At 40.5% G+C, this 144,179-nt stretch overlaps 1 protein-coding gene, 1 long non-coding RNA gene and 1 pseudogene across 2 annotated transcripts; 1 reads left to right on the top strand and 2 right to left on the bottom strand.

The window, feature by feature from the left end:
• Positions 1-16,147: 16,147 nt before the first annotated feature.
• LOC123371785 lies at positions 16,148-19,058 on the bottom strand (annotated as a pseudogene).
• Positions 19,059-38,786: 19,728 nt separating this feature from the next.
• LOC123371706 lies at positions 38,787-59,993 on the bottom strand. Its single transcript, XR_006579913.1, has 5 exons — positions 59,874-59,993; positions 47,873-47,997; positions 43,649-43,719; positions 40,869-40,943; positions 38,787-40,454 (listed from the first exon to the last, which is right to left on the bottom strand). It is a non-coding gene; the product is annotated as an uncharacterized LOC123371706 (long non-coding RNA).
• Positions 59,994-63,053: 3,060 nt separating this feature from the next.
• PCDH7 (protocadherin 7) lies at positions 63,054-123,952 on the top strand. Its single transcript, XM_045020022.1, has 2 exons — positions 63,054-66,697; positions 123,822-123,952. The coding sequence occupies exons 1-2, from the start codon at positions 63,539-63,541 to the stop codon at positions 123,897-123,899; spliced, it is 3,237 nt and encodes a 1,078-aa protein (XP_044875957.1). The 5' UTR covers positions 63,054-63,538; the 3' UTR covers positions 123,900-123,952.
• Positions 123,953-144,179: the final 20,227 nt, after the last annotated feature.

Below are 144,179 nucleotides of genomic sequence, written 5' to 3'. Positions count from 1 at the left end.
GTTCTAATATGTATTATATTGAAAAGCAAAATATGGCCAAGCTGTAACCTTTAAGTAAAAGCAGAGCCCTGTACAAGAATTTAAATTTAACCCCTTTTGTAGGGGCACTCGCCGTGGCCCCAGGGCCAGAGAAGCTCATTCTTCCCTATCCCCACCATTGTCCCAGAGTTAGGAGGAACTTGCTTTCTTCACCCCCACTCTCCCCACCATTGGCCCAGGAAGAATTTACTCTCCCTCCCCCTGCCACAGCCCCTGATGATTATTGGTGAGGCATGCCTGTGCTTGCCCCCCTTGGCCCTCAGTGAATAAAATGGTAGATTATTTCTGAAGAGATACGTTGGTAGTAGATTATAATTTAGAGATTCTCTCTCATAAGGGACAGTATTATGAACACAGGAATTTGAAGATATGCACTGAATGTGGGGATTGGGAACACCACACTGCTGTGTGCAGCAGTTCACCAGAAATGCTCTCCAGTTTGTTTTATTGAAGTTTTATTTCTTTCTCATTCACTGGTTGGTTATTTCATGAACCCGAAGATTGTTACATGGTGTCAGAAGTGCTGAATAAGAAGGAAGGTCCAGTCATTTTGAAGTTAACTCCTCTGTTTGCAACTGAAAGCAGAGGCAAAGGGAGGCACCCCAGAGAAGCAAATGGAACACCAGGCACAAAGGTTTTTCAGTGTATCTGGTGAGCACAATAGTAGCTTGACTAGCATAAAAAGGGGGAGGAGGAGCAAAAAATGGATGTGTTGCAACCTCCTTCCAGTCTACAATTGTCAGGCAATGTTGCAGAGAACTGGAAAACATTCAGACGGGGATTTGAATTGTATTTAGCAGCCACAGAGGCAGAGGAAATAATTATAAAATGAAATCCTCAATCTTTTTCCATGTTGTTCGGGAGGAAGCATTGGAGATTTATAATAACTTAAGTTTGAAGAAGGCGAAAGCATGAAGTTAAGTAAAATACTGATTAAATGTGAGGAACATTGCACGCCAAAAAGGAATGAAAACTTTGAGAGGCACACATTTTTTGCATGCATGCATGCAAAAAAATGATGACACCATAGAGCAACATGTCACAGAATTAAGGAAACACAGTAAAGCCTGTGACTTTGGTGAGCTGATGGAGTCTCTGGTCATAGATAGAATCATTTGTGGCATTAAAGACAATGTGTTAATAGAGAGACTGCTCCATGAAGGAGACTTAACTTTAGAAAAAAAACCTCTCCAAATATGCAGGGCCAAAGAAACTGTGAAAGCACAAGCCAACCAAAGAGCTGAATTCACCAGAAGGGTTTATCCATGTACTAAGTACAAAAGAATATCACCAGAATAGGTCAAATCAAAGAGTGGAATCACTTGTCATGAAAACCACTACTAGGGGGAAGACTGGGTACAGAAAATCATGTGGCAGGTGTGGATCACAGCAGAGTCCCAAACAGTGTGTTGCCTTTGGGAAACTGTCATCAATGTGGGAAAAATAATCATTTTGCAAAATGCTTCAGATCCCAAATACAGAAAATCCAAGTGTTGGAAATCATTAAGAAAGGGATAGATAATAAGACAGAAGAATATCATATTGCTTCTGTATAAATCCATGGTATGCCCACACTTTGAATACTGCGTGCAGATGTGGTCACCCCATCTCAAAAAAGATATATTGGAATTGGAAAGGGTTCAGAAAAAGGCAACAAAAAATTATTAGGGCTATGGAATGGCTTCCATATGAGAAGAGATTAATAAGACTGGGACTTTTCAGCTTGGAAAAGAGATGACTAAGGAGGGATATGATTGCAGTCTATAAAATCATGACTGGTGTAGAGAAAATAAATAAGGAAATGCTATTTACTCCTTCTCATAAAACAAGAACTAGGGGTCACCAAATGAAATTAACAGGCAGCAGATTTAAAACAAACAAAAGGAAGTATTTTTTCACACAATGCACAGTCAACCTGTGGAACTTTTGGCCAGAGGATGTTGCGAAGACCAAGACTATAACAGGGTTCAAAAAAGAACTAGATAAATTCGTGGAGGATAGGTCCATCAATGGCTATTAGCCAGGATGGGCAGGGATGGTGTCCCTAGCCTCTGTTTGCCAGAAGCTGGGAATGAGAGACAGGGAATGGATTCTGTTCATTCCCTCTGGGGCACCTGGCATTGGCCACTGTTGGAAGACAGGATACTGGGCTTGATGGACGTTTGATCTGACCTAGTATGGCTGTTCTTATGTTCTTATGTCCTTATTCAGTTAAAGACAATCTGGTTGAGGAGTTTTTCATAGACGTGTACATACTAGGATCTAGCAAGCCTGATGAGAGGGACTGGATACTGCCTATGACAGTGAATGGAACAATTATTCCATTGAAACTGGACATAGGAGATCAGGTTAATATTTTGCCTGAATAAGATTATGAGAGACTAAAAATAAGACCAAAACTGGGACCAACAAAAGTAAAAGTTACTGGTTATTCTGGAACAAATGTACCAGTGAAGGGGAGGTGCATTGCTAGCATCAGCAATAAAAACACCATGTACAGGCTCCTGTTCCTGTAGTGCCAAAAGAAGTGACACAATTCTAGGTTTGGCTGAATATGAGAAACTCAGTCTGGTAAAATGGGTGCTCTCACTACAAGATCCTACTCAACCTGGATATGAGGCACCCTTTGGGGAATATCATGACCTCTTTCATAGGTTGGGTTTCTTGCAGGGTGAACATAGAATCCAGCTATCAAGTAGGCCCCTCCAGTTATCCATCCACGTAGAAAGATGCTATTTGCACTGCATGATAAACTCAAGGCTGAGCTTGGAAGGATGGAAGCAATGCGAGTAATACAAAAAAATTGAGGAGCCAACAGAATGGGTGAGCTCTCTAGTTATCAGAAAAGTAGCGGCCAGCTATGCATATACTTAGATCCCAGAGACCTCAACAAGCCTATAAAAAGAGAACATTTCAAACTTCCAATCAGAAAAGAGATTATGCTCAGATTGCAAATGCTCAATATTTCATTAATTTGGATGCATCCTCCATTTTTGGCAGCTAAAATTAACTGTAGAAAGCTCAAAGCTATGTACATTTAATACCCAATTTGGAAGATATAGGTTCTTACACTTACCCTTCAGCATAGCTTCAGCCCCAGAAGTGTACCACAAAACCATACATATGATCTATAAATATATCAATGGTGTTGACACCTCAATGGATGACATCATCATCTGGGACTCAGCAAAAGAGGAGCATGATCATAGATGTCAGGAAGTCCTGGATTCAACTAGAGCTGCAAACCTCAAACTAAATAGGGAGAACTGTGTTTTAGGGGTTACAGAACTGACTTTTGCTGGGGACATTATTTCCAACGAAGGTGTAAAAACCGATAAGAGGAAGATTTCAGCCACTGAAATGATGCAGTCAAAGAAAGATGTTCAACAATTCCTGGGAATGGTTATTTATCTTGGAAAATTCATACCTAATCTATCTACCAAAGTAGCAGCTTTGAGAAAACTCCTAGAGAATAAAAATAAATGGTACTGGGATGCAGAACTGGAGAAATCATGGTAAGATTTAAAACAACAACTGATACAAGAGCCAATGTTGAAGTTCTATGCACCAGGAAGACTTATTAAAATCTCAGCAGATGTTTCACAGTCTGGGTTAGGTGCAGTGATTTTTACATAAGCATAAAGATTGTTGGCAACCGGTGGCATTTGCATCCAAATCACTGATTGAGGCAGAAACCAGATATGCACAGATCAAAAAGGAGCTTTTAGAAATATTGTTTGCTTATGAGAGATTTAATCAGTATATTTATGGACAGACAGTGGAAGTTCAAACAGACTACAAGCCCCTGATAGCATTATTTAGCAAACCGCAAAATGACCTTAAAGATTCAAAGAACGATGCTAAACATGCAAAAGTATGATTTGTTTGTGACTTACATGCCCAGTAAATTCATGTGCACTGCAGATGCACTTTCCAGGGCAATGGCTTCCACGAAACCAGAGAAGACTTTAGAAACAGAGATGCAAGCCTATGTAGATCTGATTGTGAAGTCAATTCCCATAGGTAACAGGAAACTGCAACAAATAAGAGAGGAAATAGACAACGATGAATCATTGGGAATCCTTAAAGAACTGATAATTAAAGAGTGGCCTAAAGAAAGAAGCAGTTTCTGTCCAAGTATAAGAGACAATTGGAACTGCAAACATGAACTTACTGTGATAGATGGGGTGATTTTCAAGGACAGTAAGGTTGTAATTCCAATGAGCCTCCAAAAAGAAATGCTACAGAAGATCTACGAGGGTCATTTAGGAATTGAGAAGTGCAAACAACGAGCACAAGAGCTGCTGTATTGTCTGCAGATCTATCACAACATTACTAATGTGGTACGAAACTACTTTTCATGCTTGAAATGCAAACCATGCCAACAGGCAGAGCCACTGAGATCTCATCCAGTTCCTCAAAAGCCTTATGAGAACGTAGGCACTGTCGTATTTACAATCAAAGGATTAGTTAATAGTCACAAATTATTATTCTCTGCATCCAAAAATTTGCACACTGCACAGTATTAATAGCAAGATACATCATAAGACTGATACATCACAAAACATCAAGTCCAAATTACCCCCAATCAAATGGACTTGTGGAAAGGTCTATACAGACAGTAAAGAACCACATGAAAAAGACTTTTTACAGTGAGGGTAATTTGTATAAAACATTACTGGTTTATCGAAGTACACCCCTGGAGAATGCTTTTCTCCAGCTCAGCTGGTAATGGGTTGAGAATTTAATGCATATGTTATTAGATAGGTGTTAGCTGCTTTATGTATGTGTATATGAGTTAATTTGTTTTTCTCTTAAGAGGGAATTTGTAGAGATTAACATTTAGAGATGCTCCCTCATGAGGGACATTATTATGAACATACGAATTTGGAGATGTGCCCTGAACGCAGGGATTGGGAACACCACATGGTTGTGTGCAGCAGTTCACAAGAGACGCTTTCCAGTTTGTTTTATTGACGTTTTATTCCTTTCTCATTCACTGATTTGTTATTTAATGAGCCTCAATCAGTGATTTGGACGCAAATGCCACCGGTTGCCAACAATCTTCATGCTTTACAGTGGAGGTGTACACACTACAATGCTCCTCCAGCTGACAAAACTCTCCTGTTTTGTTGACAAAATAAAACCATCTCGAAGAGAGGCATAGAGTTTTTGCAGTAAAGTTAGATCAACAGAGTGTCTATGTGACGCTGTGCTTGGTTATGTCACCATAAATAACCTCCAAAAGGTTTCTCACAATGCCCATTGTGACTCTGGTCAGCACTTTGAACACTGCTACACAGACAGCTGCCCCTTCCTCCTTAAAGGACCAGGAATTTTTGAAATTCCACTTCCTGTTTGCTCAGTGTGGAGTGCTCACATCTCATCTTCCTAGTGACCATGGCAGCTCCATGCAGCAAACACTCTCCCACTTTGAGCACACCAGAGTTATTGGATTCATAGGGTCTGTGGGAAGAGGAAGCTGTGCAGTCCCAGCTCTGCTCCAGCTGTAGGAACTTCAAAACATAGTCAGATTTCTCGTGGCATGTTGGATAAGGACTACAAACAGCACATGTATCAGTGCTTTGAGAAGATAAAGGAACTGAGACAGGTGTACCAGAAGGTAAGGGAGTCATACCATCGCTCTGATGCTGTACTGAAGACCTGCCACTTCTATAAGAAGTTGGATGCCATCCTCTGCAGCAATACCACCTCCACCAACAACAGACCCATGGATACTTTGGGGGGGCTGGAGACAGTGGTCAGTGGACTCAACCCTGAGGATGAAGCTGTGGACCAGGAAGTGGAGTTGAAGGATGAGATGGGACAGGCAATGAGGTCATCTGGTACCGTGAGCCAGGACCTCTTCTTGACCCTGGAGGGTTCAAGCCAGCACTCCATCTCTGGCACGCATGATGCAGCTCTGGTAAGTGCTCATTTTGAGTTTGTGCTGCTTGGTTACATGAAGCAGAACTGTCCTTTGCTTTGTTATATGCTAGAAGTGGGTTAAGGGATAGAAATGTACAAGACTAGCTCTGCTTGTGTCTACTTCATATTCCCCTGTGCAGCTACACAGTGGGGGCCCTGCGGAACAGAGTGTTAATGCATACTGAGATTTCACGGGAATCCTCCAGAGAGATCTCTAGGAAACTTTCCTGGAGGTACTTGCCAATCGTCTGCCAGAGGTTGCTTGGCAGAGCTGCGTTGTTCCTTCCCCCATTGTAGGAAAATTTCCCATGCTAGTCGGCAATCATTTGTGCAGGGACCAAGTGGCACACAGGTGAGCAGCATAGGGACCCTGTCCCACCCCTTCCACCCCTCCACCCCCCAGCTGAATTCACCATGTTTAAGGCATTCGTCAATCTGTGTGCTTGCCAAGAGACAGTGAGAAAGAGGTGTATTTTACTATTATGATTTGATGCTGTCAGTGCACTAACAATCATGCTACTGTTTATTGTTTGTTGTGCTTCTGCAGATGTGGCCTTCAGGGGAACCCCCTTCACACCAGAAGAGCACCTCCACCAGATAAGGAAGTGACCGAGAAGGAGCAAGGAGGACATGTTTCCAGAGGTGCTCCAATCCTCTGATGCTGCAGAACAAGAACACAGAGCATGGAGAGAGACAGTTAATGAAAAATGTAAAATAACTAGGCAGGAGAGGAAACAGGGTCAAGAGCAAATTTTAGTGGGCCAGGAGCAGATGATAAAAGTGATGGGGGAGCAACCAGATATGCTGAAGTCTGTAATCATGCTGCAGGCAGAATACATGCATGCTCACCTTCCCCCGTCCCCTGCAGCCCATACAGAACTGCTTCCCAGGCCACCTCAAACTCCTCCCACAGCGCTGTAATAGCCATGGTATCTGGCTGCTCATACTCAGCCACCAGGTGATCTGCCTCCACATGCCACCCCCTGGGGAAACTTTTCACCCTTAAACTCACAAATACTGTGCAATGCACAGCAGGCTGCTATGACCATGGGAATATTTTTCTCATTTAGGTCTAACCTGCCATAAAGGCAGCACCAGCAAGCTTTTAATCTGCCAAATGCACATGCAATGGTCATTCTTCACCTGCTCAGCCTGTTGAAGTGCTCCTTGCTGCTGTCAGGTTTCCTGTGCAAGGCTTTATTAGCCATGGGAGTAAGGGGTACACTGGGACTCCCAGGATCACTGTTGGCATTTCAAAATCTCCCACTGGAATCTTCTAGTCTGGAAAGAAAGTCTCTGCTTGCGGCTTTCTGTACAGGCCAGTGTTCCTGAAGATGTGTGTGTCATGCATCTTCCCGGACCACCCCAAGTTGATATCAGTGAAATGACCTTGATGAGCCACAAGCACCTGCAATACCATAAAGTACCCCTGTTCTATTGATTTATTCCATTGCAAGTATTAACTCTCTAGTGTAGACACAGCTTCAGTCACAGATACAGACACATACCAGAAACGCGCACACGCAGCAGTGAAACCTTCTCTCTCCCATTGCATTCCTCTGCATTAAGTCATAGGAGCTGCTAATGCTTTGTGAAAATGCTACAGAATCACAGAAAGTCACATTCTTCCAATACTGAACAAGAAGCCTGATTAGAAGAAGGAAAAAAAATAATGTCTCTAATGCTACTCTGTCTCTCTGCTTCAATGCAGAGATTCTGCACAGAATGTTCCCCAGCTCCTCCTGCCTCATTTCCTGCTACAGCTTTAAAGAAACTTACCTTACAAGTAGCAACACAGAAGGATAATTCTCAGGTGTTGTCTTTATGCTCTTCTTCTCCCCACTTTTCCAACTAACTGAGTTGTTTGTACATGTATTCTCCAAAGACGACTTTCTAAGCACACTGCCACACTCAAAGGAGATCGGAAGTCTCTCTACCCCCCTTGACCTCTAGAATTTTTTCTTTTGCATTCCCAGTCTCTCCTCAGGATCAAGAATATGGAGGATGGGCACATAGCTCCTTTTTTTCTAACTGTACATATTAGAACTTAATGTCAAAGGGTACCTACAAGATCACCTGAAGTTCTGTGATGAGGACCTTGGTGGACAACTCCACTTCTCTAATCCAATGAAACTTTCTACAACAAGAAAGTATGTTTGTGTGGGAAAGCTTTCTATGGGACCAGACTAACACTGGAACAAACTTCTGTACAGTCTAAGAACCATCACAAACATCACCACTTTCCATTACAAGCACAAGGCATACTTCTTCACATAAACACAAACAAATGAAATCCGTATGCAATCTCATCCCAGGGCATAGGAAGATAGAAAGAAGGAACCACAAATGGCAGATGCTAATCACATAACATAATGCACTACTGTAAGGCACTCTGATACAATGAGTCTGAATGCAGCCACTCATGTGTTTAAAGTTATACATGTGCTTAATTACCTTGCTGAACCAAGACCATAATAAATCACTGTCTTTCACATTGACCTTTACAAAAATACTTTCAAAAGATGAACTAGCAAATTAGAATTTCCTGCACTGAAAGCCCATACTGCTGCTTAACAATCAAAGCTATTTTCTTCTTTTTGTTTTGCATTCAATGGTTATATGATTTCTAAAAGAAAGCTCATTTTTAAACGTCATGGCTTTTAACACAAGAATGATATTTGAAATCACCAAAGATTGAACTGGAAGCTAAAATGTCTGCATTACAGTAAACATCTTTGTTTATTATTAAATAAAATAGAAAATATATCTTTTCTAATGCTGAAAACTTTATTCATGATATTAGACTACAAAATAAACCCAACCAAATCTCTGTTTCTGTTCTTCAGTCTAGATTAGGTTGCAGGCAAGAACAAATAAATATAGTCCAATTTCTAGGTATCATCAGGCCATGAGCACCATGAGATTAAGCATTTTTTGTGGTTCAAAATTGTACTGAGGTAGTGGGTTTTCTGTAAATGATTTTTTTTCCTGTCTGTAGCCAAGTGCCAGTAGCCTTGCACAGCCTTAGAGCCAAGAAATGATGCACAGCTTGCATAATCCTGTAAGTGCTATCTCTACTTCAGGATGTCCCTCCTGTGATATTTAAGTGCCAAAAAAAGATGATCTGCAAAGTGAAGACAAGTACATAAGAGTTCCTGAGTATCTGAGACTGCCAAGAAGACAAATTGTTTTTGTAGTAGGTGCCTAGGAAACCCATTAATACCACTTCCACTTGGAAATCAAAATGAATGCAACATGAGAAAGCAGTCTGCTTGTAAGGCAAGCCTATGGCAGACAATGGCATTGTTGGCAACTGAAGCACAAAGGAGTAAATTGTGTAAAGCCCTCCTGGTTGTGAAGATAACTGATTCAGTGTTATTAAAGAGAGCTGCATCCATGGCTGGATTAAGTTTTACAAATACATAGACACACACACAAGTACTTCAAAGTGCACAGCAAGAGTCCAATCCTTATAACACAGCACTTTTACCCACATTTTTAAAGGCAGGCATCTCAGTTATTGGCATTCACAATAGCAGGCAGAAGTAGATGTCTCCATTATTGGCATTCAAGACAGTAACTGAGACTCAAATATGTTACTTACATATTCAGAACTTGTAGCCTTTTTCTTGCGCAACATCCTTTCAAATGAATGGAATGTCAGGATGCAACAAGTACATCCTGCTCCAACGGATAACTGCCTCAGCTTGATGTGTCTGATACAAGCGTCAGCTGTGAAATGGTTAATGTGGAATGTAAAAACTTCATATTCCTCTTAGAATTTTGTCATTTATGATTTTATACTGATTTTGTTAAATGTTAATCACAACATTCATGCATATTTAATAGTGATTAAGATCCAAACCCTGCAGTCTTTACTCAAACGTCTTTAGAAGTTTTGCCTGAATGAGGCCTGCACAAATCAACCCCTTTCTCTCTTATTTGTTTTGTTGTAAGGAGCCCATATTACTTTTTATAAATTGCATTAGCATTGCTGTTGTTTCAACTGGTCTGGCTGCAACTGGAAAAAGATTCTATATAGCCACTGTTTACATTCAGAAGTTATCTTCACAGCCAGGAGGGCTAGAAATTTCAGGTTTGATCATGTAGATTTTCCTACTGCCAAACTCCCTATTCAAGGATCAGATCCTGTGTTTTTTATTTTAAATTGCAAGCTTACCCTCAAGCTGTGGTTGTTCACCACTGCCAAAAATCGGGCTGTTTATTTAGACACCCAAGTTTGAAATTGTTGGCCTTGCATTTGGCAGGTGGAGGACCAATAAAATCTGCAAAAAGACTCTGACCCCACAAAATTTGCAAATTTTTGACATACAGGGATTGCTTTTGTCCCTACTTATAATTTCTTCAGTTGCTTCAATCTCTACTCCCAGAAATAGCAATAATAATAATATTCTCTTCTTTAGTTCCTAGGATCTCAAAGCATTTGAGAAACTTTAATTACCTAAACTGTGTACATGCCTGGGAGGAGGGTATGTGTGTGACATCCTGTAACCCATCTGTAGCCCATGTTCACCACTTCTGTATGGTTATGATATGTTTTGTATAAATATGCCTTGTGGCATATCAACTGAAAAGAACGTTGATGTGCTGTTAATATGTGTGTATCATCATTGTATAGGGAGTTATGAGATTTTGCTATATGTTTGTTATTGAAACATGTTGTGAGTCTGGGGAACACCCACAGACTAGGTACTTAGAAATAACAAAATGACTGTAAAACAAAGACTTTGCATGTCATCCCTGAAGATGCTTCAAATATCACGTACACAAAAGATATGAGAAAGAAATTTACAGTTCACCTGAAAGATGCTTTGAATCTCCCGTACACCATAGATTGATTGTCTGCACACCGTTGAGAGGAAGAGGGTATTCCTCAAGGAGAGGAGGAGGGTATAAAATAAGAGACAATGGTTTCCTCATGACCTCTCCTCCCCCCGATTTCTACATATGTTGGCAAGAGCATTTGGAAGACAAAAGGAACCATCATTGAATAGTGGGGGGCGGGGGTCGCAGGCTGAAAGGAGACAGCCTATGAAATGTATTGCAAATTATGGTAAGACAACCTATTTTGCTTTTAGAACTATTAGCCATGGTAAAGTTTAGAAATTGGATTGTGATTTTATCATTTTATTTCTTTTTGTAACTAATTCTGATTTCTATGCTTTTATCACTTATAATCACTTAAAATCTATCTTTCTCTAGTTAATAAACTTGTTTTAATATTTTATCTCAATCAGTGTGTTTTGACTGAAATGTCTTGGAGAATCCCTACTCAGGTTAACAAAGGCTGTAGCATGATAATTTCCTTTGATGAAATGATGAAATAATTGATCCATTTTCTCCAATCAAGGGGGTCTTGAGCAATGTAAAACACACATTTCTGGGATGCAAGGATGGGCTGAAGAATTTGCAGGTGTTACCCTGCATACAGTTCCTGAGTAGCTGGGAAAGCATTCATGTAACTTTGCTGGGTATTTCTTTGCATGTGCAAAACCTGAAAAGGCTTCTTTTCACTAGCAGAGCAGTGTAAGAGACACTCTGGGCTGGGAATTAAGGGGATACCTCTGTTCAAAAGTCCAGCTAGTACCCTGAAGGATGTCACAACGTATACTTTCTCTATTTCATAGATGATAACATTTAAGCAGAGGCAATAACTGACTTGCCCAAAGTCATAAAGCAAATCTGCAGTACCGTAAGATAGAACCCAGCCCTCCTGATTTTCAGTCCTGTATTTTAACAACTAGATCAAGCATTACATAGTAAAACTTGGTGTGGCATAAATGATACAACAAATACACAAAAATAGTGCACTGTTGCTTTATACAGATTAGAATGTGCCTTTCCTGAGTGGTTTTCTGGGTTTTGAAGCAAAAAAACATTTTCTCTTTGTTTCTAATGGATAAATGTCTGAGAAGCCAGAGAGGAGGATGTTGTAGTAGTTGAGAGAAGAAATAATCAAGGCTAAGACAAAGGTCTTCATACTGGGGATGGATCACATGGCTTGTGCTAAGAAGGAAAGAGAGAAATTGGGTTTTAATTAAAATTACAGGACCCATCTTTGTCATCAACAATCCCACTGAAATAAATAGAGTTAAATATATGTAAATTAGGTTAGAATATGTGGTCCTTAAGATCACATCTTAGTGTTTGATCTCCAGACATGTTTGGTAAAATCATTGGCCAGGATTTCACTCTTTTTTTTATTATATTTTCTTGGAGTAATATTTCTCTCAGTAAGCTCAGCAGAAGTAGTGTTACAGTAGAGGCGGGGTGGAGCGGGGAACGTAAGGGAACCAGACAGTCACTTCACTGTCAGGAAAAAAATCACTGTACATCCTCCTCCTTGAAAGAAAGTCCAGCTGTAACTTCATATTGCTGCATACTCAGTAGCTAGAATTACACAGTCGACACAATGATATATTTTAATTTCAAGTACATGACTGCATGGCCTCCCACAGTAGCTCAGTTCTTGGGGAAAAAATGTCAGAAATAAGAGATATAGATGAGTAAATATTAGAAGAGTGGATGGAGGAGGCCTTAGCAGCAACTTCATCAGTGACACCATAACTTCCAACATTTAAGAGTAAAAAAAATTAATTTTGCTAATATTGGCAAGTATAGCAACTGTGTGATTCCAGGGATGCTAAGTTGGCAAACAATCTCTTCTTTTAAAATGAGAGGCAAAGCCCTCACTGGAAAACATACTAAAAATTCAACTCAACATATGCAATTTCCTAGAATAAAAGATTTAAATTTAGTTATTGGAATCTGTGGCATTGTCTAAACTAGGATTTAAAGGTATGTAGTTAGAATGTGTTACCTAACCAGTTCTAACTAACATACCAGAAAACTTGGCAGTCTATACTTTAACACAACATTTCTCAAACTGGGGTTCGCAGACCCTGGAGGTCCCCGAGGGTCCTCCAGGGGCTCCACAGGGCCTGGTGATCAACTCTTCCCTCTCCCTTCCTCAACTCCCTCCCTCCCTCCCAGCATCTCCCAGAATCAGGCTCTATCTCCCGGAAGCTACTGAAGCCAAACTGGGAGATTTTAGGCGCTAAAAGTCTGGTGGAACTCCCTATGTGCCCTGGCTACACTACACTCCTAGAAGCAGCCAGCATGTCCCTGCAGCCCCTGGGAGGCAGGGGGAAGAAGGGCAGGGGGTCTCTGTGCGCGTCCCCTGCCCCGAGCACTGACTCTGCAGCTCTCATTGGCTGGGAACTATGGCCAACGGGAGCTGCAGAGGTGGTGCCTGTGGGCAGGGGCAGCGCATGAAAACCCCCTGGCCCCCTTGCCTAGGAGCCACTGCCAGACAGATGTGCTGGTCATTTTCAGGAGCTGCCCAAGATAAGCACCCCTGGCAGGAGCCTGCACCCCTCACCCCCTCCCACACGCCAACTCCCTGCCCCAACCCAGAGCATGCACCCAAAGTCCCTCCCAGAGTCTGCATCCCACACCTAGTTCTGCACCCAAACTCCCTCCCAGCACCCACACCCCCTCCCACTCCCAATCTCCCTCCCAAAGCCTGCACCTCACACCCCCTTCTACACCCCAACCCTCTGCCCCAGCCTGGTGAAAGTGAGTGAGTGTGGGGGAGAGCGAGCGATGGAGGGAGGGGGGGATGGAGTGAGCGGGGGCGGGGCCTTGAAGAAGAGGCAGGGCAGAGGTGTGATCTCTGGGAAGGGATGGGGAAGGGCAAGGGCTGAGTGGGGTGCTTGGGGGTCCCCAAAAATTTTAAATCAAAATGGGGGTCCTCAGTTTTCTAAAATTTGAGAACCGCTGTTTTAACATATGCTAAATTGGTCAAGTTAAATCCTAGGCTCTCCCATGGCCTTTAACTCAACTAGTTTAGCACATGTTGAATGCAATGTGCTTTTTCAAACATGTTAGTTAGAATGTGTTGGTTAACAACTCACCTTTTATCCTAGTCTACACAAGACCTGTGAATCTCTGGACAGGTAGATAAGGGGACCAGATAGATGACACTGAAAAACAGATAATTTTCCTGAGGTAACTGGAACAAGCCACACCAAACATAAAGGTATTAATACCTATCTCATAGAACTGGAAGGGACCTTGAAAGGTCATTGAGTCCAGTCCCCTGCCTTCACAACAGGACCAAGTACTGTCCCTGATAGATCTTTGCCCCAGATCCCTAAATTGCCCTCTCAAGGATTGAATTAACAATCCTGGGTTTAGCAGGCCAATGCTCAAAACCACTGAGCTACTCCTCCCCCACACCTGGGTATAAGTCAAGTGTATATAATACCTGTTCTTCACCCTTATTACTTGCCTCTTTGAAGAAAATAAATAGACTCACCTCACACCACAGCACCAAATTGCACAACTAAGGACAGACAGCTACAGGAGATTTCTGGTTTTTTCATCTGGCACCTGGGAAATCAAGTTGAGGTAGGTGGGGGACCAGTAGCCAGAAAATAAATGAAGGCTGCAAAGGTGTGATGTTGATGATATTCAGCTTACTCCTTCTTTGCAGACTGCAGTAGAAAGAGGTATTAAGTTGATCAGTGGAGACTGCTACGGCAGTATGGCCAGGGATGCACCATATGTGGTTTGAGGAAGTAGTCCCATGATGGCCAACACAAATTGTATATGGGACTGTGTGTGAGAGCAGAAGTTCTCAGTGGTTTAGAGACTGGGCAGGAGAGGACAATTGGGAGCAGCAGACTGTTGTACAGTGTTGTCTGAGCACCTGCCTGACTCATGGCAGCACACTGGAGAGAAGCAGCAGAGATGTCCATCAATGTGCACATGCCCCCAAAGTGAAACAGACAAGCAGTGGGAGCCATGCTGGTGTTACCCCAAAAATGGATTTTGGGACACTGCTATAACACCCTGCCTATCGCCCCCTTAGTCTGTTCTTCCTGAGGTAAAAGTTTCCTGGGTTGTTAAGGAAACAATAAAAGACCCAGATATAGCCTTCCGCTAAACTAATTGACAAAAGCTGCATTTCTTCCAAAACAAAGTATCTTTTATTAAAGTAACTAATAATCTCCAATCTTCTTCTTGGTAGTCCATCGATCTGATGATGACAAATCTGTGCAAGCAGCAAAGAATCCTGTGGCACCTTATAGACTAACAGAAGTTTTGCAGCATGAGTTTTCGTGGGTGAATACCCACTTCTTCGGATGCAAGCCTGTGCAGATCATCTATTGTTGGTCTCATGGTGTGCCCTCTGATGACTGTACAAGCCAATTCTAGAGGGGCACATTTTGCTGCAGATGATGCATGCGAAGTTCGCGGTCAGTGGATTGTGCGCTGCTGATGCTCTGTGACGTCATTCGCGTGCCTCTTGTAGACGCCGGCAGTGGTCTTCCTCAAAGGTGATGCAGGTATTTCTAACTGTTGCACGCCACTGTGTTCTGTTGCTGGCGGCGTCCTCAAGGTCCCTAGGTTTGATACTGCTGTACTGCAGATTGGCTTTGATGGTGTCCTTGTAACGTTTCTGTGGACGACCTATATGCCGGATGCCCTTGGAGAGGTCACCATACAGAAGCTGGCGGGGGATTCTGTAGCCATCCATGCGGCTGACATGACCGGTCCAACGTAGCTGTGACTTCATGATCATCATTTCGATGCTTGTCATCTGGGCTCTCTTGAGGACCTCGAGATTGGGCACTTTGTCTTGCCAGCGGATCTTCATGATGTTGCGGAGGCAGCGCATGTGGAATGCTTCAAGCTGCTTGATGTGACACCTATATAGTGTCCATGTTTCGCAGCCGTACAAAAGAGATGAGAGAACAACAGCTCTGTACACAAGCAGTTTTGTTGACATCCGGATGTTGTGGTGGTTTAAAACTTTGACACGCAGACAGCCAAGTGCCTGGCTTGCTTTGGATATTCGTGCATTGATCTCATTATCCAGTGATCCATCACTGGATATGACACTACCCAGGTATTTAAAGTTCTCCACTACTTTAAGCTGAGTGCCATCAATGGAGATACTCAGGACAGAAGCATTTGATCCAGGTGCAGGTTGATGAAGAACTTCTGTATTTCCGAGGCTGATAGTTAGTCCGAAGAGTTGCGAGGCTTCAGCAAACTTGTTGACAATGTGCTGAAGATCATTTTCAGTGTGAGCCATGAGGGCACAGTCGTCGGCAAAGAGTGTCTCAAGAAGGAGTTTCTGCACTATCTTAGTCTTTGCATTCAGGCGACGGAGGTCAAAAGGTGAACCATCGTGCCGGTATTTCAAGTATATACCTTGGTCCAGATCTTTCATTGCATGGTTAAGGACGCATGCAAAGAACAGGTTAAATAGGACAGGAGCGAGAACACATCCTTGTTTCACGCCATTGGTGATGTTGAAGGGGGCTGATGTGGCTCCATCAGACAATACTTCGTCTGTCATGCTGTCATGAAAAAGCCGTATAATCTGGCCAAATTTTCTTGGGCAGGCAAGTCGTGTTAGAATGGTCCAAAGGGCATCCCTGTTGACGGTATCAAACGCCTTTGTCAGATCTATGAAGACAGCATACAGGTGCATATTCTGTTCAATGCACTTCTCTTGTATTTGTCTGACAGCAAACACCATGTCGACTGTGCTCCGGCCAGGTCGGAAACCACATTGACTTTCAGGTAGATTTGCCTCGGAAATACTGGCTATTAGGCGGTTCAAGATGATGCGGGCGATGATCTTCCCACCAACGGAGAGGAGGGATATGCCTCTATAGTTTCCACATTCTGCTTTGCTGCCTTTGTTCTTGAAAAGAGAGACAATAGTAGCGTCGCGGAGGTCCTGTGGTATATTTTCATCCTCCCAGATGCTGATGATCACGCTGTGGAATGCTGCTAGTGCTGCTGGACCTGCTGCTTTGTATATCTCTGCTGGTATCCAATCTTTTCCAGGAGCTTTTCCTGAACTCATCTGGCTAACAGCTTTCTTAATCTCATCTATAGTGGGCGGAAAGTCAAGATCTGTCAGAGCAGGTTGTTGTGGAATTTCACTGAGGACATTATTATTCACGGTTGATGGTCTATTGAGAAGGTTGCTAAAGTGTTCTCGCCATCTTTCGTTGATGCCTTCTTTATCTTTAATTAGCGTTGTGTTGTCTGATGAGAGCAATGGGGTGGTCTTTGGTTTAGAAGGTCCATAGACAGTCTTAATAGCACTGAAGAACATCTTTGAGTTGTGAGTCTCAGCATAGTGCTCAATTTCTTTGGTTTTGCTCTCCCACCAGTTGTCTTGTATCTGACGGAGGTCTTTCTGTGTTTTGCTCTGAATGTACTTGACATGGTCCCATTTAGAGACTGAGGAGGGGTCATTCTGCCATTCGATAAAGGCTTTTCTCTTTACTTCCAGTGCTGAGCATATTTCTTCTTGGTTCTCATCAAACAAATCCTGATGTGTTCTTTTCTTTGGTCCAAGAGATGTTATTGCTGTGTCAGTCACTATCTGCTTGAACTGGTCCCACTTTTTGGTTACAGTACCGATCAATTGTCCGTGGGATGTCAGTTTGTCATCAAGACTCCTCTGGAAATTGTTGAAACACTGAGCATCCTTCAGTTTGGCTATGTTGAAAGCAGGTCGCACATGCTTAGGGCGTTTGTGCCGAGAGGGAGCGATGTGAAGTTGAAGAGACATCCTGACTAATCTGTGATCTGTCCAGCACTCTGCGCCTCACATTACTCTGGTGATCAGTACGTCTCGGATGTTTCGCCTTCTGACAATGGCATAATCTATCAGATGCCACTGTTTGGACCTAGGGTGCATCCATGTTGTTTTGTATTTGTCCGCTTGTCGGAACAGAGTGTTGGTAATGGTCAGGTCATTTTCAGAACAAAGGCTCAAAAGGAGTAGTCCATTGCTGTTTATTTTGCCTACACCATGTGGCCCGGTTACTCCTTTCCAGTTCTTGCTGTCAGCCCCAACTCGGGCATTGAAATCTTCAAGTAGGAGTAGTTTGTCTGTTACAGGTGTGGCCTTGATCAGTCTGTCGAGATCTTCATAGTATTGTTCCTTTGAGTTGTCAGAGCATGTTAGAGTGGGTGCATATGCACTGATGATGGTGGCATGACGTTTGGAATTTAGTGGGAAACGTAGTTTCAGCAATCTTTCATTGATACCCACTGGAAGGTCTGGGAGTTGATGCATCAATGAGGTTTTTATTGCCAGACCAACTCCATGTATTCTGTCCTCTGTCTCAGTCTTACCCTTCCAGAAGAAGGTGTAACCACTTCCTGGTTCGCTCAAGGAACCTTCCCCAGGCAATCTTGTTTCACTTAATGCCGCTATATCAATGTTGTAGCGGGCTAGTTCTCGAGCAATGAGAGCTGTCCTTCTCTCAGGTCTTGCAACAGCGTCTCGATCCATGAGGGAACGAACATTCCATACACCAATGGTAAGTTTCCTCAAATTTTTCTTTTGGTTTCGGCCGCAGGTTGGGTTAAACTGCCAGCCGCAGCTTGCTGGCCAGTTGTTGTAGGGCAGGCAATTTTTAGGCCACCTTTTCTAGGCCCCTCCCTTACTAGGGTGAGCAGTGTTGTCCTGAAGAGGGCTGCTCAGACGCCTGGGATGCTGCCGGGCAACTCTGCTGCCCCAGGTACAGAGCTGGATGACCACCTATCCACAGGCCACCTGCGTGCAGGATTGGGACTACGACTCCCAGTGGTAACCTCCACCTGTCGCTTTGCCCCTCCCCCATCGCCGCAGGACTTGGGTGGTATGATGATGATGTTTGATGATTTGCACAGGACCTGTGCGTGAAAGCTTTTTAAGTGGTAGAGCTGTTGCAATCCCACTCTCTCGACCTTAGAAGCCAGACACCAATGGTACGAAAAATCGTCACGACTGGTAACTTCTTTGGTTGCAGTGGATGGCCTTGACATCTTTCGTGCCTCGTCAAGCCCTTCGCTGTCCACAAAGCGTTGCAGAACCACCTTCTTGGCCGTTGGATCTTAGTGATCTCTTTCACCCAGTCCGCCGGAGCTGACGTTGCATGCAGGGTAGGCATATCCCTAATTCACTGAGAGTTCGAGTCCCATCAGTTACACTCACCTGGTTTAGCTGGCCTGTCAAAGCCGTTGCCCGGGGTGTGGCCACTGTGCATGCTAATCCTAAACAAGGCACAAAATCCCTGACACCAATCCCATATTGCACATTAAAGAGCATTCAAACTACAATAGCATATAAGTCAAATGATTCTAAGCGAAGCAATTTGGTACAAGTGCCCAGTTTGCAAAAAAATCTCTGACAGCAGTTCTTAAATTATACTTTAAGTTTTACATAAATAAAATACAATTAAAACACACACATATACTCCAAGTCTACACATATATAATATTATACTAAATTATACTACTCTAAAAAATCATATAAAACATTACAATCTTACATTTTTAATCCATTGGTATGCCTTTAAAATCACTGTTGCTGCTTTGTAAATCTTTACTCACAGTTGCTGTTCAGCTCCTGGTTAGTCAGCTTTGTTGTGCTCTGGTTTCTTCTGTCTCTCTGACACAGCTTTTCTTATTTCTTTCCATCCGCTTTCTCTTTGCTGGCTTCCAGTTCCCTGTCTTCTCCCGATCTAATCTCTCTCTCTCTTTCCAATCCAGATCTTCTCCATCTGCAAATCTTCCTGCTGGTAGCTGGCTTTTTATGCTGCACTCTGACTCTCTCTTAATATACCTTTCTATTCTTAGAAGCAATAGCGTCATTCATACATGCTCAGTATTAACCATTACTTCAGAATTATCATTGACGGTTCTGACCTTTAGAACAAGTTGTGACTGGTATGAGTGGGCTATAACCAGCTAGATGGTCAGTTAACTGACCTCTCTGTCACCCCTTACTGCACATGCTCAGTAGCCACCAATATTGCACATGGTCACTGCTGTCATTTACCTCAGAGCTGTGATTTTGCTGATCCACACACACATATACTTGGCTCTTTGCCAGGGTACCATTTTTAGCAATCCTGGGTTTTCACTGAGTATTCTCAGGGTCTGGAGCATTCATCTCAAGGTGGAGTGACTTTTGCTTATTCAGAATAAAGATTAGAAAAGCAAAATGGAGACTGGAGAATTTCTCTAGTAATACTGGGGTCCATCTCATTAGTAATTGCCCACTTGTTCACTATGTCATTCTGATAAGCCTTAGAAATAATGTGTATATGTCATGTATCATGGGTAAATTGCTCCTTCTGAGACCCTGTTCCAGTTCTCCGTGTACACCCCTTTCAAGTGGCAGGCCTGTGTCTCCACTTATCTTTGGGTGAGACCCTGCTACTTAATTGCTCTCTGACTAAGTCTCCAGGTTATACCCCTGCCTGTCTGCCAAATGTGATACCTAGCAGCATGGGCGGTAATTATAATAGGCCAGAGTAGGCTAAGCCTGCCCTGGCACAGCTGTGGCCACCGGACGCTGGTTGCAGGTTTGGCGGGGGAAGTTTTTGGTTATTATTATGCCCCATGCAGGCTCCGGAGTGGCTGAGGAGGCAGTATTTGCTATTCAACTTCCTGGGTTCATCAGTAATCTCCCTGGACTCCAGGTTCTCAGCCTTGGCAAAACAGCTATGTAACTATGGGTGGGACCAAGGCATTGCCTCTTCACAGCTATTAACTTGGCCATTGTGTTTGTTAGGATGTTCCTTATCTAGGCTATTATGTTGCCTTTCCCCTACTTGGTTCACTTAACAGCCCCATTTTCATCTAACTCCATAAAAAGCAACCCATCCTAAACACACAAAGGCAAGCACAATATTCATAAAAATAAATCAGTTATTTCCCAGTTCTTCACATCCTGGAAATGGGAAAAAGTTCTAGCTATAATAAAGCATTTATTAATGTTAACAATAACTTCTTTAATTTATGCCAGTGATAATTACAATTAACTGAAAACAAATAACCATCCAAAGGTAAACTATTACATAATTTATTCTACTTCATTAAAAAGATTTTCTCAAGAAAAAAGACTCATACAAACAATTATTAGTGCAATGAATAGGTCTCAGTTTTAATTAAACAGTGATGAGCCAATATAACTGGAAGATAATTACATATCTTGATTAATATAGCACAATTAAATATAGTTAAGCTCATATGGCAGGGAAATATTTTATTGTGCATATCTCTAAGCATAAAACATTGTGCTTACTCATAGGATAACATATGTATTTTGTCCGTGGACTGTAGTCCACGTAAAAGAAGGCAAACTACCTTTAGAAGTTTTAGTAAAGTTTTAAAAAAAATATTAAAAAAATTAAAGCATCAACAGGATGTACATGCATATTTCCAGGGTAGAAGTAAATATTATAATACAAATAACTACAGATAATGTTATTCTGCTAAGCTCTGAATTCAGGAATCTTTGTTTCCTGGTAATGACTGGTATCAGTTAAATAAAAGCCAAGCAAGGGATGACAATAGAAAACTTTCTTGTTCAATTTTCTGTTTTTCAAAGATATGCAAAGCAACTGTCATGTGCTGTTTTAAAACTGGACATAACTAGACACAATACATTTTGGGTCAAACTCTGCCACCTTTGCTTATGTTGAGTAGGACTTTACTCCACAAATAGGCCCATTGACTTCAGCTAAACTACACATGGAAAAAGGTACTAATGAATGTAAGAATGGCAGAAATGATCTACCGATGTCATACTCACCACCTAATATCTGAATGCCTTTTCCCATCCCAAGTACATCACTGTACAGATTCCACATCCAATTTCTCCTGAATTTTCTATTTAGGGATTGATATTGATCCCTGGTGAGGACCTACAGAATAGATTTTTAAAAGCTCTTCCTATGAGCTCTTTTTTCCTTTTAACTACCATTAATAAAAGGAAATTAGTATAGAAAAAATTCATTAATGTTGTTTTAATGGTTTGACTTTAACCCAAGAAAGTAAGAAAATTCAGTGATAAGGCTTCCAATTAATCTTTAACTCATAACATAAAAGCATTGATCTCTAGCCTTTGCAACTCTGCAATTACTGAGGCACAGGGGAATGTGCTGTGGACAGAACTAAAGTCTTAATCCTAAATGTGTATGGCTTTGTTGAGTTTATCAGAGCCTTACAATTTAACATAATTTCTGTATGTGTTAGAAACATATGTGTTCTTGACCCACTTTGAAAAACAACCATCAATGAAATACGGGTTGAATAAATCATTCAAGAGCTCTGTAAAAATTGCTTCTCACGAGAACTGTTTTCTATTGAAGTTCACACCATTTGGTTTAGTTTCTCCATTACTTTTTACGTGCATTGCATTAAAGATACTTGTTTGTCTGAGCATTAGCTTTAGAACTTGTTCCCATTATTTCATACTGAAAATGTGTATTGTAATCCTGAAAAGCAAAATATATATATATATATATATATATATATATATATATATATATACTTTTAATCACACTTACTATATGAAAATACCATAAGAACTGACTCTTTATACTGTGTACAAATAGTAACGTAAATCTAATAACAACTGAACACAGATAATCCCCCTACAGAGTCGACAGAATTTTATCTGGGAACAAAAGTCCACACTAGTGGGTCCCCTTGAAGGATCAGAGCCTAATATAGTTTTATATGTGTACAGCTTAATTAGATTTTCTTTATGAACATGTAATATTAGAAAAATGCAAAGACTTGTTGAGAATGAAGCCTCATTTTACTACACTCTGTAAAAAACATAGTGAGAGACAGTCCTTGCCTCTAAGGCCTGGTGGTCTACACTGGTGGTATGTGGGGGGGAGCAATCTAAGTTACACAACTTCAGCTATGTGAATAACGTAGCTGAAGTCAATGTACTTAGATCTACTTACCGTGGTGTCTTCTCTGCGGTAGGTCAACTGCTGATGCTCCCCCGTCGACTCCGCCTACGCGTCTCACTCCAGTGGAGTAACGGAATTGACAGGAAAGCATTCAGTGGTCGATTTATCACGTCTTCACTAGATGCGATAAATTGACCCCCGCTGGATCGATCACTCCAGAAGTAAGTGTAGACATGCCCTAAGAGTTTACAATCTAAATAGACATGGCAAAGGGTCAGAGGTGAAAAAAGGAACAAAAAGGTGAAGTAAATTGTCTGAGGTTGCACAGCAGGTTAGAGGCTAAACAGGGAATCAAACCTATGTCGTTTAGCACACTAGCCTGTGCCCTAGACCACACTGACTTTTATGGGCATATGCTATTATAGAAGTTTATTTGATATATGTGAAATATTACACAGACGCACACATGCAAAGCGAGCTTTGGCTGCTTGACAGCTAGTCTAGTATTTGTATACAGCATAAAGATTTTCTTCGTATGTAATCTGCCTCCAGTAGTTAAGGTTGAAAAGAGAACTCCACTCTGGAGTAAAAGTCCATGCTTGAGAAACCTTTTCAAGACTGGGGTCTCATTTACCTTTTCTTTTATGTGGATAGAAAAATAATTTTTAGGAATTCACCTACTCCTTGTTTATAGCCTTTGGAGATCCCTGTAAAAAGAATGTCTGTCTATGTGGATTAGGCTATGTTTAAGCCATAGTGATAGTACCTCAGAGCCTTAGGACTCATGAGCTAAAGGAGTGTCATTTAGTATAACTTTGTAATGTTTCTATTTTATTTTTGTAGGAATGCTACCTTCATTGCTATACAGATTTGTTTATTACGCCTTCAACTTGATATATAGATCTGATGCTCAATCTTCCAGGGCATTCCTGCAACATTTGATTAATTAGAGCTCCTGAGTTCAGCACTGCTTTCTAGAACGTTCTAAAGCATACCCTAAAAGTACGAATATGCAGAGACAATACATTTGAACTAAGTTATAAGGCTATAACCTTCATTTGTCACAAGCTATAATTCACAAACACACACACATACATACACACACATCAATATAAATATAATTGTTCTAATTTTTCTAAAATATCACATCTTGAGATTTTGTTTAGAAAAGCACTTACCACTCAATGCCTGATTTATGTCACATGCCTTGAAAATAAATATACATGGGGAAAAATGTAATAATTGCTAATTATATGATACATAATATTTGTTCATAAAAGCCAGCTGTGCTTTTATGTCAGACAAATGCTATGTCTTTAAAATTCAACTGACACTTTTAGGATTACATGTATTCTGGGGAAATAAACTTTAAGCCCAAAATGGTTAACTGATTTTTCCTCTACAGAGATACAGCAATCCAAACAGATTGTACTGAAGTCAGAAGGGTAGCTAGATGGGATTTTCAAAAGTACTCAGTGTTGGCCAAACTCTTATCCCATTGAATCAATACTATTAAAGTCAATAACATTGACTTCAGTAGGAACAGAATTAGACCAATGGTGAGAATTTTTGAAATCCACTCTCTGTGTTTTGCTGCCTATTTGTGCAACAAAGGGTATAATCAGGCTGACACCTCGACATTTTTGTTAGATAAGAACATGATGCTTGATCTTTGGAACTAAATATTAGAAGTTCATGCTGTTCACTTAATAGAAAATCAGGTAAATAAGCCAGAAAGGGTACATGGTGCAGAAAAAATTAAATTAAATATAAAAAATTAAAATTATCAGGCATAAGATTTTGCTATTAACCTTGATTTAATGAAGCTGTGCCTTGAGAAGGGCCTCTAACATGCGTCAATTATTTCAATATTAGTTGAGTATGTTTCATAGAAGAAGTAGCCCTTTTTAGAGGGTTTTTTTTTTCAGTGCTCAGTAGAATCCAAAATGTATTTGCCACCCAAGCTATGGAAAATTATTACTGATGGGGCTCAATACTTCCCATTATACAACCCTGTTTTCAATTGTTTATAACTTTTCCAAACTCTAACCATTTGGGATGAAATTTCCCATGTTTGGTGTCAGCCTCAGGCTGAATTTTGTCAGAAAATTTCAGAAACATTGGTTTAGTTGTTTTCAGGAATGAGGTGAGGGAAAAAGCACGATAAAAAAATCTTTAGCTCTTTTAAATGTTTTTGGTCTCCCTCCTTTGGAACAAAGACCTAAAATTTGGCAGGGGTTGGCCTTTGTGTCTGAGAGGTGCCTTTGCTGTCCCTGTGAAAATCTGCCCTAATTTGGCCAAATCAGGCAGGGATCCCACAGATAATAGGCTCCTTTATTAAACAACCCTAATTCATCTCCGGAGCAGATCCATCCTGTGCACTGAAAGAAGTAGGGGTCCTGCAGAAGAAACAGTATGTGATCATGCAATGAAAGACTGTATCATAATACATACATACAAGTTGTCTAATTAAAGTTTCATTGGCAATCTGAATTCTGGCATTTCCTAATTATAGAGTGCTTGACTTCGAAACCTTAATGTTCTTACACCATATTTTTTGTGTGAAATTTAAATATGGAGAGAGGCCATATTAAGATAGAGTATGATCAAGTGTTAACAATAAAAAGCATTTTTTTCTATTTTTGGCATGCTCTATTATAAAGCAAATTTTGTAGTGAAATCATGCAGCTTTGTTATAAATTATGACATACGAGATATCCACTGTAAACCATTATGAACTAGTTGGCTCAAATTAATCTCCAACGTAACTCCCTGGGTTTCAGTGGACATAAGAACATAAGAATGGCCATACTGGATCAGATCAAAGGTTCAGTTAGCCCAGTATCCTGTCTTCCAACAGTGGCCAATCCAGGTGCCCCAGAGCGAATGAACAGAACAGGTAATCATCAAGTGACTCATCCCCTGTCACTCATTCCCAGCTTTTGAAAAACAGGGGCTAGGGCATGGATGGGCAAACTTTTTGGCATCGGGTTTCAGAAATTGTATGGAGGGCCAGTTAGGAGATGCCAGGCCTGGCCTGGCCCCCTCCTCCTATCTGACCCCCCCCCCGCTTCTCGCCTCCTGGCACTCCCCCCAGGGACTCCTGCCCCAGCCAACCCCCACACCCCGGTTCCCTGATGGCCCCCCCGGGACCCCTGCCCCATCCACCCCCCCTGCTCCCTGTCCCCTGACTGCCCCTGGATGCCCCACCCCTGACTGTCCCCCACCGCCCCATCCAACCCCTCCTCTCATTCCTGAATGCCCCCTGGGACCCCTGCCCCATCCAACCAACCAGTCTTTCTGTCCCCTGACACCCCCCAGAATCCCTGCCCCTGACTGCCCCCAGACGCCCCCCTCCAACCCCTCTCTCCTTCCTGACTGTCCCCCCAGGACCCCTGCTCCCATTCAACCCCACTCTTCCCCACCCTCTAACTGCTCCGGCCCCCTATCTACCCCCGCACCCCCGACCACTCAACAAAACTCTTCTGCCCTCTATCCAAACCCCCCTGCTCCCTGCCCCCTTACCACACTGCCTGGAGCACCAGTGGCTGGCAGCGCTACAGCTGCACCACCCAGAGCACCGGGACAGGCAGCTGCGCTTCCTGGCTGGAGCCAGCCACACCACAGCGCAGCATGGAGCACTGGGTAAGGCCAAGACTCTGCAGCTGCGCTGCCCAGCAAGAGTGCACAGCTGCGCCACCCAGAGCATTGCTCCAGTGGTGAAGTGAGCGAGCTGAGGCTGCGGGGGAGGGGGAACAGCAGGGGAGGGTCTGGTAGCTAGTCTCGCAGGCCAGGAGCTCAGGGGCTGGGCAGGAGGGTCCTGTGGGCTGTAGTGTGCGCACCTCTGGGCTAGGGACACCATCCCTGCCCATCCTGGCTAACAGCCATTGATCCAGCTATCCTCCATGAATTTATCTAGTTCTTTTTTGAACCCTGTTATAGTCTTTGCCTTCACAACCTCCTTTGGCCAAAAGTTCCACAGGTTGACTGTGCATTATGTGAAGAAATACTTCCTTTTGTTTGTTTTAAATTTGCTGCCTATTAATTTCATTTGGTGACCCCTAGTTCTTGTGTTATGAGAAGGAGTAAATAGCATTTCCTTATTTATTTTCTCTACACCAGTCATGATTTTATAGACTGCAATCATATGCCCCCTTAATCATCTCTTTTCCAAGCTGAAAAGTCCCAGTCTTATAAATCTCTCCTCAGATGGAAGCTGTTCCATACCCCTAATTATTTTTGTTGCCCTTTTCTGAACCTTTTCCAACTCCAATATATCTTTTTTGAGATGGGGCAACCATATCTGCATAAAGTATTCAAGATATGGGTGTACCACGGATTTATATAGAGGCAATATGATATTTGATATATGATATTTTCTGGAGAATAACTAGGAATAGTATCTGACCTTACATGTTTAAATGAAAACTGCATAACTAACTCATTTAGTCCAAAACTTGCAATTGTACCCTTATGACATGAATTGAGGTGAAGCAGAGTGTTAGAAGTTAACTGATGGGGTTCTGAGCCATGCTGCTTGTTCAGGGTAACATGGCTCAGGAGTTTAGGGGAGCTCACTCTACAATGTCCCCTATTGCTGCTTGATAAAATGTGCAGAGTGCACTGCCCCAATATTTGTTGAACCGTGACAGCATGTGTGCAGGAGGGTCAGTTGTCTTGTCAAGAGGTATATGTCCCCTCAGCATTGCAAAGTACCTTAGTCAGGCATAGAGCCTCGTACTAAAGGGGTAGCACTAAATCATGCCTAGTCCTGTTCTCTTAGAGGTGAATTGAAAGGAAGACGTTCTCTGCACCATCTTCTCCAGACAGGGCAGAATTTTGCTATTATTTGCTAATTCTGTCATCAGTGAGTGCCAACACTTTTGCCCTAGAGTTATATTCATCTCAAAGAAAAAATAGTGGCCACTGTGAATGCCATTTTAGCCCTGATTTTGAGCTTCCTGAGATTAAAAAGAGAGTGGTCTTGAGTAACAAGAATTAGCAGTGCTGGCACCAGAATTCACTTCACCTGATGTCATCCCTTCAGTACCTAAGTGAGTAGAGTTAGTAGCACTCTTACTTTAAACTGCAGTGATGAAACAGAAAAGGCTCCAGCTCAAGATAATGACCCCCTCAAAAAAAGATAACCTCACAATAAAACCAGTGACATTTGTTTGCCTATTCTGCCAGTTGTAATGAAATATGCCATTATTACCTGATTTTAGATTATGAAGAATACTGTTTAGGTAATATTTACTTCTTTTGGAAAGCTTATCAGGTACATAATGAGATAAACAAGAGGTTTGTCGTTTGTGGCTGCTGCAAACTTCCTGCATGCAACAAATTCCCTTTTGTCTTTTTCAAAGTCATATACTAAGGAAAATACTACTTTCTGACTCCATTAGAGTGTGAGCATATGATTCAACTTCCAAAGCTGAAGCCATAAATACAGGGTTCATTTAGTATTAAGAAAGAAAGAAAGAAATTGCATAGGGTTACCAACTCTGAAGCAGTGAAAAAAAGGACAAATGTGAGATATACACATCATAATATAGACCAGCAAAATTACTGGAGGATATAGAATACAGAAGGAAAATTATGTTGCCTCCCTCCAAGCAAAACCCTGATTTTTCATAACTCATAAGAAAAAGAATTGCATCGGTGATCCCTTCCTTTCTCTGCTTTTCAGAGAACTGGTCATCAGAAATGTTGCAGCAATTTTCTATTTGCAAGCTATATATTAGTGCTGTGTGAAATAGTCACTCCTAAAGGGAAAAGATTCAAAAGTTCCTCCTTTTTAATTTCATGGAGCTTCCAACATTAGAGTTAGTCAAAGATTTCTTTTGTCCACTGAAATGCACAGAAGAAGAATATATTTCTTATACACATTCAGAATTTTCTTTTGACCTTAGAGAAGTTTTGAACATAGACATAGATTCCTTTTAGAAAACTACTTTTTTCCTCTCCCAGATAAAAACTGATTTTGACTTTCAGGAAGGAAGACAGATTGCTGAACTAACTGGTCAGAACACAGATGTTATTCTTCAAAATCAGAAAACCCTCTAGGGAACCCTGGGATGCATTTTGCATTAATTTCAGGGTTTTTTTAAAGAAAACTAAGAAAAGAAACATGATAGGCATTAAAGGCCTGATCCAAAGCCTCTTGAAATCAATGAGATCAAGCCCTAAACCACTTTGAAAAGGAAATAAAAGAAGAACAGAAGAAAATGAAAGGAAACAAAAAATAAAGTTTAACAGTTGGTTGTAAAGATATTTTGGACCAAAAAACTAGCTCATTGGTGGAGAGGGGTTTGTCTCTATAAAACAAGACAGTCAAATAATCCATTAGCATGAAAGAAGGAGGATAGGGGTGACAGAGAGAGTGAGGATGAAAGACAGAATGAAGGATTCTAGAATAGACTTGGGGAAAAACAGGAGAATTTCAATGCATATTGTAATAGCTTCTGGCCATCTACTTGCTCACCTGCATATGACTCCCCAATGTGCATATATATTTCCATGCTTTCACTTTGATGCAGTATCTGGTCCTCTGTTTGATAAGGAAATACATTAGAGCTCCAATTAAAAAGGGAGGCATATTCCTCTGTCATTCCTATACCATCGAGTCAGCAAAGAAAATGACTGAATGAAAATAGTGTCAGCAGTAAACCATATTTTATTAAATATTTCTCCTTGATGGTAATTTAAATATGCACCTTTTTTAATAAAAACGAAACCTGCAGAGTTCTACTTTATCATGCAGTAAGTTCCAAACTTAATAGATAAATAAAAGTTATGTACCTGAGTTATATATAAATTTAAATTAAATATTATATATATGTATTAATGCTCCAAAGTGACCTAAATGCTCTTGAAAATCTCACCTAATATTTCATTGCTGTTGTTAACAACAAACGTGAGGTGGAAAGTGTGTTTCACTGGAGTACAGCCAACTCTGATAATAGCTGTTACACTTTCTTTGAAAAAAATCTACTCCTGTTAAAAAAAAATGCCAAATGTTAGCATGTCTGACAATGAAGAGCTACAGGATACAGCCAGTTCCCTGCTGCCATATAAACCTTCATCACTTTCCATCACATGCTTGACTTATGCCCCTACAATGTGTAAAAATGTACACAAAAGTCACAATAACAACTTACTAGAAGATTGATTGCTTGAAATGTAAGCTGAGAATGGGAAATGGCTTTTTATTATCCCTCAGGGCTAGATATTAACCTTAAAATCAAGCTTGAGGAGGGGACAATGCTGCCCCAAGAGCAGGGCAGGAATCAGACTGACTCTGCCTGTAAGATTACACTTCAGTTAAACACCTGTGGATGGCCCATATCAGCTGATTCAGGCTCGAGTGAGGGGCTGTAAAATTGTAGTGACTGTAGATGTTTGGGCTTTGGGCTGGAGCCCAGGCTCTATGACCCCACAAGAAAGGAGGGTACCAGAGCCCAGGCTCCAGCCTGAGCCCGAATGTTTACACTGCAATGTTACTGCCCCCACAGCCCAGGCTCCACAAGCCTGAGACAGCGGGTGTTTAACTGAAGTATAGACATACCCTGAGTATCACAATCAGCTTCCTGCTTCCCTATTTCTCCCTTTTGCTAGTTCAGTTTACTTTACCCTCTGCTCTGGTGAACATGTTGGGTGGGAGGCAGAGCCAAGCCCTCTGTCTTTCCCCTTCCTCCTTTAGGCTCTGGTGTTGTCGGCAGCCTGGTCCGAGGAGTAGGGGGATCTCTATTTCCCTTACCCATTGTATGGGCACAAAGCCAGGCTCTCACAACTGAGCAGGAACTAATTTATAATTTTGACATTTGGGTATGTGACCCTGTCTTCCATATGCAAAGCAGTAGCCATTACTACAAGATGACACAAATGTATATCAAATATTTTTGAGGGGGAGGGGGGATGATATTATACTGGATTACCTGAGAATACCTGTAATTGATCACTAACAGCCAGACTGTGGCAGGGGCTGTGTACCTGTACAGGGGGATAATGTCCCCTCATGGCCTCCACTGACCTTAGGTTTGGGTCTGTAGTGATAAGCTGGTGGTGCATATCCACTACTATCCTCCCTTTCCCAAAACAGTGCGTAAGAGGGGTGGGGATGATAATGTTGGCTAGGAGCAAATTATTATGCTTCTGTGGTAACTGGCGTGGCACACAATATGATGTCCCATACCCAGGGCTTATGGTAAAACTACAATTTAGCCCTAAATCATACTAGATACACAAAGGAGGGCAGAGTTAACATTATTGTTGCAATCCTAACTTCTGAGTGCAACCATAACATTCTTTTAATGTTATATTTTGTATGAAATATCCTGTTATTGTTTTAAAGAAAATTAAACTTCAAATTCCATCAGGTACAACTGTTTATAATCAATAGAGCAGAAACTCTGTTTCTTTCTCTATTTACTTTTGCTCTTTGAATAAAAAGAGACAGGACTTGAAGTCCTGTCTCCTGCCCAGTGCATATTTACTTATGGTATGAACTACTTCTCTACATACGTTCAGCCTTCCCTATACATCTTCACATTTTGTATAGAAATTGGAAACACGCCCTATAAACACTTTCTATAAACTTCCCTAACATGTCCATGAATGTGCACTGTCTGTGGAACATTGACAAACAGATACTTGATCATAGTTAAAAAGACAATGTGAATACATAAAATATGTGTTTGGAACCTTTTTTTTTTAAACTTTCACAGGTCACAATTAGTTCTTACGAAACCCCCAGAAAAGCACATTACCACCTAGAGACTACATACCTGCAGTGCTTCAGGATTCACAGAGACAAATGTTGACACATTATTTTGTTCAAAATATGTATATTCAGGAGAAATGCATTTTCTCTATATATATATCTTCATTTTTTAAAATGGCTGAACTAATTTTGCTCAAACTTTTATTTAAAAAAAATCTCCTGGACTGAAAACAAATGTGCTCAGTTTCAACCTGAAAGGTAAACCATTGAGAAAGCTTCAGAGTTGGCAATACACCCATGAAACTTAACTCCTTAACTATAGGTGCCACAATGTGCCATCAAATTATTTTACTGGCTCTATTTTTTTCTCTCTCTCTCTTTTTTTTTTATATAATATTTAGCTTTTTTCTTACTGAGTCAATAGCCTCATATCTAATGGGAACTTTATACTTTTTCTAGCCACAGTGCTAGTTACTAATCAAGATGATATTTGACTAACAATAGGATTTTGATTAGTGGTTAGTAAGAGTTACTCTACCAAAGTTCTGTTTTCACTTTCCAAAATACTGTTTTTCATGTACTTTTATGTTTGCTTGTATGCATGTAAGTAGCATACTGTACTTTGCAATCAAGAGAACAAAAGAAAATCAAAGAAATGCCCATCTTACTCAGTGTGGCTTTTTCAATTTTTATGTTACACATATCTCCCACTATGGTTCTGATTGATAGATTTTGAACCTAAGATTGACAGCATGTAGGATGTAATCAGTAGGAAGAAGAGTGGAGTGTTCAGCTTACAGAAGAGTAGCCTGCCTGCACAATAGCACTAGGAGTTGTCACAGTTGCCTGCCTGTTAGTGCACTTGAATGAGAAAATGATAAACAGTGGCTGTGAAACAGACCCAAAAAAGTGATGTAAGTGCTGCCTTTTTTAAATTATGACTTGCAATGTGGGTTCCTGCCTTCAGGAGCTTGATTTCTTAGCTTTAATGTTGCATTAAATGCTAGTTTCTTACATGAGATGGGTGGGTAGATAGGGATGGAGAGACAACATTGTTATGGCTTCTGAGCAGGCAAGTTTAGGCCACAAGAGTGGATTTTTTCCTTGCTGGGAGAGAAACAAGTTAGAGCTACATTGTTCTTGCTCAATTCCTAAGCAAGGGACAACATACACTTAAGCTGCTCTCAGAATACACTAACAGCTTGCCTGCACTCACAGTGGCCCTGAAAGATGTACATATATAAACCAATTGTATTTAAATTGAAATAGAACACTCTGAATCCCGGGTAAGGAGTGTCCAGGCACAGACTTGCACCAAAATAACTAAGGAGGTACATTGCAACCAGTTTAGTTATTTCAGTTCCTCTGTGTATAGACCCAAGCCCCAGAAAACAGATTGTGATTCAAGCCACATTTTGCTCCCCAGTACTCTCCCTTGCTCCATGTGAGAAAGTATTCTGTGCCAGCTCTGTACATAAAGCCGATTATTTCTCCTGTTGCACCTGTTCAGCTGGAGAGAAAGCAAAAACTCCATTCATTCCCTGCTCCTGCCTGGCTACCCTCCACCCACCTGTGTCGGAGTGGGAGTGACAGTCCCACAGAAGCTGTTTTCTTTCCATTCTACTCATTGCAATATAGGCAGGAAGCACAAGAAGCAAAGGTGCAACCCCTGACTTCCTGGAATGGGTGCACAGCAGGATCACAATCTGTCCCTTAATGAAGTGACACATTGTAATATAGTGTAATTTATTAATAGACATGTGTACAGGCTTGAACAGGGATATCATAGAATAAAACCAGAAGGCATTTACCCTAATCCACAACTGAAGCATGCCACTTTCAGAACTCCAGCAACCATGTGTGTACTATATATCTGTAAGATCCCAGTGCCAAAGCCACCTATTCACATGGGTTTTGCTGCTTTCAAATACAAACAGAAGTGAACCTGAATTCAGATTATTAGTTATCAGTTATTATTATATTTTATTTTTATCTTTACAGCTCCCAAAAATGTCCCTAGGCACTTTACAGAATAAATAGGCTAGATCCCTGTCCCAAAGAATTTACAATCTGATTTTAGATATGATATGGCAAGACCAAATTTAAAAAAATAAAAAATAAAAGACAATAAATAAGGGTGTGATATCAGGCTGCCAAAGTAAGATTAAGGTTAGGCATGTGCATGGATATCAGGAATTCAGGGGTAAACCTCTGCACTTAAAACAAGGCTTAAAACATAGCATATCAAGTTTGGAGGCACCATTTGTCGTCTATGGATAAGTGAATTTATTACGGAGAGGTCATTCAGTCTAGTCCCCTGCACCCATGGCACAACTAAGTATTATCTAGAGTAGACCATCCTTGACAGGTGTGTTTTTTTAACCCACTCTTACAAATCTGCAATGATAGAGATTCCACAACCTCTTTAGGCAATTTATTCCAGTGCTTAACTACCCTGGCAGTCAGAAAGTTTTTTCCTAATGTCCAACTTAAACCTCTCTTGCTGCTCATTTAAGCCCATTGCTTCTTGTCCAATTGTCAGAGGTTCACAAGAATAATTTTTCTCTGTCCTCCTCATAACAACCTTTTATGTACTTGAAAACTGTTATCATGTCCCCTCTCAGTCTTCTCTTCTCTAGACTAAATGAACCCAATGTTTTCAATCTTCCCTCAAAGTCATGTTTTCTAGATCTTTAATTATTTGTGCTGCTCTTCTCTGGACTTTCTCCAATTTGTCCACATCTTTCCTGAAATGTAGCACTCAGAAATGGACACAATACTCCAGCTGAGGCCTAATCAGTGTGGAGTAGATTGGAAGAATTACTTCTTGTGTCTTGCTTACAGCACTCCTGCGAATACATCCCAGAATGATGCTTGCTTTTTTTGCAACAGTATTACACTATTCACTCATATTTAGCTTGTGATCCACTATAACCCCCAAATCCCTTTCCACATTACTCCTTCCTAAGCAGTCATTTCCCATTGTATATGTGTGCAACTGATTGTTCCTTCCTAAGTGGAAAACTTTGCATTTGCCCTTAATTAATTTCATCCTATAATGAGGATAAGGCTCTTCCTCATCTTATGGAGCATACTCCAGTGCATTGCCATTACTATTGAAAGGCCTAACTTTCATCAGGCTTCTTCTGTTGATACCTGGATTGTATTAGAGACAATATACTGCATGATCTTAGTTGTCATGGTGGTTCTCTGGAGGAGAGGTGGACCTTGAAATAGTAGTTCCCCTCTTAATGGGATATTAGGCATGTAATGAGCTGAAGCATATTCTTAGCAGTTGTTAAAATTCTTCCCTTAAAATGAGAGGAGGGCAGGAGAGTTGATAAGGTTGGAGAATCTCATGGAGTTCATGCTCATCCTTCTTCTCTCTTCCAGCACATAGGGTCAATCAGGGGTTGATGGGGTCACATTTTGTATTCATCACACTGTTTTCTTAAAGATGTTATGATTATATTTTGTCCATCTGCAGTGTGGAGATGCTTATCTCAGACATAAGCAGCAAAGAGTCCTGTGGCACCTTATAGACTAACAGACATATTGGAGCATGAGCTTTCATGGGTGAATACGGCAAGTCCAAATTTAAAAAAATAAAAAATAAAAGACAATAAATAAGGGTGTGATACCAGGCTGCCAAAATAAGATTAAGGTTAGGCATGTGCATGGATATCAGGAATTCAAGGGTAAACCTCTGCACTTAAAACGACATGCATCCGATGAAGTGGGTATTCACCCACGAAAGCTCATGCTCCAATACATCTGTTAGTCTAAAAGGTGCCACAGGACTCTTTGCTGCTTTTACAGACTAACACGGCTACCCCTCTGATACTATCTCTGACATGAAATTCTATGTTAGTCAGTAGTATTAATCTGATATGATAGCAATATTGATATCACTTTTAAAAAGTATAGTTGATTTTAAACATTGACAGTTGAGCCATTCCATTATTATGATTAATATTTTATAAGTGGCCATGGCAGATTACTTCACATTATGAACTAAGGGCAAATTTCTGCTCTCTGATTTGCAAGCTGGATTTCAACTCTGTTATTGATCACTGACAGAAGATCCATGTATGAAGTTTGTGTGGGAACTCCTTGTTAAAATATTTGCAGTGCATCATTACTGCCAATTCCCTCATGTAGTCTCAACAAGTTTGTCTACTGTCAATAAATCATGAGCAATCTGGAGCACTTAGAAAAATCCCAGAAGGCACTGTGTTCTTCTGAGTCTAGAAAACCTTTGATTGCATGAAATTCAAAGTCTACCAGACCTGCTAAATTGTTTTGCCCCATATGCACTAAGAACTGACCTCAGTGAATTGTTGCTTAACTGTTGTTGGAACCAGTTTAGTTGCCAGTGTACACAGGACAATTCAACAAATTTTTGAAAATGTGAATTCTACCGCAAAACCAATCACCCTTGCTATAATGGTGTCAAAAAACATTTTCTCCTGTCTTCCCTGGCAGCTAAACCCTGATTCAGGAGGACCAGTTGCTGACAGTTGTTGTCAGTAAGAGGACAATTTCCAAGCAAAGATAGAGTTTCAGATGGATTTTGTGGGATATTAGAGAAGATAAGTACTGATGTGATGATTTATTTTTTCCACATTGCTTTGCCCATTCAATTTGAACAGCTGATTTGCAAATGTCTGATAAATGTTGGTTGTAATGAAAATATGTACAGACTTGTAAAGTTGAACTATAATGTGACTGTTGGATGCTGCTATATTATCAATGTTACTCAGCACTACAGGCAACATTGGTAAATTCTCAGCTACAAGCGAAATAGGTTTTGTGTTTCAACAAACTTCTTATCTGGTATAGCAGCTCACATCTCTAAAACTTCCTTCCTTGTCAGGAAGCTCTTTCCAATGGTTTCAAAAGCACTGACTTTGTTCAATGGGGTGTTATCAGTTCCCTTCCAATCCTGTCACAGAGGATGCCTGGAGAATAGACTAATTTCCTACTTATCTGACTACTGTTTTTTGCAAAGACTCTGAAGTGTAATCTATTTTGAGGCTAATCCTTTAGTTTAATTCTCTATTTATGGGCATAGCCAATGAGGGAGACGTAGCAAAATAGCAATCTAACCCCCTTGCACATAGAGGGACAGAGGAAGAGACATACCCAGAGCATGCAGATTTCATCTACATTCTCTTTGATACTTAGATTCTTCTGACACTGTTATTAGGAGTTTGTCAGCATTTTCATCAGAAACTTTGATTTTCAAGACTTTTTTATTGCATAGGCTGGTGACAAAGCTTTTGACTTCAATGGGAAGTTGATCCATATTCCCTGCTCCAGTCTGGCAGATTTAAAAAATCTCTTGCCTCTGCCTTTGCGCCATCTATCTTCACTGTTATGAAAAGCCATGAATCAAAACACAGCTCATGTCTGTCAATGTAAATTCAGTATGAAAGTGCGCTAGCAGCCCCATCAGCTGCTGCAATGTGCAATGTAGGGGAAATGGGTTAGACCAGACTTTTGAGCTACAGCTCAGAGGAGAACACCTTTGGGGTTTTGAAGCACTGCTTCAATGTCTGCTTGCCTTGGCTTTAGTCATACTTTCCAGCCTTGGTAAAGCACTTGGAGATCTTTGGAATAAATTTACTTTATAAGGGTTAGATTGAGACTTGGGTGACATGCTTGCGCGGAGGAGAAAGGGTGAGTAAGAACCAAACTACCAACACCGCACATTGATAAAACAGTGAGCAGGAGTAAGTAGATGCTACACACCATCTGACACTCTCTCACCAAAGCAGATAGGTGGGGAGGAGTAGAGATGATAGGGCCTTGGTTACATCCCTGTTCACCGTCCAGCATGGCTGAGCCAGTGCAAGAGTGGGATGGAGGGTTGCAATCTGCTGCTGGCATAGGGCAGTAGGAAATTTCTATCTCCTTTAAGGCAAAGGGCAAACAGAGTATTGACTGAGGCTTCCTAGAGCCACAATTCCTTCCCTGGGATGCCCCTAGTGTGGAGGAGCTACTCACCTTCCTTTACTAGGGATGTGTCCGAGAGAGACAATGTACAGTAGAACCTCAGAGTTACGAACACCAGAATTACGAACTGATGGACCTCATTTGGAACAAGAAGTATGCAATCAGGCAGCAGAGACCAAAAAACAAACAAACCCCAAATACTGTACAGTATTGTGTTAAACATAAACTACTAAGCAAATAAAGGGAAAGTTTAAAAAAAATGATCTGACAAGGTAAAAGGAAACTGTTTCTGTGCTTGTTTCATTTAAATTAAGATGGTTAAAAGCAGCATTTTTCTTCTGCACAGTAAAGTTGCAAAGCTGTATTAAGTCAATGCTCAGTTGTAAACTTTTGAAAGAACAGCCATAATGTTTTGTTAAGAGATACGAACATTTCAGAAGCAGCAAAGAAGATACTGAACATTTCAGAGTTAGGAACAAACTCCATTCTTGAGGTGTTCGTAATTCTGAAGTTCTACTATAGCCCTAAATAAGCAGATATCTGTGTTTTTGAAATGACACTGTTTCTCTAGAGGAGGAATTATGAAAATGTATATAGAATGAATAGAAATGCTTCAGAGTATTTTTTGAATCAATAAAAAGTATTTTTTACTTATTAAAACATTTCCCTGCAAAGCTGAATTGCTAGATGCAAGCAAAATTGAACATGAACAAAAGGAGTAATTTACCAGACTTGTTTCACTGTCTGAATGAAAAGATGCAAAAAGTAAACAGTGTGTGTGCACATATGTGTATGTCTTAATCTAAAGAATCCTTAGTAACACAGGTAAGGATTATCTTTAAATGTGATTTTTATCTTTAGTGCCCCTTTTCATTTGCATCTTTATAATGTGCTTCCACTTTGCAGTTTTACATAAAACAGCTGTTGAAAGGTGTTAATTTATTTCATATATCTTAATTCTAGGAATGTTTTGTTTCTACAATTTTTATGTATATTTTATAGTCCAAATTGTCAAATCTGGGTCTCTAAAGTTAGGCTTCTACATTTATATGTAGGCACCTAAACAAAAATTGACTGATTTTCAGAAGGTCTGAGCACTGTAGAGTTAAGAGGAGAGGCAATGGTAAAGACATTTTAAAATTGTAATAATCCATTGGAAAAGATGTAGTTGGACACTGATCAAATCATGCAAGCAACAAGATGGATTTAGCAATTCTTTAAAATTTCATATTTATAGCATAATCCTTCAGTGCAAGCAACTTAAAATTCTTGCCAAATCACTCTTTTAGCAGCTGAATAGACTATGAAAAAGGTGTCTCATTAATGCAGAATGTATGATTCTCAACATTTATTTTTTACTATGACAAAAGTACCAAAGTAAAAGAAGATTCCCAAGTAATACATGGTAGTCTGTGATACAAAAATAGGCAAAGTGGTGAAATATGTACGTACCAGATGGCTATGTTTGTCAAGTACCGATGAGAGTATGTCATAATTCCATTCTTCATTTCACTCTTTATTACATGACAGAGAGGCACCAAAACAGAATGCATGGGAACTCAGTGCCTTACTGAAGAAATCTGAAGGTTCATATGATATTAACAAGCAAGGCTGCTCCAATAATACTATGAAGAATATAGTATAAAAAGATAAACAGAGAAGCCCTTCCAGAGTATTTAATATTTCAAATCCAGTTCTTCAAAGACAAGAGCCAATGATCCTTCTGATACTCAGAAAATGCTTTCTTCTGTATAAGAAAAAGAGAGAGAGAGAATTCGTAATGGCATGTTCACTAATTCCTACTACCAGACTTCCTTTTTCCCCAGTAGCACTAGTTAATTTCTACAAAGCTAATATATCAAATGGTAGTTATGATTCAGACCACAGAAGATGAATAGCCATGCCAATCAGCTGCTATTTTCTGTTATTTTTGAGGGAGATAAACTTTCTGAGGAGACTTTTGGAAAAGGCGGTGATGACTGGACAAAACAAGAAACAAGCTAGAGGTTTTGGCAAAAGTATGGGAAAAGACAACGTCAAAAATGTATGTTGGAAATTATCAGATGTGTAATCACAAAGCCAACACTGAGGTTCTTACTGTATCGGAGGACACACAAATAAGAGGCTTTGAAAACAATACCCACCTCTTTGAAGAACAAGCTTCAGTAGAAAAGGGTCTCCTGGTGTTATATCTGATTTTCTTAGTAGTAACAGAGAAACATTTCAAAATGGAAAAGTCAGAACTATTCTAAACCTAAAGGGCTGAACAAATATTTGAGAAGTGATAGATTTTGCCACTCAGATTGTCTTCAATAAAACACAAGGTATATGACAGGGTAGGACGAGGTGGGAGAGGCTGTGTGTGAGAGAGAGTTCAGGGGTGGCAGTGGAAATTTTGTGCATCCACACGAGGTGGTAGAAATTTGAAGTTTGGCAGGGACATAGTTCCTAGGTCACAGATGTGCTTTTTGATGGTCCTGTGAAAAATGGCTCTGAACAAGTTATATAAGGTTCCGAACTGACGATTGTGCATATACCTGGCTTTTTTTCACGTAACACACTAATGATTTGCTAGTGTTCCATTGGCAATGCAAATGCTACCTATGTAAGAGGAGTAAAAATTCCCTTTTAAGCTGTCACCATTCTATTGCAGTTGCACTGCATTCCTAAGCAAGTGGAATGGAATTTCATTTTTAATTTGTAGGTGCATGTGAAATATGATCTGATGTGTGTGGAATGAAGGGGCTGCAAAGGAACTCTGCTTCCTTTCATATAATATACAAAGGTTCTTGTGGAATGAGACAAAGTAGTTGAGGGAATGAAGCTGTAGCACTCATGCCTTATTCATTCTAGAAGTTGAACTGTGTGTAATAAACGAAGCACATATGCACAGGAGTCTTCTCATTTCATCTAGGGTTTATGTACTGCACAGTGTACAAAGCATAAGGTCACAAACTTAGCAGTGAGGATAAATATATTGAACAGCTGTCTCATTCACTGAGCACTGTCTCTCAGAGTTAAGAATGTGCATTGAATTAGCAGGCATCCTGTGGAAGAAAAAGTATGTAATCATTTAATTAAAGACTGTATCAAAAGGCAAACACACAAGGGGCTGAATTAAAATCGTGGGGCATTTCTTGACCTATGAGTGCTTCACTTGGAAACCTTAATGTTATTTTCATGTTATGGGATTTCTGAATTGTTTGGTTTTTTGAAATGGATACATTACACTTTCTGCCAACAGAAATGAAAATCCTGATACCTATCTGAACTGGGGACTCTTATTTTTATAACAAGTATTGTATGCGGTATTTCATAAGGATAAGGTGGCATTACAGAAAACAGCATTATTTATGTCTAAGGTCCAAGAATTAGTTTTCCTTTCATTTTATAAAAATCCCTCACATAAAAAGGAGATAACTTGAAACTAGTTAGATGTTTAGAGAGCTGCCAGAATTTACCTCAAAGGAACCAAAAATCAGCAGCATTATTCATCCCTCTTCATCCATGTTGTAGGGAAAGAAAGCCTATACGATCTAGAGAGCAAAGCAGATCAGGAGACACATATAAATCAAGAGAAGTTGCTCCACCTCATGGGAATAAAACCTACTCTACTAGGGTAACTGCATCTTTATGCTGTGCTTGACATGAAGGGCATGTGAGCTGGATATAGAAAAATATCAGGCAATATGTTTGACAACCACTATAAGCTGGACATATTGCCTTCTTTGGGTAGAAATATTCTCTGAACTCTCTCAGAAGGCTGAAAGCTAGCTCCCCTCCCCCCCACACACAAAAATTGTGTTTTAATAGTATTTAAAGGAATAGTTTTATTTCCTCCATGGAATTACTGTAATCCTCACTGCTAATATTATCCCTCTAGTGATGATTTGCAGACATGTTTTGGAAAGAGAAAATTTATCTGTGCTTGTTAATTTCTTTTCTTGGAGAAAGCATTGTCCACTAATTTACCCCATCTGGAGAATTAGTTTTGGGTCATTGGATGCTTCATATAAAAAATTCCTAATTATATTCAGATTAGAACTTCTGATTCAGTTTACCAATACATACTAACCTACAGTATTAATGAATTACATCTCAGAGAAAAGTGAAAGTTCTGGGGAAAGTTATCAGTTTCTAAAAACACAAATGCAGATAAATTGAGAACTGGACATTTCCAAACCTTGACTTAAAAATGGTTTGTTTCCAGGTATTATTTAAGTGTATTAAATAGTGACAGTGTGTTTGCATTAAGATGAACTCATGAAGCACAGCTAATAGTGATGTAGGTTTTGGAAGGGTTAATGTACTAACCCTGTATGCCAAAACATTTTCACCTTTTTCAGGTCATTATGATTTCCAAGTATGGTTTGTACATAGTGTGTGTATTTTCAGATAAATGACTTTTCTTGATTTTGTCTGAAATACATGGAGTAATATTAATGGATGCTATATATGTATCTAAGCTGGTAGAAAAAAGTATGATATATGGTATTTAAGAAATGGTATGAGATTGATTATGTAATTAAAGAATGTGTCCAAATGCACCCACATGAGGGTCAGCGTTAAGGCTGCGCATAAATGTTGGTGTTTATGGCATTTTAGTGTATTTAGCCTTGCAGCTTTAACATAGCATGAATGTAGATCTTTTGCATTTCATATTCAAGGGTTTTCTTAATGAAAAAAGAAGGATGAGAGTGGGAAGGGACATAAACCTTCAAAGAAGTCCTCATGGCTTTGAATTTCTGTTGGTTTGTACTCAGGATGCTGCATAACAGTGTGGGGAAGGGAATGTTTATACAATGACACCAGTGCAAGCCTCTGCTCTTCAGAAGCACCTCAGGACTTTGTGACAATGGCTGGGCACAATTTTTCAACCAAAACTTTTTTCAGCCAAAAATGCAGATTTGGATTGACCAAAATATTTTGTGAATTTTAGAGAGCTGCCAAAACAAAGCTGTCAGAAACCAAACCAAACCAAAAAATTCTAAAAAAAATAAAACATTTCATTTGAGCAATTTTGAAGTTTAATATTTTGACTTTTTATTCAAAATGATTTTTCTCTTTGAACTTCAGTTCAATTTTATTTTTTTAAAAGGTTAAAAATATTCAAATAAAACAAAACATATTGTTTCAGGTTGAACTAAATGTTTCATGTGACCTGAAATTAATTAATTACTTTATGTATTTCTTTATTTCTTTATTTTACTTTTTTGGTTTACTGGATCATTTCCATTCCAGATCAACCCCAAACTATTTTTGTTAACGTTCTGGTTCAGCCACTGAACCAAAAAAAAAATCAGTTATTTACATAGCTCTATTTGTGATGTCTTAACACAGCCAATGCAGCTTCAGTTTTTGAGGTCTGATCTGAAAAATCTACACATAAAACTACAGTGATATCAGTGTTTCCATCTTGATGAAGGTATGAGCCAACTCTGCCTTGATTTAAATCACTGGCTCAGGGAAAGTAAACATTTCCACTATGTTTAGATTAGTAAACCACTCCCTCCAGCAGAGCCTGAAAGCTCCATTCCTGCTGCGGGTACCTTCTTTTTCAATTTCCTTTTAAATCAGCTTCTCTCTCTATAGAAAATATGCAGCCAAATATTCCTCCCCACTAAATAAGAATGGTAAAGTGCAAATAATTATTAAGATCTGTTAGTGCAGGAAGCGGGAATAGAATTTAGAGACTTCAAGCCTAATTCGCATTCCCTGAGGCTAAGGGAGAATTATGGAAAACAAGGCTTCTTCTTCCAGGCACCCACTATAATAATTACACAAGAAGATTCCTTTCAGGAATATTTTTGATAATACTATTTCTTTGTTTGGCAATGTCAAGATAGAAGCATCTTTTTTAAAAATGGAAGAAATAAGAAACTAGTTTATATTTTATGCATCTTAAGGTCTAGATCCATATAAAAAATTCACCACGTTTACTGTACCATCTGGTTGATTTGAAGGGGGAAGAGGAATTACTGAAACTAAGAAATCCAGTGAGACAACCTGTCTCAAAAACTAGCACAACTACTTTCTGAATTACTTGTGTTGTCACTCTAATGATGAGATTTGAAATAAGCTCTATTGTGATCAGAAATCTGATTTTTTTTATCTCAATCAGTGGGAAGTGTAAGAGGTTTTCTATATTCTGTATTCAATACAATCTTTCCCAACAAAATTTGTTACAACTTTAGTGCATCAGGAATAAAAAGAAAAAGAAAGTGACAGAGGAAACTCTCACCAAAGCAGCTGCTTCTGATCATTCATACTTAGCACACAAAGCTATTCATCTTCAAGAGGTTTTGGCACAACCTAGAAAACATTATAAAGCATTAGATACAGAAGCAGTTTAGTGACTTTGTCATATTTTATATTTTCTTCCTTCCTTTTCATTATCAGAGATATTTGTATTAATATGTAAACTATGTGGCCTGAAGCTATAAAGGGTAAGCAGCTCACCATCTGTTGGTGAACAGGGGAAGGAGTGGATCAGAACTCTAGAGGGAAAGGATCTTTCTGCCACCAACTTCTGGTGAACAGGAATAAGAATGGCCATGAGCTTGCTAAGCTGATTACCTAGAATGCCAGATAAACAGAAGCTCTATAGGGAAGGAACTCTCTACCACCACCTACTGGAGAACAGGGGGAAATATGACTACAGAGAGTATTCGTGTGCATAAGTTTTCCACTCAGAAAGCCTCCAAGTGACACTTTTGCATCTCAACAGAACTGTACATGATCTCCAAATTGGTGAGGTAATGAAGTCTATTGTTTTGCATTTCCCAGATGGCAGAACCATCATTCTCACAGGGTCCATCTGAAAGTTCTCTTCTGTTAAAATATATTTTAAAATTACTGTATTGTATTCAGTGTGCTCTGCCCGTTTTAAGAGCATTGTTGAAACTGAACTGAGAGTTAGCTCAGGTGGTGTTAGACCTACTTTCTTTGGGGAAGGGAAATGAAAGGTGCTGCAGGGGGTGAACGCAGCATTGTGGGGTGGAGTTAGGAGGACCAGGTGCAATTCTGCAGCTGTAATGCCTGTTGTTCCTATATTGCATGAGTGTGCAGTGAACCAGTACAGGCTCCAGGAAGATGATCTCACAGTGGTACTGCCAAGGCCTGTGGAGTGTCAACAGCTTTTTTGTGTGTGGACATGTGTGTCAGTCCTCAGTTGCAGTCAAAATACACTTAGCTTAACTGGGTGGAAAGGCTCAAAGGAGAATTCATCTCACTTTTGCATATCAGTGATCCTGGGGCTGGCAGGGTACCATCCTGACCACCATCATAATTTAGGACACCCTCAAGGATGCTGCAAATTATATCCGACAGCCAGGAATGTTCCAACAGCCAGTGATAGCTGGAGCACAGTGGTATTCTGGATGTAGCTCCTTTCTCTTACCTATACTCCTACCCCGGGGCCTCTGAGGGCAGTTCTGGGCCACCTAGCTACCTCAGGGGAGATCCACCAGGTTACTAGCTTCCTTGTGCTACCAAGCAGCATAAAGCAGATGGAATGGTGCCATGGACCTGGTACAAAGATTCACTGTGGGTCTTGAAACCTGCAATGACTTTTATTTCTAGTGTAAATAGTCTACTGGTGTATTCCTCTTCTTCTACTCCAATACCCACCCTCTGCCATATTCCTCTTCTCCTACTCCAATACCCACCCTCTGCCATATTCCTCTTCTCCTACTCCAATACCCACCCTCTGCCATATTCCTCTTCTCCTACTCCAATACCCACCCTCTGCCATATTCCTCTTCTTCTACTCCAATACCCACCCTCTGCCATATTCCTCTTCTCCTACTCCAATACCCACCCTCTGCCATATTCCTCTTCTCCTACTCCAATACCCACCCTCTGCCATATTCCTCTTCTCCTACTCCAATACCCACCCTCTGCCATATTCCTCTTCTCCTACTCCAATACCCACCCTCTGCCATATTCCTCTTCTCCTACTCCAATACCCACCCTCTGCCATATTCCTCTTCTCCTACTCCAATACCCACCCTCTGCCATATTTCTCTTCTCCTACTCCAATACCCACCCTCTGCCAGCCTCTTTCACTGTGTTGTACCTTTTGCCTCCTCCTCTTTGTTTCAGTCTCTTCCATTTTTTTGTTTGAGCCCCCCGCCCTTCTTTTTGTGTGTGTGTGAGGGGGGGCTGTCTTTGAGGATCCTCATTTAGTTCCTTCCCCACTTCTACATCCCACAACACTGTAACCCTCCCACTGATTGAGAATGGCTGGGACCTGGCTCCTTTCATAAACTGTCAATTACTAGTAGTTGAGTTGGCCAGAAGGAGTGTCTAGAGAGCAATGCTTCCCCTTACTGGGTAAGTGTACCCCCCAGAGTTCCTAGCCCCTGCTCATTCAGGGAATGAGGGACTCAAACAAGTTGTACAGTTTCACCTCCTTTTGTCACTCTTCTTTTTCCCCTGCTCTTTTGCTTCCTCCTACTCCCCAGGATTGCATCTGTGCTGCTATTTCTGAGCATAGCCCTTCCCAGATCCTAGCTACAGATTGAAACTGATGCAATTCTTGTCGATCTCAGTATAATCCCTTGTTGGGAAAGTGCTAGGTGGTAAAGGCCAGACACATATGTGATGCTTTGCCAGCTACAGTGTCTGGTGAGAATTTAAATATCATCACAGTACTCTCCCATCAGCAGTGGAGGACTGTACTGTGTATTTCCCCAGGAACAGCAGCAGAGTGAAATTGCTGAACCATCAGTTGCTTTCTGCTCTTACTGATTCTGGCTAAGCACTAAGAGTGGGAGCTGAGTTGTAATTCTCCAAGAGAGGTATTAATAAGACAATATGAGGGTACGTAATGAAGAAAATATGAGATTTAAACCCCTTTATAAACTGCACTGTCTTTAAATAGAATATTCTTCAAGTCTACTGCTAGGCACCAGAGGGTTTTAAAGTCTTGCAACCATATTCATTAACCACATTAAAATGAAAGAAGGTCTCATGATTTTATAAGACATTTTTAACACGTATAACCAGTTGGCTCTAGAATGCCTTTAAAATAGTATTTGGGAGTTTTTCTAAAGACTAGAGGGCTCTACTTAGAGACAGAAGAGAGGGAACAAGGCCTTCTCAAGAGGGAGCAGGATATCATAATCCAGTGGGCTTCTTGCCTTACTATAAATGTACAGCAAATCTGACAGGTTGGTTATCTCTCACATCCTTATTTAAAATGGAAATGTGTCCTGTTTTAGGCATCTATGCTTTTTCAATGTACAGACGTCTCAATTCTTGGTAAATCAACTGTGAGAGCAGGGTGTTTTTAGAAACTGTAGTTTTCAGTCAGCAACTGGAATCTGAGCATTTTACAAGGGGGTCAAGAGTAGCAATTGAAAAGCTTTTTTTCCTCAGAAAGAAGAAAGGATTGTTTTAAAGCAGTGTTTTGTGACTGGTTAGTCCCAGGTTTAATCTAGAAGTCAGAGTTTTTCTAGTCAGCAACTCAGGTCTCACAGAGAACCCGAGTTATGATTTGAATGGGACTACATGCATGGTCAATAAGCACTACTCACATGAGAAAAGGTTTGCAGGTTCAGAACTTTAACTTTCAACTTGCCTGAAGAAAAGTAAAGATGCTTTCACCCTTGAGTGGGCTCAAATGGAGGGTAGAGGCAGATTACCCCTACTTACTAGTTAAAAACAAAGCTGTTTATAATGAGTTACTGAGCATATATTAAAAGTATATATTCTAGTCAGACTCCAGTTGCTGAATGACTACAAACTGGAGAGCTCTAAAAGAAGACAATGAAGGAAGGTAAATGTATAGTCTAGACTCAGCTGCCCAGTCCCCACATTTGCAGTACCCAGGCCTCATCCCTCACCCTACTAAACAATCCTTAAAACCTGCAGCAAACTCTAGTACCCTACTATTTAATATCTCCCACACAGCACTCCCTCAACCTTCCACCCAGCATCTCTCCACCTTCAGCATTGCTCACCCCTCAGCATGGAGTATATTCCCAACAGCACCACACAGGTCCCCATGACCAAATCCTGCAGTTGCTACCCACCACCCTCCATCCATCAGCACCACAGTGCTGTTTCTTGCTGTTACCACATCCAGCAATGGATTGTTGGGTGCAGCCACAAAGAACAGTGACAGTGGAGTCAAGGCCAGCTCATTTTGGGAGAAGATTGAAAATCCGTGGGCCAGAGTGAAAAGTGCAATAGCTCCTCCATTCCAGTGTTCCTCTCCCACTCTTGTCTTTGTGCCTTTCTCAGTACAATACCCTTTGCTTGAAATTCACTTCATGCTCTGGTCTGCCACACCACCATCGTCATCTTCACACTCCCTCCTCCAAATCACACTTCTTCTGTGAAACCTATAAACCCTAGGCATTCCCCTTAAGAAACTGTATCGTACATTTAGTAAAAAGTGTATAAAACACCAAAACCCTTGGGAACGTCTATGTCACCTATTAAAGCTCATTGGATTTACCTTTATCTTCTGTTTTCCCCTCCTCCAGTCCTTGTATCCAAAATTGCATCTCAGTTTAGATTTTTATACCCTTTAGGGCAGGGATCCTGTCTTTCATCCGTCTATTAAGCACTATGGATTGTAAGCTAAATAAATAATTACAAACACAAAAATACATTAAAAGATGCCCAGTCATCCATAATTCTGGTATTTCTTTTGAGTGATTGACTTTGCAATAATAATGTTCTTTTAACATAGTTTTATGTGGAAGCGCCTAGGTTTTTTTTTAAACATACTGAAAAAACAGAAATTCTATCATATGTCATCGTATTGATATCCATGTTTATCATCAACAGTGCTGGAAACTTTAGATCCACCACACAGATCTCTGCTATTTGAACTAATTGAGTACCTGACAGTAATAGTGGGTCATCATCCAAATGGAGAGCAGCACTTTTCCAGTGGGTTTCACAAATGTTTGCTGACAGACAAGAAATGGTGAAATTAAGGAATTGTTGGTTTCATTCCAGACTGTGGAGGTCAGTGAGCTCTAGTGGGCAGAGTCTTCTGTCTGTTCCTCCCACCATAACCTCTTTTGCCCCCTCCCTTCCAAACTGTTCTTGTCCCGGTCTCTCTTCTCCTGATTTCTGGTCCCAGAAATATTCTTGAACCCTACCCGGTGCCAGTCACCACCTCACAGGTTTCTCATGCCCAGTAAGTCCTAGTCTCTCATCACATTCCCATTTCCTATTTACATGCCCAGCCATCCCCAATTTCCCCCCTCCTGGCTTCAATATATCTCTTTCCCCCTCCGTAGCCTCCAGACATCTCCCCTCACCTGTTTCCCTCCCTCCACTGGCTTTCAGTCCCAACCTCCATCACTGGGCTCCTTGTTTTCCCCTTCCCCAGCTACTTCACCCTTTATCCAATCACTCCCAGTTCTTTCCCTGCACACTGGCTCCTCAAGTTCTTCCCCCGTCCCCTAGTTCTTATTCAGTCTCCTCACCCAGTCTCATTCTCCCCCCAGGCTCCACATCCAACCTGTCTCCCCCCATGTGTGACTTCCAATCCCCCGTTTCCAGTTCCCAGTCTTAGGGTACGTCTACACTACAAGACTGACCCGGGGCAGCATACACCTCCCAGACTGACCCTGGTGCCTAGTGACTGCAGTCTGTGTGTGTCCTGCTGTTGATCCTGCCCCCAAGTCTGTACCCTGGTAATGGAGGCTGTCCTATGCAATTAAAAAACCCCTCCCCCCCCTTCACACAAAGTCTTCTGACAAGAAAAACGTGACGGAAACAGTGAATAACAACAAACTACTTTTAATACTCAACTACACAGTGGGGGGATGAAACTTGGATTTGGGACTGGGTGATCCAGGAAGGGAAGCACTTCTCAAAATTTATGGCATGACAGCTGTGTGGTACATGAGCGCTCTGCTGGGGTGCAGTGACAGTTTTCACGGCCCCTAGCGCCCCTCCTTCTTGTTACTTTGGGTGAGGGGGGGACAGGACTTTGTGGCGGGGGATGGCGGTTGCAGATACAGTGCAGGGGGGCTCTCTCCTCCTGCCTGCGGTCCTGCAGAACATCTACAAGGCGCTGGAGCGTGTCCGTTTGCTCCCTCATTAGCCCAAGCAGCGTTTGAGTCGCCTGCTGGTCTTCCTGCCGCCACCTGTCCTCCCGTTCGCTGTGTGAGCACTGGTGCTGATATAGGGTCTCCCTCCACTGTCTCTGCTCGGCCGCCTCGGCTCTGGAGCAGGCCATCAGTTCCGAGAACATGTCGTCCCTAGTCTTTTTCTTTTGCCGCCTAATCTGCGCCAGCCTCTGTGAGGGGGATGCCGGGGCAGTTCGTGAAAGAGCCGCAGCTGTGTGATGGGAAAAAGGAAGTGATTTCCTTGAAAAGATACATGTTTGCGAACACTGAACACAGTCTACTCAGTTTCTGTGAACAAGACCATACAGGGCACCTAGTCTCACGAGCTCTCAGGACAAGTTCGAGATTTCGGAATACGCTTTCATTGGCTGCGGTCTTGCACAGGAGATCGGACAAGCGGGGCGGTACAGCTGAATCCGTGTAGCAGCCAGGCCTGGTAAGCCCTACACTATAGGCTGCTTAACAGTTAATGGATAGCTGTGCCCTCCCGCTGAAGGCAATCTGGAAAGCATAAAGTCTGACCCTGTTCCAGCCCCTCGCGGCTGTGCCCGGGAAAGATCACTGTATGCTTTTCCTCTACGGCCTCCAACACGTGGCTGTTAAACGAAGGTCATTGCTATGCAAAGTAAAAGTCAAGCATTCACAATAGTAACAGTACACTAATTGCCCTAATTAGACGCAGCAGTCGCCGAACGAGATTACCCTGAGGCGAGTCACTCGGAGAGAGAGAGAGAGGATGCTGCGAGAATCCCTGCACAGACCAGGACCGTATGCTGCCATGCTGGTGGAGGCAATGATTCCGCTGTACGTTAGGATGGACTGGCGCGGAAGAGTGTGCTTCCACGGAGCACCAAATAAGGCACCTCTCCCCAGGAACCTCCTGCGGAGGCTTTTCGAGCACCTCTACAAGAGCTTCATGGAAGTGTCCCAAGAGGATTTCTGTTCCATCCCTATATGTGTGGACCTTCTTTTTATATAGTTTTATATGGAAAACTTTTTATATAGTTTTCATATAGTTTTCATTCCTGTTTTTTAAAAAATAAATGTTTCCATGTTTATAGCACTTACCGACTGATCCTTCCCCTGATTCTGAGTCCGGGTTAACGGCCGGGGAGGGTTGGTAGGGGATCTCTGTGAGGGTGATGAAGAGATCCTGGCTGTCGGGGAAAGCGGTATTGTAAGCGCTGTCGCCTGCGTCGTCCTCCACAAACCCTTCCTCATCTTCCACATTGGCGAACATCGCCGAGGAACTGCCCGTCGACACTATGCCATCCTCAGAGTCCACGGTCACTGGTGGGGCAGTGGTGGCAGACCCACCTAGAATGGCATGCAGTGCCTCGTAGAAGCGGCATGTCTGGGGCTGGGCTCCGGAGCGTCCGTTTGCCGCTCTGACTTTTTGGTAGCCTTGTCTCAGGTCCTTGATTTTCACGCGGCACTGCGTTGTATCCCGGCTGTATCCTCTGAGTGCCATGGCTTTGGAGACCTTCTCGTAGGTCTTTGCATTCCGTTTGTTGGAGCGCAGCTCCGGAAGCACAGACTCATCACCCCACACAGCGATCAGATCCAGGACTTCCCAGTCTGTCCATGCTGGGGACCTCTTTCTATTCTGGGATTGCATGGACTCCTCTGCTGGAGAGCTCTGCATCGTTGCAGGTGCTGCTGAGCTCGCCCCGATGTCCAACCAGGACATCAGATTCAAAGTGCCCAGACAGGAAAAGGAATTCAAATTTTCCCGGGTCATTTCCTGTGTGGCTGGTCAGAGAATCCAAGCTTGGACTGCTGTCCAGAGCATCAACAGAGTGGTGCACTGTGGGATAGCTCCTGGAGCTACTAAGTTCGATTTGCATCCACACCTAGCCTAATTCGAGATAGCCATGTCGAATTTAGCGCTACTCCCCTCGTCGGGGTGGAGTACCGAATTCGAACTAAAGAGCCCTCAAGGTCGAATTAAACGGCTTCCTGGTGTGGACGGTTGAGCGGTTAATCCGAATTAACGCTGCTAAATTCGATTTAAAGTCCTAGTGTAGACCAGGCCTTAGTGTCCTTGTCCAACCAGTCTCAGTCTCCTCACCCACAACTCCCAGCTCCAGTTTCCTTATCCCCCACAACCAGCCTCTGTCCTAGTCTCATCCCCCAGACTCCTTGTCCCAACCTACTCTTCCCATTTCCTCCTCCCCGTCTTTTGTCCCCTCGTCATTCAGATCAGGAAATTAGGCAGCTTCCTCCTCTGTGCTGCCTGAGCCCAACTGAGGGAGGGGATGGGGGGGGTGTCATTGAGTGTACAGGAGAGATAGGCTCCCTTCTCACAGTTTAGGTCCCTGGACCCAACCCTGCCTGCAACATGTCAGAACTATAATTGCAGAGAAAGTCCTTACCAGCTCCGGAATGGGCTGACCCACTGTGGATAGAATCTTTGGGGAATATAGCTACTAAAATCTAAGACTTCTCTACAGAGCATGTGTAAACTGAGATTTTTCAAAGACTTATAAATTTGTCACGTTTGGATGGATTTTCAAGACACACCCTTTTATGCTAAATAATTGAGAATGGAACCTCCTTCTCTCACTCACACAATTGTGTCTTGGACTAATTTCCATCTTGGTTCTTCTCTTGCCTTAGCATGAAAACCTGTGCATCTTCTCTGTGCATTCAGCCTCATCCTTTCTGCTAGTGACCCCTCCCTCCTTGTTTTAGTTGATCCTTGCCATTTTGGATAATTCTGTCCTCCTTAAATGCCACAGCTATGCATCTTTCTCTCCTCCCTTCCCTTCTGTTTCAACCTACCTAATTATTGACATTCTCTAGAGATATTACTTCCCTTTTGCCAAGACCCCTCTTCTTTTGATCCTGAAGTTGCCCTCTGTCTACCTACCATCTCTCTCACACTCCTTCTCTGCTTGTGAAGCACTTAGTTGTGAAAGTAATGGATACTGCATACGGTAGGTAGCTACTCTCAGTGAATGCACATCTTGGGTCTTAGTCAATGGACAATGATGCTACCAGGGCAATGGGCTGGCTTTATAAAGGCATCCTTGAAGCAAATAAATGTCATCCCAATAGAAAAATCATAAAGTAATGTTTATACTCCAAATGATTTAATTTTATTTATTTTATTAAAATTAACTTCATTTATTGTTTTCAGGTTTGTGATTGTGATCGTCCTGCAAGCTTTGTCTATCATTCAGTCACTGTGGGCCTGGTGCAAAGCCCATTGAAGTTAATGGAAAGACTCCCACTGACTTGCATGGGCTTTGAATCAGACCCCAAATCCTTACGTATCAACTAGCTGCTGCGATCTTCCTATTTTATTACATTGCATGTCTCCTTTCTTCATGATCTTACAATGCAAAGAGAGGTGTACACCTTTGGTTGCTCTGTGTGTTCTTGAAAGCACATGGATTGCAGTTATGTCCTGCCTGGTCCTGGACGATTTTTAATTTGTTGAAGAGCAGCTCACACAATGAACACACAGGAAGATATGTCGGCCTTCTATCAGAAGAAGAAAAATGTGTAAACTTATCAGTAAGTATCTCTCTTCCTCTGGATATATTGTAGGTCGTAAACACTATGTACAGTATTTATTACTGTTGAAGTGTGCTATAAAAGTAACTGAGGGATGAGTCCCAGAAAATTTGGAAATAAGTTAATAGAGAGTTAAACCAGATATTTTAAAGTGTGTGCACTGTGCAGGGGAAAGAGGGAAGGAGGAATGGAGGTAGTAGGGGACTCATTCGAGGATTTTTTTGTACATTTACAATCCACTCAGCATAAGGGGCAATGTATAACTCCCCCATGGGCCTACCCTTTTGGCTCTGACCCATAATAATCCCGCAATTGGAATTTTGATAGCAGGGGGATAGGGTGACCAGATGTCCTGATTTTATAGGGACAATCGTGCTTTTGGGGTCTTTTTTCTTATATAGGCTCCTATTATCCCCCACCCCCTGTCCCGATTTTTCACATTTGCTGTCTGGTCACCCTACAAGGGGAACACCTCCCAGAGCTGCAGGGGCAGCAGCCTTGAGCCTCCTTCTTTCCCAAGAGCAGCAACAGTGACCCTCTCACCCTCATGGAGAGGCAAAAGTGGCAGTCAGGGAGTCCAGTACTTACCTCAGTAACCAGAGTGAATCTATTTGGGTGAGTGGGATGGGCCTGCTGCACTTTTTTCTTGACATACACAGAATCCTATTTCAGGGTGCTATTGGCAGGGCCCCTCACTACTTCTGGGTGTAGTTTATACCCAACTGAGATGAATGGGGGAGTTCACCCCTCAGAGCTATTGTATCTATTGTCTGCAGACTTGGGCAGATGTCACTACATCATTTACACTGAGACCATTTTTTCAAACTTTTCTTCTTAACCACAATGGCTAGAAATTTACTTCATTTCAAATTAAAGCTGAGGTTCTGATCAAATCACTTGGGAACTTTGGGTCCCAGGCATAGGTTTATGCTTTAATCAGGCCTTGAATAGGGGCAGAACCAGGGTCCCTCACACTCCCTGCCCCCCTCTCTCTCTCTTGTGTCCTTGCATACCTGTTAATAGCCAGTGCCATCAGGTGAGTTGCCCTTGCTCTCCCTATTGTTTGCAGTCACATTCTGATTAGGGCCAAACACAGGAGTAAGGTCAGGACCTTACTCTCCCTTATTCCACTGCATGGCTAAATAAGGGTTGTGACAATCTAGTCCTTAATGGTTCTAATATTGGAGTTCCCATATGAACAGTGAAGCAGAATATAGGGTTATAAGACACATAGTAAAGTAGTTTTGATCACTGAAGACCGCAGCCAAGCTGTCTAAGAAGCAATTAACAATTTGGCCTTACTTGAACTTTTTTCTCTTGTTGTCATATTTGCTTTCTTAATTTACAGCAAGAAAAGTATGTTTATATTTCCCTTATTTCAGGAGAAGAGCAATAATTATTTTTGACAGGTGAACTACAATATTTTTGTAAAGAGAAAGCGAAGGGAGACCCCTAAAGTTCCCAAATAAGTAAGGGAAAAATAGGTGTAGGCCTAAAAATAAAATAAGAGCACAGCCAATAACACATATTGAAGAGACCATTCACAGGAGAGTGGAGTCCAGCAAACATAGTACTGTATATAAACTGGCTGTCTGTAACAGCATTAGAATTTTAAAATCAAAGCCCCCCTTTCCCCCCTCTCTGTAGAGATGCTATCTTTTTGGGGATATTTTTTCTTCTATCCAACAGGCAACAGACACAGTGGATTCAGGCAGACATGCCAAATCTTTTGCTGCCATCCTGAATTATATTGATCGTAAATTAAGCACCGCATGGGATACAACAGGACATCAGACAAGAAGTTTTATGATATGCCAGTCTAATTTGAAACAAACAAAGAAAAACTTTCACTCACAGCAAAACTATTTGCAGCCTCTCAAGAAGACAATAAAATTATGGAATACAAAACTGAAAGCCTTGGGCATACATTAGGTTGAGAAGCCCTGCAGCGGGAGTAGAGACAAATGATCTTACAGTGTTTGTGTTCGATTCTGGATGTAAAAGATAGCTGGTAGAAATGTCACTTGAGAATAACGTTATTGCAATAAGACTGGAATAATCATAGTAACGTCTTCTGTTTCCCCTCAGGTTTCCTGGTGCAGGCCTTTTCTTTGTGCACAGAGCTCTTCTGAACCCCAATTTGCTCTGAACCTTCCTTGGACTGACCCTCTTTGCACTGTTGGCCTTTCCAACTGTTCATCAATTAAAGAGGAAAAGTCTCCTAGATGCTTCCTCACTAAATTCTCCATCCTGCTCCCTATTTTTTTTCTTTATGAGGCAGCTTGTTCTATCCCCATTCACTCTTCTACATACTAGACTGGCACTGCTAGTCTTCCACATGGGAGCCACAAGGAACAACTGCACTCTAACATTTTCTGCCATGCTAAGAAATGTTATTGGTTCTAGTGGCATTCTCCATTTAAGGATAGGAAATATTTCTCAAACCAGTAGAAACTTTAAAAATATTTTTTTAAATCAATTGTGACCATTATATATATATATATTTTTAGTGGAATAAAGATCTCCAAAGAGAGATCTTAAAGAGAACACACGATATATTAAGCAAGCATAGCAGTGGAAGACAGTGTGGGCTAATGGATAGAACAGTGGAGTGACACAGGAGATCTGGGTTTCATTCCCTGCTTTGCCTCTGGCTTTCTGGGTGACCTTGGGCAAATCACTTCAGTTCTGTCTTTCTCATGGGCATAATGATACTTACCTCCTTTGTAAAATGCTTTGAAATCTACTGATGAAAATGATGTCTAATTTCTAGATATTATTATAATTACTAATTTACAAGAAGATCCATGCCAAAAATTAGGATCTGGACCCCCAGTATGAAGATCATCTTAATACTTTCAGACATTAGTGGTATGGTCACAGGCAGAAAACTTCAAAATATTGCCTGGAAAAAAAAAACAGTTCCTCCTCCCTTCAGACAAACTCCCCTTGCCTTGCTCACCCCAAGAAGTCCCAATGAAGTTAATGGGCAGGGCCTTACCAAATTCACGGCTATGAAAAATGTGTCATGGACTGTGAAATCTGGTCTCCCCCAATGAAATCTGATCTTTAGTGTGCTTTTATCCTATACTATACAGTTTTCACAGGGGAGACCAGTGTTTCTCAAACTAGGGGTCCTGCCCAAAAGGGAGTTGCAGGGAGGTTACAAGATTATTTTAGTGAGGTCATGGTATTGCCTTCTGCACTGCCTTCAGAGCTTGGCAGCCGGAGACCAGCGACTGTTGGCTGGGCGCCCAGCTCTGAAAGCAGTGCCCCACTAGCAGCAGCACAGAAGTAAGGATCACATCCTTACTCCTGCACTGCCGCTGGCTCTGCCTTCAGAGCTGGACTCCCGGCCAACAGCCACCACTCTCTAGCTGCCCAGCTCTGAAGGCAGTACTGCCGTCAGCAGCAGCACAGAAGTAAGGGTACCAGTACCTCCCCTCCCCCTCCCCAATAACTTTGTGACCCCCCCACAACTCCTTTTTGGGTCAGGACCCCTACAATTACAACACCATGACATTTCAGATTTAAATAGCTGAAATCATGAAATTTCCTATTTTTAAAATCCTATAAAATCCATGTTAAATTGACCAAAATGGACCATGAATTTGGTAGGGCCCTATTAATGGGACTTCATATGTGGGTCAGTCATGCAATATTTTGCCCATAATATACCTTTTGTATTTGGCATCATTTTTTAGGGAAACATAGAATCCTAAACTCAAACCTCAATGAGCAAGTGAAAGAAGTGAATTGATTTTTAAACATTTGAAAATGCATTTGTAATTGATATGTTTGCACCTGTAGTATGTTACAATTTGTGATCTTACACAATTATTTATTTTGTCATTTACAAAAGCTTTGTTAGATAATCCTGGATTCTGAGACAGCACGGGAAAATCATCAGAGTGTATCTGACTTTAAAAAAATTCAGAGTGCTCTGCTGTTGTTTTACTCCAATATGTTTAGGATACTGATGCACATTTCTGTCACCTACTTAAAAAAATATTCCAAATGTTGAATAGTGCTAGTAAATTGAATGGTTATTAGTTCTTGTGAAAATCCACATTCTAAAAAAATTGACAATGAAAAGCATAATATATCTACTTACAAATAAGGAAACTCCTTTGACTGCTATAAATGCCATGCAAATCATTATAAGATGATCAAGTAATTTTGAAACTTTAATATTCATTTCTGACTGATAAGATCAGTATCATAGCAACATACGATAGATTATTTCATCAAAGGACCTACATTATCTAAGTTCTTTCCAAAAATGACAGCAACACTGTGAAGTATTCCTATGGTAGTGGTATTAGCATATATGCAAACTGTCCCCATTTATTATTTTTATGAAAAAATTACCTTTTTTCATTCTGTTTCTCCAAAATTATATTTTAGTCTCTGGTATTTTATTTGAATCCTACTTTGTTTATCTCCTTGATATGTCCTTATGCTTTATTTCATATGTAGAGTACTAATAATTCTGAAATCTCTTCCAGTTTTGACATGGAGATACTTATAGGTTTGCATCACTCTGATTTGTCCTCTTCAATGTCCTTTTCCTATAACCTATTTTGGATTTCCAGGAATGGAAATGTAGTTTAATTACAAATAAGAATATAAAATTATGGGCCAAATTCAGCCCTTGCAACTCCAGTGAAGTCAATGGGGTGCATAAGAAGTGTAAATCAAGGCAAAATCTGGCCCACTACGTAAACCCATTTACAGTAAAAAAAAAAAAAAAAAAAAAGCTTTTACTAATGGCCTTGAGATTTTAAAGTAAATCTACCTATATCTCTTGCAGCCTAGCTAAACAAATTAGACCTCCTTTTTTTCAAATAGGCAAAGTTCACTGTCTCTCTATGGATGATATTTTAAAACCAATACTATATGGAAAGATTTTTATTTAGAAAATTATCTTCAGGCTAAATCACTGTGATTTGTAAAGAATAATAATATGAACTGTCAAAATCTTGCTAAACACAAATAGACTGGGAAACCACATTTTGCTAAATGTTATTCTAAATCTCAAAGCAACCTCTATAAATCTGAAATTCAGAAAGGGCAATGGGATCATCCCTGGATGAAAACCATTTTTTATTCCTTTTAATAAGACAAGTTCAAATGTTGTCCCAGGGATGTAAAGTTTTAATTAAACACTTACACAGTTTAACTACAGCTACCTATTCCCTATTGCAAACAGCCAACAATTATTGTTCTATCTAGTAATATTTTTTTAACCCTAGTCTTTCCAGAGTATAACATACAATGGTAGAGAATTGTCTGATTTAAACAAGCTGCTTTATGTTTGGCTAGTGCCCAATTAAATAGCCAAGAAAGCAAGCAATTATAAGCTGTTTAAAAGGAAATCACTGGTTTCCTTATTTAAATTCTTAAGTTTTTACTGTCCATCACAAAGGCTATTATTGCAATGAATAATTTAATCACTTCGGTCTATTACATGTCACTATACTGCAAACATGGTTTCAAGGCTGTGAAAGACACTGGCAAGTATCAGCATTTGTTCCAACCCAACCCAACTATGCTCCTAGTATATTCACTTTAACAAACTAAGGAAGCTTTGGAAGGGGGAGAGGGTGTTGAAGGAAGGGAGGTGGGAGACCAGGACAAAAATGAAAAAAAAAATCAGCAAGACACTTTTAAAAGATGAAAGGTCAACACAGATTTGGTGCCGTTGTGGTGTCATTTCATCTGTTTGTCCCTTGGTGGAGTTCTTGAGTCAGTTTCTCCTTTCCCGTCAAACTGCTTTAACTGCTTTATATTTTTCCCTAGAATTGGCTATCATGTTTACTGTATTTAACCTTTTCCTTATATTATTGTGACTATGCCACCTCCTTTCAGTGAAAACCCACCTGAGATTCTGCCTTCAGGACCTACTTTATTTTCCGGGTACTGCCCCCCCCCTTTATTTGGTCTCTTTTCTTCGAGACTGGACTCCATTACTGATCCTAAATGCTATTTTCCAGTGTGACATCGACATTCCCGAACTGCAAAAAAACAAATTGTGCTGGGGGGGAGGAGGAGGAAAATAGCCAACTCCAGCGGAGAGTTGGTAGGCACGAAAGATGAAATCGGGCTCCGCCGAGAAATTGCAATAAGCTAAAGATTCATTATATTTGCATATTTACCAAAGGACTTTAACTATTCTAATCAACAGATACAATTACACAATCTGTAAGCTACCGCAGAGGGAACCCTGGAGCTACAGGGGAGAGGAGAGAAAAGCCCAGTGATGGCTTTAAAGGGATTTCCCGTGCATAATAAAGGCTAGAAATGTCAGATGGACGTTAGTCCCCACACAAGCTCCCTTCTCGACAGTATGATGAGATGTTCCCTTTAAAGACACAAGCTCTCAGTTGCTTCTTTGAGTGCGGTCGCCAGCCTCTTGGGCTATTTTATTAATTGCAGCCCATGACACATGCGATCCCACTTCCCTAGACTCAACCCCCAAATGTGTCGCGGCGGGGGGGCTCCCTCGCTCATCAGTCTTGGCCAAAGGGGCAAATCTCCACCGCCTGAACTAGCCGGCTCGGTCCTGCGGAGAGTGAGGCAGTGGCCACAACAAGTGGTGGGGACCTAACGCTACCGAGCTGGGGTACGAGACGGGGAGCGGAAGCAAGGGGCTCCGATTCCTTCTCCCCCCAGACAAACGGGCAGCACACACAACGTGGACCCGACTTCCTTCTCCTCGCCGCGTACCCAGGGCACGACGCCCAAAGGCAGCGCTGCCCATCCACCATGCAGAGCACGTCAGATCCATTTCCCACGCCGGCCGCCCGCCTAGGGGAGAGAAGGGTGGGGGGGGGGGGCTGTTACCTCCGCTCCGAAAGAGGAACCAATCCGCTGTGAAGGACGCTGCGCTCCCGAGCAGGCAGGCATTGCACACTCGGAGACATTGCACGTGAAGGGGGAGGAGAGAGCGTGGGGGGATAATACACCCGGGGGGGGGGGTGCGCGCGCGCGCATGGGGCAGGTTGCACAGGGCAAGAGAAAGAACCCGCTTATTCGTTTGAAACAGGCTCCCCAGCAAACCAGACCGCGGTAGCAGTGTGCCCATGAGACACGATGCTGTGGGAGGGAGAGGCTGTGCTGTGCAAATGTTTTCACGCACAGGAAGCCGAGTAAAGTTTATGGCGGGGAGGTTAAAAGCTTTTTCGCCTCACCCCTCCCACAAGGGCACGCATTAAGTTTTCCGGATGCGTTGAAAAGCACGGAGGGAGGCAGCGGCTGGAGCGAGGGATGGAAATGTGTAGCATGTGCAGAGACCAGTGCAATGCAGCATGCCGCCGGTATTCCGATTGGCATGGCGGGATTAGTGCGGACAAGATTCCTCTTCCCGGACAGCGAGGGGGAATTTCAAGACAGTCAAGTTGCTTGGCAAACATAATGGGGATTTCGTATTAATCCCACATAACCCTATGCGAAGATGCCGAGCTCCTGGAGCCCCCTCCTGCAGCCCGGACTGCGGCGGTGAACACTGAGCCTGCGCCAAGCTGGGCTTTCTAGCTGATGCTGCAGATATAAAGCTGAGCGGTTCCTGGCATCAGCACAGCAGGAGGAGGAGTCCCAGAGCTGGGCCAGCCAGTGAGCGACGCAGGAGCTGTAGCATCCACTTACACAGGAGAAAGAGTCCTCTTTAGCCCTGGCACGGCAGGGAGTGGGGAACACTCAGGCACTCATTCCCCAGCTCACACGCCGCAGATACACACACTGTCTCTGGGAGTGCCTACAGTTCGCACAGGCAAGAGGTGGAAACCTCGCTTTCTCCTCCCCACATGAAATAGACAGCAAGCTAGACTCATTGTGATCATTGCTCTGAATCATCTGAGCACATCCGGCTGCTTTAGCATAAATGTGTCATCGGTATAAAGAAAGACGTTTGGGCATATTTGTCTTCATGTTTTTATTTAAAATTAAATACCTCGGGGGTTTGTTCTCCTGAACGTGTGTGCAGGACTGGGAAAGCAGGATTCCCCACTTCCTGCCCCATGCATGCCCTGGTCCATCCTCTCCCACCAGCCTGAGTCTCCCTCCTTGCTTTGTTGAATGCGAATGGAAGGGACAGGTCTGAGAGTCAGACATCAACCAAAAGAGCAGAGGCATGCAAATACCATGGGCAATTAAGTGGCACAAAGTCAAAAGAAGGAGAAAGTGAACTAGGGACGCAAGGATAAGCAAAGTTGTGTCGAGGTCTTTCACATTAAAGTTGATTTCTTACTTACCCAGGTAGGCGACACTACGTTTTAGCAATCACTGAAGCAGCAAGTCCCTATTCAGAAATAAATCTATTACTTCTACTTACATGTGTTTATTCTCCTAACCCTCCCCCACCCTTCCCACACACATTCTCTCTTTCTCTGAGGGTCCATTTTCCCAAGAAACACACAGATGCCGTTGAAGATGTGCATTCAAATCACTGAAAGAGGCACAATAAAGACAAAACCCCCATCACTGGGGAACAGACCAGCGAAATCCTGAGATCTCTAACGCACTCCCCTTTCCTCCCTGGAGTTTGATCCTGTTACAGTCACTGCAGCTCATCATCTAGCTAGAAAAGCACCAGCGGACAGAAAAGGTGCGAATCTATGCAAAATGAATTGTTTGACCAACATGATGCCACAAAATGCCGTCCCCAGCGCACGGAGGGACTCTAAAATAAGAGGAAGAACAACAATTTGCTTAACAATAATTGATCATTGAAGAGTCAGAAGGTGGTGGTGGTGGTGGCGGCTTGAGGGGGAGGAAATCACGGGAGACCATGGGTTAGAGAGAGCAACAGCATCAGCACTGTGGTGTGTACCAAGGATGGGTTTGAAGACTGGGCTGGTGTTTTGCGATCAGCAGCTATCCCACTTGCAGCAGCAGAGGGTAAGGCTGGGCTTTCTGGAGTGCAGCGCTTGGCTCGTCCTCCCTCCCTCCCTCTCTCGGCGTGTGTAGCGCAGGCGGCTCTGCTGCTGCAGCGTCAGGGAAGAGCCGCCGAGAGAGGCTCCAGCAGCTCCCACCACTTTGGGCAAACTTGCTGGTTTACTGCTTTTTTCCGAGTGGGAAGCGGCGCCTCAGTTGCCATTCAACATTTTAAAGCACAAGCCGCTTTGCTGTGAAAGCGCCTGAACCACACTTCTCTGAAAGGCACAAGCGGGGAGGCACAACTGCAGATTCCACCCGCCGAGGCGGTGGGGTTCAGAGGAAACAATTGACTGGTATTATTTTCTTTGCAAAGAGGACTGCATTTTTATAAATCGCAAAGCGGTTCGTCCCCCCTCCCCTTTGCCATTCCGCTTATATGGATGTAATTCAGAATCTGTTAATTCACGTGGGGGATCCAGTTACATCTCGTTCTGCTCCGGGTATATTAACGAGAGAGCAAAGCAATAATCGCCTTTGGACACATAGCCTTGTTGCTAACCTTTGAACTGAAAGGATCAAGTTCAGATCTGGTTACCTGCATTGGGACGGAAAGGAAGAGAGAGAGAGAGAGAGAGAGAGACTGCAATCTCATTTGTGAATCGCTCTCACAGTGCTGCAGATCCAGATTGCTATAACACATGCAGTGCAAATGCAGGTAAGGCACACACACAAACTGCGGATGCAAAAACAAACTTGGGACTGTTTTGTGTGTGTGTATGTGCATTGCTCCAGCTTTGGAAATTCTGGGCAAACGGCTTCTGCAGTTTTTGTATCGTTGCTTTGTGACTAATGACCTTGCGCAGAGTTATTAAAAAAAAATCCTCTACGGAGAAAGAACTGAACATTTTAGGCGATCTGTGAAGATGGATTTGGGTGCTTTTCTGCTAACCGAAGGGGATTTTCTGTGGACTGCTCTGTGATATAAGGGGTTCTCGCCTACCCACTGTACAGCTACCGATATTATTGGGGATTTTTTTTGTATTTTTCTTTGTTTTTTATTTTATTTTTAATCAGTTATTTAATTGTATTTTTTGCCCATTGCTAAGAGGATTGGGAGTTTTCCGGACACAACCCCTTTGAATGAGACGATTCACATTTTTTTCCCGTGTGCGTGCAGAGTGGGGAAAGAAAAGAGCTAATGCCCTAGTCGTAAACGGCTGAGAGAGACAGAGGGAGAAGAGTGTGAATTGTACTTAACTCTAGGAGCAAAGAAGACGACCTGGGGGGGGGGAGGACTTCGAATAGCACCGTGCTGCTCCTGCTTTTATTACAAACCTTGCAAAGTGATTACAGTAAATCCAGAGAGGAGGAGGAGGAAAATCCCGTCCTATCTGTTGAGCTGAATCTTTAAAAAGCAAAATACACTGTCCCATGAACTGTAAGCATATTGCAACTGGAAGGAAGGGAGCAGAAGAGCCAACACCAGGGTTTTGCTCAACGATTGCACCAGTTATGAGACAATAAGTTTCCCGGAAGAGAAGGATTTTATAATTGATCATCCGCACGCTGAGCATTTTTGTTGGCTTGTCAGGGGAGTTGGTGGGAGAGAGGAGGGGGTTTTTGGTGCGAAGAAGATGAGGAAGATGCGGACTCTCTTTGGCTTTGTGCATTGCTGCTGCTGCTGCTTCTTGCTCCTGCTGCCTCCTCCACTCTGGGTCAGCCTGGCCGCGGCCAAGCAGCTGCTGAGGTACCGGCTGGCCGAGGAAGGACCTGCCGACATCCGCATAGGCAACGTGGCTTCGGACCTGGGCATCGTAACGGGCTCTGGAGAGGTGACATTCAGCCTGGAGTCGGGCTCCGACTACCTGAAGATCGATAACATGACCGGGGAGCTGAGCACCACTGAGCGGCGCATAGACCGCGAGAAGCTGCCGCAGTGCCAGATGATCTTCGATGAGAACGAGTGCTTCCTGGACTTCGAGGTCTCGGTAATCGGCCCTTCGCAGAGCTGGGTGGACCTCTTCGAGGGCCGGGTCATCATCCTGGACATCAACGACAACACCCCTACCTTCCCCTCGCCTGTCCTCACCCTTACCGTGGAGGAGAACCGGCCCGTAGGGACCCTCTATCTGCTCCCCACTGCCACCGACAGAGACTTCGGTCGCAACGGCATCGAGCGCTACGAGCTGCTGCAGGAGCCCGGCGGCGACGGGGGCAGACGCGGAGGAGGGGGTTCTGCGGCTGAGAGCGCCCTCTACCCCGGCGGCAGTAAGAGGAGGCAGGAGCCGGACGGGGCGGCCCGCAGCAGCGTGTTCGAGCTGCAGGTGGCCGACACCCCTGACGGGGAGAAGCAGCCGCAGCTGATTGTCAAGGGGGCGCTGGACCGAGAGCAGAGGGACTCCTATGAACTGAGCCTGAGGGTGCGGGACGGCGGCGACCCGGCCCGCTCCTCCCAGGCCATCCTGAGGGTGCTGATCACCGACGTGAACGACAACAGCCCCCGCTTTGAGAAGAGCGTCTACGAGGCGGACCTGGCGGAGAACAGCAGCCCCGGGACCCCCATCCTGCAGCTGCGGGCCGCCGACCTGGACGTGGGGGTGAACGGGCAGATCGAGTACGTCTTCGGGGCCGCCACCGAGTCGGTGCGGCGCCTGCTGCGGCTGGACGAGACCTCGGGCTGGCTCAGCGTCTTGCACCGCATCGACCGGGAGGAGGTGAACCAGCTCCGCTTCACCGTCATGGCCCGGGACCGGGGCCAGCCGCCCAAGACCGACAAGGCCACGGTGGTGCTGAACATCCGCGACGAGAATGACAACGTGCCCACCATCGACATCCGCAAGATCGGCCGCATCCCGCTGCGGGACGGGGTGGCCAGCGTGGCCGAGGACGTGCTGGTGGACACCCCCATCGCCTTGGTGCAGGTCTCCGACCGCGACCAGGGCGAGAACGGGGTGGTGACCTGCACGGTGGTAGGGGACGTGCCCTTCCAGCTCAAGCCGGCCAGCGAGGGCGAGGGGGAGCCTCAGAACAAGCGCAAATACTTCCTGCACACCTCGGCCCCGCTCGACTACGAGGCTGTCCGTGACTACAACGTGGTGATCGTGGCCGTGGACTCGGGCAGCCCCAGCCTGTCCAGCAACAACTCGCTGCTGGTGCGGGTGGCGGACACCAACGACAACCCGCCGGTGTTCGGCCAGGCCGTGCTGGAGGTCTCCTTCCCGGAGAACAACTCGCCTGGGGAGAGGGTGGCCACGGTGGCGGCCACGGACGCGGACAGCGGCAAGAACGCCGAGATCTTCTACTCGCTGGAGCCCTCGCCCCTCTCCTCGGGGGCGCCCGGCGGCATCTTCAGCATCGACCCGGACTCCGGGGACGTGCTGGTGCAGGCGGTGCTGGACCGCGAGCAGCGCGACACCTACGAGTTCCAGGTGACGGCCCGGGACAAGGGGGTGCCGGCCCTGCAGGGCTCCACCACGGTGGTGGTGCGGGTGGCCGACCGCAACGACAACGAGCCGCGCTTCATGCAGGACGTGTTCACCTTCTACGTGAAGGAGAACCTGCAGCCCAACAGCCCCGTGGGCATGGTGACAGTGATGGACGCCGACCGGGGCCGCAACGCCGAGCTCAGCCTCTCTATCCAGCCCGGGGAGCAGGACCAGGCCGCCGGCATCTTCTCCATCGAGAACGACACCGGCACCATCTACTCCACCGTCTCCTTCGACCGGGAGCAGCAGACGAGCTACACCTTCAAGGTCAAGGCGGTGGACGGAGGGGAGCCGCCCCGCTCGGCCACCGCCACCGTCTCCCTCTTCGTGATGGACGACAACGACAACCCGCCCGCCGTCACTTTCCCCAGCAACAGCTCCTACACCGTGCTGCCCCCGTCCAGCAACCTGCGCACTGTGGTGGCCACCGTGCTGGCCACCGACGCGGACACGGGCCTCAACGCCGACCTCAACTTCAGCATCATCGGGGGCAACCCCTTCAAGCTCTTCGAGATCGACCCGGCCAGCGGCGTGGTGTCGCTGGTGGGCAAGCTGGCCCCCAAGCACTATGGCCTGCACCGCCTGGTGGTGCAGGTGAACGACAGCGGCCAGCCGCCCCAGTCCACCACCGCCTTGCTCCACGTCTTCGTCAACGAGAGCCTCTCCAACGCCACCGTGGTGGAGAGCCAGGTGGCCCGCAGCCTGCACACGCCCCTGGCCCAGGACATCGCCGGCGACCCCAGCTACGAGCTGAGCAAGCAGCGGCTCAGCATCGTCATCGGGGTGGTGGCCGGCATCATGACGGTGATCCTGCTCATCCTGGTGGTGGTCATGGCCCGGTACTGCCGCTCCAAGGGCAAGCACGGCTACGAGGCGGGCAAGAAAGACCACGAGGACTTCTTCACCCCGCAGCAGCACGACAAGGCCAAGAAGCCCAAGAAGGACAAGAAAGGCAAGAAGGGCAAGCAGCCCCTCTACAGCAGCATCGTCACCGTGGAGGCCTCCAAGCCCAACGGGCAGCGCTACGACAGCGTCAACGAGAAGCTCTCCGACAGCCCCAGCATGGGCCGGTACCGCTCGGTCAACGGCGGCCCGGGCAGCCCGGACCTGGCCAGGCATTACAAATCCAGCTCGCCACTGCCCACTGTCCAGCTTCACCCGCAGTCCCCCACCGCCGGGAAAAAGCACCAGGCCGTGCAGGAACTGCCCCCGGCCAATACTTTTGTGGGGGCAGGAGACAACATCTCCATTGGATCGGACCACTGCTCCGAGTACAGCTGTCAGGCCAGCAGCAAGTACAGCAAGCAGGTAAGGGTGCTGGGGTCACCCCCTAACCACTTCCACACAGCTAGCCCTCCCATCCCCAGCAAGTAGCTGTGGGAGCTGGGGACCCTCCCTGTTACACACAGACAAGGGCAGCGCTCTAGCCAGCACCAGGTATTGTAAGCGAGGGAGAGAGTCAGTCAGGGGATCCCCTTTGTACTCTTCCGTACTCCTCCCTGCAGGCAGCCAGTGTAGCCAGCGGCAAGTACAGCTGGCAAGTAAGGAAACCAAAGATACCCCAATCCCCTCCCTCACTACACACAGCCTGCCAGCTAAGTGGCAGTAAGTAATGAGCAGATAGAGGAGTCGGGGACTCCCCACTAAAATTACTCCTCCTCCCATGCTTCACAAACACAGGAGGCAGCCGGTAGCAAACACTGTATAGGTCATGAGAGTGAGGGCAGAGGGCCCCCTCCCTCCAAGCCAGCAATCGAGTAAACCCCTAGAAGGGAATCTGAGACCTCCTTATCAGCCCCCAGCACACACATCCAGCTAACAACCAGAACAACGTGAGAGCTGCAGACATCCTCCCCCTCACCACACAGTCTTCAAGCCACAGATAACCAGCCGGTAGTAAGCACAACAAGCAGGTAAGGGAAACAGAGACATCCCCATTATCCACTGCCACCACCACCCACATATACTCAGCCAGCCACCAGAGTCCCTTTGAAACAGGCAGCCATCGTGTCTTTCTTTCAGAGGGAGGTGCATCCACTAGACAACAAGGTTCCATTGAGAGAGTGAATTCTTTCCTGCCACCCAGGCAGCAGGGTACTACTGAGAGAGGGAGCTGTCCTCTGACTTCCTTCACACTCTCTATGGCTTTGTGTATATATGTGTATGAATTTGCAGCCACCATGTTTAAAGGTTGTGGGATCTAATTATGGGTAATTCATTAAGATTCAGATCTCTCTATAATATATGTGCCTGATTGTGATCCCACTTATATATTTTTCTTTATACCACTAGTACCATTAATTTCTGACTCTTGATAAGTGAAAGTGAGCTCAGAATTGGCCCCTACTTCTATAATAGTTTAACTGGTTTGGAGGATATTAGATAATGTTTTCACCTCTATTAAATTCATAAGGCCCCAATTGTGCCACCCTCAATCACACTGAGTAGTATCTGAATGTCAGTAGTGGTGGTACTGACTTCTGTGGTATCACCAACTCAGTAAAATATTTCTGAACTTAAGGGTGATACAAGTGACTGATTCTGATCTTAGTTACATTGATGTAAATCAGTCATTGAAGTCAATGGAGTTCTGCCAGTATAAAAGGAAGATGCCAGTGTAATACCTGTCACCAAATTGGTGTAACATAGTGGAGAATCAGGCCATTATAATAATTCAAACCTATATTTTTATTTTATAAAGCATATGTTGAATTTTGAGCTGAGATCATTTTCCTTGACTTACTTTGTTGGGAGTTTATATACTGAGAAAAATGTTTTGCAGTTGGTACTGTCATGGGGGGGGGGAGGGGAGGATCTGTTTAAGATGAACATGATGAAAGTTTTCTCAACTGCTATGCACATTATGCATGATACTATAGATAAATGAATGCAGATTCATGCAAATATGGTGCCAAGTCTGGAACATGGAAAATCTGTCAAATTTGACAAAAATGCTTTCTTTCCCACTTATTAACATGCAGATATGGTACACAACTACATGTTTATACTTTGAGATGTCTGTTGGTGTACTGAAATTGACTTTTATAATATGCAACCAGTATTTGCATTCTGCATGGTGGAATAATATATTGTAAGTAGAAGTGAGTTTCACGAGCCATTCATTCTTTCAGCTGAGCTACAAAACTGATGTGATTGATGTAATATTTGTTAATATTTTTTGTGTAGGTTGTTTTACTAGTCATACTAATGTTTTACAGAACATTTGACATAGTAGTTTCTTGGCAAAACATTTCTTTAACTTTCTCCCAGGGAGACCATTATAAATTTACTTTTGAAAATATTGCCTATATAAAATGTAAAATACTATAAAAGTTCACAAGCTTCCATCCACTAAGGTTTATTAAACACATAGTAGATGATGCCTTTTTAGTGATCATTATGCCAACACATGAAGTATAATCCATGCTAATCAGATACTAAATCTTTCTTGCTGCCAGAATTCATCTCAAAATATGAATTAAAGACTGTCAAAAGTATAATTTGTTTTTAGTGAAAAAAATGGCTTGTGTGTGTTAAATGTAGGAATTGGTAAGAGATTAGACTATACAAATGACTACTTGTGCTGATAAGTGCTTTCTTTGAGGTTATTGTGCAAAAATATATTGATTGCATCTTGTTTAGTAAATTATTTAGAATATTTTCCCAGGAAATATTTTTGATGTACAATACATTACGAGATGTCCTTGGAGAAGAAAATAGCTTACTACACTTTTACATACAACAATCAAAGTGGAAGGAACACATCAAGAAAAAACTCTTAATTTATCTAGTTTAAAACAGCTCCCTTCCCCCCAACCCCATGTCTCAGTTAAGGTCCGACAGCTTTTTGTGATAGTAGTTTGGTTATAAAGCTCAATATAATTGAGTAATTTATGGGTGATATTTTAATGTTTTAACACAAGATTTATTTAAAATATACTAAAAAGTTGACATTACTCAACATTTTGGTTTAATATCTTTATAAGTATTGTAACTGAAGTTTTCTTTGGATAAAATAAATAGCTTCTCAGAATGGTCAGCACCCCCCCCCCCCACACACACACAAACATGCATATAAATTAAAGACAGGACAGTGGGCATTGACTCAGAGGACAGTAAGAATAATGTTAAATAAAAGCCTACAGGATAGATTTTTTTGGCAGACTATTTCTGTTACAGCCATCCTATGGGCACTTGCTAACTTGCTGCTGAGTGACATTTATGTGCTCTTGTGCTTTTATTTTTTTTAAATTTTATTTTAACATAATAATGAGTATATCAGGTGGAGGTTTATATAAAGAACCTGAACTTTTCATATCTCAGACATTAAAATTTGAGCATTGACTGACTCACCACAGTAGGTATTCATATTCTTGAACACTTAAACCAGGTGATATTCATGCTCAGTATCTTGTTTAGAAGGAAAGGTGACACATTTAGAAATCAGCTACTATCAAATAGTATTAATTTTATCATAGTTTAATTGTACATGCAAGGTAAAACAAGTGGAATATTAGCATGCATATTACAGCAAGAGATTAGCTGAAACTTGCATGTCTTTCCTCCTTTACTCATTGACAGTTGCCTTTATTCCATGGAGAGATTAGAAAGTGCATAAAGTTTTAAAGACAAGTAAATAGACAAACCAGGAAGTGCCCTTCCTGAAGTAGATGAGGGTGATATCCATTATCCATTAATGTAATTAGACTTGGTAATTGATACATCTTCATACCCACAATATTGTTGTCAGGGGAAAGGTCTCCATTTACAGGACCAAATGGTGTGCTCAAGTGAGTACACAGGTAATGTCTTTCCATTCTGATTTCGTGCTATGGAGTCCTTTTTTTCTTTAAGGCAACATATATTTAGTTTTGGAGTTTAGTACCTCATCCTTAGTTCTTCGGGGCATTTTGTTTGGTGCAGTACCATATGAGACACTATAAACCACAAAAATCAACAACAACAAAAACACCACTTGGCATAAGTATTAAAAATAATAGATTTTAAAACTAAATTTTGTACTGGATACACTACTTACTTTTAATAAAGTTTAGTTAGATATTAAAGCATTAGACACATCATATTTAACCTTCACTTTACAACAAATCTCTATTTCCCCTCCCCCCCCCGAATTACCTTAAAGGAGCTTCTTTCGGCTGTTCTTCTCTTAGTAATATGAAGTTTCTGTCCAAAATAGTATATTATTTTAGACCCTGATTTAGCAGTCCATCCCTATTCAGCAAAACACTTAACCATATGCTTAACTTTAAGCAAATGCTTAAGTCCCATTATCTTCAGTGGGATTTAAACATTTGCCTAAAATTAAGCATATGCATAAGTGCTTTGATGAACAGGCCTGGATTTAGGCAAGTGCTTTGCTCAATGGGGACCTGATGACCTGATCTTCAAGGTGCTAAACACTGCCTGTGAGATGATGAACAACACCCTTAACTTCCAGCAAAGACAATAGGCGTTAAGGCAGTTCAGCACATCACAGAAGCAATCAGCAGCTTGGAGGATTGGCTCCCTAATCATAATTGTAAACTAGAAGTAATAATTGTCTGTTATGCAGTATCGCTTGTCAATTAATCTTTGTAAGTTATATTCCACTTTGCTTTATAATGCAAAATAATAGAGAGACACATGAAAAGATATTTGGGCAGATTTCATCCACTGATGGCATGCATGTGAGATTTTCTTGTTAACCTCTGCTAGAGGTCCCCCCCCCTTTTTTTTGTTTGGTCTGTTGATGTCCACTGGTTTCTCTTTTATTTGCTATGCAAAGATGATGTCTGAAGAATGGGATCTTTAAAATATTCTGGATGCTTTTTCAAATAAATATATGTCACCTTCAGTGTGATTAGAAAGAGCTATGTAAGAATCTGTGAATGCCATTATCCCTTTGCTTGAGGAACATTGTTGCCTATCCAATTCTATAATCCTTTATGAATTACCCTCATGCTTTTGCTATTTGGAAAATGTGCTGCTTAGTGAAGAAAACTGTTATCACACCTAAGTGTGGTGACAAGCCTACCTAGTTGCATCCCTATAACAATACAATTTTTAGAAATTAATTTTTAAAAAATCTTCTGAGTATGCTATTCAGTTAATCGGTTTACACAGGTTTGGTACATTAACAGTCTCTTGGATTGTGGAAACATTGTATATGGCTGGTTATCATATATGTGAGTTGTAACTATAAATTAAAGTATCCATTCTCCCATCAGTATGTACGTGTAACTCCTGTTGAAGTTAATGAGAGGTTATGCCTGGTGCATCAAGGAGCAGTCAATCTTAAATGTATAGTTTAAGCAGCCAAGCAAACATCCTCTTTCTTCATAATAATGTATGTAAAACAGTTTATAAAAAATACAGACTAATCCCCAAGAGTAAAGTTGGTCATGACTTGTGCCTTGACTAATTTTCTTGAGCCTAATCAATGTTTTAAAAAAATCTTACTAGCACTAGCTCAATGTAGAAAAGAAGTGTGGCGCTTTGGGATGAGGTGTAACATTTTAACATTTAACATGGATACAGTTTGGAGAGAAGTTTCTAAAAGCATAGGTAAATGTTCTGTCTTCAGTTTGCAAAATAGTAAATATTCTACAGTTGGTTTTAGAAATGGCCCATATTTGTCACTTAGTAACAAATCATTTTGGAAACAGGGACTAATTAAACTTGGTGATACATCTTTTGAAGTTTTTATTAGCTCTACTTAACACAATGTGTTCAATTAACAAGTAAAGGCTTTATTTTCCTGTTCAGTGAAATCCTCATGTCCTGTGTGCAAAAAGCTAACTTACTACAACAATCATCCCTCACTCCAAAGGGATGGAATCTGAGTAGAGGTGGAGTGTCATGCTTTGAAGGACTAAAGAATGCCTATTGTTGAGGGCAGGCGGGAAAGCAGGCATCTTCAAAGGGATAGGATGTGATTTACTAACTTTGACAGCTCCCTGACTGTATGTATGGATATTTGTCTAGACCAGTAAGACATTCAGCAATTTGATTATTGCTGCATCAGTCTTTGTATCATGACCCACTGATACAAACATTCTCAGAACTTGTATTTCCATTTCCTTCCTGAGCATATTCAAATACTCCAAAAAATTAAATATCTGAATTAAAGAAATATATATATAAAAGTGTGGAATGATTGGGTTGGAGAATATTGGTCCTTATACACTTGTGATACTGAAGCATATATATATATATATATATATATATATATATATATAAATGGTTCTTCTTTTCTGCCTGCTTAGATACCTTGTGCCACAATATTTATTGCAGGTTTGACTGACTAGTATTTTTGCAGACAAACTTCTGCCCTGAAATGACAGTCAAATTTCCATGTAAATTTGATTGGTGGAAGTTTTAGAATGTTTGTGCGGTTAACTTTTCAGTGCATTGCCCTTAAATAGAAAACGTGGCCATGATTTGGTTTTGCAGTAAAACATAATCATAAATCATCACGCTTCAGAGTTCAAATCTTGTTGGTATTTTCCTTGTTAGCTAATTACCTAAATCCTTTAGAAGCACTCTAAATTCTTTACTATAATTAGTTTAAACATGTCATGTTATTTTCTTTTACTTATGGAAATACTTAAAGTACATCTTTGTTACACATATTTGAGAAATACAGTTCAGCATCTTACAGCCAGGCTTCTAAAGCATGTTTTCAGAACTTCTGTTTATAGTAAATGTTAAGGAACTGTTAAAGCTACAAAATGATTTCCCTGTATTCATTCTTAGAATGGGTAAAATATATTGCATATAAATTACAACATAACCTTCTCCATATCTTTTTACTGTTTCATACGCTAACAAAGGAGTTTGTATGTCATATGTCTGGGAGATGTGCTCAGTATCCTTTTTATTTGGCTTGATTTCTCTTATCTAAGCGAGAGATTCGGTTGTCCCTAGTTATATCATGTTTTGGACATTTGTAGTGTTACTCTAAATGTTGCATTCTGCAAATATTTTGAAATGACATTATTAAACTCAGTCTTAATTATCACCCACATTAATGAATTAATATCTAAAAGGAAACAAAGATTTACATTGCATAATATCTCTTTTGAACCAAAAGATAGTAAGAGAAAAATTCCAACTTTTACACAGAATGTAAGTGACACCTTAATATTTATTGACCATGCCACGCAAGGTGACTTGCAAAAGTAAATTACCCAATTCATATATCTTTACCAATATGTGCTGAATGCTCCCAATAACCAGTATAAGAAGGGCATTCAGAGTGTTATTATGCAAAAATATCTTTATTTTCGCTTTCAGATTGATCCCACAATGCCCATTCCTATGTTGCTTTGTTAACTTCCACTCTGACCTGATACCTTAACATATACTATGTTGGTATGTCATATATACCACAGAACCAGTCTTGGGGTTTGTTACTATTTTTATGATTTTTGAAATTTGCAAAATTATTTAAAACCAAATACCATAATATGTAAATGTACAGTCTGTGACATGCTGGAGGTCAGATAAAATTATCAAAATGAGCCCTTCTGACCTTAAAAATCTGAATACAAAAGAAATTTGGAAAAACACTCTACATATGAAAAAAAACCCACAATACTTACTTACACATCCCCACTGTGATGGGGCAGCTGCAGGTGCAGGAACCAGTGTGTTTCTGAAGTCGCTATTGTATCAGTGTGATGGCATATCAGATTGGAGGAGAGCCAGCTGAGAGTGGTGGGGATGGATATAATAAGAACTGCATGAATGAAAGAAAATAAAGTAAGCTTTAAGGTATTTTGTGTTCTTGGTTCCTCTCTCAGCCTGGGAGAAATTCAGCAAATATTGGTAACAGAATTTTGTACTTTACTTTTGTAGGCCACTTATAAGTATCAAAAATCCAAAACCACATTCAGTACCGAAGTGCCAGTTCAGCGGGCTACTTAAACATGTTCCTAACTTTAAATATGTGAGTAGTCACAAGCACTTTACTGAATCAGGGACCAAATTCTTTCTTGTGTTACACCAGTGCAAGTTCAGTGAAGCTGACTGATTGCATAGTTGTACTTGAGAGTAGAGTTTGTCCCACACTTTTCAGAAAACAGGAGACATAATTTAATGCAAGATGTAAACACTGAATAACCAGAGTTCCTTAAAAAGTGCAGTATTTTTTCCCTAAGGGAGAAAAAAACAACCAACCAACCAACCAAACACTTGGAACCAGTAAAATCTTATGGATTCTTGACATTAGCTATGCAGTCTTGTTTGAACAGAACTGGGCTTTTGAGTCAGATTCAGAACAGAGAAGTTTAGAAAATTATCTGATTTCTTTTTCATTGTTTACATCCTTTAAACCGATCATTTTCCCACTCAGAAACTTGTTCTACTGCCATCCTTACATTAGCTTGTACAGATATTGTTGTGGCATGACTTCCAATGCATAATTTTATTATTCTCACAAAGGATCACAAATAGTACACTAATTATTATCTTATAAATGAAAATTAGGAGCTCAAAATAAGCATTTTATACTTATTTTTTCCTAAAACTCAGCTTGGTCTATCCTGACACTGGCAAGCATAATCTATTATGTAGTAAGATTTTATTTTATTGGCACTTATTCAACAACTCAAAAAGAAATACCTCAAAACCTCATCTTTTACATGATTAATGGTTTAGAACCTTGACTGTGTTGTTCAATATTACTTGCCTGAGTATAGTGAGCAGGATTTGGCCCTATATCAAATGCAAAATGCAGAACCATTGTTGTAACAATATTCCCAGAAAAAGCAGCAAAGAGTCCTGTGGCATATTATAGACTAACAGATGTATTGGAGCATGTATTCACCCATGAAAGCTCATGCTCCAATATGTCTGTTAGTCTATAAGGTGCCACAGGACTCTTTGCTGCTTTTACAGATCCAGACTAACACGGCTACCCCTCTGATATTCCCAGAGTTATGTTTCTTGGTTCAGGAGAGTATAACTCCATTCTTAAGTATGTTCTTGATCGTACTAATGGGCAATGCTGGCTATATATGCTCAGACATCTTTGTTAAATCTATTGGGCAGTCCGTTGTGCGTATTTGATCATGCAGTTGTGTGCTGTCCCCTATAGTGCATACAAATGAGACAGATTTGACCTAAAATGCTTGCCTACTTTTGAAATTAAAACTTTGCCACCCAGTTGAGGTTATGCATGTTGATTGACCAAATCTGGCCTAGGCAAATCTATGTAATTTACTAAGTTTAAAACTCTAATTCTGTATGCTATTTCTCATTGAAATCTATGTCTCCTAAAAAGAATATTAAAAACAAAAATGGAAACATAACTAATGAAGCAATAGCAGGTGCAAATATAATAGACATTTAATTAAATTGTTCTTTTTTCAGTATTTTCATTACAATAGTGTCAGTTAATATTTTATTATTTTTACCTCCCCTAATCTTTATTTTTTGCTGCTTTTAACATGCATTTGGCTTGATTCTCTGGAGGGTTACTCCAGTTTTATGCTAGTGCAAGTCCATTACTTTCAGTGGCGTTACATGGACATAAAATTTGAATAATACAGTGAATAAAGCTCCTGATCTCCCTCTATGTGCACTAAAGAGGTTGTAGTGACATTGTGTGTGTGTGTACTTCATTATATCAAAAAAAGGAGATTTTAGTTGATGTGGAAAAAAAATCATTGATTCTTTATGAATATATAATTATGTTACAGTTGCCTTATGAGTTTACCAAAAGGCAGTAATTGATTCCTTTGAAATAAAAGTTATTTTTTCTCCAAGTAATTTTGTGAATTCTTCTTCAGTGGGAATAATTGTACTGGAAATTGCAAGACCTCTGTTTAATTACAGGTCAGTACATGCTCAACCAATGAACTTTCCATTCTGATCTTGGGATATAACTATTTTACAGATTTAGAAAACTCATTCATAAGACTGATTTGAATATGTACTTGCAATTTCATTCTGCTGCCTGCCATCTAAGGGACTGAATCTGCCACCTTTACTCACATTGAGTAATGTTTTATTTCACAAGTAGTTCTATTGAAATAAACTAGATTATTCATAGAACAGGTAATGCTTAGCGTACATAAGGATGACAAAACTGGGTCCGAAATTAAGCAGCATCCATTTTCTTTGTGGCTTTGAACCATCAGCAATTTTTTTCAGCAATTATAAAACATACTGTGCATCTTGTAACTTAACAATTAATACACAGAGACAAAGGGGATGATTCTGATTTCACATACATCAATAACTCACTTGAACAGGTGTAAAACAAGTAGAAGTGAGATCAGAACCATTCCTACTTATTCTTCTTTATACTTCTTGGCCTTTTATTAGAGCTATGAGTTGGGGATCCTACTCATGTTTAAGTTAATAACAAACCTCTCAATGACTGATGAGAGCAGGATCAGATACCACTGGTTTATTTCACTGCTATGAAACACCAGGATATACCCTTGTTACTCTTTGACTTCAGGGGAGTTATTAGCATATAAAGCTGTAGTTACACAGTGGTACATCAGGTCCCAAATTTATAATTTGTTTGCATTTTTGTAAACAGAAAAGAGTATTATTTGAATGACTATATGATATGTTTGTCCTTTACTATACTGAATTTAGAAAAAGATGACTTGGAGGAACTCATATTTAGTCTACTAATAAGGAAAACAAATAAGATTAACTGTGCTTGCAAAACTATGATAATTCTAAATATATATTTATTAAATATGATTTAAAAGTATGCTTTTTCTAGCACTAGTTTTTCTTTTGTGTGGAGGAAAAGATAAAGAGCAATATGAAATTCCCTGCATGTAAAACAGATTGAACAGATTTACTTAGCCTGCTTATTCAGAGTATTGCAAAATAGATTTTGACTTGTGTGGTATTCAACAGGGAATGGGTTTTGTGATATTCTGTTGGCTATGCAGATTTTGCTGAATGTACTGATAATTCATCTTGAACATTTTAACACTGAAATTCAGGGTACTTCCATAGAAATCTAGTGTGCTGAATTTAGAGTGTATGTTTTTACGTGTTCTTCATTAAGTATAGAAAGTGACTGAAATCTTCAAGTTAAATGGTAACCTTCCTGGAGAATTAATGTTACATAAATATAAAAGGGCTAGTTAAAGCTTCCCTCTGCCAAATGTTTCTAAAAAGCTTTATGTATTTATAAGACTTCATGATCTACTATTGATGCAAATTACTAGGGATAAAAGAAAATCCATCTGTTATCAAAGAAAAAAATAAATGAAATAAGTCCAAGGATTTGAAAGACTTAACATTAAGAACTAGGAATTCATACTTTGTGATGGGTTTATAGTAATTGACAGAAGAAAAGACTTCTTTTAGCATTCACAAAGTTTTTTTCTTCCAACTAAGGGAAAATGACTTTGCTATAAAAGCCTCTCTTGTAACATATCCTGTTTCATTTTATAATTTTGTATGCTCTACTAAAAAATCTCAATTAAAATTTGACCTAACACCATTTCATGTAGCGTTGGGAATTATTAGTTTTGTTATTACTACCCTTACATCTAATCAAATTGTCCGTAGCTAAATAAATAGCATTTCATCAAGAGACACCGGTTTCCAATCTACTAGGATTCAGATTACCAGCATGAGAATGTATCTAAGGCTAGTGTCTTCAATCTGCAACTAGTTGTGCACTGATAATGGTATTGCCCACAGGCAGTTCTCTTTTGCTGTCTTGATAAATGATAGATTTTTCTGTGAGTTAATGTTAAAATCAGATGGAGACATATTATAGTGCAGTTACTACTCTTAACCTTTCTTCTTTGCTAATTTGAAATATGCACCATTTGGAGCAATCTATGTATTTAATTTCCTTAAGAATAATCTCAGGAAAAATAATAATAATTTAAAAAAGAATCATACTCGCATTAAAATAGAGCTAGTTTTGTAGAAAACTTGTATTGTTAAAAAATCTGACATGTATGCAGAGTCCCTTGCCAAGATTTCTGGGAACAGAAGTGGGTAGCCAACAGATGAGCTCAAATTGAACCATATAACTTAGCGCGCTGTTAGCCTATAGTAGCACATATTTGTTATTGTTACCCTCTTTCTTCCTTCCTTCCTTTTCCCTCCTACTAGTTGTCAGTCACTTGTTAAGTTTTGTCTTAGACTGTATTATAAACTGTACAGGGCAGGGACTATATATAACATTTTTACTCATGAATCTCAAAGCACTTTACAAAAGAGGGTTTGTGTAAGTCCTAGCACAAGGGTAATAATAGTAATCTGCAAAATGAGGAAAATTTTAATGTTTTAAAAATTATTAATATATTTGTATTATTGTACCACCTTGGATCCCTTGTAATGGACCAGGACCCCATTGTGCTAGGTGCTGTACAAACATAGAACATGTTAGATATGAATGTTAGCTATGAGAGAAGCTTTTAAAGAAGGGAATGAATAAAGGTTAAAAAGCCTAGTGGGGCAACCACTGTTTTGGGAATTGAAAGAAGGCTTTGCTATGATCCATGTAATTTTGTTCCTGCAAAATGATTCCAACAGTTTGAAATCTATTCTTCACCTTACTGGTTACATGTGAACAGCTCTTCGCTTTTGCACTAAAGCAAGTGGGAATTGTTCGCTGTCACAAATAATAAATAACAAGAGTACCCAATCTGCACAGCATGGAAGTGATAAAAACACATGCTTATGAGTGCTTGAGATTTCACAGCTATTAATTTTGAACTTTTTGATTGCAGTTCTGTTTTACAAGAATAGATGCTGTTAGGGCTGCAGTACACCGTGACAGTGAGAAATTATGACAACATGCATTTATCATTATGAACCTGATCTATACTGTCTAAGAGGGGATAAGATAGTGTCCCTAGAGCCAAACTCATAAAATGTTTCTCACCTTTATTGCATGTTTAACTCTTTTTAATACTAATAGTTGTTAAAATGTTTCATAGCACTGGCTAATATTAAGTACTAATTTATTCTAAGGCGGATTACTTTGTACACGATGAACATGTGTAACTCATCAGTGTTAATGGGAGCTGTATGTATACACTGAGGGCCACCAAGTATAAGTGTCCTGTATGCTATTGCATATACAACTTGTTCTCTCATTCACATAGTCATAGAAGATACTCTGCCCCTTGGTTAAAACCCCTCATAATGCATTTTTGGGAAGAAAAAAATAATGGACCTAAAAGGACTGTGTTCAAGCTGGAAAAAGTGTTACATTGTAACTTTAGTAAAAGACACCTTAAAATTTTAACCAGTACAATACATGATGTCTCTAAAAAGTGTAATTTCCAAATACAGAGGTATTATTAAAGTACTGTAGCTAATTTTATTTTCCAGTCTATGACATGCACTATTTACTTCGCAATATAGAGCATGAATTTAGCAATCCAATTTTTATTTTATGGACCCCTTGTGGACAATGCTATTAAATATGAGTAAGGCTATGTTTCTTTCATGGAGGTCATGGAAATCATGGATACCAGGACCTCTGTGACTTCCACAGTGGCTGTGTGGCTGACTTCAGGGCCACCCAATCAGCTGGCCCTGAGCAGTGGTCCTGGAGGCGTCTTCGGGGAGTGCCTGAGCAGCAGTCCTGGGGGCTGCCCCGGAGTTAGCTGTACCAGCCACTGCTCTGGCAGCCCCGGGCACCTGGCTCCAAGGACCATGCAAGCAGTGGCCAGTGTGGCCGGTCCCAAGGACTGCCCAAACAGCAGTCCTGGGGAGGGGGGCAGACCCAGGGAGCATCTGAGCAGCAGCCCGGGGCCAGCCACACCAGCTACTGCTCAGGCGGCCCCAGGCAGCTGGCTCCAGGGACCACCGGAACAGTGGCTTGTGTGGGTGGCTCCAAGGAGCGCCAAAGCAGCACTCCTGGGGGTATCCTGGGGACTGCCAGAGCTGAGTGCAGCTGGAGCAGCAGTCATGGGATAGTTGGAGTAGTGGTCCCAGGGTGGCTGGAGCCATGGTCCCGGGATGCCTGGAGGCCGTCCGGAGAGTGGTCCTGGGAGCAGCCACCAGGGGGCACTCAACCCTCACTACTGGAGCAGTGGCCCCCAGTGGGGGCCCGAGAAGTAGAGATTTTTGGTAAAAGTCATGGGCAGGTCACCAGCCATGAATTTTTATTTATTGCACGTGACCTGCCCATGACTTTTACAAAAAATACCCATGACTAAATCTTAGCCTTAAATTTGAGTAATTCCTGAAGCTTTCCCTGTACTGTGAAACATCAGGAATCTGAATTCTGATCATCTATGGTATTTTCATGCAGGGTATGATAGCACAGTCTTTACACAGAAAAAACTGCCAGTGACTTCAATAAGAAATTATCCAAAGTAAAGATAATTGGCTTGGGCCATTAGAAAATGTCAGCGGTAGGTTGAGGAAATAATGAAATGGATAAGACAACAGCAGCCATTTCTTTTCAACTTATTACAATACAAAAAAGAGGTAATTATTTTACCTAAAATAACTTTGTTTATTTTCAATTTAAATACCAAAAAATAAAATACCTGTGAATCTTAGTTACATTACAACAATTACAGTTAGAATCACAACAGATCCCTAACAGCATTAACATAATCATTCAGATAGGTACTCAGTCAGCTAGCCACCTACACGAAGCCCCTTTCCTCCCTTTTGTTGTTCCAGGAAGCATACCCTCTGCCTCCTCCAAAACCCCTATCAAGCCGTGGTATATTTTTCAGCATGCTCAGAATGTCATCAAATTCAGATTCCTCTGGACTAAGGGTAACAAATTCAAGAGTCCTTGAGCCCTCACAGACAAGACTCTCCCAGCAGTTACCTCTCTTTTATAATGAGGGGGGATTCACCTGGTGCTCCTCTGCTCCTGTGGCAGCATGGTGCCTGGAGAGAGGTAATCCCACAGGTAGGCCATCCTCAAGCCATTTAGGGCCTTAAATGGCCAACACCTTAAACCCTACCCAGAGACCAATAGAAACACCATGCAGATCCTGGAGCAGTGGTTTTACATACTCTCAGTGAGATGTCCTGCTCAATATGTGAGCTTCTGTGCTCTGCATCAGTTTCAGTTTCTGAATGGTTTTAAGGTGTAGCTGTTACCCAGGGTTCTTTCAACCCAAAGCCCTTGGTAACTTTTACTCTGTGTGAGGAGGTGTCAGGAAATAAATCAGGGGAGACACAGCCATCCGACCGATAGATGGCTGGCACAAACAGGACAACACAAGAGTGCTTTCACTTAAAGCTAAACTTTACTAGTCTCAAGCACTTACACACGTATACAACAAGATTAGTAAAACACTCCCAACCCTTGATAATTACCAAAGCTGAGTGTGGCTTTCGAGTGACACAGCGCTACCAGTGGGGAACACAAGATGCATCCAGAGGGGGAGACCAGTCCTGAAGAGTCCCCAAATGAGTCCCACTGTCTCAAGCTTTTTCCCCTTATTTATACATTAGTAATAGAATGGCATGTCCATTAAAGTAACCTTGTTAAGTAAGCATTTCAATGATCAAGCAAGAGGTTCCTTCTGATTATTGATTAACCAGGTGTGGGTTTTTCCAGAGCCTGCAGCCTTGAGACCCCAATAGACATTCCTGGGGCACATCCTGCTCTTCTAAAATGTATCAGCAACTTCAACACAATTCTTATCAGGAAGGACACGGGGTCAAGCTGCCCTTTCTGTGGCAGCCAAAACTCTCTCCCCTCCTGCCTTGGTCAAGCTGAGATTGCTGAATGGCCAATTTACACTTGCTGATTAGGCCGCCTTTAACAATAAGCTATAGTGGTTTCAAGCACTTTACTGGTTTGCCAAAGTCTCCCTGTACAGAGCCACCTGTAGAACATATTGTGATAGTCTGATCTTGAGGTTAAAAAGGAACAATGTCATAGAAAAAGAGAAGTCCAAGTTATATTAGTCAAATTTTTGTTCTTAATAGTTTTTTTCTATGGTAGAAAGTTGCAGATATTTATTTTCTCTTCCAGAGGAAAAATCTAGCATTTTAGCAAGAATTTTCTTAAAAGATAAAAAGGAGAGCAGTTAGAGAGAGTTCAGTCCCCCCCGCAATAAATTGCTACAAACTCCAAAGAAAAGGTGGGGTTTGCTTTTTTTTTTTAAAAATAATAATTCCAGCATTGTAGTTTTTGGCCAGGTCTTTTATTAAACATTTGGGAAAAATATTTTTGGCAGGTGGGGGGACTTAGGAGAAAATGATTTTTCTTTACCTTCCTTTTCTTCAAAAGCAATATATACTAAACAGGCCGGGGGATATAGATAGGAAATATGCATCTTTTTGTGCTTTCATGATTGCCTGAATTTTTGTAAGCTTATATTTGGAAAGATTTGAAAGAATTCTTACACAAGGCATAGACTAGCAACTAGTATGAAGAAATGAAGACAATATAACATAAAGAAAACCTAAGATGGAAACAATTGTATCCAAAGATTTTTCTCATTCTCAGTTTCTTTATTTAAACACAAAGATTCTGATGAAATAAATCCATCTGGTGAGCCTTAAAATAATCACTGTATGTTGCTTTTATGGAAAGCTGTTTCAAGAACCAGATACATTGAACATTGCTGTAAGGTTTGTGTTTGGAGGGAAATATTTTTCTAGTGATGCAGTAGAACAGAGATCAAAAGCATAGTACTCATATATAGGGGAATCTTGACCTCTTGTAGCATTTCCAATGTTCCCTTGGATTCTTCAGTATCTATGTATGTCAGTCCCAGGTCTTCATGGCCTGAATTTTTGGTCTTTCTTTCCCCAGTGACATCCTGAAGGTTTTTACACTTTAACTACAGACTTCATTCTTCCCACCAAACAGGTTTAGTTTTCGTACTATCTCACTGGGAGGCAGATGTCAGTGAGCACCAAGCAACCAAGCGATAAGAAAATTTTGAACACTGAACGTTTTTCAAACTTCATTCTCTCTGCTGGATTGTGGAAAATGTTGGAAGCTCAGCAGTACTGGACTCATTTTTTTTTAACCCGAGGCTTCTTTGAAACACTAGGTATTTGAAGCTTCATAAGCAAAAGATAAGACAGAGAGAGCAGAAAAATGCTTCAGTTGCAGAGTTTCCCTAATTTGTAACACTGCAATGTCCTTATGTCTTTATGCCCTTTTGGACCTTGATTTCCTATAGAGGAATCCATCCTTTGTCATAATAATGGCAGAAAGAGTCTCAAATTCAAGCTGATTCTGTAACTGTGGATCCACATCAGGAGTTAAAATAAGAATCAGTCTAGCACACACCTGTGTCTGACCTAACTTGTAGAAAGTAAACAATGGAAATGTCAGTATTATGACTAATCCTCTGGTTTTCATGAACCTTTTTCTTCCAAAAAAGGCTTAAGCATTTCAGACCTAAATGAAATAGTACTCCTCTTCCCTACCCAGCCATAATGCAAGAGTGAGGAGTCCTTTTTTTGTGAGAGGCTTAGACAGAGAGTTTTTGTATAATTGGCAGTGAAGGGGAAAAATGAGGCAAAGAAGACCTCTGCATGCTCTTTGTAAGGAAAGCAAAATATCTCTTTATGCATTAATGACCCCCATCTATATTTAGACTCAGGTTTCTGCCATAATTTTAAAGAGGGGAAGGGAAGGTAGAAGATATTTAGGATATAGTAGGAGCTCAAGTAGGAAATATTTAGAAAGTTAATTGCTTGGGAAGTCTTGTATAAATATCTGGCTTCAATAGGAGTTGTAGATGCACATTATATTACAAAATTTGTATGACAAAGTTAAATTTTTTAGTATAGAATTACTTGATGCCAAGTTGAAGGTATAAGGAGGATTTTGAGGAAAGAAAGCAGAGTAGGATCATCAGCCTTAAGAGTTTAACGGGAAACAAAAGAAGTACTAGCTAATATATTGAACACAGCTGGTCAAACAACTGAGAGAGCCTGTGTCTTTCCTATAGTTCAATTCCAGCTCCTGTGATGTAATACTATTGTGCCTGTCCTTGCATTCTATATATCTTTTGAAAGATCATTTGAACCAATTCCCAAAATATGGTTGCTTTAACATGGTGTTGGAAAGGAATTAATTAACATTATTGTTGAAACCACATTAATCTGTTGTTAAAATATATTGTGATTTGTGTTGAGCATGAACAAACCACATGGGAAAGGAAGCATGGTCCAGTGATTAGGGTGCTAGCCTAGGAGTTAGAAGATTTACATTCAAGTCCCTTCTCTAACAATCCCCAGTTTGACCTTGGGAAAATTACTTAGCCTCTCTGTAAAACAAGGATCTGTAAAAACTTACATACCTCATCAGGGTGTTGTGATGTTCTCTAGTACTACAATGATGTATTACTCTGTGAGTACCTAAGATAGGCAGATATTCCTTTGTCTTCATTATCTTTTAAGGGAAGTTAAATAGCTTTAAGAAGTCTCATTTGGAAGCAAACTGAAAATAAATTGGAGTTAATGGAAGTCTGTCTTTCCCAAGTCTGTTTCCTAAGAACACTGAAGAAAAAAGTGATATTAAAATCTTACAGCTCCATAATGGTGCCTTGTATATTGTAGATCACTCAGACAGAACAACAGGCATCTCTGTGTGGTCCAAAACAAATATATTTTCTATCAATACAAGGTTTAGGGCAAAAAGATATAGAATTAGTGGCCACATTTTCCAGCATTGTACCCTACAGAATTTATTTGCAGCCTGAAAATACTAACTGGCAGGTCTGCAACTTGAATAATAACAAAAAACATTTAAGTACTAGTGACTACATGACATGTGAGTTTGTGATTTCAGTAGCTGTTAGGTAGTATTGTCTTCCTATCTCTTATAACTGGAGAAAAAGCAACTTACAAGATCAAGAAGGGGAAAACCAGCATCACACTCGTTAAAGCATTTAGGGCTAGGTTGCCACAAATCTTTACTACCCTACTCAGTACTGCTTAGATTGTGACACTGGCTGCAGTAAGGCAACCATGTGCTTGCCCAATATACTCTGTTAAAAGCAAGTGAGTGAAGAAGGGAGTGGGTTGTGGGAGGAGCACTAGTTTATCCCATCTCTTTACCAGCCAGGGTAGCTGAGTGGATGTACAGGAGGAGTAAACTGCTCCATGAAAGGGGATGAAATAATTTACTCCCTCCCCAGAGCTGGGGGGAGCAGCAGAGCAATTGTGATTCTCTATTCATTCTCTTCTGTGCTTCCGGGAGTCAGGCAGCTGTGCATTTCCCTTACCCAGGATAGGTTGTAAAATTACAGTTTAGCACACTGAGATTTGAGAGATTTTTGATCAGATTATGAGTTCTGTTTTATTCCAGATTTACATGAGTGACTTTGATGAAGTCAATTTATATTTAATATAAAAACATATCATTTTACATGTTTACAATGGTGTAACTGAAGTCAGAAGTGTTACTGAGATTTACAGTAGCATAACAGTTGTTGTTGTTGTTGTTGTTTTAAGGATTCCATACAAGGTTCGTTTAAAATATTTTGTTAAGACATGGGACTATTGAAAGATCCTATATATGAATTTTGGGTTGGTAAAAATGGTAAAAATGAGATACATAAGTCAGATATGGATTTGAATTAAGGGCCCGATTTAAAAGGTATTTGGGCACCTAAAGATTCAGATAGGCATATGTGGAATTTTGAGAAGTGCCTGGGATTTGAATGGGAGTTGACATAGGTGCTTCTAAAAATTCCACTAGGTGCCTATCTGCATCCTTAGACACCTAATGATCTTTAAACATCTAGCCCTATATTTTTAATATGCAGCATAATCTACATTTCATAACCAAAAGCTATCTACTTCTTTTACACTTTTCTTGTCTACTGAAGTAGGTAGTAATTGATGAGTCTTAGAATAGGAGTTTTTATAGTGGATTGATAGTGTCACAATAGTTAAGTTTGTACTAGAACTTCCATTTTAACATGGGTGGAAAATGCCTATACAGAATTCTGTGGCTTCTGTCCCATGAGACCAGCTGGGGTTACAGAACTGCTCCAGTTTGGCCTGGCCCCCCCAATGGGGGGACTGGACAAGCCAAATTCATGTGAACGGTGTTATGACCTGGTGCAGGGGGGTTGCAGTACCACTCACTCAAATTTGGTCTGGCCAGCCCCCTGTAATCATGATGAAATGGTGGCTGGGCCAAACCTGAGTGGTGTGGCAACCCTGTGCACCATGTCTCAACTCCCAGAGCAGGGAGCTGAGCCCAGCTACCTTATGGGACTGGAACCGCAGAAGCTGCCATTGCTGGGTAAGTGGAGAAGAGACTCTGCAACCACCCCCGCAATGAAGTCTTCCTACCACCCCTAAGTGCAGGATCCAATCTCCTTCTGTCCCTTATGAGGGAGTGTCTCCAAATCACAATCTTTCATAAACACATCTCTACATCTTGCCTCTTAAAGAAAAATTAATTACTCTTAAATACATATACATATATATAAACTGTTAACAAGTGTTTAGTAACACATACATTAAATTTGCAACCCATCTAGTACATTTCCATAAATCCAGTGTGTCACTATCTAGAGAGGAGAGGTTACTAGAGCATCACTCTCAATAGAGCCTTTACCACTCACTTTCCTCAAACATCCCTTCTCCAGGCAGGTTAGCAAGTCTCTATGGGTCTTTCAGGACATTTTTAGTCTCCCACTCTGATCTTCTCAGTATCAGCCTTTCACTAGAGTCTGAGTTGTTTTCTTGTTCCTTGTCAGTTTTCTCCTTTGTGCGTTGATGATAAAGAATCAGCCAGATGTGAAATGCTATAGTCCACCTCAGCTGTCAATGTTTTGGAACTTTCTGGGATTACTTGTAGATCCCCTCGATCATGTTGAAATGTGTTCCCCTGGTCTGTCTGGACTACATAAGTCCTTGGATACAGCTGTTCTTTAATGGTACCCTTTTGGTCCCAAGTATTAGAAGTGTGATTCATCAGGCACACTCTATAACCTGGGTTAAGAGATGGGAGATCACAAGCCCTTTTGTTAGAATAATATTTCTGTTTCTGATTTTCTTGCATCTTCCATATGATTGCATTGTTATAAGTTTTCAGTAGGTTACCATTAATTGGTAAATTAGATCTGATCCTTCTTCCCATTAAGAGTTGAGGTAGAGAAAAGCCATTCTCCATGGGTGTACAATAAAGGTTTATACAAATCACACCCACTATCAAAAGTCTTTTTCATAAAGTTTCTTTGCTGTCCGTATAGACCTTTCCACATTTACATTTGATTGAGGATAATTTGGACTTTGTTTTGTGATGAAAATCCCAATCTATGGCTAATTGCCTAAAATCTGCATTGGAAAAACCCAGCCTATTATCGCCAAAGGCTTCATCTGGAACTCCATGTCTGGAGAAGATTCCCTTCATGCCAGCTATCAGTGACTTACTGTTAGTACTGTGCAATGTGCAAATTTCTGGATACAGAATATAATAGTCTGTGACTATTAAGTAATCCTTTGATTGCCGGGTAAATAAGTCAGTACCTACCGTCTCATAAGGCCTTTGTGGAACTGGATTAGGTCTCAGTGGCTCTGCCTGTTGGCATGGCTTGTATTTCAAGCATGAAAAGCTGTTTCCTACCACATTAGTGATGTCTTGATTGATCCGCGGCAAATACAGCACCTCTCGTGCTCGTTGTTTGCACTTCTCAATTCCTAAATGACCCTCATGGATCTCCTGTAGCATTTCTTTTTGGAGGCTCATTGGAATTACAACCTTACTGCACTTGAAAATTGCCCCATTGATCACAGTAAGTTCATGTCTGCAGTTCCAATTGTCTTATACTTGGACAGCAACTGCTTATTTCTTCAGGCCACCTTTTAATTATCAGTTCTTTAAGGATTCCCAACGATTAATCTTCTCCATTTCCTCTCTTATTTGTTGCAGTTTCCTGTTAGCTATGAGAATTGACTTTACAATCAGATGTACATATACTTGCATCTCTGCCTTTAAAGTCTTCTCTGGTTCCATGGGAGCCACTGCTGTGGAAAGTGCATCTGCAGTGAATATGAATTTTCTGGGTGTGTAGGTCACAGCCAAATCATAATTTTACAGATTTAGCATCATTCTTTGAATCCTTAAGGTGCAGACATTTAGTGGTTTTCTTCATAACATTATCCGGGGCTTGTCGTCCATTTCAACTTCCACTGGCTGTCCATAAATATAATGATTGAATCTCACACAGGCAAACAATAATCCTAAAAGCTCCTTCTCGATCTGTGCATATCTGGTTTCTGCCTCAGTCAGTGATTTGGATGCCTATGTCACTAGTTGCCAACAATCCTCATGCTTCTGTAAAATCACTGCACCTAACCCAGACTGTGAAGCATTTGCTGAAATTTTAATAGGCCTTCCTGGTGCATAAAACTTCAACACTGGCTCTTGTATCAATTATTTTAAACCTTCCCATGATTCCTCCTGTTCGTCACCTCACTACTTAAGGCTAAGATTTTGTCACCGTTATTTTTTAGTAAAAGTCACGGACAAGTCATGGATAATAAACAAAAATGGATGGAAGCCCCTGTTCCTGACTTTTACTAAAAATAACGATGACAAAATGGTGTGTGTGTGTGTGTGTGTGGTGGGGGATCCAGCACCCACTGCTACTGCGGCTCTGAGGTCCCCCAGGTGCCTGTAGTGGCTCAGAGATCCAGAGTCCTCCCACCGACCGTGGTGTCTGAGAGTGCTGGGGTTCCCACCACCACCTGCGGCATCTGGGAGCTGCAGGGTCTCCCTGCTGTCTGTGGCATCTCAGAGTTGTGTGAGGCCCCCACTGCAGCTTGGAGCTCTGGGCTGGTGGCTGAGAGCTGTAGGGGGCCCACACCACTGATGGCTGCTGAGCGCTCCATGGTCCCCACTGCCTGTGGCAGCTGGGAGCTCTGGGCCCCACTGGCTGACAGCTCCAGCCCCGCTGCCCCTGGGCTGAAGTTGAAAATGTCACTGAGATCTCTGGAAGTCATGGCACCTTTCTACATGGATGGATAACTTGAGGGACCTGTTTGTTTATACAGATTGTATGTTTACCTTGTAAGCAATCTAACCCTGGAAAAAGGTCATGTTATTCCCCAAAGAGTGCCTTATAGCGAGGTTCAGTATGATATCGTAGTGAGAGCACCAGTTTAGTTTCTCACATGCAACTAGGCCTAGAATCGGGATTACCTCCTTTGGCTCTAAAATGGACAGGAGCATGTACATGGTGTTTTTATGGTTGATGCTAGCAATGCATCTCCCCTTCACTGGTAACTCGTAACCTTTATTTTTGTTGGTCCTAGTTTTGGTTTTATTTTCGGTCTCTCGTAAAATTTTTTCAGGCAGAATATTAGCCTGAGCTCCTGTGCCCAGTTTCAGTGAAATAATTATTCCTTTCCCTGTCATTCTCATCAGGCTTGGTAGATTTCAATAAGTCTGTGAAAAGCTCAGCCATATTGTCTTTAACTGAATGCATTTGAATTTTCTGTATTTGGGATCTGCAGCATTTTGCAAAATAATTATTTTGCCCATATTTACGATAGAGTTTCCCAAAGTCCACACACTGTTTGGGGCCACACTGTGATGCACACCTTCCATGTGACTGTCTGTACCCAGCAGTGGCTTTTATAGCAAGTGGTTCCACTTTTTGATGTGGCCTATTCTGGCCAAAAAAAAAAATTGTACTAAGTACATGAATAACCCCTTCTGGTTAATTCAGCAATTTGCTGGCTTCTGTTTTTACGGTTTCTGTTGCCCTGCATATTTGGAGAGCTTTTTCTAAAGTTAAATCTCCTTCACAAAGCGCTCTCTCACTTAACACATTGTCTTTAATGCCACAGATGATCCTCTGCCAGCTCACCGAAGTCACAGTTTTTACCAAGTTTCCTAAATTCTGACACATATTGCTCTATGGTTTCATTAGTTTTTTGCATGCATGTAAAAAAAAAAAAGTCTCTCAAAGGTCTTATTCATTTTTGGCATGCAATGTTACTCAAATGTAGTTAGTATTTTATTTAACTTCATGCTTTCACATTCTTCAAACTTAAAGTAGTTATAGATATCCAATGCTTCCTCCCCAACAATATGCAAAAAAGATTGATGATTTCACTTTATCATTTTTCTCCTCTGCCCCTATGGCTGCTAAAAACAATTCAAATCTTTGAATATTTTCCAGTTATCTTCAACATTGCCTGACAAATGCAGACTGGAAGGAGGTTGCAACACATCCATTTTTGGCATCACTCCCCTCTTCCCCCCTTAAGCTAGTCAAGCTACTATTGTGCTCACCAAACATGCAAAACCCTCTGTGCCTGGTATTCCATGTGCTTCTCTGGTGCCTCTCTTTGTGTCCGCTTTGCAAACAGAGGAGTTAACTTCAAAATCACTGCAATTTCCTTCTCATTCAACCCCTCTCACGCTATGTAGTAATCTTGGGGTTAATTAAATAAAAAAAACAGTGAATGAGAAAGGAATAAAACTGTAATAAAACAAATTGGAAAGCTTCTATGGTGACTGGCTGCACAAATTCACGTGGTGTTCCCAACCCAGGCCTCCAGGGCCATCTCCAAATTCCCACACTCACAACATTATCCCTTATGAGGGAGCATCTCCAAATCACAATCTTTCATAAACATATCTCTACAATATCCATGCTTCTAAATTCAGTTAGTGGAATTGTTTAGATACCATACAGATGTCAAAAAAAACCTATAAAAGGTCTTTACCCTATTTCTGTGGGAAGTAATATGAAGTGAAAAGTTGTCTGTGTATAACTGACTCTGTTGTGTGGTAGCACAATATAATCTTTGCTATGATTCCAGCAGATCTCTATATATTCTGTGACTTTTTTAAGGACTGCTTCCTGTGTTGAAGTTTCACCACCTTTAAAAATAAGTTAATTTGGTTGAGAAAATATTAAATTAACTGAAACCACAAATCTAGTTAATCACAATATTCAAAGTTTTCATTTGGGAAATGGAACATAGAAGATAGTACTGTTTTTTACATCAAATTTTTATTCTTTTGGAAAGCTTGTATCTGTTAAAATCAGAATCATGTCCAGTCTCCTGATTGGTGAATAACCACCAAGTCTTTTGGAGTGGCAGAAATCAAGGGGTGGATCAGAGGAAATGAGCAGCACACATAAGTGGAGTTTTCATGAGAATGGAAATACATTGGGCATATTTGCAGTGTGCATGAATACGCTGGGCTGCCCCAATGGGGCCAAAGAGGCATGTCAGGAGTTTTAATGGAAGGGGTGCAGGAACCTTTTTATAGAGCCTCATTAGAGCTTTTAGATCTAATGCGAGTGCTGATGGGTTTCGATAAAGGGAGCGTGGAAGCTGATATGTGGTTAGGGCAGTGTGGGAGAGCACTGAGTATGGCTGCATAAAAAATGAGATTCCATATCAGGAGAGTCCCTACAGGGCAATGTAGTAACATGTGGAGTTTCTACAGTTCCAACAGTCCTTACAAGGGTGCTAGACAGATCTTTTTCAATGCTTAGCCAGACAGTCATAGCGATTGTTCGCCAGTTGGTCCATTCCTGCGCAACTGCAAAGGCTTGACGGCCTGAGAGTCCAACTTCCGAACAGACTTGATGAACCACATAATAGGGGATCTGCCTCTGGGCCGCCTCAACCCCTTGGTTGGTGGAATTTTATCCCGGATGTTACAAGTCACCTGGAGAACGGCATTCGCTGGAACGTCTTGTAGCATCCTTGCGACATGTCCGAAAAGTGTAAGGCGCCACCTACAGACAATGGCCCCGGTAGTCTGTAGACCCGAATGACCATACACATCTGCATTACAGATGAAGTCATTCCACAGAGGCACAAAGCATCTGTAAGGGGAATGGCTGAATGGCATAGAGCCAGTTAGTAACTCTACACCTTCTTAGCCTGTGGGCTGGCTTAACTGATGAGGCCAGGGAAAAAGTGGTTCAACTGGACTAGTTCCCAGAGAAAGTTAGAGTAGCCTCATACTGCTCTAACCTACACCTGGCTGCCTGTTACCATAAGGTTCATTTTGGTTGCTGTGGGTCACTGAAGCATAGCGGTTGCTGTAACAAACTGGGGCCTGGACACATGCAGCCACAAGATCAGAAGAATTTAAAGGTGGTTAAAAGCCACCTTGCCCCTCCCTCTAGTCCTGTTGTGTGCTCATTTTGGACAGGGTAGAAAATCTGAATATTTTTATCTCCCTTTTAGCAAAATATTTAAAACAAATGAACTGAGTTCATCTGTAAACTAGTTGATATAGAGTCTTTAGTCTACTACAAATAAAAGGCATTCATAGTAAGTGCAGGATTGAGCTCTAATATCATTTATAAACACCAAGTATCACATGATATATTATAAAACTGTGAAAGTTGGCTTTTTCAGTGCTTGAAAAACTGCTTTTCCAGTGACTGACAGTTGTTTCCCATGCTAAGGTGATTTCCTTGTACAATCACTGATTTATTTTGAGTCTTTTTAATTTTTTTTTAAATGCATGGTAATTTTGTAAAACTGTATTACAATAAGTTTTATATTTAATTTGTTTAAAGGTAAAAAACAGGGCTTTGGAGCGGAGGCCGGAGCTGGAGCGCAGAGCAGCTCCGGAGCAGTGGAGCTGCAGGTTTTTGCCTGGAGCTGGAGCGGAGCCAGAGCACAGCTCCAAAGCCCTGAAAAAAAAAGATGCCAGGTATTTGTCTCTGAGAGCATAAGATCACATAACAAGAGAATATATTATTGTGCGATTTAGTAGCCTCTAATTCAAATAAAGTACATTTGCATATGTTATTATCCACTTAGAGCAGTAAGAAAAATAGATGTCATGGGGTAAGCTATTCACTGATGTTGTACCTCCTTATGGCCATGTCTAGAGATTAGCTCTCAACCAGTCTGACATATCCTTCTTTGATTACTCACCCCTTCTCATCCTCTCCCCTCCCCTGGTCTCTCTGGACTTGAGTGTTCTGTCTTTGTGACTCAAGGTACTCGCTCTTTGTGGCTTGGTCTTCTAGCCACGTCACTATAGCTTTCCCAAGGTTATAAAGTCCTTCTGGACAAACTCTCTAAGTCAGTCTTCTGCTCCACCACCCAGACTGTGCCACTTCCCCAGTAGCTGATAGGAAAAACTAGTCCTGCCCACTACTCCAGGTTCTATCCCAGAGACCCTATTTCTTGCAAACATGGTCTGCTTGCCAGTCGCTATCTCCCTGGACTTCTTCCTACCTTTCTTCATTATCTTCTGGCCCAATCCTGGGTGGAACCTCCTTTGTTCCCGGGGCCTATTTCACCCTGTCTTGGGTTCTTGTCAGAGTTTGTAGGAAGTGACTGCAGAGCTTCCTGCAGCCTCTTTTTACTACCAACTTTCCCTCTTTATGCCTATCCAAACTCCTCCCCCAGCTGGGCTTCATCAGCCATTAGGCCTTATCAGTCCTGACTCTCCTTCAGGTGCAGCCTATCACAGGATTAAATGGCTCTTTTTTTCTACTCAAGCCTCATGTGGGGTAGATACCTCTGCATAATAGTATACTGTGTCTATTCTGCAACAGTGTATTATTTTCACTCACCTGTTTTCATATTTTGCAAAGCTTATATTTTTCATGAGGGACGACATGTCAAATGTGAAAACTTTGAAGAAAACAGTCTTTAAGCTTCCTTTAAATTAAACAAACAAACAAACAAACAAAAACCTCCAAACCAAAACAAAATAAGAACAAAACCTAAAACTTTGTAAATTGAGAACAAGCATGAGAAATTTAAACCCAAGAAGTATTTTAGAGGGAAAAGTGTGTAGCTGAAAAGTGGTGCAAGTACATTCTCAACTATAGCTCTTAGTATCACTATCACTGGTGCAATGTATATTACATTAGCATATTCAGAAACTGTTTAATAATACAGCTGTGAAAGTGAAACTTGCCTGGTTTCATAATTCCAGAGAAAGGATATGACGTACAATTTTTTCCTGTAATTTTGTAAAGAAACTTGGGAAGGGTAGGTGTGTGTGCGCACACATATGTGCACACAGGCATGCTTTTTAAAACTAGAGGCCCATAAACTCATGTTCCCCACATACAGTATATATTTTGGTTGACCCAAAGTGTGTTTGTGGCCAATGGAAATTTTTTCAGATGTGTAATCTGCCAGGGACCAACAAATTCTGTAATTCGGTGCATATAACATTCATCGTGACCACTGCATAGTGATTTTTTCCATTGGTTACTAGTTGCGTAATCTCAATACAATAAATTAAAATAATTCATTACATTACTAGCAGCTATTGAGAGATGACAGTCTTTGATGTTGCTTCGTTGGTTTACATTTTTAGAGACCAGAACTCTTGCTGACCTACATAAGGAGAATTTTCAATGTAAGCAATATAACTATATTAGCCATTTTATTCACCTATTGTGAAAAGATCGGAAGACTCTCATAGCTACATTATTTAAGTATCACTCTGTTGGCTATCAAAAGTGATCAGTATTCATGTGATATACTCAGGAGTACCCCATTCTTCTCCAGGAATCTCAGCAGACAGAGCCCAGTAGCAGAGAATAGCAAATACAGTATCTGTGATAAGGCGTTACAAATGTCAGCAGAGTCTCCTTGTAAGTTATCTCATCCCCAGAGGATGTGAGACAAGTTAGTATATTACTTGTTGCATCTCCAGCATTTATCATCTGATGAGACCTACTTGAGGATAATCTTTATACATTCTGTGTGGTGTTCTATAATACAGTGTCTATTTAGAATTTTATTCTGATACTATCTAGGTAGAAGAGAACTATAAATTTTCTTAATGTTTATTTCAAGTATCCTAAATCAGTGAGATCTGAAACTGTTTCCATTTCGTCTGAAATTTCTGTTCCTATAGATTAGACCCATGTCCTTAATCTATTTATAGGATTATGAAAAACGATGTTCATTTTAATAAAAATAAGAGACTATGCATATATTTGATACCAAAACATATTTAAATGTATGTGAAATATATGCAAATGAAGAGTATTCACTGTGTATGCAAATTAGGTGTGGTCCTTAGGCTACTCGTAAGTATTTAGCAAATGCAGCATTTATTGCTGCAAAGTTTGGGCATCCATTTCTTTTATTGGAGGAAAGGAAATTAATTATTTTTCATTTTGTGTTTGCTTATAATGTTCTTTTTTTCAAAGGAGATTTATACTGCTTTTTTGAGGCAAAAAGACATTTTGATAGATTATTTAAATTAATTTATTCACCTAACATAAGAAAGGCCATACTGAGTCAGACCAATGGTCTGTCTAGCTCAGTTTCCTGTCTTCCTGTAATTACCCGTACTAGATGTTTCAGAGTGAATGAACAGAACTTGCATCTGAAGAAGTGGGTATTCACCCACGAAAGCTCATGCTGCAAAACGTCTGTTAGTCTATAAGGTGCCACAGGATTCTTTGCTGCTTTTACAGAACCAGACTAACACGGCTACCCCTCTAATACTGAACAGAACAGGGTAATTAGTGAGTGATCCATCCCCTGTTGTCCAGTCCCAGCTTCTGGCAGATGAAAGTATAAGGACACCCAGAGCAAGAGCATGTGGTTGTGTTCCTGGCCATCTTGGCTAATAGCCATTGATGGACCTGTCCTCCATGAATTTATCTATTTTTTTTCTGAACCCAGTTACACATTTGGCCTTCATAACCTCCCATGGCATGGGGACATAAGTTGGCTGTGCACGTTTTGTTTCCTTTAAACGTGTTGCCCATTAATTTCATACTAACTTTGGATATACGTACACGAGTTTATTAAGCTGTGAAAAGTTTCTTTTAGAGATTATTTCCTCATTTAAGACTTGATTTAGGTGAATACATAAGCATACACTTAACCTGAAGCCCATTGACTACAGGACTAATCACATGCTTAAAATTAGGCATATGCGAAGTACTTACTGATTTGTGGCCTAAATTTCATAGTATGTAATTTAAAAAATAGTGACTGAAATGTGTAAAAAAAAGTTTCTAAAAATAAGTCCCACGAATCCTTAGCTATCATTTTAAGTTTGTTGCAGTCCATTCTGAATGTTGTTAATGTATTAAAGAACCTCTCTTTTAAAAAGGAGGAAGATTTAAGGCTGCATGCAAAAATGTGCATGTACACACACACCTTATTTCTATATAGAATTAATGCAACTGCACATGTACATCAGGTATCTGCATGTTCAGTTGGTTGTTTGCATGCACAAATATCTGATTTGTGCACACATTTGTGGTAATCATGTTTGCAAATTAGGCATGCAGCTGTGTGCATACTATTGCATGTGGCCCTAGGCTTCTGCTCATTTTAATTTCAGACCTCAAATATTTAAAAAAAAACCACCGTGCCAACTTGGTATACTGTAGGAACAGTTATTTTTATCTGAAGTGAGGTTGACTTTCTGATACTGTAAGAACTAAAAAAAATCTGGTTGTATTTAAAATCTTTCTAATACAAATTTCTTCATGCTCTTTGCTATACTTCTCTGATAACCAGGCTATACACCATCAAAGATTTTCCCCTATTATTGCTATACAAATATTAAACAAAATCTCATGGGAAGAAGCATTTCCACTAAACATTTGAAAGCACTTTTGTGGGGATAGTATCAATAGAATTATGGGCTCAAATTCTACTCTCAGTTATACATATTGTGGCAGAGCTCTGACCTTGCTCCTGTGGGTCCTGCGCTTCTAGGCGGTTTATGCTTAGCCTCAGTGGCTCACTGTGACCCTCCACGTAGCCCTTCTCTCTCTAGGGCCAGGGTTACAGTCTACTGAGCCCTTTTCATCATAGGCTGCAAGGAGGTTGGTGAGAGAACTCCCACAGTCTCTGTTCAGCCTCCTGTCCTGACAGGGACCTGACTTCCCCTTCCAGGAGCTGTTCCTGTAGTGGTGGGTTGGGGGGAACCCAGGCCCGCCCTCTACTCTGGGTTCCAGCCCAGGGACCCTAATGGTAGCAGTTGTTGGCAGCCAACCTTTCACTGCCAGAGTTGTTACATTTCCCTGGGCCACTTCCCCACAGCTCTCCTGCTTCTCCCTTCTTCACCCTTACCTTAGGGCTCCTTTAACGATGTTTTAGGGTTTCTTCAGTAACCAGCCCTTCAGCCGCACTTCCTCTCCTCTGGCCCCCTGGCTCCTCTGCCTGACTGGAGTGAGCCCTTTTTATAGTAACAGCAGGGCCTTAATTAGAGTCAGGTGGTCACATTAACTGAATGGCCTCACCTGACTCTTTACAGGTTAATTAGAGTCAGGTGTTCTCATTAGCCTGAGCAGCCCCTGCTCTGGTCAGTCAGGGAACAGAAAACTGTTAATCCAGTGGCCAGTATATCTGCCTTCAGCTATTCTGCTGTACCCAACTGGCCTGAGTCTATCACAATATGTAAACTTCATTTCAGCATGTTACCCTAGGTTTATGCCTATGTAAACTGAAGCAGTAGTTACACCATTATGTCTTCACCATATATCGCTTCGGATTGCTAACTCAAACATTTTTTGATTTAACTGTGAAACTTAAACTCCTTACAATAGTTGTTGGAACTCCCTTGGCTCAGAATGATCATGGGTTCCACAATTACCTAAAGCCACCACTCAGTAAAGTATTGATAGCTAGCTATCAGCAGGCACAGACTATGTTCGGTGAACCCCAGAAAATTCTGGCATTGTACAATTCTTAAAGACCATTGTTCACTTCTTGAGGCAAGGATTGCAATTTCCCATTGCAATAAGCTACTAAAAATGTATTAGGGCTAACAGTGGGAACTCTGGAAAGGCTTTTGTTAACCTCTTGATGCTAGAGATCCTCATTAAAATGTGCTAATGCAGATACAAAAACTCTGGAGTGGTTAGTATCAAGGGATAAAATACCACAACTGTGAACATCATGGTTTGGTGCATGCTTAAATGATGGAGAGGAAAGTACTGCACATTTTCTTAAGTGCAAAAAAGCACCTAAACACCATTCTCACATGCATGGATAACTCCCAGATTGTTGAAGGAATATTATTGAAGTTTCTAAAAAAAATAATCTTATGGGACAAGGTCAAGTATGAGAAGTTTTAGCACCAAAAATAAACTATTTGAGAATTTAATAAGAAGTAGATATTTTAGAAAGGAAGTGCCATTTCAACCTTTACTATAACTTACTAAACTCATATATATATACACACATATATGAATGATGTGGATTATTCCATCTATAAAAAATGTCACAGTGAAATTACTGTAGCATGTTATTCCCAGGCCTTTGTTACTGAAATTCAAATTCTCCTGGTATCAATCGGTCCTTATTATCAATTTAAATGATTAGGATCGATCAAAACATGGTGTAATGCTTGAAAAAAATGCATCTGGTGTGAGTTGCTATTAGCTTTTAATATGGTTCATTAGAATAAGTCCTGAAATGAGTTTAGCTTCCTACAAGACGTGATGCTAAACAGATAAGTCATCTATCAAATGGCTTGGAAGATGGTTGTCATATTGCAACTGCAGTAGTGATGGGAGCAGAAATGCATCACTTCATTCTTTTTTCTATGTGGAAAATATGATGTATTGATTAATTTCAAATTGTTTGGGATCTGAGGTGTTTTGTGCTTGTAAAAGTTATGAATTAAAGGCCATAAAATATAAGCTTTTAATATGAATGAAATTCTCATACAGTGTAGGAACTATTAGTCTGAAACAATAAATCTTGTCAAGCTCAAGGTACTCTTGTGGCTGTAAAAATGAAGGTCACACGATAATACTGTCCTGGGAAGTGTGTAAGACATTTAAAAAGATTGATTGTAGTGAGTACTGCACCTAAATATCTCTTCAGGAATCCTAATATTTTTGAGGTTTTCAGTCTTAACTCCATTTTATCTTTAATTACAGTAGATTATTTTTGCCACCTTATTATTTCATTAATCGATTTGGAAGGTTGTTTCCAATTAGATTGGTTTGCTAGGTGGATTATCATGTTTTTCCCCCCCTAAGTATTAAGTTTATATTTTTGGAAACTATTGTTAATGGCAATACTTAATAATTATACAGGACTTCACAGCTTCAAAGCAGGGTAAAAAAACTGGACCAAATTAAATGTTATGGCTGCTTTGAATCACAGGAGTCTGCCTCAAAAATGAATAGAGGGCCTAATCTTACACTCAGTGAAGTCATTGGGCATTTTATCATCGAGTTTATAGGCAGTGGGATCAACCCATAACTAACAATTCAGCATGAGCTCAGAGAAAGTTGTCTATGGCTGCATCCACCTAATCAGGACCATAAAAGATGAACCAGATGTTTCCTTTTTGTAATGCTCACTAGATTAACCTCCAGTGCATTTTTCTTTTCAATTTGCTCAACGAGTGCGGATAGCTGCTACAGCATGGGATAATATAATCTACAAGCAAATAGTTGTTTCTGAAATTATATCAAATCTTTTTTTGTCTGACTCTTTTGTAACAGAATTCTTGGAAGATTCTGAAAGAGATGCAGTTAGTCAGAGAAACATATAGCAATCATATACAATTTAGCTAGAAGACAAAGAGAAACATTTTGTACCTTATTTTGAACAGCCAATATGATGATACCTTAGAATGTCAACTTGTTCTCTGCATCCTTGGAAGAGTCTACGCTAGAGTCAGGCAGCTAGATCATTTTCAACTAGATGTGAATATTTGACCTTTCAAAGAATGGACTATTCAGTCATCCTAGAATGAGCACTGTTTTATCCCTTGTGCACGCAATGGTCTAATTTGAGGAACCTGAAATGGTTGTCATTACTTGCCATTTTAAACAACAGCTTCTAGTTCACAGCACAAATGATATATTGTATTTTATGGTAGATATTTTTAGGTGTCTTTAATCTTAGTAATTATGCTCTTCTCTAGAAAAATGTGTTGTAACATTAAACATTGGGTATCATACCAAAGAGCTATTTTTTGTGTGGTTCCAATCAATTGAAAAGTGTTGAAGTTTGCTCTATGTCTTTGTGGATAGCACTGCCTACTAGCCTATGTGATACCCACTGTTGGGAGTCAACACATACTCCTTTTGGGTTGCTGGAAATATTATAAAGCCAATAATCTAATCATACTTCTTGGATAAGATGCAGAGTTTCATGCTCTTTTGCATCTCTTTCATGGTATATTATGAACAGTAGTTAAGGTTGTGAGCCAAATCAGCTGGCTGCAGATTGTATTGGTGGCAGTAGTTCATGGGATAGACGGGGGTAATGGAAATATCTGGTGAAAGAGTAGTGAAAGCAAACTATGCCCAATTGGTCTGGCTTTCTCAGTGTTATAATCACTACCTTGGGGAGATATATAACCTCATGGCAGATATGCTTGTTAGAATTGATGACTTAAGGTAAAAAACAACACTAAGATATCAAAGGCCCTTTTAAAATAACAATACTACTAATAATATTAATAATATTATTAATAACTGTCAGGGTTCCCTCCCCATGCTGAACTCTAAGGTACAGACGTGGGGACCCGCATGAAAGACCCCCTAGGCTTATTTCTATTAGCTTAGGTTAAAAACTCCCCAGGGCACAAATCCTTCCTTGCACCTTGGATTAGGTAACGCTTCCACCATCAAGTAATTTAAACAAACATTTAGGGAGGGCCACTTGGAGCCCTACCTTCCCCAAATATCTGCCAAAGCCCCATACACCCCTTTTCCTGGGCAGGCTTGAGAACAATCCCCCTTTCTTGGGGAGGCTTGAGAATATATCCTCACCAATTGGTACACATACCCAAACCCTTGGATCTTAAAACAATGAAAAATCAATCAGGTTCTTAAAAGAAGAATTTTAATTAAAGAAAAAAGGTGAACGGAGTACCTCTGTAAGATTAGAATGGAAGATAATCTCACAGGCAATCAGATTCAAAACACAGAGGGTTTCTCTCTGGGCTAAACTTTAAAGTTACAAAAAGAAAACCAGGAATAGCCTCCCTCTCAGCACAGAGAAAATTCACAAGTGAAAATAAAAGTAAATCTAATGCATTTCCTTGCTAAATACTTACTAACTGTATAGGAGTTGGATTGCTTGCTTCTTTGATCTTGCTCCGGCCAAAGCCACACGGAATAGACAGAACAAAAGCCTCCCCCACCCCAATTTGAAAGTATCTTGTCCCCTTATTGGTCCTTTGGATCAGGTGCCAGCCAGGTACTTGAGCTTCTTAACCCTTTACAGGTAAGAGTATTTGGTGCCTCTGACCAGGAGAGATTTTATAGTACTGTATATAGGAAGGTTATTACCCTTCCCTTTATATTTATGACAATAATAAAGAATAATAAGAATTAATAAAAAGATACAAATGGTACTGATCTTTGTTAAGAGCTGAGTGGTGAACCTTTTCATCATACATTGATTTCTTATGTTCTGGTTATATGGTACAACAGTATCTTTAGCTTTCCCCATTAGTGTTTCCGATTCAGAGTTTTCACCTTTAGTTACTGGTAAGTCTCTACCTGATGGTAATACAACTATTGTTAAAAAATCCCTTTAAATGAACAGATCTGCTTATAGATAATGGCTATTAACCAAAGCAGACTAGGTTAGTGAAGCAATTAAATAAAAAAGAGAGCAGATTGGGTTGTGCGGATGGCAACTTGGGTGAGTTGCCCAACTAAAATACTGTCTGGGGTCCTAAATGTGTACGTGGGCAGCTAACTCCCCTTTATAGCTTCCTGTCTGTTGTAGACTAAGGTTGTCCATTAATCTGCAACTCCTCTAGACTTCTGCTGCTGTCAGGAAGGGAGAAGGAAAAGGGTTTCACTACTCTTGTCTTTCCACCAGCCTTATTGGAGCCTACGGATAACCCCAGTGTCTGCCTGTGCCTTTGCTGATGTTCAAGCAGGGAATGGCAGCATAGCAGAGTATAACTTCTGATATGATTTTAGCAATGCTATTTGTAGCAGCAGAGGCACTGGATTTGTATCTGCAACACTGCATTATACGTTCAGGCCCCAATCCTGCAAACCCTTACACATGTGATTGACTCTAAAACTTCAGTGAAGCTCCGCAGATGCTTGAAGTGAAGCACATCCTTTTTTTTTTTTTTTCAGGCCCTAATTCAAATTTACATTTAGAAAGTAATCTTTACAGCCACATTGGCTAGAAATGTAAGTTTTTATTTTGCTTTTTAAATAAGTGCTGAACATCTGCAGAAATTGATGGCTTAGTCTTCCAAACTCAGGAAAAGCTTCCCACTGAATGTTATTGCGTGGGTGGGTGGATTTTTCAAGTCCTATGTATAAGATTTACAAAACAGCTTTATTTTTACAAATAAAACCCAAACATATAAATGTTACATTTCTGTACCTTCTTTGTTATTTCCTGAGGATAAATACAGCCAGTAATATTATAACTCTTTTACTTTTTTGTAGTTCATTATATGCTGAAATAACATAGCTGTGATTTGTTCAAGAAAAAATGAAAATATCTGTTTTGTTTCTTCAGGGGAAATGCTTACAATTTTCTGCATAATGGTCATTTTCAAAGTTATTTACTCTTTTAGCCTTGCTACGTGATATGACTGCTTATATTGATTGTTTTTATTTTTATTCCAGTTGATTGCACAAAGCCCCCTGCTTTTATTATAATGGAATATTTGCAAATCAATGGAAGCTGTTAAATTAAAATGACTTACCCCCAGAGGACATTCAAAGACCAAAGAAAATATAATTTTGCAGGGGAAAAACTTTAGTCTTTGGCTTCTTGCTATCATAGTACTGATATCATGTACTATGACTTGTTTGAGGGTCATACTAAAAGCCACTTTGCTCTGGAAATATAAGTCAAACTGAAATTAGAAGTCACAGAGAATAAAATAATAAAATAAAATAAAATAATAATAAATAATAATATAATAACAATATAATAAATTAATAATAATATCTGCAAAATAAGCTTTGTTCTGCCTAATAATTAAGAGCTTGATTTTCAGGGGAGCCACATACTGACAACTCCCAGTGAAATCAGTGAAAACAGTGGCTGTTCAATGTCTCTGAAGATGTGGCCCTAAGGGTGAATCCTGGTCCATGGTTGATCACTACCTGAGCAAGTGGACTGTGGAGAAAGGGAGAATACATACTTCCTTCCATGGCTGCAGTAGCCCTCACAGAGACTGTGCATCCCCTATGTATAGGGGAGTGTGGCCAGTGGATCTGCACAGACACAAATATTGCCCGAGGAAGGTATTTCAAAGTGCCCTGAGGGATAATTTGTTATAGCAATCTAATGAGAAGTAGGGAGGAGAACCTAGAATTATTCCACAGTCATCAGATTTTGAGACCAATTTCACATTAATCCTGTGATGCCAAAATCCTTCCTTTCTATTGATTGAAGAAGGAGTTGACTGTGCCGGAGCGGCTTCTTAGTATGCCGGTGTTGTTGTTTGGGGAGGAGAAGAAGGTGAGTGCAGATTCCTGGCCACAGCCTAGCTGTCTGTCAAGGTTCCAGGGCATGTTCCTTTTCACTTCTGTTTGCTCTCTTCACTCTTGTTAGTTCATTTTCACAAAATCATGAAACAAGCAATGGTAAAATCTTGGGATCTGCTGATTTAAATATACTTGGGGATCCCTGGCTGGTATTCCCAAGTTGGAAATGATTGTCTCAGTATTTGTAATGACACACTTCATGAAGGTTTTTTTTTTAATGTAATTTACACAGCAAAAGCTGTTTTTCTCCAGACACTTGAATTCACCATATAAAGCAGAAAAACTGCTCCAAAATTCCTGTTATGTAGATACATTTTATTTATAAAGTAAAAGCTTGAAATGAAAACAAGATATACATTGTAGTTGAAATCCAGAACATAGTGCCTCGCCTAAGTAACCAAATAAGCAGAATAACTTCTATAGGCTTCTAGCCAGCCCCATTCCCCATGTTGATGATGAGGGTGATGAAGGATCTTCAAAGAACCAGCTCCTCTGATCCTACCTTTGCCTCCTCTCTGGTCATGCCTTTCTGCTCATCACGCTCAGGGTACTCCCACAGAACTGAGTTCCATGCCTGATGGGAAATGCACAGCCCTTGCATGGACTCCCTACATCCAGATCCCTCACTAGCTGCAGATAGAGGAGACTGCATTTGTCCATGTTTGAATAAACACAGTAAGTCAAATCCTATGGTCTGTACATAGTTCTTTCTGATTTAACTGGGAAATTAGACCACAGGATTTGACTCAGTGTTAGGTCTGAAGCATTGATGGATGGACTTGGGGAAGCTTGGGTGCAACTGAATCATAATTCCCACTCAAGATTCTGACAAAATTCTAATATTTAACATGTGAAATTCAACACTTTCTGAATCAGCAAATACATCTTCGAGATGGTAAAATATAGGATAAAATAGGATTATTCATCTGGTTTGAGTGCAAATGTGAGTGAATGTGGAGGCCTGAGAATAAGAAAATAGAAGGAGGATCAGTCTACCTTGGGTGAGGGGACTGGATGTCAGTGTATTTTTAATTCCAGGTTTACAAGGTGTACAAGATCCAGTCCATACACTGCATTTTTTTTCAGGAGGTTATTTTCTTGGATTTTCTGAACTTGTAGAACCAAATCCAAAAGTTATTTATGAAATCCAAACCTGAGGGAAACTAAACTGGTGTAACATAGAGCTTCTTCCTGTCTCAGAATACTCACTCCACTTTTCTTAGATACAGACTCACACCCACTTAACATCCCTTTATACATCAAGATCACGTCTGAATTTGGCTGACTGAGTCTAAAGGAGTGGAATTTGGTGTAACACACACTGATAACCTGGAAAAAAGAAGCATATCAGGAAAAACTGTAAGGTATAAGTTGGTATAAGTGAAGATAGGCCAGCCCTTAATTAAATTTTCTTACACCTTTTGTTGGCTTCTTGGTGTATAGGTCCCCCTCAGTTAAATTCCCATAAAAGTATTAACACCCAGTAACTAATGTGTAACATACATCATCTTGCATATCATCTTGAATTCAACCTTTAACATTTCTGTTTCATTCAGATCATATAAAAGCACAGTAATCTGATGGGTTCTAGTTTTAGTTATAACTGTTTGGCCAAATGTAGTTTTAAATTCATGTTGCTTTACAACCCAGAAACTGTTATATTTTAATTTATCTCAATTTAGAATTTTTTAAAAGGTATCTTATAGCCAAACTTAAAATTATTCAGGGCTCTCCAAAGTCTTTAGTCTTTAAAATACAGGACTCTTTCCCTAAATAAATGAGGGATCCATAAAAAATTCTAAATGCTTTTATAGTAGAGGCCTTGTTGAAGAGTTCAAAGAATCCCATGGGTGTTTAAAGAAATTATCCTTTTACAATCTTCAGTCTGTTTAATTAGAACCTCTTTGTTCATGTTTTGTGAGAAAGTCTCTCTGTCAGCCTAGGGTTAAACCATTAATGAAAAGGGTATGTTAATTAAACAACTTGTATATTTCTAATTGGCAAAAAATATCCTAACTCTCCTGAGACTTACAACAGAGCAGAGCGACGTCTGCTAAGAGACACCAGTGGATTGGAAAGAGACGTCATAGAAAATATTAGAGTGTCTTGGGGAAATAGCAGTAATGAAAATCGTGAGTACTGAATGTTGCAAAGAGGGTAAACGACGTGGATATCCACATTCTCAAGAGCCCTCACATTATTTACACAAAGCAAGAGTGATATCAGAGTTACAACTGAAGTCCAATATTCGGAAACTATGACGCAAACAGTAAGAAATTGGCTGTGATGCTTGAAATTTTCAGTTTGCATTGCAGCATGTGGAAACAATACCTATCTCTCCTTCTCTTTTCCTTCCTTCTTGTTTGCTGTGGCGAAAAATTGGTTGAAAGAAAAACAGACCTGGACTATGAAAGAAGCTTCTGGATATAATGCATTGATTCACATAGTAAAGTGACAACATTACATCTGTTGTGTGAGTTTTCTTCATTGACAACTTCTTTAATGTATTAATAGAAGGCCTGATGATTTTCCACTCAATTTAGGTAATGATACATGAGTATAAAGTTGAAGTTTCATTATGATATTGTGCTGCAAGAAGTGCTAGCATTGAAAATTCTGTTATGTTGATGAACTTCTGTGAAACCCACTTATCATATTACTGAGTATAGTAGGAGTTTAAAGGAAAGAAAAATACTTACAAAATTCTACGTGTCCCCATAAGGTTGTAGAAAAAAAATTAATATAGAACATAGATAATGTTTAAAAAATCTTTCAGTGGTTATCATGAAATATCAAAACTAACCTGTTTCTTTACTGAAATATTAAAGTGCCCATTTAGGAAGTCCCTTTTATAAATACTTAAAATTATGCTGAAGTGTCAGCTTTCTTCTGTATAATTTAGCTATTTATTAGCAGACGTCGTAGTAAACTAATACAAACTGAAATTCTTAGAAACCTAGATTTGATATTGTTTGGTTCACTTCTTTATAAATGTTAGTCCACAACATTCAATTGCCACTGAAATAAATAACATACAATATAATTTCATATACATTTGTTACAGGTGCTCAGCACCTTCCAGGATTTGGCCTCTATACACTTCTCTTGCCAGGTCACATGATAAATGCCATTTTTTCTAGCACAGCTTGCTAGATACTTTGCTATGCTTTGCTATATTGCTAAAGGTATATATTTTATTATTAACTGAGAATAAATTAAACTGATCTAGGGTAATATCCTTTAGATGTGAACTTTTACATAATAGACTCCTTTGGTTTGGCATTTTAGGTTTTATGTCCCAGACGTGCTATTAACATGTTAGCTGGATACATTTTGATAACAACTTGGGATATCTTTAGCTTACATGCTTCTTGTCCAGTTTCAGTAAATTCTGTCTTTAAATGAGTGCCAACTTGCATGTAATCTAGCTATTAGTAATTCCCAAAGTACTAGCTATGTGCTTGTAAGAGTCTGCAGTAAGTGTCTGAACAGCATTGTTTAGCCTTATGGGTTATACGAGGGACCTAATACTGCTCTCTTTACTAACATGAGTAGTTCCACTGACTTTAGTATCACTAGCTGTGTGAGTAAGGTGAACAACATTTTGATAAATCACTATTAAGATGCAAGGGAGAAAATGAATCTAAAAATACATGATATTATCAGAAAACGTGGCTAAGCAATCAGGGCTGAATTAAGTCTCTTACAAAGCCAAGCTGGGCTGTGGAGGGAGAAAGGCACATTATGCTTCCTGGAAATGTCAGGGTGGGGAGTGTGTTCAGCTTATGGACTTGCTGCACTTTAGAAAAGAGATAGTCAGAGCCCTCATGTTGGCATATAAGAAATGCTGAATCGATATTGATGCACTTCCCTATTTGCGTTTCAATATCATTGACAATCTCAGGAATCAGGTTGGTTCATTAATATCTAGCCATTGGTGGCTGGTTGGTTCTGCGGCAACAGAACACAAAATATTGTGAAGGTCCATCAGCTGAACAATATGAGATACACTAGACACTCTGAGGAGAAGGAATGGAGGAAATTAGTTTCTTACTTGAAATTTTTGTTTCTCATAGTAGGTTTCTCTGTTCTTGCACTGGTTTCTGTTGTTCTGCTCAAGTAAATCCTTTGCATGCAACTACTGTGTGCAGTGAAAGGATGCTTGGGCTTTTGACAAAACAATAGGAGAAAAATTGGCTAATTCAAATGAAAATTTGTATTTTTCTTGGACACACAATCACAGGGAGACCTGAAAGCTGGCTGGTCTGGGAAAATGTGCAAATGTTCATGGCTGGAAAGACCTCTGGGTTTGCTGACTCTCCTTGAAGAGATAATAGTTCAGGGAAAGGTGAGCTTTGGGGAACATAGTGAAGAGAGAAACCTCTGACATGGGCTTGAAGGGGAATTGTTCCACTGTCTGTCTGACTGCAGGCCTTTCCTAGGCAACCGTGTTAAGTTACTGATAAATGTATTGATGCAAACATCGATTGGTGTTTGAAGCCTTAGATGTTACACCTTTGAGAGGTGAGGGTTGAGGGCTTAACTTTCAGGAAACTAAGTTTAAACCTTAAGGAAAACCATCTAATAAGAATTACAGGATATAGGGATATGGTCTGGTGACAGCACCAAGAAAAACAAATTTTCCAAATGAACAAGTATGAACAAGTAATCAAAACTCGTATTGATTTCAGGAGAAACTTCACTAAATCATGATAATACCCATGCCAACGTAGATTTGTTCTCTAAGGTTCCAGGATTCTTTTGGCTTTGGGAAGATTAAGGCGAAAATATGAACCTTAGTGAAGAAAGTTTTTGGTCAAAGGACCTATTTGTACATTGCATATTGACATCTGAAACATTCTGGGAAACCAGGGTCTCAAAGAGCCAGTAAGAATAATCAGTTTGACTTGTCCAGATTTATTTTTCGGACACATTGGTTATCAATGGGAACCCAAAAAGGGTGTATCCTCAAGGCAGGTCTGTAAAAATGAGAAAGTATCCACCCTTGTCTTTCCAGTTGTGAATGCCAAGAGCAAAAACATCAGACTTTCTTGTTGGTCTATATAACAATCAGGTCCACCTAGCGCACAAATTGTATCATGCAATCTGTTCAGAGATCTCATTCTTTGTTCCAATTTTTCTGGTCTACATCAGACAATTTAGGGTCAGTGTTTAAGGTTCATCACAGGTTCTCTTGGTGACAATGAAGAGTTTTGAATACTATCCCCTAACTTCTTTTTTGGAAGGTACACAAATAATAATCTCTGAACACAAAATTGAACATACTGAGTCTAGTATTGTTTAGTTCTTGTCCAGATCTTGAGATGCAGGGGATTCAAGGAAAGCTACAGGGGAACAGTTGTGAAACTCTGACAGGCAGCCTTATATTATGGTTTTAGAACTCTTCTATCAGTTGTGGTACTAGCCCAGTAAGATTAAAAAAAAAGTAAGCTTTTCCCCTTAGACATTGGGAATCCTGTGCTGGCGGGGGGATGGGGGTGGAGTCTTACATGACATTCTGTCTTATGTTCAGGAAATATTTCAAAACACCCATACACTAAAATAGGTCAAAAGAGTGATGATTTTGTCTAGTGTTGGGGAAAATTACTAGCGTTGTGTCAGAAAAGTCAATAGCTAGCTCCTAAATCCTTTAGAATATGTTGCAGCATTGTTTTATTGAGGTCTGAGGCAGGGCTGGATTTCCAGTTAGGCACAGTAGGCATGTGCCTAGGGACACTGGCATTTTAGGGGTGCCTAAAATTTAAAAGTGGGTTATAAGTTTCATTTTTTATGGAAAACACAAAGGTCAGCTGTAGGTGGGAGGAGGAGAGGAAGGTGGGGCTGAAGATGCTGTACCTAGGGGTGCGTAAGGTGTAAATCTGGCTCTCATCTGAGGAATGCTTCAGAGTTTGCTCTTGGCATGCCTAAATACAGTAGCTAAATGATATCACAAGTTGCCTGGATGAGGTTACCTTTGGAAGGTTCAGTGTTCAGGTTTTGGGGCAATATGTTTCTTTGTGCTAGAGTAATTTGTTTACTTGTTTGTTTAGTTTACTTTTGTATTTATAGATTCCCTCTTGGAGGAAGACTTGGCCTTTTTGAGGTGCTTTTGTCATGGATCACTGGGCTTGGGAGGAGGAGCTATCAAAGGAAGTTACTGAGAGAATGCTCGCCCAGGGGTAGCCTAGAAGTTGTGGGTGTGCAGCTGCATGTGGTAGGTGGTCAGTATCTAGGTAATCTAATGACTGGTGCTTTATAAATACCAAAAATATATAGAGTTGGAAACCAGTCTGAACACTTCTGAGGTGCCCTTCTTGCTGTCCTAGTGTGAAATAATGCATCTGAACAACTTTGACCTTTATTTTGATTCCTATGCTGCATTGAATGTAACTTGAACTAAATCTTTTATTTGTCTAAGGCTATTCCCTGCTTAGTAAGGAACTTGAAATTGATTTTAACTTGACACTTTTCTTCTCTGAAGTAATATAAAATCTTTGTCTAATAAATGTATACCAAGGCTTTGTGGGCCATCAGAGTACCATGACATTCCAGTGTATTGATTTTGCAGTGTTAAAGGCTGACGGATTTGGTGTTAACGGGCCATTAGAGAATTGGGATTCGAATTGTACCCCATAAGCTGAACTGAGTTTCCTGTAACATGACAGGCTTTCTAAAGCAGTGGAAGTAATTTGTAGTCTTATGTAATTCCTTGTGTGCAAACTTGGAAGATTAATTTAAACAAGTTTCTGTCTAATCATGCACAAAAAAAAATGTGGAATGGTTAGAAAAGTATTAAGAAATCTATGAAAAAAATTTATATTGACCCGAAACAGGGACATTTGAAAATTTGCTTTAAAACTGTTGTTTGTACACACTCTCAACATAGTTTAATTTTCTTCTTAAATATGATACATCGTTTCTATTATCCATTAAAAGCTAAAATAAGATACATTTATTTTATCTGAAAAATATAGCTATTGTTGTGGTAAGACTTTTGGACAATGTAGGTCACTTTAACACACTGTATTTCTTTATTTTTTCTTAGTTTTTGCTGCTTTTCATTCTTACTGTATTTTTTTGCATGCATCCAACGAAGTGGGTATTCACCCACGAAAGCTCATGCTCCAATACGTCTATTAGTCTATAAGGTGCCACAGGACTCTTTGCTGCTTTTACAGATCCAGACTAACACGGCTACCCCTCTGATACTTGTATTTTTTCAAGTTCTGATACATGCAGCAAAGCATGGCCAAAGGTTTACAAGTGTAATACTGTAGCAATTTTGTGTTACCCTACAAAGCATCATCAAATAAAGTTGACAAATAAAGTATAATAACAACCACAGATGTGGACTAGAGAGAAGTACTAATGGTCATATTTCATTGTACTCTTCTTCCATTGAACTGTTATTTTTCAGTTTAATGACCTTATAGTGGATGCATTGAAAATAACATTTTGATTATATGATTATTATGTAGAAAAATTCAAGGAGCTAAGTCCAACTGTATCTTTGGAAACTAATCATAGGGGTACTAGATTTATGGACTTATAACCAATCTATCATAGTCAGCTTTTTTGAACGTTCTTGCTATTTTGTGTGCTTGAATAAGAGTCTGACCGGTAAAGGAGTATAGAAAGCATTTTATAATATATGTTTGCTCTGTTTTCTAACAACATAAGTATTTTGCTTAAGCAGATTTGCTAGGAAGTGACAGCTCTGAAAAATTGGACACAGTGGTTGCTGGAAGCATTTCAGTTCTAGGCAATCTAAATAGTGCAGAAGGGGAAAATGAAATATCACCGTATTTTAAAGATGACAGTTTTGTCAAAGATTTCTTTCCACTCTTCAGCTTAAAACAAATGGAGTAAATCAAGTATATCTATTTAAAATGTGTGTGCACTCATTGGGGAAAGCGCCACCTTTTAGATGCTTTCCTGCAGAGAACACCAATGATAAAGTTGACTTAATAAATGTAAAACAGAGTGTGAAGAATATAATTCTCCCAGTTTAATTACTAGTTCAAAACAGTTTCAGATCATAACAAGATTTCATAGAACATAGGTATATCTTGAGGATGTAAGTAAAGTTGGAGAGATTAGACTACAGCTCACTATATTATTTTGCACACACCTATATAGCTGCTCAGAAGTTAGGATTTTTATGTCTAATAAATGTTCAATTAAATTCCCATACTAGAAATAACTACATGATATTAATGAACAAAAACAGAACCATACTTCATTTTTTATTCTGGGATTTCTCTGCCAGGACCCCCTTCCATTTAGCAGTGTGAGAAGATCAGGATAGTTATGACTCCATGACATCTGTTCATGGCCCTCCAGGGGATTGAAAACCTCCAGATCAATAGATTTTTCTAGAGTATATTGTGTATGCCATATTCATGTCTAGATATTTTTTATTCAGTGACTTGGCCTGCTTTGCACAGTCTGCAGTTTTCCTCTCACTGGTAGCAATAGGCAGGGGGAAGGCAGCCAGCCAAATTGAAATACCTCCATATGTCTCAGTGGCTCTTATTTCACTCTTTCTCAGCTCCACAGTTTGACTCCTGCCTCACAGTAGTATAGAACTGGGAAGGTGACCTGTAAGGCCCACTTGTATCCATCATCCTGAATTTTACCATGCAGCATGGATTCAGGCTCAAAGGCTTTAGAAAAGCCTAACCTTAAAAAGAAAAAAAATAACACATTATTCATGCTGCAACATCTATCTTCCCTCTTTTACTGCAGATAATGTTTGCTCATACTGTAATTCTTGCCATTCTCGCCATCAAAAGGGGCAGCAGCTGCTCTTGAAATAATGTCTGTCATGCCTGCTGCAGACCCCAGCCTTTTCTGATAGATGGGAAATGAGTAACTGCCATATGAAATGTGGATTCAGATAGGGGAGAGGCCAATGGAAGTGTCCATCTTTCTGCCCTCTTGTTTGTAGTACTTGCCTGAATAAATCAATCCTGCTTGGCAGCAAAGTCTGAAGCCAAGAGCCAAACACCTCACTAAAATATAGTCAAGGGTACTCTCATTGCCTTCCTCCTGTTTCCAGAGATTTGTTTGCTCATCTTAAACCCAGTAGGTACCACCAAAAATTCCAGAGCCTTGACTTTTTAAAGTCCTTCTCATTTTTGTCTATACATCTAGTTTCTCAGATTGGTCTTTGGAAGAAGGAGAGGTTTCCTCAGAGTCTGAGATTGAGATCTGTCCCTTGGATCCAGCCAGGAGTGTGCCTCAGGAAAACTGGACATATCTGTTCAGAAATGTTTTTCTGCTATGTAACTTGCAGGCTCTTAGGAAAAGGGAGAATACAAAGGTCTTCCTCAGTTCCTAGGATTTGGGAACTGAGAGAGATGCTGTTGTAGGGAGTGCCTGTCCTGTAGTGCTCCCTGCTGAGCAATACAGGAACTCCTGCCTCAGTTTCCCTTCTCTTAGGGCCCTTGAAGAACTCCACACAGTCAATATAGCTGTTGACAAAATTCCAATGCTGGCTTCTACTTTTTAAATACAAATAAACTGGAACTTAAGTCTCTCTCCTTGGGTTCAGGGGTTACACAGCTCTACTCTTTTGGGCCTGCAGTTCTCAGTCCTGGCCTTCCAGGCCTGTAGTATCTCCTCTTGACTCTAGGGTTACACAGCTTTCCTCCTTAGGGTTTGTGGTTCTCAATTCTGGGTGTTCCTCTACCTTAGAAGAGCTTCTTTCTGTGAGCACCCACTTCTACTGACACTTGATGGTCTTTTGTCAGGCCCAGGTGCTTGTTATCCAATTAACTGCCTAGATGGACTGCTTAAATTAGGTGGCCATGGGTAGCTTGAGTTCAGACTCACCTTAAATGGGCCAGCAACCTAATGACAGAAGCCATCCTGTCCATCCCACATTGCCCTGATGCCAAACTGGCTTCCTATAACTGCACAGCAGCTAAACAAGCTTTCAAAGGATTTTTCTGAGAAATGGCTTAATTGCCCTAAAGAGGATTCTGTTATGTCTAACTCTGAAGAAGTGGACTTGGAACTCCATTCTAAAAACAGCCAGTGGTCACCTCCCAGATAGGAAGAGTGTGAAAGCTACACTAGCAGAACTGTGTATGGTTTTCGTTACATGTCTTTGCCAAGCTTACAGTTTGTGCTACCTGCAGATAATGAGTTGTTTAGAGCAGAAGCAGTGGTATAATAGAGCCCTCCTTTTATGGTGAAGGTTCTCAAGTCATTTTATTTATTTGAGGAATATCTAGCTATCATTCAGACTGAAAATGATGCGCTGGTCATGCAGGAATGGAAATTCTTAGATGTTATTTCTTTTTTCAGTATTCCAGTTTGTGATTACCCACTCTCAGAAGGCTCAGTTCAGAATTGTTAGTTCAGATTTTCAGTAAGTTGTCTCCAATCGGTTAGCTGGATTTGGAGGGGAGGGGATATTTATTTAGTTAGTTAGTTGTTTATTCCTTTTACCAGTTGATGCACAAATCCACAAAGTTAAACCTCTAAAACTGGCATGTTGGTGTTTCCGGAATAAATACAAGATATGCTTCAGCTCTGGAAAGATCAATTGAGAGGAAGTTGCAGCTGAAGAGAGGTCAGAAAAAGGGTTCTTAAGATTCTACTATAGCAACTGCTTACCAGTTAGTCAGGAAAGGAGGAGTATCTTTTCAGTTGCAAAATGATGTACTATGATGCAAAAAATCAGTCAAAGGGCTCAAGTATCTAAATTTTGTATCCATGATTATTTTCTGTGGCATTTTACAGTTGGAAAGAGAGAAGCTAAATAAATATTTAGAATTAAGTCACCTAGCAAACTTGGCTATTGACTCAATGTGCCCAGTCAGCATATAGCATATGCTTAGTGTGCATGTGTCTCTGTCAAGGCTTTCCTTTTATTTTGAAAATAAGCAATAAAAACATATTTTAATTATTGTATTTTATTCATCAAAATATCTACCAACATATTCTTAAGCTAGTGTAGTACTGAGTATCGCTAGTGATAAGCATACTGAATATGGATACTAGTATACAAATAAAACTGATTTTGCCTCCTTGGGCTAGATTGAAATAGGCATTTCCATAGTAGATGAATATTTCTGGTATTTATAAATCTGAAACATTGTCAAAGGAGCTGGAAATGTCTGGTGATACATATAAGGAGTTACCTCCGGGCACTTAACTCTCGTATACATTTAAAATTGATTATTGATTCCAAAATAAATATTATGCTATTCCATCAGAAAGAAAGATGCTTTTCTTTCATGTGTCAATTGAGATTGTAAACTTAAGTCATCATTCCCCTGCAGAAAATCTGTATGTAATTTAACTTTTTATGAAGGTGATGAGTATCTTAGGTGAGATGCTAAGCACCTAAAATATGTATCATATAATGTGTTAGATGTTTGGTCATAATTTTACATATACCTAGGTTGACCAGATGTCCTGATTTTATAGGGACAGTCCTGATTTGTTGGGGCTTTGTCTTATATAGGTGCCTATAACCCCCACCCCCATCCCAATTTTTCACACTTGCTTTTGTCTGGTCACCCTACATATACCATAACTGTTAGCAAACATCATTATTTAATCACATCGGGGTTAATCTAAATGGATGCCCAAGAAACTAAAGGTGAATTCATTAACTACCCTTGTTTTCCTTTCCTTCTTGTTTTTTATTTATTCTGGATCATAACATTTGCTCTGTTTCCATTAACAAAAAAATGAGTAGAGAACAATTATTTGCAGCACATAACATCCATGTGATAATTTGAAAGACTGTAATGAAACCAATATATATCAGTGGGCTTATAAGACAAACAGTATCTGGTAAACTTTTATTTGTTAAGAAACACCATATCACTTATTGATTAAGAACTTCAACACATGCCACTTATTTTAAAGCACAAGATTTATAGCTTCTTTGAACAATGAGACATATATTCAAAATCCCTTTTGTATTGAACATAATTTTTGAGAAAATTATTAGTTGTAAAATATAAGGGTCAAACTTGGTTTGCCTTGCGAATACAATAATTTCTCTGTTAAACCTCCTGCATATTACTTCACAAATATATAGCAAGGATATAAGGAACAAAATGTGCATTGGGAAAGTTAATTAATTTTTCCTGACAACACCTCTGTGTGAGAGGCAAATTTAAGGATACTCACTCAGATGAATACTGAGTCACAGAGAAGTTATGAGTTCCTTATAATTCCTTCGACTGCAAATCAGTGGTAGATTTAGGAGGAACTTAAAAGCCTAGATCCAGTTCCTTGGTCTATACACTAGACTGCATTGATCTTTAAGAAAATATCATTTCTTGAATCTTTAGTTACTTATGACCATATTGTTCTTGATCTGTGCACACAGTGAGAATCTGCTTATATCAGGGGACACGTACTGTAGCTGTTAATTCTTGCACATCCTTTAAAAATTGGCATTTCCATTTGTGAGACAGTTATCCATTCAATGCATTGCTATGTCTCCTATGCCCATGAAATGAGAGGTAATGCTTTATAGTATATTGAAAACAACAGCTGTATCATCCTTGTCTTGGCACTTCACTAGCCTATTTGCAAATAAATTTACAGAACATCTAGTTTCATGAATAATATCTTTCTCACAAAATCACTTCTCTAGCAATCTCTGGTGACCTTGAGTGTGTAAATGAAGATTGTAGTGAGCAAAGAATTTAATTGACAGACAAAATTCCTTGGAGTTTTAAGTTATCCAGTTAGCAATAAAATCCATGAAAAATGACAGAACACATGTTTTGGCAGTTCTAATGCCTTTTAAAAATACAGTTGCATTACCAAAAATATAAATTTCAGTTCCATCTTAGTTTTTGCACACTTTAGATTTGGAAATCTTGTCTTGTTTCAGGTTCTTTTGTTTCAGTCTCACTTAGAGATAGACAATGGCTTGATAAACCACTGCTATGCTAGTGGGATATTAGTGGCATAGAACAATTGGCACTTTGTCCAGAGAATACAAACAGGCAGGACATGGGGGAACATACTCCCTTTAACAGCATATAGTGAATATTCACCCAGCAGTGACCCTGGTGGGCTGGCATGAAAAGGTCGGGGGACTATGGTCACATTTCATACCCTTGTGTGGAACTGTAATTCCCTCATTGTACTTCCAGAGCATAAGAGGTAGGATTTTGCATTCCTTGGAATCTGCTACAGCAGGTATGACAAGGGGGAATGGCTCCTTTCACCATTCCCTTGTACATCCACACAAGAGAAGCCAAAAATATGGTTTGATTATCCTACTTAGCTCACTCTCTTATTTCTTGTGGCATTGGCTTTCGTCACCTGCAGGTAGTTCAAACAATTAGTTGCTTTAGCTGTACCTAGAGCCATCTTGGTTCTATATGTTGTTTACAGAGAAGCACAAACCTCTCAGTATGGATGATTACAGTTTCAGAGGCATATAAGGCCATCGGTGCTTGTTGTTCATTTCCCCTTATTCTTGTCAGGCATTTTATTTCATTGGGATATGAATGCTGGCCAGTATTGTTACAGTTTTCAACAAAGACCATGGGATTGGAGTCTGAAGAATATAAGGAAGATGTGTTACATTTGTAGCATTTTTCATTCTTATTATATTCTTTATGAGACAAGATTAATATTTGTACTGTTTTCTACTGCAGTTTTTGTCACCAGGGAGGGGTGACAGAATTTTAATGTACATATTATGTAAGTATAAATATATCAGTGAGCTCTAGTCTCACCTTTCCAATAGAATCTAGTTGGGTTAGTGTGTTATTCCACTCCGACTTGCGTTGGAGAAATTATAACAAGATAAATTGCTTACAGTAAATCAATGTATATAAAATGAAAACAGAGAACAATGCTGTGATAATTCTCTGTTGTCATACCGATAGTTCTTGTAATTGATTCTTATTACATTTTAAAGTTTGTGATGTTTACATACTTTACAAATGTTTCCGTTTGCCTTCTCTGTTTGCAAATTATAGATTCCGTCTCCATTCCCACCCCTACCCCCATGCTGGAGGCAACTTTCTAAGTGAGAACACTTTATAAAGTTGTTAATTACAACCTAAGGTTAACGAGTTTATTTACCCTTATAATCTGGAATGTTGTCTTAGTCAACTAACAACTTGAACATCTAGGTCTAAGTAATCGGTTACTGATTTTCATGTAGAGTAATTAGGGATTCTGTTTGTTTGTTTGTTGGGTGTTTTTGATTGTTTTGTTTATGTCTTCCTCTATTATTATAAAAACTGGTTTCTGTAGGCATGCTTAATTTTTGACTACAAAATTTTGACCTGTACTGTTAGAGTGGCCAGGTGCTTGGTTTTCCACTGGAGAGTGTGATCAAAAAGAGAATTTCACAGTATCTGGTCAGATCTACTGAGTGGACATCCAAAGTCAAGTCAAGTTACTGTGGGAGGTGTGGAGGTGCCAGGTCATCATCCGTGCCAGCCCTTACTCAGCCAGGGCCACCTCCTATCTGCGTCAAGTGGCTGCAGCTCAGAGCCCCAGCTCCACAGGCGAGGTTCTCCTGACCTTGAGGGGGATAAGGGGAAAAGCAATGAGAGATGTGGGTAGGGGGAAATAGGAGCAAATGGGGACAGGGCCTTGGGGAAGGGGTGGGTCTCAGGGCATGGGCAGGGCCTCAGGGAAGAGGCAGGACAGGGGTGGGGCCCTTGGGAAGAAGTGGGGCACGGGCAGGGTCTCAGAGGGGGAAGAGGTGGGATCGGAGAGGTTCTGGCACTCTTCCTGGAGTGTCCAGGTTTTCAATATGAAATTGGCAACCCTAAATGGATAATTTCGTTATCCCATGAGGATGACAAAGTTCACTTCAGAGCAATGTCACTCAGGTTCTAGCCACTCTCTTTAGAATATATGTATAGCATGAAGAATGCGTCCTGTTTCATTCCACACTATTGCAAAGTGTGACTCAAGGTGAATGACAGCAGACAGTGAGCCTGATCCTGTGAGATGCTGAGTGCCTCCTCAGAGGTGCTAAGCATTTGAAACTTGTGTAGAGTTCAGAGGGTGTGGATGGTGCTCAGAAACTTCTGTTGGACACTTGGAATTAGGCCTAGTGTGATCAGGAAATGAATAATAAAGGAGAGCATGAACAGGGATTGAATGATATTTAAATGTCCCTTTCAAGGAATATTAATCTTTCCCTTTTTATACTCTCATTTAAAGTTGAATTTTAGAGATAATTAACTTGATTACCTTTCACTTAACCAGTGAAAATCAGGAATAACTACATCAAAGTCAATTGGCCAGATACTCATTGGTGTAAATCAGCATTAAGTATAAAATGCTGATTTCAGACAGCTGGGAATAGAATCATAGAATCATAGAATCTCAGAGTTGGAAGGGACCTCAGGACGTCATCTAGTCCAACCCCCTGCTCAAAGCAGGACCAAACCCAACTAAATCATCCCAGCCAGGGCTTTGTCAAGCCTGACCTTAAAAACCTCTAAGGAAGGAGATTCCACTACCTCCCTAGGTAACCCATTCCAGTTCTTCACCACCCTACTAGTGAAAAAGTTTTTCCTAATATTCAACCTAAACCTCCCCCACTGCAACTTGAGACCATTGCTCCTTGTTGTGTCATCAGGTACCACTGAGAACTGTCGAGATCCTTCCTCTTTGGACCCCTCTTTCAGGTAGTTGAAAGCAACTATCAAATCCCCCCCTCAGTCTTCTCTTCTGCAGACTAAACAATCCCAGTTCCCTCAGCCTCTCCTCATAAGTCATGTGCTCCAGTCCCCTAATCATTTTTGTTGCCCTCCGCTGGACTCTCTCCAATTTATCCACATCCTTCTTGTAGTGTGGGGCCCAAAACTGGACACAGTACTCCAGATGAGACCTCACCAATGTTGAATAGATGGGAATGAGCACGTCCCTCAATCTGCTGGCAATGCCCCTACTTATACAGCCCAAAATGCTGTTAGCCTTCTGGGCAACAAAGGCACACTGTTGGCTCATATCCAGCTTCTCGTCCACTATAACCCCTAGGTCCTTTTCTGCAGAACTGCTGCCTAGCCATTCTGTCCCTAGTCTGTAGCAGTGCATGGGATTCTTCTGTCCTAAGTGCAGGACTCTGCACTTGTCCGTGTTGAACCTCATCAGGTTTCTTTTGGCCCAGTCCTCTAATTTGTCTAGGTCCCTCTGTATCCTATACCTACCCTCCAGCGTATCTACCACTCCTCCCAATTTAGTGTCATCTGCAAACTTGCTGAGAGTGCAGTCCACACCAGCCTCCAAATCATTAAGGAAGATATTGAACAAAACTGGTCCCAGGACCGATCCTTGGGGCACTCTGCTTGATACCGGCTGCCAACTAGACATGGAGCCATTGATTACTACCCGTTGAGCCTGATGATCTAGCCAGCTTTCTATCCACCTTATAGTCCATTCATCCAGTCCATACTTCTTTAACTTGCTGGCAGGAATACTGTGGGAGACCGTATCAAAAGCTTTGCTAAAGTCAAGGAATAACAAATCCACTGATTTCCCCTCATCCACAGACCCAGTTATCTCCTCATAGACGGCAATTAGGTTAGTCAGGCATGACTTGCCCTTGGTGAATCCATGCTGACTGTTCCTGATCACTTTCCTCTCCTCTAAGTGCTTCAGAACTGATTCCTTGAGGACCTGCTCCATGATTTTTCCAGGGACTGAGTTTTAAAGAAGTTTAAATGAGAGGACAATCAACCCCAACTAAAGTTGAAGCTCTGTACCATACTTATAGTATCTCACTCTTTTGTATTTTTCTTTAAAAAACAACATTTTTTATTTATTTATTTTAGGTGTTTTAACAAGTTTACAAATATTTGACATGTAAATATCAGAAACAAAATATTAATTGCAACAGTTAGTTTTTGTTTAAAGAGACATTGTACAGGAATGCAGTCATCAGATCTTTCCGTATAACAGGGTGTTACCATATAGCAAAGTGAGCATCATTACAACAACTACAATAAGTCATTTCTAGTTATGTTATTAAATTGAATGAAATCTCTATATACATGTATTTAGCTGATCAGGCATGTCTATCAAATTTTAATATTAAAAATCTTTAAGGTTTTTTATTTTTTTCGACATCATCAGTAAGAGTATTAATATATTTTATTATATAAAACTGGGTGGTTGGGGTCCAGCAGCCGGAGCCCCACCACATGGGGCTGAAACATCAGTTTCCCATATTCCTGTGTGTGTGCTGGTGGTTTGGATAATCCGGAGAGCTGGAGGCTTGGATAAATGTTTTCTACTGTATATATCACCATTTTTCATATCCTGTTTGCTCTTACTGTTGTAAACTGCATGTGTATTTGTATGTATAGCAGAATTTTATAAGTATGCTTGCAGCATTTTGTGGCATATGACAGAACATATATCACAAGCTACATTTTTGTCTGATACTTGCTTTAGTGATCAACAATGAGTGTGCCATGACTTCACTTAGAGCTATCACCCTGCATGCTACAAAATTATGTAGTTCTTTTTTACATTTTAAATAATATTTATTGTTGTTAATAATCATTTTTGATAGTGCTTGAGCATCCCAATCAGGGGTCAGAGCCACATTGTACTAGGTTCTGAGCAAGCAAATTACACAAAGACAAACTGTCCCAAATTACTCACAAGGAATTATTTAGATAATACGCAACTGGTGAATAAAGTAACATGGGCAGAGTAGGTAGGTAGAGAGGTCAAGGTAACAGTAAAGCAATGTGTGCTTGCATAAATTAATAGTTCCATGGATTTAGTAGTCATGTGTGGTTGCCAGCTATCTATAATCTATTTCTGTTAAATTGTATTCTGTTACATATTCTGTTATGAAACAATTATATGAAACAGACCTATACTTCTAACATATTCAAGGTGGTAGAAATGCTCACATGCCATTTGCAACCCATATTCCTGATAGAGTGAGTCCAGCCTTGCAGAGAGCCATAAGGGTCTTGTTCTCACACAGAGCAGTCACTCTAATGGTTGCTTTCCATGCATCTGTCTGGTTGTAGACAGAGCTGATTGAACCTTGGGCACTCTTTGCTGTTCTCAATATATGTGACCTCCCATACTGAGAAATGTGGAAGATTGGGAGACAATAACATTCACTTCCCAGAAACCATAAGAGAGGGAGACTCCCTAGGCCACTGTGAGCAGAGAAGAGAGAGGAAGCTCAGTTTCCCCCACTTCCGTGAAGGAGGAGAAGAGAGAGAGAGAATGGAGTTTCCTAATCTTTCCTAGCAGTCATTAGAGGGGCTGGAGGAGAGGGGTTGAACTCTCCACTATGGCTTTGTGCCTGGAACCTTTTGAAGGTCCCATGAGGACCAATCTTTACTCTCATTATTTGTTTCATGGGTTTGGCTAGTGGATTCATGGTAAAAAAAATAAGCCCTGCTTTTATTTTTATCTTGCACTGAATTATAGTTTGATGACTTTCTTTTTTAAATTGAAGAATATCATTAACATAAAACACATCTGTCACAGATGAAAAACACTCTGCATGTGCAAGAGTGTATTCAGTTCATTTTTATGGATCTCCAGTTCTCCAGAGAATCTTACAAATGCACGATACTCAATTTTGTGTTTGCATCTTGGAGTTAACTGAAAGGTTCTTAAAATCACAAGTAGGCAGAGAGATCCCTTCTGATTACACATTGGAGGAGACTGAAATGCTTTGCTCATTCCAGCAGACACATGAAATATTTTGTGCTCAAAAAATGTAGCACAACTACATTTATTCCATGTGAATACATAAATAACTGATGGGTAAGGATGACGCTTCCTACTTCTGGGGAAAACCATGCCCTTTTGATATATCTCTGTTTTGGAAAGTCCTGTATTTTTGCCCATAGATGACACCTCTGACATGGGGGAAACAGCACAAAGAAACATGCTTGATAACTGGACTAATGGCAGTGAAGGGTCTTACTGAGACATTGTAAATATATTGCTGCTGAAACCAAGGCAGAATGTTTTGCATGCTTGTCCCAGATGGCTTCCTGTGAGAAGATCACATTTAGATTGGGGAACAGACGTTACTTATTTGAGGACATTTGGCAGCTTTTTATGGATTATCCTCATAAAGCAAATGTTGCTTCTTATACATACTTGATATTGTTGTCTTGTATTTGTGTAAATTGGGACTAACCTTGCATTATGTGATGGATCCGGAAGAGTTCCACAATCCATCAACATGATGGAGAATAAGGAACAAGCAGTGATGGGTGCAAATGAGGAAATAATGGTAATTAATAAAATAAACAAACATTCAGAAAATTACCTTATAAAACCTAACTGCCCTTTTTGTGTAACAGTCTTGTACATGACAGCATTGCAGTATTTTCATGAAGATGCATTGTTCTTGAATAATATTTTAAGAGCTGTTCTTGAACAACGCATTGGAAAGCTGCTTTCTTTTAGCATTAGGCATGAATGTCTTTTTACTGCATCATTTATCTCATCAACATATTGATCACAGCACTTCAAGAAAACCATTAATGCTTCATTTTCTTTTTGTCCATCCTGTAGTATAATAGTGATACTTAAGAGCCAGCACTTTCACAATGGTTTACATGTTCACAGCATTGTACTAACAGCATCCCAGGATATTGCTGCTTTTCAGACTTTGTCTTGTACCACTGCTTTTTTTTTCCTGTAAGAGTCCCATTCTAGATTTTGCTAATCTAAGACAACTGGTATTATTAAGTTAATCATTTAGGGAGAGAAAGCTGTGTTTGTCACTGATACTTGGAAGATTCATATTGTTTCTTGTTCCATGACGAAGCGTGTTCAATGACAACAACTAAGGATATGAAGGAAACAGATTTTAGTATATTTCTCCTATCATACGCCATAAAACCAACCTAATACTGGACTTTGTGCACTTGATTTAAATTGCCAATGTATTGGTAAATAGAATGCAAATTGTTATAACTGTTTTCATTGTGATATAGTTGTCTTATGAAATATGCTTGGACCTAATGGAGAGAAGAGGATTCTCTCTGCTCAGGTGTAAAATCCATGCTATAGGGTTAGGTTAGCTAAGCCCTGCTCACATCCCGGTAAGCAGACATATATTTTTGTATTTTTTGTAGGTGGATACAGTGCAGACTACGCAGCCCCCTGGCCACATTGAGGAATCGTGTAAAATGAATGTATGTGCTCGTAAGTGAAACATTTATAAATAAAGCTCCAACTTTAATGTATGTTGGATCATAAAACATGTAAAACTTGCTTACTGTCATATTAAGAAATCGATTCCCAGGGGGCAGGGTGACTGCAGAACTGAGAAGATGTGCAAAACAAAGTTCTTTTTTAAAAATAAAAATGAAAACCTGAGAACTTTAGAATTATTCAAAACAGATAAACAAACATTGTCCAAACAAGAGATTCAAATTACCTCTTGGATGTATTTGGAAAGGCACTGAACTGATTCAAGATTCCAAAACAGAAAAAAAGAAGGGATGTGAGAAAGGTTTTGTAAGCTGAAATCATCATCCATCGAGGAACAGGATCAAATACCTTCTTACTTAGGAGTATGAAATGGAGGACACAACCTTTCCCCCTTCAATCTGTGTTTGAGAGGACAGACATTTTGAAACTGAATTTGATCAGATTATTGCTTCAGTTAATAACTGGGAGAGGAGTGCGGATGGGATTGAATTTTCAATGCTTGACGTAAGCAATCAGTTATATGTAGAGAAAAAAAACCTTGAGCATGTGCTAGATGAACAAAGAACATGGAAACTATACCTCAGAATTGAATTCTTGGAAAACCAGACACAGTCTCATCATTTAGAAACCTGGAGCTACTTGAGGAGTTGAGAAGACTCAGACTCTTTGGATTTTGCTGAAAAATGACTTCATCAGGCATTTAAAGTAGATATGCAGAAGAAACCAAAATCTGTTAAATGGTCCTATCACAGAACTTAGAAATCAGCCATCAACCTGCATATAGAAATTTTGTACTTTAATTAATAAACATAGGCTAATCCAAATGGATAAGAAACTCTTAAGTATTGAATATGAAAGACCTCTCCTTGATTTGAATAAGTGTACAAAGAAAGGCTTTTCATTTTGATTAAATAAAAACTGCATGATAGGGAGATCCCCTTTGCATTTCTAGTCCCTATTAAGATAAATATATCAAATTTTAAAAAGGCTATATTTTTTGGTACCCAAGAGATTAAAAAAAATATTGGGACACCACCAAGTTAGTGCATTGATTTATGTCTTTTAGAGGATGAAGAGGCTGAATACTCTGTTCCTAAGTAATATTTCATTCATATAACCCATCTTCACCACAAATAACAGAAAACAGGGATATTTAAGTATTAATGAATGTTTCAAAATGTTTGCTTAACTCTAAGGTGTAACTTTGACTTTTTCGAATGTCTGGTCTAAATCTGGTGCAGTTGTATGCAGAAACTATGTTGTATTCAATAATAAATGGTACATATATTCTAGCTCTTGCTTTCACAATATGCCTTTTCTGATATTGAATTACAAAGCTAAAGATCACATTTTCCCTTTTGATTGCTATGCATTTAGCTCCAAATTATATCACCCTTCGTGTTTGTCTTTTAGGAACTGGTGATCTACCTCTTTCTCCACCTGTAGTCAATTTCAAGTGGTAGAATTTATGATTTGGGAGAGGTTTTGACCTCTTTATTGTATTAAGAATATATTATCAAACTTCAAAGTCTGTAAACTTCTACTGTATTGATTTTCTTCTGTGAGCAAAATCAATAGGCAAAATTAAAATAAAAAAAATCAATTTCTTCATTTTTGAATTGCTTCATATTTTTATATACATATTTTGTTTATTTAACCTTGAAGCTTTTTTTGTCAACTCATTGATATGGAAACACAACAAAAGCTTAAAGTAATGCTGAATAAAACGTACTGATGCAAATAAGTGAAATACAAAGGGAAATATATGGTTCTTTTATCTGGGAAGAGGAAAGATAAATGCTGAGGACCTGTGATCAGATTCTGATTTCTGATATAGCATTGTCAGTCTGGAACAACTCTGATGACCCCACTGGAATTATGCTGGATTTACACCACTATATCTGAGTTCAGAATTTGGTCTTTGGTGTTTAATGCTCTTCTGTTTTTCTAGTCTTAATTTTGTGCTCAGGAACAATTACCAGCAGAGGAGTTTTGAAGAAATATTGCACAACTGTAATTTTCAGATTCACAGTGTTTAGCAGCTAAGTGCCTCACAAGGAATAAAACCACTTTTATTTTTGCCTCCTGCTATCACTCCAATGGGCAAAGGTCAGCAAAACAGTGGGAGGCCAAATGAAGGAAGATTTTTTCCCTGTAAGACATCAACTTGCAAGACACTGTGAATTTCAGAATTACAAGTGATACAGCTTTTTTTACAACTGCTCCTTTCCTTCTTGCCTCCTACTGCTGCTTCATTGTTGGATAATGTCTTTTTCTTGTCAGAATGAGCAAGCAAGATCTTATTTGTGACAAGCGAAATTCCACTTTCTACCTAGTATTGTTGCAGATGGAGGAAAAAAGAGCTTGGTTCATACCTATCTCATTTTCTAGCTTTTGATGGTTTCAGTTAGGGCTTTTAAAGCCAAATCTAATCTGCCTTGTACACATGAGTAATCCAGTTGATGCCAATGGGACTACTTGTATGAGTAAAGTGAACACGATGTAGCTATATATACCATTTTATTTGTATATTTATTTTCGCCTCAGACTATACCATTGAGGAAAAATAAGTGTCACTAACAGGTTGCCAGACAAGTTGGGATACACCATTGCTACAGACATTCAAAAGTAGGTTAGATAAGCCACTAGTGGGGATTATACAGGAAGTTGTGTTTGGTGGAGAAGTCAGGCTGGGTAGCAAAAGATTTATTTCATGTCCCTACTAGCTATCATTCTATGGACCTTATTCTGCCCTCAGTCCACAGAGATAATCCCATTGATGCCAAAGGCAATTCTTTGTGTGACTCAAGAAAAAAAATATGTCCTTAAGTGTAATAGTCACTTTGCCAAGTCATCCATCAAACCTAAACTAAAGAGTTAAATGAGACAGAACACCACCAATTAGACTGAATTTTAGCCTAGAAATGAACAACATAATTTAATTAAAAAAAATTGTGAAAGTTAATTAAATATCTGAAAAGCTCCTATTGAGATTTATCTGGTTTATTAAAAAGTTTCTGTCCCAAACCTTATTACAAGCTCCATTGTTGGATGGAGGAAGGCACATAAGCATAGAGGCTTGGTTCAGCCACTCATCACTTCAACCCACCACTGATTTTACTTTGGAAATTATATGGTATACTACGTTTTGCTGAACTAGTAAATAGCTTTTCAATCTCTCATGCAGGAGCTACATTTATGCAAGATATACTTGTTATGCCTGCTTATGAGCTCAACATTATCTCTCTTCTCTAGAGGAGAATAACTTGAACCTATTGTGCCATGACACTGACATTATATTTGACTTTTGACATTGCATTTAGGGAACATTTTCCATTACATGAATAACTATTTCCAGTTTATACACAATTCTAAATGTTAAAGGGTAACTTGCAAATATGAAAAGTCCCTAAAATTACCACATTAATAGTATAGTACTGTATGTGATGGATGCCCCAAATTACCCTGTGCCAAACTATCAACATGCCTACACAATTTCAGTGTTTAAAATTAAGCCATTTATTTCAGTTAGAATAGATCAGAAAATATCTGAAATCACAATCAAATTACATCATATATTGGTTTATGATACTAGCATTGGGTTTTCCTTTGATCTGCAGCTCTCAGAGACAGAACCAGACCTATCAATCATAGGAAAGACATTTGGCTACCGGTTCGGCCTCCTGGCATTTTCAGCTCCTGCTTTTTGGACCTTCTGCAGTCTTGAGCTGCCAAACACGAGGAAACAGTTAAGTTTTCAGATTTGGCTTAAAATTCATTTCCCTTAAGCATTTTCTTCCCCTATCAGAGTACTTTTCTATGTTTAAAACACCCTCAGTTTAACCTAATAACACCATGATGAATGCCAAGTTTTAGCCAGCTAAAATTGAAACAAAAAGGGTGAAAAAAAGTTTTATGAAATTCATGCCATTAATTTTTTATCTATAACCTCAAAGAATAAAAATCCATAGAGGTTTTTAAGTCCTGGCTTGACAAAGCCTTGGCTGGGACGATTTAGTTGGTGTTGGTCCTGCTTTGAGCAGGGGATTGGACAAGATGACCTCCTGAGGTCTCTTACAACCCTAATATTCGATGATTCTATGATATTGAGATATACAGCAGTGCACAGACAATCCAGGAAGTTTTTGGAAAGTGTAGGGAACAATTTTCTGGTGCAAGTGCTGGAGGAACCGACTTGAGGCAGAGCTCTTCTAGACCTGCTGCTAACAAACCGGGACGAGTTAGTAGGGGAAGCAAAAGTGGATGGGAACCTGGGAGGCAGTGACCATGAGATGGTCGAGTTCAGGATCCTGATACAAGTGAAATCCTTGCTGATATTAAATGCAAAAAAAAGAAGCTTACAAGAAGTGGAAGATTGGACAAATGACCAGGGAGGAGTATAAAAATATTGCTCAGGCATGCAGGAGTGAAATCAGGAAGGCCAAATCATATTCGGAGTTGCAGCTAGCAAGAGATGTTTAGAGTAACAAGAAAGGTTTCTTCAGGTATGTTAGCAACAAGAAGGTGGTCAAGGAAAGTGTGGGCCCCTTACTGAATGAGGTAGGCAACCCAGTGACAGAGGATGTGGAAAAAGCTAATGTACTCAATGCTTTTTTTGCCTCTATCTTCATGAACAAGGTCAGCTCCCAGACTGCTGCACTGGGCAGCACCTAGTATGGGGAGGAGGTGACCAGCCCTCTGTGGAGAAAGAAGTGGTTCGGGACTATTTAGAAAAACTGTACGAGCACAAGTCCATGGGGCCGGATGCACTGCATCTGAGGGTGCTAAAAGAGTTGGTGGATGTGATTGCAGAGCCATTGGCCATTATCTTTGAAAACTCATGGCGATCGGGGGAAGGTCCTGGATAATTGGAAAAAGGCTAATGTAGTGCCCATCTTTTAAAAAGGGAAGAAAGAGGATCCGGGGAACTACTGGCCAGTCAGCCTCCCCTCAGTCCCTGGAAAAATCATGGAGCAGGTTCTTAAGGAATCCATTCTGAAGCACTTAGAGGAGAGGAAAATGATCAGGAACAGTCAGCATGAATTCACCAAGGGCAAGTCATGCCTGACTAACCTAATTTCTTCTATGAGGAGATAACTGGGTCTGTGGATGAGGGGAAATCAGTGGATGTGTTATTCCTTGACTTTAGCAAAACTTTTGATATGGTCTCCCACAGTATTCTTGCTGGCAAGAATGGGCTATAAGGTGGATAGAAAGCTGGCTAGATTGTTGGGTTCAATGGGTAGTGATCAATGGCTCCATGTCTAGTTGGCAGCCGGTTTCAAGCGGAGTGCCCCAAGGGTCGGTCCTGGGGCCAGTTTTGTTCAATATCTTCCTTAATGATTTGGAGGCTGGCGTGGACTGCACTCTCAGCAAGTTTGCAGATGACACTAAACTGGGAGGAGTAGAGATACGATACAGAAGGGCCTAGGGGGGGATTTGATAGCTGCTTTCAACTACCCGAAAGAGAGTTCCAAAGAGGAAGGATCTAGACAGTTCTCAGTGGTACAGATGACAGAACAAGGAGCAATGGTCTCAAGTTGCAGTGGGGGAGGTTTAGGTTGGATATTAGGAAAATCTTTTTCACTAGGAGGGTGGTGAAGCACTGGAATGGGTTATCTAGGGAGGTGGTAGAATTCCCTTCCTTTGAGGTTTTTAAGGTCAGTCTTGACAAAGCCCTGGCTGGGATGATTTATTTGGGAATTGGTCCTACATTGAGCAGGGGGTTGGACTAGATGACCTCCTGAGGTCCCTTCCAACTCTGATATTCTATGATTCTGTGTTTGTTTTGTATTCTACTATTAATAATAACCAGTTACCATATAACTTTTTCATTTTTCAAAGTGCTTTAAAATATCCACTGTTTAATCCTCACAGCAACTATTTGATGCAGGCAAGTATTTCAGATGGCGAAAACGAGACAGAGGTGTTAAGTATTTTTCTAAAGTTAGAGGGGAATCAATGTCAGATCTGAAATTAGTAGTTTCTGGGCACCACTCTTGTACACAGACCACATCACTTTCTTGCTGATAAAGCACAACATACTGGTAGTTACTAAAGGCCAAGGACACAACTGTCAATGAAATATAGCAATTCAAACTGAAAAATTACCAGGTACTAGTATAAATTATGTTTTATGATAAAGCTGGATGGCATCCACCATGTGCCCTAGATGTAGATGTAGACAAATTAGAGATTGGGCCAAAGGAAAGCTGATGAGTTCAACAAAGACAAGGGCAGAGTCCTGCAGTTAGGATGAAAGAATCCCATGCACCGCTATAGGCTGGGGATCGACTGGCTAAGCAGCAGTTCTGCAGAAAAGTACCCCGGGATTACAGTGGACGAGAAGCTGGATATGAGTCAACAGTGTGCCCTCATTGCCAAGAAGGCTAATGGCATATTGGGCTGTATTAGTAGGAGCACTGCCAGCAGATCAAGAGAAGTGATTATTCCCCTCTATTTGCCCTGGTGAGGCCACATCTGGAGTATTGCATCCAGTTTTGGGCCCCCCACTACAGAAAGAATGTGGACAAATTTGAGAGAGTCAAAGAAAGGGCAATGAAAATGATCAGGGGGCGGGTGCACATGACTTACAAGGAGAGGCTGAGGAAACTGGGCTTGTTTAGTCTGCAGAAGAGAAGAATGAGGGGGGATTTGATAGCAGTCTTCAACTACCTGAAGGGGGGTTCCAAAGAGGATGGAGCTCAGCTGTTCTCAGTGGTGGCAGATGACAGAACAAGAAGCAATGGTCTCAAGTTGCAGTGGGGGAGGTCTAGGTTGGATATTAGGAAACACTATTTCACTAGGGGGGTGGTGAAGCACTGGAATGGGTTACCTAGGGAGGTGGTGGAATCTCCATCCTTAGAGGTTTTTAAGGAGCGGCTTGACAAAGCCCTGGCTGGGATATTTTAGTTGGTGTTGGTCCTGCTTTGAGCAGGGGTTGGACTAGATGACCTCCTGAGGTCTCTTCCAGCCCTAATCTTCTATGATTCTATGGTTCTATGATTCTATATTAACATAGAAATGATGTCCATTTTCAAATCAACATTCGGGGGGTGGGTGTTAGGAACAACTCAGGGTATCAACAAGGAAACAGGAGTAGCCACAGATCACATTGGTAACCTCTTTTAAGGCCTCTGAGCATCTGACTGTATGTGTACATGATTTTCCTGCCATCCTCTTGGTGCATCCATTCAGGATACATGGAAAGGCAATCTGGTCACCATGGTCAACTTTCCACTCAAGGAAATATTGGAGAAGCGGGCAATGAGAGAAGGACAGGCCTGGTGCAAACAACCTTCTTAGACTTCCTGGAACCTTTCCTTAGGTTACAACAGGGATCAGCAACCTTTGGTACGTGGCCTGCCAGGATAGGCACCCTGGCGGGCTAGGCCGCTTTGTTTAGCTGCTACGTCCACAGGTTCGGCCGATCACAGCTCCCACTGGCCACAGTTCACTGCTACAGGCCAATGGGGGCTGCGGGAAGCGGCGCAGGCCAAGGGATGTGCTGGCCGCCATTTCCCACCGCCCCCATTGGCCTGGAGCGGCTAACTGTGGCCAGTGGGAGCTGCGATTGGCCAAACCTGTGGACGCGGCAGGTAAACAAACCGGCCCGGCCTGCCAGGGTGCTTACCCAGGCCAGCCGCATGCCAAAGGTTGCCGATCCCTCGGTTACAGCAACATCAATCCCTTCTGAGGGGAGATTTTCATTTTACTGTATGAACTATGTACTTGAAGCAACAGGTGAATAGGAACTATAGAAATACAGCTGAAATAACGTAATTCCTTTATGAATATATGTTTCATCCAGCCAAGCTGGTCTTAAAGGATCACTTGATCAACACACAAATTAATTGACTTCCTCAAATGATTTGTATATCAAATAACATTGTAGGAAATATTTTACACAAAGGATTACTCTGAAACTATGTGTAAATGAAAGCAAAGAAAAACAATAGCAAAACTAAGAGAGGCAATATCTTTTGTGCTTTAATGCCATAGAAAAGTTTATTTACAAAAAAGGCTTACCAAGAAAATCCAGCATTTTAGTGGGAACATTCTTTGAGAAAGCCTAACATGTGAAATGTGTATGTGAGAAAATGTTTTATATTTCATATATCATTTCATTTAAATAAAACTTATTATGTCATATCATCAATTTTATTTGGTTTAATCATTCGTTTACATGTTTCCCATGTGCTGTGTTTATGTTCAGGAAGGGGCAAGATGTGAAATTGGCTTATGGAACAAAAAAAGCCTTTATTTAATGTTAAACTGTATGAGGGCAAAAATTGACAGCAAATAATCTTACTTCATGTACACTGAATGGACAAATTAAGACTAGATTTTTATTTTAGATACAGCTGTGAGCAGGGGGTGTTATGTAAGCTACACATTTTTGGAGTAGCTCTGTAGGCTTTGTGAGTCAGAGATACACCTCTGCATCATGATTTCCTTCCTGCTTTTTCTTCTGGCTCCTAAAGGGGTAGTCATTTACTGTTGTATAGGCTCATGAGTGGTGGGGAGTGGTTCAGGCCAAAGAGTAGAGGGTGTGGCCCCACCTTATCTGCCCACTCCCAGCCATCTGCTCTGGAGAATGAGTAAATGGGCGAGTAACTGCGCTTAGTCATATATGCCTTTGTACTTAAGATCTAGGTAGATCTACATAAAGAGTTATATCATTGTGCAGTCATGTCATCTGAGTCATAGTCTAGCCATTTGTTTTATTAGTGATTGAACCTAAAAAAAAATTTAAAAAAAGTTCCTGTTGAAAGTTTAACATCACTTAACATGGTTCATGTTTCTCAACTTGAAATATCTTACTTCATTAACTTGGAGCCACTGATGAATATAAAAAGATAAAGCGTGTTCTCATTTTACTAGCATCAGAATGTGAAGACGTATGGTGTTGTGTTTACAGACACAGGGCTGGGAATCAGGAGATCTGGATTCTATTCCTGCCTCTGCCTCCAATACCCACTGTGATCTTGTGCAAGTCCTCTTTTTGTGGTATAGTTTTCCCATCTATAAAATGGAGAATAACAACACTTCCCCACCTCTAAGGGATTGTGAGTGTCAATCCATTACTTTTTGTGAGGTGTTATGGTAACAAGGGCCATGGAAATGCCTATAAATAAATAAATAAAATAATAATATAGTTTTTTTATATCCACTGTAATGGCTTCATTTAAACTGAGGGAGATTATTGAGTCAAGTCTCACTGGCTTTCAGAGCAGGTCCTAGTTTGCTTAACATCTATAAACTGCTTCCTGGCCTAATTATTTGAAGGAATAATACTCATGTTGTCATTATGTAGATGATACAGTGATGTATACACTTTCATCCAAGGCTGTTGTACTGTTAAATGCTATATTTAAGACAAATAGTTATAGATTGGTCACTTTTTTCCAGCAATTTATTATTAGTGAAGAATCTGAAAGTTATATTTTTCGCTAATCTCAAAGATGGGAGGTGTATTTATTTATTTATATATGAGTTTTTAGAGCTTGTGAAAGTTGATGGAATTGACAACACTACAGGCTGAAGTCTTCCTGCAAACAGAGAAAAAGTTCAGTAGGGAAGTAGTTAATTTCTTCTTATTATTGAAGTGTTGATTATACACTCAGTGCTGTATGAGCCACAAACACAGTCTCTGCCCTGAGAAGCTGACATTCTAAAAGACAGACCAGCCACACTAGGGGATCCAGAGGTGGGCGTTTAATTAGAATTAAAACATAATTCTGTCTTACTTTCCTCTCTTTTGAAATGTTGATTGGAGAAGACATTTGGCTCATGGCAGTTATTGGTTGCAGGGATTGTGGAAGAAATGGGTCTCTAGTACATATTAGAATAAGCAGAATGAGATGTTTGGTGCACTGGGGTTAGGAGATCATGCCATGTACAGGTGGAATAAAGGTAGAAAGCCTCAAGGTGGGAGTGAGAAAAAGACACAAATAGTGTGGTGAAGAGTGCCCATAGTATCTCATGCCTTGCTGTGCATCAAATGAGAAATTACTGTTGTTGGTTTCTTAGAGGATGGGATTTCATGATAAAATCTAAGGTAAGGAACTTAGGAGTTGGATTCAATTCATTGTCTGAAATATATTGTCTTTGCATCTGATTCAGGTCCTGACCCTGCAAAGATTTGTACCTATGATTATCTGTGCACATTAGAATAATACTATTGAAGTCATAGTTAAGCATATGTATCTGTCTTTGCAGGGTGGGGCCATAGACTGTAAACTTGCTGGGACGTTGATAACTGTCACTAAATAATGAATAATATATAAATAATAAAAAATATCAAGGTTCAATATCAATAACAGCTACATTATTAAAGCAGCAGGTTTTCACTTAAGGAATATAGTATGGTTTCAGAATATGGTATTAGATTTTAACTACACTGAATATTTAACTTCATGATGTTTTACGTCATGTGTGGAGTACTGCAATGCAGTCTTCCTTTGTTTGCTTTGTTTGAATCATTCTCACTGATAACCACACAAATTTTGACTCCATTGAAAACGTGTGATCATAGTACAATAATTTTTGTCAAATTTGCACTATTTCTATATTTTTCAACATTGCAAGTTTTAGATGAAATGGCTCCTGAGTGCTCATGAGACTGAATTTTTGGCAATAATTATAACATCAGGATGAAGGATTGCTTTCCAAACACACGGCTTAGAACTGCAGGAGGTCAGGCATTAATGTCAAGACCCCTATTTTATGGAATTCTGTGATCAAAGAAGATAATAAATTAGCAAGGTTTAGAATAAGATTGAAAACTTTTGAAATGCATTGAGTGTAATAATTGTCTAAAGCTCCTTTAGTTATTTCTGATCTCTGCTATATAAGTATTGATAGTTAGATTTCAGTGTTACCATTTACATCAGTAAAATAAATATTGTACTCTTGGCATCTTCAGTTACCCTATGCTCTCTTTAAATATGTAATGTAAAATATTGTAGTTTAGTATATAGAGCAGGAGAATGGGAATCTGGAATCCTGTGTTACATTTCTAATGATGACATTGAATTGCTGTGTAATCTGGGACAAGTCACCTGAGCTTTTTGTGCCTCGATTAATCCAGTTATAAAATGTATATAAAATATTTTCTTACCTCCCAAGGCATTGTCAGGATTAATTAAATAGGAACAATTCGTGCTACTTTTGAAGTCAGTAGAAGTTTTGCCATTCAAGATTAGGCCCTTAATATATGCAAAGCTCTTAGACATTATTCTTCTAAAAATATGGAGTGCTTTTGCATTTCAGAGTTCAATAATGTGAAATGCTGATTTGTCATTTATTAGGAAGAAGGGAAATGGCACAGCATGGCCGAAAAAATGGTAACCATTTTAGTTTTGTCTTACTTATCAGAAACCTGGTAAAACCCACTTCCATTGCTGATTCATGTACTGAGTTCAATCGTACTGAATCTCCAACAAAGAGTTTGTATTAGACCATACCAGATGGTGATTAAAATAGCAACTGCAGTGTACATAGGATATATGTTTAGGGTGGGATTTTCAAAGAATGCTCGGCATTGGTCTAACTCTGAGTTAATACCATCCTTTTGAAAATACCATCCTTAAATACCAGTACCATGCAGCAGATATACAGATGGCCATCTATATCCGCTGATAACCACAGTCTGATTTGTGCAAGTGTGAATTCAGGCAGCAGGTGGGGAGGTTCTGGACATCTGTATCATCCCTCTTGCCTGTCATTCTGTCCCTCAGAGTCTGTACAGCTGCCATGGTGGCTTCCCAGCATGGCATATCCAGGCGAGAAATGGCAATTGGAATTCTAGTCCCAGGCAGAGACTGCGTGTATTTTATTTTTCTGTATATCAGCAGACTTTTTAATGTGCGTGTACCTAAAAGCTCAGTGTATGCTTTCAAAATTTCATTGCACCTTTATGTATTACTGCATTTTATTTTAGGCTTGAGAAGAGAGTAACATTTATTCCAAATTGTAAGCTATCAGAAAAATGTATTTAATAATTTTTTTTAAAGAAAAACAACAGGAAAATCAATTTATCAGTGGCTCTTTCATAAGAAATCTTTTTATATTCAATTTTAAAGTGCATTAAATTCTGTTGAAGAAATTTGGAATTGGTATAACTGGGAGGCTGCCAATCAGCTTTCCCTCATCTATGATCTTATTCAAATTAGTACTGTGATATCAGATACCTGCAATATCATAAGTAGCTCTAGCTCTTCCATAATCTATTCTAAATAGGAAAAAAATGTTATCCATATGGTAACCTGGAGGAGCAATCTTGAATTATTTCTAGGCCAAGATTGATAATATAACTGAGATTTACGTATTGCCTCAGTCATGAATAGTTTTAAATCCAAATATTTCATAAATCCAAAACCGCAGTTCTTGAGCAGGGCCAACCTCCCATTGAGCAGTATACACCTTGACCTACCCGGAGTTTAGAACAATTGAAACTTTTAATCATGAGGCAACGGTTTGGAGCATTATGGGTTAGAATAGGCGAGGATATGGATTAGAGTCTGATCCAAACCTCATTAAGTAAATAGAATAGCTCCCCATTGATTTCTCTGTGCTTTGTATCAGTCTGGTAAAGTCTTAGTCTGGTAAACTAATTAGTAATGTAGCTGACACTGTGTAAATTTTAGATAGGGATATATATAAGGAGAGGGTAACCACTGTTTTCGGGAACGATGCTACAGACCCATTCTTTCATGTTTTGACATTAAACTATTAGGAGACAAACACAGTATATTCTGCATTTTTGACTGAATTTCAGGTTTTCACTAATTAAAATTTCAGCTAGTTTCTAGGAGACCTAAATGAAAAGTGTAATCATATTAAAAGGAAAATTCATTTAAATCTTTGGAGAGGTCAAATCAATGTCTGAAACCATCAGCGTGATAAAAAAATACCAAACCTGCTGCTGTCCCTGAATGAGCCATGAGGAGTAATATGCCGTAGGGTATTCATAATTTTGAATCTACTTTGTGGCTATTGATATGTTACTATATTATGCTGTCAAGGGACTACCGTAGCTGCTGAAAAGGGAATGTACTTTTTGTTGCAACAAAAAAAGCAAGTTACTCAGTAGATCTAATGACAGGAATGCAGATCTTCTAATAGCTTATTGCCAGGGTCAACTGTTGGGTCCTCTGTAACACAGAATTCCAATCAGGCTGTGTGCAGTCTTCTTTATTACAAAGAGAGGATGACATTGCTTGTCAGAAACTGCTATCTGCCAGCATGTTGAATGTACTTTTCTATAGCTGTATTAAAAAGTAATGACAATAGTCATGAAAATATTGTGCTATAAAAGACATAAAACCTCCTCGTATTACATTTCTTCTTTGTAGGCTGCTAGCAGTTGAAAATAACATGAAGAAATGAAATGGTTTAAACTATTTTGTTAATGTCAGTAGATTTCCCAAAGATATCTCTATATCTCACTTCAAAGGGTTGATTTGACTATTTTTATTATTGTATAACAATTGCATTACTTTTCTTAGAGCAATATATTTGATTTGGATAATATAATGGACTTCCAGAGAGGACTTTCAGAAACACCATTATTTTTTGCTCATTTTGTATTAAATAAGTACTAGCCTGTATGTGGGGGTTAATGTATGTATACCATTTGGAACTTACTTAGTGTCATTATGTAATTCACAGATGTTTTATTATTCATAGTACTGTGCATTCATAGCTTTCTGTTCACTGTTGTGCAAAAGCTAATGAGGGAGAGTCTGTGTAAGTCTTTTGCTGGGCTTTTACCCTGGTCAAACTCTTATTCAGTTAATTTAAGCTGCAAACAGTGGGATATGGTAAACTTTACTGGATATGTCACTGTTTGACAGATGCAGTAGAAAGAAAATAAATATACATATTCTGTTAATTTTGATATTTATGTTTCATCATTATAAATTACACTTTTGTAGGATAAAAAGCCAAGAGCCAGACTTTCCACTGAATTCCAGCTTGTATAGTAATTTGCCCCCATGTGAAGTGGGTGTATAACACCATCAGATCAAAATGGTAATTTTTTTACGCCCACTTTGCATAGGTTGAAATGACGGTAGTGGAGAATCAAGCTCCAAGAATTAGAACTTAACCGAGGTATAGTGAGAGTTCTTTATATGTCCTATTTTTGGTTTTGCATTAAGACAGATGAGATAAATTTTCTGCATCCAGTTTACTGAGTCTGCAACAGATCAGTAGTGGAGCATCATTCTGGAAGAAAGAGGAAAATAATGTTTGAGGCTGTAAATCGATTTATCATTTTCTATTAATATAAGAAATATGGGGTCTTAGTAATGCTGTAATTCCACTGAGAGAATCATAAGGAGCAAAGCTAGAGTGATTTGTTAATGTCACCAGAACACAGATGGAATTGCATATATATGTAGATAGATAGATAGATAGATAGATAGATAGAAACTGAAGCTATTAACACAAGATGATTAAAATTCTTGCCCTCTTCATATTTTGCTTTCTTGCCTTTCTGTCTCTTTTCCTACCCACCCCCCACCCGATTTCATTCGTCACCCCATATGTTTCTGGTTCAACTTGTCACCTCACCACCACTCTGGCTTTGTCTTTTGGATTTTGGAATCATGCACATTCCAATATTTAATATTTATTGCTTTCTTATCTGTTACCACTTTCTTATATTCTATTTTATACCACTTTGTTATTATGGCACCAAGTACTATATAATAATAAGGATACTAACACTCATTTTAAAAATAAAAGTGTATTATAAACTTTAGCATCAAACAAGTTAGAGATTTTGGGTTTGCTACAGACCCTGGATAGTGAGTTCAGTGAATTACAGTTCAGTCTTTGGTCCCCCTTTTGCTCGGGGGGAAGTAACTTGCACTGGACCTTTGCCTAGTGCAGATTAATTCTGTCTCTGTACTAGGCCATCTGTGCTGGCTCATGTCTTGGGGGCTGCTGGATTGAAGTCTCTGTCCACTCACCATCCCTGACCTGTAACTGAGGATGAGTCGGAGTCCCAAAGAGGCTGCAGTCCCATGCCAGGCTGAGACCTTCGATGAAGTAGCCCATGCAGGGGAGTGTCTCATACCCCTTAATCAATCTGGTTCAAACGTGAACAAAAGATGGCCATAACAGTCTTTTAAATATAATACTTTTCCCAAAGGAGTTTGTGGAAATATGTTTTTCAGTTAATCGTATTCATATTGCCATTATATTAATTGATATGTTGTTTTAGTAACTGCAAATCACTTTCAATTTAATCTTAATCTTTCTTTGAAATACCTGTGGGAGAGTGACAGAAAGCCTAGGAAAGACTGACACTAGTGTGAATTCTGTCACATTTCTGGAAACTGAGATACCCATCAAATTGAAGAGGAGGAAGGGTTATCAGCCTATGGACCAGTTGGGGTGAAGCCTTCCAGTTCTGATGGGTTCACAGGAAAAGGAGCCCCTGGTTCCAGGGATGAGCTTTTCTGCCACTCAGGACTCCTCATAACAGCAGCTGGAGCTGTGTTTTCATTGACAGCTCCCCATCAAGTGCACAGAAGCAGCTGTAGTGTGGACCCAGAAGAAGTTAACAATTCTGACAAGCAATATTAAACTCTGGGTTGCTCGGATGAGCTGGGTGAGCTGGGAATGATAGAGTAATGTGGGCAACTCCTCCCCCCTTTCCTCAAAATTTCCTAGAACACCAAACTTATGGAGCTTAAGCAGGGTCCCAAACACTAGGGAATGATACCCCTTCTGAGGCCACAAATTGCTCTGTCAGAGTAGGGTTCCCGCTGCTCACAGAATAGCGACTTCTTTCCAACGATATTCTGTGTATTTATATAGATATAAAATCACAAGCGCTGAGTGAGTCAAAATGCATAGTGAGCTTAGGGAATCACAGTTTGGTCTTTAGTTCCCCCTTTGCTCCTGGCCATTGTCTGCTGCAGATTAATTTCCCCTCTGTACTTAGTCATCTGTGCTCCCTGGTGTGCTGGGGTTTACTACAGTGAAGTCTTGCCCACTTGACATCCCTGATGAGGATACATATGTGTGTATACACATACACACACAAATATATTTGTGTGTGTGCTCCAACATGTACTTGAGCCCAGGTTAGTATCTCATAATGGAACTAGAGTACCGAAGAGCAAGTGGGCGGGGCCCTAGCCTGTGTGGCGTACAAGACTTTTTCATGTATGGCCCTTGCTTGCCATGGATCCCCAGGGGATCTGCAGGGTGTAGGGGTAGACTTTCTAGCCTTTACTACAGGAACTCAAACCCTGCCATCCCAATGGAATGCTTCAGGGTAGTCTCTTCATGGTAGTCCTCATGGGTATTTCTTCATAAAGACTTCCCTATGGGGGTCTGTTAAGCAGGGGATTATTATTTAGCCCATGATTGTTATTATTTGTTTTGGGGTAACAGGAGCTTTGGGTTGTTTGTTCCTTTTTTTTTTCATTTATGTAGCAAAGATTCACTGTGAAGGAATTTTAGGTTTTGGAAGGGGCCCATGTCAAGGTAAGCAATGTCAGCTACCTTTCCATCTGTCTAGGTAGTACAGTCAGTGATATTTTTGGTGACGTCATTGCTCGAGGACTGTGTTTTTGGTGGGTTCAGATACATGTGTACAGGATCCTATATGACTGCACAAATGGCCTCACTAAAGTCATTACTGACAAAAGTTGTCCTAATCCATTGGCTGCATTTTGCCTGACAGAGGTTGAGGCGGTAGGTAAGTCATAAATACATATTAGTGGATATGGAACCACAAAATCCTAATTTTCTAGTAAGAAAATGCCCTTTTCCAAATTAGATTATGGCCTTTCTATGTATAACAAGGTGGGAGTTCAATTAGGTGGGAGTATCCTATATAAGCTCTCGTTACAAATCTTCTTCTAAAAATAGTAAAACCATCATATGCTATCAGTCAAGCTTCACATGAATTCATTATTGGCTAAATATGTCAAGCTACCTTTGTGCTTACAAATCATCATTCATTCCATGGTGGCAGTTTATGAAAAATTTTACATCAGTAATATATTCAATTAAGATAACTCCTTGGAAGAAATTTTCCATGTGTATTAATATACTGCCAACCACAGAACAGCCTTGATTATCCAAATGTCATGGGGACATTGAATGAGTTTGGATAATCAAGCTTTTGCATAGTCAAAGGTATTTACAGTGTAATGAATAGCTATGGGGGCCATGCCCCAGTTTTGGTAACAGGGAGATTGGGTATAATTGCAATTTTGCTATGCACAACATGTAGTTTAGATGCACAGGGGGGTCACACTGTCTTGTGTATGAGAAATGGAGGATGGTACATCTAGATTTAAAAAGCAATGCATCATATTTGTTTGATTTTTATTACAAATTGAGATTATAAATTGAGACCAAGAGATTGCTGGGGAAAAGGCATTTTCCCCTAACGGGCCCCTGCACTTTCCCAGCTTTCAGTCCACTCTAGTTCTGTTGCTAGGGGGAAACTGGTTGACACTCTGTTACTGTTATTCAGCCAGAAATGCACCATCCTATCCCCAGGCAAGAACATCAGAAGAGGCTTGTCCATCTGTGATGACCACACTGCCATATACAGCATTGGTGGTGCAGTTATATATTAGGCCTCTAATTCTGTGCTCATGCAAGCAGCAGATTCAGGATTTGGCCCCAATGAATAAAAATAATAAACAGGAGAGCAAGATAGACTCTATACCAGTGGTTCCCAAACTTATTCCGCCGTTTGTGCTGGGAAAGCCCCTGTCGGACCGGGCCAGTTTGTTTACCTGCTACGTCCGCAGGTTCGGCTGATCGATTAGCCTGGAGTGGCGAACCACAGCCAGTGGGAGCCGCGATCGGCCGAACCTGCGGACGCGGCAGGTAAACAAACCGGCCCGGTCTGCCAGGGGCCTTCCCTGCACAAGCGGCGGAACAAGTTTGGGAACCACTTCTCTAAACAGCGTCCACAAGATAAATACATAAAGCAAAATAGCTTGGGCATGGCTTTCTGTAAAATACAAATTTAAAAGAAGCAATCTGTCTTTCTCCAGCGTCTCCTTTAACAGACTGAGGGTGAAAAACTTGTTCTTGCTTCTTAATTAATTTATCATATCCTATTGTAGAGGATTAATGTGTGACAACTGTCTTTCATTTTGGGTTCTTTCTTTCCTCTCATGTAGAGAGCATTCAGAGGCAGGAACGTAAGAGAAAGAACAGGTGGAGGTATGCGAAAGATGGCACAGAACTTGAGACAGGGCTGCTCACTCTCAAATTGGAAAAGGAAGTACTCAGAAAAAAGTAGAAGTAAAGAATAGGCTGAGAGTTCTGTGGGATGGGGCATTTCAGGCAATACACAAAAGGGGTCAGGTAGCTAGAAGTCTAAATGACATCAGTAATAGCCCAAAATAATTGTGACAATGAAACCACGGATGGTTGAGATTAAAATGAAGCCTGTAAAGTCAAGATGCCACTTACATTTAAGTTCCCAAAAGGAACTTTTTCTAGCCGAAAACAATCACTACAAGATGCAAACTACACCTCTACCCCAATATAACGCAATAAAGCAGCGCTCCGGAGGGGGGGGGAGGACTGCGCACTCCGGTGGATCAAATCAAGTTCAATATAACACGGTTTCACCTATAACGCGGTAAGATTTTTTGGCTCCTGAGAACAGCATTATATCGAGGTAGAGGTGTACTTAGAAGCTAAGCTTCCTAAAGCACAAAAGATCTTTTGAAATTTGTGTTTTATACCTCACCTAGGAAGCATGTCACTATTTTGCTTCTGTGTAACAACATCTCTAATATGTGTTAAATTAAAAATATAGGATAATAGAGGCCCTGGAAGGAAGACAAAGCTATAATTCACTTGAGCTCTGTTGGTGACATAAGCAGTAAGAGTATCACTCTGTTGTATTTCTGAAATCACTGGAGTCATTTATTGTAGTTTTAAACCATTAACAGCTGTCGCTGATGCTTGAGTGGAATAATTACTAGGTGCTGACATTTAAGTATCATATTTGTATGTAAAGTAAATAAGGTTTTTAAAATGTTTAAGAAGCTTCATTTAAAATTAAGTTAAAAAGCAGAGCCCCCCGGACTGGTGGCCAGGACCTGGGCAGTGTGAGTGCCACTGAAAATCAGCTCGCGTGCTGCCTTTGGCACGCGTGCATAGGTTGCCTTCCCCTGCTTTATATCTTACATATAATACAGGTCATTCTCTTAGTAATAATGTGGATTATTGCCCTGTGAAATAGCATGGGATGTCCTCCCTAAGCATGTTTGCCAAGCCACCTCCCTCTCCTTATTTAAGTCTCTTCTGGAAGGTCAGTCCTGCCACAGCACTTCTGGGAAGTGAGTTTCAACACCTCCAGGATGACTGAGATACAGTGTGATCGTCTTGTCCTTCATCCACTTTTAAAAATAAAAACCTTTTCCTGACCCTCACTTCTTGCCATAACTTATGGCCAAATTCACTTCCAGTATAAATGAGCTCCATAGAATTCACTTGTTTACTCCAGCAGAGATTTTGGCCCTTCATTGTTAAAAGCCTTTTGGGCATGGGATGTGTTTATTTCCTTCTTTGAAGTGCCTAGTACACTTTTAGGTGTTCAGATGATAGTAATAGCTGTATTTGAGTTTGGGCTGATTTTTTTCTGTTGAACATTGCCTGGTGCGGTACTGGATGAGAAAAATTGAAGCCAAGGGCTTACAACACTGGAGACGGTGTTTGGCTAAAATCAGAGATGTGATAAGCATATATTTGTATTACTAAGTTATTTAAGTTGATCACGGGGTAATTATAGTAATGGGTTTAGTAATTTATAGTTTTGCTTTGGGACACACACATGCCCTCTTTTGCTTTTTATTTCTTTTGGGATCCATACTAGAGCTGGTCTGGATTTTTTTGTCAAAACACTTTCTCATTGGAAAATGCCAGTTTGTCAAAACCAGAATGGAATTTCCAGTCCAAACGAGATAGAAACTCTCTCCCAGAAGATCCACTATCTCTTGGTTATGACAATCACTTGATGTAGGAGATAGAGGCCAAGTCCCTACTCTGGACTTGACTCTCAGGTTCCCACATCCCAGGTGAGTGCCCCAACCACTCTACTTTAGAGCCAGTTTCATGTTGTCTCTCGGTCTCTTTTGTTAGAGCTGTTCCACCTTGTATAAATAATTAAATATTAATTGGGCCAGGAAAAGATGATAACTCTTCTGCCCACTGGGCACTTATTGGGGATATAGGAAACTCAGAGTCAAGTCTGAATCAGGAAGACCAGGAATTTA

This window comes from Mauremys mutica, chromosome 5, assembly GCF_020497125.1.
Source record: "Mauremys mutica isolate MM-2020 ecotype Southern chromosome 5, ASM2049712v1, whole genome shotgun sequence".
In the NCBI taxonomy this organism is placed as follows: Eukaryota; Metazoa; Chordata; order Testudines; family Geoemydidae; genus Mauremys; species Mauremys mutica.
The sequence above is the reverse complement of the archived record's forward strand: the minus strand, read 5'-3'. Positions and strand labels throughout refer to the sequence as shown.

Excerpts from the sequence above, each read along its gene's own strand:
- PCDH7 (XM_045020022.1), top strand. The coding sequence starts at position 63,539 with ATGAGGAAGATGCGGACTCTCTTTGGCTTTGTGCATTGCTGCTGCTGC. Across the intron at positions 66,698-123,821 it reads GCAGCAAGTACAGCAAGCAG|GTGGATACAGTGCAGACTAC; the intron begins GTAAGGGTGCTG and ends TATTTTTTGTAG.